Consider the following 120,292-nt stretch of genomic DNA (forward strand, 5'->3'; position numbering starts at 1 on the left):
AAGAAAAGTTACAAGAAGGAATATATATCAAGTAGCACTAGTGACAGGCTTGCATTTGAGCAGATGCTGACGTGATCAGTCTGCAAAATATCCTAGTTAATGACAGGCCACATATATCCATGTTTCGAGCTTAGAGTTCCTTGCATTTGTGAAACGTTGCTAACATTCCTTTGACACTTGAATGTTTTTCTCAACCAGACTGAGATGAGCTCTTGTTTTACAAACAACTAATCTTACATCAGTCCTAGCAATAAGAAAGTGCCATGGCAAACTCCACAACAGAGATGGATGTAAGACTTCATATACCATCTAAGCCTCATGACTTTTCTCAAGTCAGTCTTAGTAATTATTTCTGAATTTCACATTGATTACTGGACTATACCAGAGCTTCAGATTCTCCATTTATGTCCTCTAAGTTCCTCTAGGCAGGTTGGGCTGCTATGTTTTATCCAGTTTTCTCTTACCTTCAGTGCAACTTGGTTTTGACTCATACTGGCCTATATGGAGTGAGGAACCTGTGCTGACAAAGTCCCACAGCCCTTACTTCAGAGTGGGATGATGTTCAGCATGTTTTCATTTCTAGTTTGGAAAAGTACATTTGAACAAGAACCAAGTGACTGAAAAACGCAGAACATGGACTTAATCAGCAGGAGTGTGAACTGCACTTTACAGTTTCCTCACCCCCTTACCTGTGCTGTACCTCGGTGTTTGATTATGGAAGGGGAAACTCCTGTTTGAGGAGCTAATGATGTCTCATGAGTGCTGAGGTTGTTAAAGCACTTTGCAATCCTTGCATGGAAAGTAGCACAGATGATGGGCAGAATTATCAGTGCAGCGTAATCCCCCACTCATCACTAAAACCAGGTCCAGGACTAGGGGAACAAGACACGTAAGACTGAGATATTGGAAGCTTCTTTCACTACTCACGAGCTTAGGACAGACTACTAAAGAAATGTTAGAAGGAAAAAAAAATCTCTTCAGACAAAAAAAAAAAAAAAGCCATAGAAGTGTAGCTGGAGGTAAAGAACGGGAATGCTGTTTTGAGTCACTGTCCAATGTCAGTCTGGAAACAGCTAAAATTATTTTTCTCTAGGAAGTGTCTGAAGAAAACAAAGTTGTACCCATTAGGGACACTCAGACTTCTATAAATTGGGATTCTTGGACTACCTTGTAAATGCAGAAAGGCTGGGGCTAGAGAATAGAAATGGAAAACGTAGATGAGATTTCTTTAAATTGTGCCCTAGTGTCAAGTGCATAAATGGTCTGAAGCAAAAAGTGGCAGAGTTTCTGCAAGCCCTTGAAGCATTTTTCAACTGAGACAACAGCAGTGGAAAACATTTCACAGTGGCTTCTAAGCTCTAGTGAGTGTTATATTACACACTGGGAAAAGAAATGTTTTCCAAGAATGGATCGTGGCAGGACAGACATTTCTTGAAAGAAGTACTGTGCATAGAAGGTGGTCAGTATGTCTAACTGGTCATTTCTTTGAAACAAAGTTTGCATACCATAAATAAGTAATTTTCAGTTTTCAGAAGTATGCGTGAATGAAAATTCAGTTCAGCAGGAGAAAAATGAGCCTTGCTGCTCCCTTGTCTACTTCAGCTTCAAACCTTTTTTTTTTCCCCTGGAAAAATTTAGAGATGTTCCTCTGTGACCTGGTTGGCATTTCCACTGCATTTTAGCTACTGCTGAGCTTTGCGATCTCTTACCCAGATTGTCTCAAGGCTACAAAAAAACCCAAAACAATCCAAAACAACCCCAAACTTGATATAGTTTCACAAGCCATTGCACAATTAACACACACGCGCACACTATAACTAGCATCCTTGCACTACTTTGAGACTAACCCCCTTTTTCTTTTCCTTTAACTAGGGAGAAGCTTTAGTGTTACAAGCAGGTGGGGAACCAAATCTGAGTAAGCTGGTTTGCCGTAAAGGAAATGCTACAGAAGCTGAGCTGCAGTTAACAAACTTTTGCCTTTTAAAAATGATTCAATTTCTTCCTTAATTACTTTGCCTCATTTGTAGTAATACAGAAAGTGCAAGATGCTTTTTCAAGGAGAAATCTTAACCTTCCCCAACCCTATCCACTCCCAGTCAATCAATGGAGAAGATGAGGTGGAATAGTCATCCGTGGATATAGATTATGCTTTGGTGGCTTTTGCTGGTTGGCTTCAAGAGCCAAAATTCAGACATTTTGTACATATAAATATATATAAATATTTTTGCTCATTTATGGAATGGTTGTGCATGTTTAGGACACTAGTTCAAAATGATGAGGGATGGTTAAGGCTAAAAAAATGAAATTCATTGCAAAGCTATAATTTTGTCTTCATTTTTCTCCTTTACAAAGGAGACTAAAGCATCTTCCCTGTAATAGTCAGCCACTGTGTAATCCCCCATCAACACCAATTCTAGGGAAAACTACTCAGGACCCAGTCCCTGAGGCAAAAAGCTAGGACCTCATGACTTTAGCTAAAGTAATCCACATAATTAACAGCACATATTAGTGGAAAATTAAACATTCCAAGGCCTTCGACCTACTGTCACCTGAAAAAGAAACGACATTTTTCTGTACGAGATGGCCTAGATCCAAGCCTTTAAGCACACAAAGTAATGTAACAATTGGCCAAGGGCTCCAGATCTATCTCAAGGGGCTATGACATAGCTGGAGAGTGCTGTGCTTACTCCTCAGAAGTGCCAAGTGTCTCCTAGGAGGTCCTGCAAACCTCCCCATCTCTGCTGGGGGCATGTGTGTCTTGCAAATTGCAGGGGAATGCAAGGAATCTGGGCTCCCAGCACCTACTGTTCATTCAAGCTGCCCCATCAGCAAAGTTCCAGCCAGACCTTTCCTTACTGCCCCAGTTTTGACTACCACATAAATTTACAGGACTGACATTGTCTGAAGCAAGGAGCTAACACCAAGAATGCCACTTGGCTTCTGGTACCTCTGTGGAGTTTCCTAAAAAAAAAAAAAAAGGAAATCATAGGCTTATATTGCAGAACGTTTGTTTTTCATGCCTCACACTAGCTCCTCTGCCCCTTTGAATACTTAGAAAACTGATGAGAACCAGCTACTGCACACTCAGTCTGAAGAGTGGTGGTCTCAGTTCTCCACAGGGACAAGAAGTTTTGAACACATCCTTGGGCTCCTATGCAGCTTGGCATTGCCAAGGTCGAGAGTGGCACAAATCCTCTCCTTCCTTTTGAGACTAGAAGGCCTCAAAGCACAAGGTTTTGTCCTTTCTCATGCATTTCCTGGATGGACCGAGAAGTGAAAAGCAGGGCTTAGGAAACCCACTGCTGTACCTCATGCAGCTGGTGGGCAGAGCAGGACATGTGGGACAGTCTCCAGGCTGTAATGCAAACAGAATCACCGTGGAGTCGGCCATCGCCTTACTTTCCCTGCAGCCAGGTAAGATCTTCCAAAGTCTACTCCAAACAAATAAGACTTTGGTGGAAATAATAGAAAGATGTCAGCACAAGGATGCTCTTTGGGCTAGTCGGTAATTTACTAACCCCTGCGGGATTCTTCTTCTGGAATGATTCACATGCTATACATCTGCACATCACATAATGATGAAATCCCGGGAGTTCTCAGATCCATGCTGGTTACCCTCTATTGTCTCTTGCGGGATAGATACATATAACCTGGGGAGGTTTACTCTGATAAAGAAATCACTCACTCCATTCCTCTTGAATCAACCCAAGTCATTCTTCAGTACAACTTTTCAGGCTTGGGGACCTAAAACCAGCTGGTCCTCTGAGCAATATGGTTTCTGTAAGTTAATGCAATTCTGTTTGTGTCCATCACTGCTGACCTTTCGAATACAGAGTTTTTTGATGATTGAGTTGCGGACTGAAATCAATAATGTGTAGAGGGCAGGGCAGTATTTCACGTCAGTATCAATTCTCCCCTGTTTCAATCATACCTGTCTCTCTTGGCATTGTTTCCCATAGCTTCAGCAGCCTTCAGATTCCACCAGCACCAAACTGTAGCGTTTCAGTCACCAAACTGTAGCGTTTCAGTCACGGGCACCAGCTCATGACAATGCTTGTCCTCTACAGCGTTACTCAGAACAGGAGAACTCTTTGGGCTTGCTCTGTTTTGGTGAGGTTTAAGGTCTGGTTGCAACTGGACTTCTTTCTTTTTGTAAAACACAATGCTATGTCATTTTGCTAAACGTGTAATATCTGCTTAATTACAACTACTGTGACAAGCCCTGAATTCTAACAAGAAGCATTCCTACAGAACACCCCACAGTGATAATGGAAAACTCATTGCTATTAATGACTTATTTGTTTTTCCTGCCAACTGTGTGCCAAATGAAGTTCTAAAATGGACCAAAAAAGTCTTGACAGTTACAAAAGGAAAAGAAAGAAATTGTTCCTAAAAACTTAACAATCCATTACATTAGGTTTTTAAGCAACATTTAAGATACAGTTGAAATCAAGAAAACATATAATTCTTATATTCTGATTTCTCACCTGTACACTGACCATGGCAGTTAAGATGTGAGGCTGGTTTACTCAATACTTACAATATTACTCACTGTTTGTTTGTGTATAAAATATTTCATCCTGGTTAAAAAAGAAAATCAATGCCATGTATTTCCATTTTAAATTCACTAATGTATTTGGTTTCTCCTAATTTTGCTGCGTTCTAACTGGGATCAAATTGCCTTACATTACATTAATAAAAACAAAGAAAAAAAAAGATAGAAAGAAAAAGTCTTAACTGGTCCTCAGTTCCTGGCTGCCTGCTTGTGAAGGTTTTGTTTGTGAATAGACTTGCTTCAGTGTTCGTGTATGTGAACTCCTTCATTTAGCACACTGGGAGAACAGCAGCGATGCCTTACAAGGTGGCAGGCACTCTCAACCACAGCCCATGGTGCAGTTACTCAACTTGTCCTAGAGTTGAGTAACTCCAAGTAAGGTATAGACTTTTCTGTAATGCCCACCTAGGACTACTCAGCTATGTCAGCTTACAACAAGCTCTTAGCCCAAGAGGAACTTTACAAGACGACCCTGTTCAACAAACGCTATTGAGAGATGACTAATTTAAGTCCATTTCTGGCGTACAGATTCCCACAGGGCATTCACATATGCAATGTTGTGTCAGCTTCCCAGTGGCACTTTCTGTAGGACATGTTTACGTCCAGCTGCTACTAGGAACAAAGTTTCCACCTCTCTAGTGGCATCACTTGGCATTTTGGATAAGGACAGCACTGGTGGTGTCACAAGTTCCTTGCTTTGCCATTCTGGGTGTGGTATCTTCTTCTGCTCACCCTTCACCCCTTGCCTACGCCACCAAGAACAATGCATCAATGGGAGGGTGAGGTGTCTTCCAAGCCCAGAAGCTCCTTTACAAGTCTTTCACCAAACTGTGCGCGGCTATACCTTGTCACATGGTAGGCCTCTGACATTTTGTAGAGGATGTAGGCATTGTTTATAGCGATGCTGATGGCAAACCAGAATACTTGTTGCCAGGTCTTGTTTGGTTTGTGAGAAATGAAATACCTAGAAAGCCAAGAGAGAAGGGGAGGGGAAAAGCACTGTTCAGCCAAACACTTGCAGCTGGGATGCAAGAAATAATAACCCCAGACAAAGATTCTGCAGTGCCAGAGAGGAAGCAGGCCCAGGACTTAATACCTAGTGCAAGTATCATCTTAAGAAATATTGTACAATGTATTTGACAGCCATTTACAGTTAAGTTGCACAATTTTTGGAGATTTCTATTAGTGTCTAAAAGAATGGACTTCCTTGCTCTCAGAAGCAAAACCTCAGCAACACTCTCACTTCTGTACCACTCCCCATAAGTAAGAGTACCAATACAGACTCCTTGAGCTTACCCATGACAAACATCCATGTGACAGGAGCTGTGGGTCTGAATCCCTTCAATTTGTAACTAAAAAAAAGCCTCAGGCACATTACGTTACAATTTAGAGAAGACTGCTGATGCTTCTCCTCTTGTTTATCTCTATTGCGAGCAAAGAATGATTGCTGCTGCTGTCAACAGTAGATGGGAGGATGTGGGGATAGAGCCAGAGCATGCAGTGCTGCTATGTGGAACACCTGTCCATAAGGCAGAACTAGAAAGGATTGACATCCTTATATTTAGGTTCTGACTAATGCTAGACTATCAGAATATTTGCTCTTCAGTTATAAGATTTCCTACTTTCCTACTTTCTTTTTTTTAGTAACCATTTAAATCTACTACCTCACCTCTTTTTTGTATTGATTTCCTCAGATCAGCTCCCAACATTAGTCTCCAGCAACCACCGCCTCCTTTTTCATCTCTTCTACTGAATTCTTGCAGCCTTGCCCAAAGCTGGCTTGGAAAATCCCTGCTGCTTTTTCTCTCTCCTCAATTTTTAGTTCTTGAAATCTTCTGCACCTCATTGCTATTCCCACAGCCAAGCTTCACCACTGCTATTCTTACTCACTTCTGTTTCTCCCTGCTACATTAAGAGCTAACACTGAGGACCCCAACTGGAATTCAGGAGCCAGATCTACATTCTGCTCTCCCAGATCATCTAGATCAGATTTACATCCACAACTGAACCTCCTTTTCTTCTGGCTCTAGGTGACACATATATCAGATAATCACCTAAACACCATCAGCCGATAGGGGTGGAGAGCTGAGCTAGCCTGAGAGACTTGTGGGGCTGGTAGACCCTTGTTGAATTCTCGATTTAGCCTTCCATTTGAAGTGGCCAAGAACATCAGCCTGCTGGCTCATCTTCCCAACACTTCTTAAAAGTCATTTACAAGATGCTAAGAACATAAGTCTCAATTTTTTTTTTGACTGGTGGATGGGTAGATAGAGCGAAAAACAACACTAGCAATGCAGCTTTTGCCCTTGTGCAGAGCCAGCTTTTGCTCTTGGAAACAGGAGTTTTCTGAGAGATTAATTCCATGAAAGCAGGATTGGGCCCTCGCCCGTAGCTCAACATGGAGAACTCAAACATTGCAGCAACAGAGGAGGAGTGAAAGAAATACACACACACACATACACAGACACACACACACACACACATGCATGCACATATTCTTACTTACTTGCTGTATTTGTCATCATATTTGCAGATATAGCTAAGGTGAGCAGCAAATGCTTCAACTGCCAACGGGCATGGAATCTCTCCACTTTTTCTCTTAATTATAACTCCTGCATCAATTAGAAACATAACAGTTTTAAATCTACATCACAGGTCTAGCAATTAAAAGATACAGTTTCTATATACAGTTTATTATAACATAAACCTTATTGACCGTTTCTGCCCTAAAACTGGGAAGTTATCTGTAACAGAGATGCTAATTTGACTTTTTTTTCATTGGTTGTACATTGAGCAAGCAGAAGGGGAAGAGGGATCATTTTTCAGTTGGAAATGAAAAGGTGTTAGACACAAACACTTTTACATATAGAAACCACACATTGCCATAGTCTCATGGTAGCCCCCTACAGACAGTGTATTAGTCTCTCCTCTGTTGGTTCACAATGAGTTATGGTCACGTCTAGAGCTGTGACTTGATATTTTATGCTTTGAGTTCTGAAGGTCTCAAATGAGTCCTTTGAAATTAAATCCTTTGCTCATCTCCACCCATGGGGGCCAAGAGCAACAGTACCTCCACTCCACTGGGTGCTAAGTGACAAAGAAAAGAAAATACAGTAAGAAGGAGCCCACTGGCTAAACCCAGTCAAGACAGAGGTGATGCTGGCTGGTAAGTTGAAGGAGCCACAACCACAGTATCTCTGAAAGCTCAGATTTACTCTTAGGTTGCTCAGTGGAGCTAAGCACACATTTCTCTCCCTGCGAGTCATGTTCCCTGCACTGCCTGGTCAGCTGGCTAGATAATTGTGCTCATCACAGGGGATGAGTATCCTGCCTCCTGCAGAAATCTGTGGTAAGGCAACAAGTCCTCTGCAGCTACGAACCATTCTGCATAGACAAAGATGTGGTGCCTAGAGCAGGTTACCCCAAGAATGGACCCTGTTCCCTCACATGGTGCATCTTTGACCTGGCCTTCTCCAACACTACAGCAGTATTTATGAGTCCAACACTCTCCTAAGAAACTTCCCTAGCTCTTCCCTGATTTATTCCTCCTGTCCTCTGTGTTTTCCACATCTGGGGGAAGCTGCTTGTAGGAGGGAAGGATAAGTAAAACAAACTTGTAGCACTTTACTAAGGAGTCTGTTCCCTAACTTTTGACTTTATGTCCCCACAGAGCTGATGGTCACCTCTCCAGGGTATGGACTGTCTCTTGCTACATGCCTACAGCACACTGTCTAGTGAGGATCCCTGCTCTCCCCCAGGCACTACACTATTTTTCTCCAGGTCTAGAGAAGCACAGTCTTGGCTGCACCCTTTCTCAGCATTGTTTCAGTACAGGTACAGTTCTGGGCTTGCTCATTTCTCAAGCCTTCAAACTCATAGTGCCTTCCTTCTGCCAACTCTTTTACAATCATCCCTAAAATGCTCCTCAAGGTTTGATTACAGACTTCACCATTTCATTCCTTAAGCCGGAAGTCTCATTCCATCCATTATCTCTGTCAAGCCCCCTGTGCAGTCCTAGCTGGCAAGCTCTATTTTGAAGCAAGACTTATGATACATACTAAATGTCATGTTACAGCTGAGCCATGCAGCCATTTATTTGGGGTCTTTAAAGTCTGATTTCTCAAGTGTCCAAAGTGATAGCACCTCTAAATTGTTCAATATACTCTCTTTTCACCTCTGCCTCCCCAAGCTGGTGTAAATGTAGCCTAAGGGGAGAGGAAAAAACCCCAATTAATAAAAAAAAATCCTTCATTACATTCACATACTCATTATAGTGCATTTTTGATCCTTTTCACGAGTCCTACAAAAATCTGGCCAGCATGAGGTAAAAAGGGCTGATATACCACCAGCCTGCTGCATCAGTGCTGCAAAATCACTTGCCACCCCACCTGGACAGGTCAGGAAAGGGTAAGTATGTTCCTGATGCCAGCGTTTCACAAAAAAAAAAAATCTCGTTCTTTCTCCTCTTGCTCTCCTCTCTTCTCTTTCTTCCCCCTCTCCTCCTTTGGAGGATTTATATTTCCTTTGCAATTTGTTTTGTATTCACAATCCTTAAAAAAAAGCATTGCGGTGGCAGCTATGTGGGTACCATACACTCCCTCTCACTTTCTATTATATTCCATGTAACATTCCTCTGTTTTGAGAATATAAATAGCTTTATACGCACGTTATTTTTATAGCCTTTCCTAGACTTGTTTCACAGCCATAGGCCACCCCTCCAGGGAAGACAACTGCCGGAGCTAGGTCCCTCCTAGCTGCAGGTCTCTGTGGCAAGTGGTCCCAAGCCAGCTGACTCACTGGCACATCCAATGAGCTATTTCCCCTCCTGGTCCTCCCCCAGCATCGCTGTGTTCCCGTCCCTGGGTCCCTGGCAGTACTCCAGGGAACACACCACCTGCGCTGCGTCCGCGCCTGCCTTTGCCTGCATGCTGGAGGGGGTGCCAGCTGCCAGCCATGATGCTGCCATTGCAGGCAGGCATCAGCTTTTGGGGTGTTTTTTTTTAAAAACCATTTTTTTAAAGTTTTTAAGCTGTATTCTCATCAAGCAAAACTTGGGAAATACTACCCCAAATCCCAAATGAAACAACCAGAAAGACAAAGGTGTACCTATGCTTGTTTCCTCAAACACTTATCCTAAGCCAATCTGTGATTTTAGGAGCTAGAATCATGGTTTTTAAAAATGGAGGCTCAGTAGTACTAGCACTTGGATCCACCTTGGCAAGCACTGAGATTTCATAACATAACAGAGGGGGCACGGCATGTTCCAAGTGCTATATGGCTTTTTATCAGGACTTAGATTTGTTACAGTTTTTTATCAGAATTGCAGATAGTCAGCATTGTACAAGGTCTAATGTTCAAGGTCTTCCCATCAGAGTCCTCCAGCCTCATCCCCACTCTCACCATCCTTGGATACAACCTCTTGAATGTAGTCTCACAAAGGACATGTGGAAATCTAAAGTTAAAACCCTAAGCTTCCCTGTCCTGAAACATACTTTTTAACATTATGTGTCTTTCCCCAGACTTTAGAGTTCTGGGCAAATCTCACAAGCTGATTTTTTCAGGAAACTAGGTTTTCAGCAGACACTCCTCACACCAGCTCTGCCTGGGCTAAGAACCACACAGGGACTCATACAACTGCTTCATACAATTGTGATGCCTCCACAACATCTCCCATCCTCCCACAAGTCATTGTGAAATGCCAACACACCATTTGCAGCTCTTTAGTCCTTGCATGTGTGGCCCAAGCTTTGTTTTCTATCCTTAGCTATTGTCCGTTTAGCTTTTACATAGAGCTGGTTGGTGAAGAGCAGCTGTGAAAGCTCTTCTCAGAAAGAAGCTGCTTCTTAAAAAGATCTTGAGTTCAACAAGTTTTTGCTAAAGATGTCATTCTGGTCATCCTGCTGTGCAGCAAGTGAGGTTGCTGCCTGATCCATCCTGCTTCATATGAAAAATAGAAAAGATTGTAGTTATTTCTAGAACATAGTAATGGAGATGCTGGGAAAGTGTGCACCAGATCTAGGGTGGAAAAAAAAAATGCAGCCATGTCCCACAGATGGGGAGGTTTAGGCCAGCATATACATCATCTGCTTTATAATAAGGGTAACTTTTTACTCTCTGGGGGTCCCAATCCCTTTTGGCTTCTCAGTACTTCTGTAATACAGATACGAGGTAAAATTAAACTCAGGTTAAAGCTTAAGGGAAATTAAAAACCCCACTGATTTTTTTTCTAGGCAGAAACTTCATACTTGATAGCAGAGTAAGCCGGACACTTTTGCAAGACTAGATGAGTAAGACTCATCCTTTACCATCTGAGATGATGTATTATGACATGTTGGTTCAAAACATCCATAATAAATAACCTGCTGCATCTAAGAATAGTATTCATAGATCAGCTCTGACAAGTGTACTGCCCTCCTGGTACCTCTGGCTTGGGGGATTTGCACTCCGAGTACAGGCGAGATTTACCTGCTCGACTTTCCTCTAAATTGCAATAAATAGCTCATTAGTTACATCCACCTCTTTTCTCATCATAAGTTTTGTTTTGACCATCTCTTGGTTTCTGTTTTTAAGATTTTCTCTTCACAGCCTCTTCCACCTCCGTCAACATTTATGCTCAACCAAGTGCAAACACACACCATGCATTGTCAGGTGATCCCATTGGCGCCAGTCTCTGTCCAGCTACACTGTGTGGGTTTTATTCCCCTTTGGCCCTACCTCCTCTCCTGTCTAACATGTGCTCAGCAGGTCTGTGCCACAGGCTTGCCTCAAGTAGCATAGATTCCTCCTCTTCCTCCTCTGTATTTACATGCCTTAGAGGAGACTTTGGTGGTCCAGATTCAAGTTGGTTTAAACTAGTTTTGCTGCACTGACTTCAGAGATGCCAAATCGGAGGCAGGCAATCTGGTCTGCTGCCTTCCTACCGAGTCTCCATCTGTTCCCAGCTCTCCACTAGAGACTCTCTTCCCCCCAGCCTCCCTCTTTAAAAAGCCAGTCTCCGTTTTCTGTTCTGATTCACCGTGAACTATATCGTGAGCAATGTGTTGGGTGGGTCTTGCCCATCACACACAGAGGTCCTAATCAGTGGACGTTAAACTACCTCACACACGCAATCTACAATCCCATCTATGCCAAAACAGACCCAAGGTCAACCAGGAGCACAACAGCTCACACCTCTGTGTGCTGCTTGTAAGGATGCTGCCAGCAGAGAGTCTGCTTTTGCTCCCTCTTTTAATGGGGGGGTTAATGCTGACGTTTACAAACAGAGTATTTTTCTAATAATATTTATGAATTATAACCACAGGCTCTGTGCTAGCCTATAAAAACCAGGTGACGTGTAGTGATAACTCTTGTCCAGTTAGTGCAGCTGAATAATCTGAATCCAGCAAAGTGCACAAGGGAAACGGCACAAATCCTGATGGTGAACGCCCCTCATGGGGAGCAACACTGCTCCAGGGACTGGCTTCAGCAGGGTCCCCAAAATGTCATACTTCCTTCACGTACGTTATTTTCAGCATCTGTGCTCAGACACCAGTCCATCTGAGTTACCAAGTCCTCACTCTGCTGGGGTGCCCAGCCGAACTCCTTGGGATCAGCCGCACTTTGCTAAGGTAATGTGCCTTCTGGCAAGGCATTGAACAACACACTAAGTCAACTTCTCAGCTTGCCATACAGTAATTCAAGGCCTTAACTTTGCTTCTGTAGCCTGTACACACATGTGAGAGTCACTCAGGATTCAGATCAAGAGTATACAAGATGCCTTTGAATTGGTGGCTTTACATTCAAAGGTTTAGGTTATTCTTATTTGTCTCAGGCAGTTACACATAAATCTCAATAATAAAAATTAAAAGAAACTCAAACAATATTTTCACTGAAAGACGAATTTCAAAGAGTTAGCTAACCATATTGTATCTTACAGAAGTTTCCAAACCTTCTTAAAACCATCTGTATACTTTTGAAAAGGAAAAAATGTCAGTATCAAGAAGCTCTTTGCAATTATTTGAACTACCCGAGTTATCTGTTTTGGTTTCTTTTCATCAACTGCTAAAATCAATTTAACATACAACAGGAAGCCTTAATCATATTTACTTCTGGCAAAAAGACATTTGTTTGTGACTAAGTTTTTACTGTATAAGATAAATTAATTGTAGGATCTGCTCAGAGTTCTAAGTACATCATGAGATTTATTAATTTTTCTGTAGCAGCAATCCTACAAGATGCTTTGCAAATGGGCTAGTATAGTTTTATACAACAACCATCTTCCTTTCTCCGACCATCAGCAAAGATATAATCTTTATACCTAAAAGGATACTGCCTCCACCAGCTCAGGCAAAGGAGGCCGCATTAGCAGTAGGCTTTTAACCTTTGTACGGGAAAAAAGAATAGCTGTAGGAAGACACAAAAGGGAAGTCATCACTACTGCTACTCTCTAGGATATTATGATCATGCTCTTTGTTCAGGCTTACTAACAAACTCAGTGACTCATTTTGCCTTGTCACATAAAGCACGTGGACTTTCCAGATGAGCAGTAGGAATATTGCTTACCTTGTTGAACCGGTGAATAGGCATTGGTCAGGAAACGGAAGTGCCCTTTGTTGTACCAGCAGATCAAGGACATGTTTCCCTTCATTCTTATTCTGTACTGTCCTCTGGCCTGGGGAGTTTCAGGGTTGTTCAGCATGGATGGAGGTAGGCCTGTGCAGTCACTCTTCCTGGTGCTCAGCAACCCACAGCAGTAAATCTCTGCATGTGAACAACATTCCCTATCAGCAAGCCGTCGCATGGACCCAGAAAGCAAGAGCAGTGGAGCAAGTCTGAATGAGATGACTAGAGAAAGAGCTTATCCTACAACTTCCTAGTCCAACAGATATGTTAGCCAACTGGCCTTCTCCTCTAATACCAAAGATTTGTGTCCTACATGAATGTCTCTGGAAACCGAGACAAGTGCAGAAAGCCTGCTCTCTTTATGATATGTATTGACACCTCCTGCACAGTCATGATGAAATGACAAGGAGAAGAATTCAGGGTATATCTTCCCAACAATAACATCTACAATCCGTGTAACAGTCTTCACAACATGTTTAAAATTGGACTGAAAAAAAAACCAACAGTGATACGCATTATGGAACAAATCAGAATTTATGATCCAAGAGAGTCTTCGACGTTTAACTAAGAGAATAAATTGTGGAGGGAGCACAGATGTAGGGAAAGCTATAGCATCTTAGATGTTAACTGAAATAAATTCTCCTACATGACTCCCAGGATGCTTTTAATCACAATATGCATAGCTGACAAACTCTGGTTTAATCTACTTCTTCACTGTGCTACCTAGTTCTTGATTTTCAGCTCACTACTCCTTGCACCTGCATCATCTGGTTTGTTAAGGAATTGCTGCTTAAGCAATGAAGAACCACTGAAACCACTGGTTGATTTAAAACATGCATATGCCAGAAGGATGGAGAAGATGAAAATACAAGTTCATTGAAAACAGATCTTAGGGAAAGGAGATAAACCAAATAGTGCCCTAGTAGAGTGAGCACTGATCTTGTCCTGCACAGAAATCAGAGGCTCCACAGGTGACACATTCTGCTGCTCACAGCTTCTTGGCCTTTTCATATGTGAAAGAGGCAATGAATAAAATCTAACACCAAAAAAGCATGTCTCAATGCAGCCAGGTGGGCACAAACAAGATTTGGAAACAACATTAATAATGACAATGCTTGCATTTGTCATTAGGCTGTGAAATAGTAATAGCCTGTTTCTGTTAGTCTGAGAGAAGCAGATCTTCTTGAACAAATTAATTGAACTCAAGGAAATCTTGGATGGAAATTTCCTCGGTCTCCCGTGGCTTTGCATTAACCCACCTGAGTGGAAAAAAAAAAGACGGGCATGGAAGCAGGTGCCATCTGTGCACATCTTTCATAAGGCAGCTGAGGCTTGTGGTAGTTTAAAGCTCATCTATCAGCTAAGTCTGCTTGATCAAATTTTTCATCATGCTGAATTTTGCATGTTGGATAACTGGATATCCTTACAGGGGAAACACTAAGTCAGACTACAGTGTCTGGCTTGTCCTGAGTGTATTACCACTGATCTTGGGTTTCCATTTATGTGGCTCTTCTGCCTCTGTCTTTCTGGAATGACCTAAGCTCTTGAGTGCAGGTGCAGCTTTTGTCCTTGGTTCATATAGTGTCTGGCATGTGGAACATCCTCTCAACAGCTCACAGATACTACAGGAATACTAATATAATAATTGCTAATGCTCATTAATTGGTCCAGTTGCTGTGGGCAGGACTACAAAGAGCTAATGCTCTTCTATCAGAAATTTAAGACACTCGTGTCAGAAGAAGGTCAACCAACACAGCAATGGGACAACTACATTCTGAAGGTGGAAACACGCACTCCATCAGTTATTTCTAATGAATGAATTGGTCCCAGGAAACCCGCAAGTTCCTTCCACAAAAGATAATGAGAAAAGCCTGACGGCAACAGGCTTACAATCAATATAGGAGGAACTGCACCTCCAGTGGAAGGCTTTTTTTTTTTTTTTTTAATTTCATGTCTTGCTAAGAGGTAAAAGACATTGAGGTGCTTGAGTGTGTCCAAAGAAGAGCAACCAAGCTGGTGAAGGGTCTAGAGCACAAGTCTTATGAGGAGCGGCTGAGGGAACTGGGGTTGTTTAGCCTGGAGAAAAGGAGGCTGAGGGGAGACCTTATTGCTCTCTACAACTACCTGAAAGGAGATTGTAGCAAGGGGGGTGTCGGCCTCTCTTCCCAAGTAACAAGTGACAGGACGAGAGGAAATGGCCTCAAGTTGTGCCAGGGGAGGTTTAGATCGGATATTAGGATAAATTTCTTCACCAAAAGGGTTGTCAAGCATTGGAACAGGCTGCCCAGGGAAGTGGTTGAGTCATCATCCCTGGAGGTATTTAAAAGATGTGTAGATGTGGTTCTTAGGGACATGGTTTAGTGGTGGACTTGGCAGTGCTAGGTTAATGGTTGGACCTGATGATCTTAAAGGCCCTTTCCAAACAAAACGATTCTATGATTCTACACAGAGTAGGGCATGTACCTGCAAACTTTGGCATTAACATAGCAAACTTTTAGAAAGCGTTCTTCTAGCCAATATTAAGATCTTCCTGCGCTGATAACAAGCAAGCCTGGGAAGAATTTCCTTAGCTGCCTAAAGTTTATGGCTCACTGAAGGGTGATACTCTCTCCAGGAGACTGCAACGGTATGAAACCAAGCTAATAACTACGTTATTGTGCTAAAGCTTCAAAATAGCAACTCCATCTCTGAGATCCCATAATAATTAATTGTAGCCTTTCCTTTAGCTCAGACAATAAGCCTGCAGAAAGCTTCCAGCAGATGTTTCACTCCTCATGCAGAATAATGGGAACCATTTCCTCTCAGGAACATACCATATAACCCTCCTGCTGTATAGCCTAGAAGAGTGCAACACTTCTGCAGATTTACTAGCACCTCTTATCACAGATGACACCCTTAATCTGTAGAGTTTTTTAAAACCACTCAGTTACTATAGCAATAGAAGCAATAAAAATTATGCCCATCTGGCTCAAAGAAGTTTTTGTGTGTAATTAAATCAGAATCACAACAGGTGTTTGCCACATACACAGGAGTCAATGAAGACAGGTTGTCCTCCTCTGGTTGTCTTAAATTGTAACTGCAATATAAATGCATACACCTAAGCTACCTCAGCAAAGGTGAGGAAATGTGGTGTAGTCACCCAAGATTCATTCCCACGATCTCCAGGCCCCTGAGAGCTTGTGCTGAAGCCTGTTTCACCACATCGTCATTAGTACCATTTGCAAAGGCAGCCAGGCTCACACTAGTTCAGGCAAAAATACACATTCTGCGATCATTTTCCCTGAATGCAACGCTGGGTCAAGTCAGAGCTAGGGCAACCAGGGGGCCTGTTGTTGGAAGGAGATGAAAGCTTGCTTTGGTCCATGTGCTGGAGTTGCAGGATCCTGCAAAGCTTGTGGGAGTGCCATGGTCGCCCAGGCTGGCAACTCCTGCAGCTTTGCCAACCCTAGGCACTCTGCAGGACAGAGCCAGCTGCTCCTGCTGGTTCAGCAAGTGCAAAAGGGAGTTTTGGGGATCATTTGTTTAAGGGAAGCATGGGACACAGGGCTTTAGGAGGTGCTGTCCTCTGTAAGGGACAACACTAATGCTTACAGGGGGAAAAAAGGATGTGCACTGTGAATGAATGTCTCAGCGAATAACAATGATGACAGCTGTTTGCTTGCAGAACAGAGGCTTTGGGGCATTTCAGTGCAGGTTTCCAGTTCTATTCAGGGGCCAGAGAAAGTAATGCTTTGTACGTCCCCTGGAAAATAAAAAAGAGGTCTATTCAAGTTTTTTGATTTTGAAAAAGATCAAAGTGCCCTGTCTTATTTTCTGAAGTCTTCTCAGCTCTTGGTATCTTCAAAGATCTTAGAATTATGTCCACCGATATCCCTTTATATTACTAGGTACATATCTCTACTGTGGTACAGTGAAGGTGCTACACAGCAAGCATTCAATAAAGAACACTGTTTTTGCAGTAATGCATGTGTGGGTTAGGGTTAGGAAAAGCAAACGATAGTTAAGGTTCCATAACAGTCTTCATAGGATCACAGGATCGTATGGATTAAAGGATAATTCAGGTTGGAAGGCAACTTGGGATGTCTCTAGTGCCATGCTTTGCTCAGAGTAAGGTCAGCTCTGAGGTCAGATGGACCTCAGGGCTTTGTCTTGTCTGGTCTTGAAAACCTCCAAGGACAGAGAGTGCACAACCTGTCTTGGCATCCTGCTCCACTGTCCAGGAAAAACTTTACATCTAGTCTGAACGTCTTCTTTTGTTTCAGTTTATGTTAGTTGTTTTTCATCCTTTCATGATGCATCACTGTGAAGAGCCAGCTCCATTCTCTCAATAACCTCCTCAGGGTAGCATAAGGCTGCTGTTGGGTCCCCCCCGAAGCCTTCTCTTCTTAGGTTGAACAAGCACAGTTCCCTTTCCATAGCGGAGCATGTGGTCTAGCCCCTGGTCAGGATGGTGGCCCTCTGCTGAACTTACTCCAGTTTATCAATGCCTTTCCTGTACTGGGGGGGTGTTGTCCAAAACTGTGCTGAGTAGGAGGCAATAATCACCTCCCTTGATCTACAGGCTACACTCCTGTTAACACAGCCCAGGATAGTCTTGACCATCTCTCCTGCCAAGGCACGCTGCTGACTCACGCTCAACTCACTGGCTACCAAGACCCCTAGGTCCTTTTCGTCAAGAATCTTGAGAGGAACTAATATATTTTTGGTGGGTGCTTCTTTCTAGATTTTCCAGAATTTCCTTCAGTTCCCTTAAATGCAAATTTAGGTTCCCAAAAAGTTTATAGTTTCTAAGCATTAGCTTATTTAAATCTCCCTCTATTTCTCTGTTGATAGTTACAGAAAAAAAACAAAAGTAGTTAAGATCAATACCAAACTCTTTTTGTTTTCATTTCTCAATGGGATCTTTCTACCACTAATTCTGCTCCAGCCCAGAAACTAAATTTTCTTGAACAAGAAAAATAAATTTGTCAGTTTAAGAATGGGTCTTGAAATTTCATGAGCACCTGAGCATAGATGGTCTACATCAGGCTTTTGTGACGCTTCTTGGTCATGGTGTGGCCCTGTCCAGATTTAGTCAGCCATACACCAAAAAAGCATTAAGGTCATTGCTGAAGGTGACTGTGTGATACATTAGGAGACATCTCTCTGCTGAGTCCTTCTCTGCCTGCCTCTCCCCAGACGTACTGCCAATGCAGTAGGATCCCAGCAGGTGCCGGCAATACATTAGCTGCTTTGCAGTAGAGTCAGTAAACACAATCTCCCCCAGGGCTCTTACTGACTTCCCCACTGCTTGACAGATCTAGCATCTCACCTCTCCCAGTGTCTCATAGTCCTTCCAGTTCAACATCCCCCTGCCAAACTTGTGAGCTAGCCCCTAGTGCCCCATGGCAAACACAGACAATCCCATGTCCTTATTAAACAGAAACATTCACATTCTCCCCATGATCTTCTTTATATAGGAATGTCACACTATTTTGCAAAGCCAATAAACCTGCAATCTTAGTGTCCATCCCCCACCCACCCCATAGCTTCAGCCCTAGGAAGGAGATAGCATGTACCAGATCGGAAATTTAATTCTGGAAGCAGCTGTCAAATATCATAAAAAGGCTCATGAAGCCATATAACAAATACGAACCAAACTGAAATCTCAGTATAGCATTAGCATATTTGATTAAATAGTTAGTCAAAATTACGTGTTAAAAAGACATTACAGAATTTGTTACCTGCTAGAAACTGTTAATTTGAATGATTTGTTTGGTGTAAAGTCCATGAATAATTCACCCCTGTGAACAATTTAAATTATCTGCAAGTAATAAACACTTGTCTGGTTTAGTAGCCACACATCTTTTTCACTGGGGTTATGGACCAACTTTGTCATGCCATATTGTCTTTATCCTTCCCCAGCTGAGCATAAAGGGTGCAACTCAGCAGTCAAGTTTTTGTCTGTCAGTCTTTGCATTTAAACCTGACATATCTCAGGTATTAGGATTATGTTGGTTATCCTTTACATTTTTTGAACACGCATTTTGCATCTTTGCTTTAGTAGTCTTAAAAATGTAATGCTTTTAATCAGCTGTGAAAACAGTCATTTACTAAAGAACAGTCTCTGCTCCGAGGAAAAACTCCAGTGCACTATGAATATGCTTGACTTCTTTCCCATTTGGCTGTTTGTAGCATTTGGGAAACCATAGCTTCTTTTGTGAGAAAATGGTGGTATTCCACTGTACTCTGTGAGCTTCCAGCTTACCTAAAATAATGTAGGAGCTAGGTCCTGCACGGAGCTCAACAGAGACAGCCCTCAGTGTGAGTGCAGTCTGAAGGGCTCAGCTACAGCACTGGCATTCTCATTTTAAATGGGAATCAAGATACTGTCTCAGTTCCCAGTCTTTCCCCCTGCTCTGGGCCACGTTTCATTAATATAATGCCTCAGGTGGATTTAATTTTCTGCAATGGAAAACATGCCAAAAGGAAAACTCTGTTGTCAGTGCTGTGTTGAAAAGGGAAAAGGCCCCGTAGCCTCTTCCTACGTGATGCATAATGGCAGCCTCCAGCGTTACTGCTACGAAGGACCTATTGTACGCACCACACCGACTCTGAAAGGCCGTACTGGCTGAAGAGCAAGCCAAGAGTTACATTGAGATGACTTATAACTGCCTGTCAGAGTGCAGAAGCCTGCAATTCAAGGGGAGTCACAAGACCTCAGCATTTCTGAAAGCAAGGTAACACGTGGCTTTTCCATATTCAAGGTGAGGGGACATCTGACAGAGAGGATGACCTGGGATTACTCTCTGCACTAGCAAGAAACTGGCTGGGAGAGCCACACTGCCATATCGATGGACATTCTGCTGGCAAGTGTGCTTTTGCTAATGTAGAGTTTATTACGCTTTCAGAAATAAAACTGTCCTTGCAAGGCATGGTTATACCAGCAAAAAGTGAACCACGCTAGGGCTTTTGTAAGGGCACAAAATGTCATCTACAGAAGTCACATCTTTAACAGATATTAAACCAGCAAGGACTTCTAAGGCACACCTTTAAGGATTCATCCCATCCTTATTCTTTCACAAGGGGAAAAGAAAAATCACAGGCAGCTAGGAAATCCCTTGAAAAGTCCCCTAGGCCATATAGGAGATTAGACCTCACACTTCTAAGGCAAAGAACAAAAGCAAGTGCTTTAAACAACCTTATTAAAAATGTTTTTACATCCTCATTTTGAACTTTAAGAAGATTTAAAGAGCAAGATTTAAAGAGCAGCTTAGAAAGTCCTCTGCATAGTACCTTTTCATGAATGAGATCTCTTAGAGATGACCAACTTATCTATACAAGGAATTGAAATCTCAGTGAAGCCTTTTGGGAGTTTTTTTAATTCAGTGGCAGGAGTGTCCCTAGTTCTGTCATCATTAAAATCCAGTGAGTCACCCAATGATACACACCTTGCTTCTCAAATTCTTCAAAGAGATTCAGGCTGGTGATGCTTGGGCCAGTGAAGATGATGTAGTTCTTCCCAGAGGCATTCTGACAAAGGCTTTTGGCCACCATACTGTGGAGCTGCGGTTTGTTCTTCAAAGCATCCAGCCCATCAGCACCACTCCCTTCTTTGAGATGGACATAAATCTTAAGAAATGGGAAGAAAAGTCAGAAGGTTATAAGGAATCCAGAGGGAGCACATGCAATTGCCAACATACCTGCTCAGATCAACCGGAGACAAGCTGAGAATCAAGGCAGCAGATGATACTTTTTATAAACTGCTAATACCTAAAGCCCCTTTCAAGGGACTGTTACTTTAAAACCACCTGAGGCTAGCAGGCACAGCTACCTATAAATACAGTGTCCTTTGCCTCAGCTTAAGGGCTTCCTGAGGTTCTTGTCACTGTTGTGCAGTTTGAAGATTGCTTGGCAGGAAAAGACTCAAGTCATAACTGAGATTATGTGTTGTACGGAATCTGCATAGGCTTTAATGCTGCCAGCAAAAGGACAGCATGGGAACTTCAGTTTCGAAAAAGGCCCCTACAAGATGACCAGAAAGAAATGTCCCATTAGCTTCACTGCAGTAATGTTCAGATTTGTTTCTGTTGGCATCAACCATTAGGCTGAGACACCAGTGCGTGTGCACCCCCATAAATGAGAGGAGCCAGCAATACACATACCCAACCAGCCAGAACATCCTCATCAAACTCTCCAGGCACAGCACTAATTTTTAGATCCTTTACTTAGATCATGATTTGGAGACAACCCACCAAAACAGATTGAACCAGGAAGCAGGGTACAGCGCAGTATGCTGCTGTTAATAGGGAAATGCCTGGCTCATTTGTAGCAGGCTGCAGTAGCTTTAGCCTGTACCCTGCTACTGTGCAGTCCACAATACTATGCATTTCAAAAGAGCTCTCAACACCATCTGTAGATGGACATACATGTTTGTGTTAAAGTGCAGGAACATTTATCCCTTAGGAGTGTGACTATAATTAACCAAACACAGTCCAGCTAGTATACCCACCAACTGAAAGAGCACTGAAGTAAAGCTATTCCTTCAAGTGATCCCTCTAAAAGAGGAGTCTTCTGCATTGTCATGCAGAGGAAGAAAGCACATAACCCTTCCTTTGTACACAAGCCTTCAATTTTATTTCACTGACAGTATTTTACAAGCATAACTTTCACCAAAGTGGAACACCTATTAAAATCAGGTAGGCATCTGACCTTCATCTTGTTCTAAAAGTCAGCACAAATAACCTGCTGGAAAGAGAAATGAGAAGAAGCAGACACTGTGTTCAGTCACTCAAACAGTATGGTAACACCATGGAACTTGCAAAGATTTAAAAACACACACAAATGCAATTTTTCTGAAAAATTTGCCCAGGCCTGCCTTCGTGACTTTGTCTCTGAAATACTCAGTTCTTTTAGGAATTCCAGAAAATTTTACCTGACAGAGAAAAAGCTGAAACTTGCTCAGTATTCAGGGGCAGGGAAAAGGAATTTTGCCTTGTTTGTTGGAGTGATGTATCCACAATGAGCTTTTGTTAAACTTGCTTGAGATCTCAACCATCCAGAACACGCAGCATTGCTTTCCTGTATATGTATCCATTTCTCCTACCAACACACTCCTCCATAAAGGAAAGTTCATTACAATGCTCAGAGAATAAAAATGCTTGCACATTTGCAGCAGTGTTCTCAGTAATTTATGTCTCAATGATCTCAGAGGGGAAAAAAAATCAATTAAACAGTTTCTCCCTATTTTTAGATAGTGTATCTCCCAGCACTGGTATTCTAGACATATTAATGTAATATTCCCTAGCAATTCATGCATCGTGGAACAGACCCCCGAGGAGTGTGTTATGTATGGAATCTCTGAGAAATGAGACATAATTTGTATTTTGAAGTAATCGACGTGCTAAAGAACAAAGTTGGTGCAAGGACGAATGCACACTAACTCCAAAAAGAAGTACAGCATATATTAAAAAGAAGTCTTAAATATACATTATTTATCTTAAAAAAAAAAATTCCTTTTTTGATAGAAAAGTTTCCAGATGAGGACAAAGGCAGGAATGTTTGTAGACTCCCTGATCATGCTCCACTCACTTTTGAAAGCTGTCAAATTTGTGCTTTCCCCAATGCTAAGTCTGAGGACTAGCTAATTATAATAAGTCATTTAGGTTATTAATCAGGGCTCCAGAGAGCAGCTTAAAGTAGAATGCATACAAAGGGCAGATTGTTCCAAGTTTGCAGCAAAGGTATTTCATTATTATTGGTTACTAGTACGACAGCACAGAGCCTACACATCAAGCCCTTAAAATCTACATACAAGGTAGAGGAGACAGAAGATGCAGACAGATTAGTTTCAACCTTGGATTAGCAGTTAAACTGAAAACGAAGCAGGAATCTCTAAGCTTAGGAAAGTGTCCTACACCTTCCCTCCCCTATTGCAGTAAGTCTTACCTAACCAAGAGTCTCTCCTGCTCCATGCTCACTTCGTATTCCCTGTAGAGTACCACCCCACCAAGGGATGAGGAAGTCTGCTGGCATTGCTGGTGTGCCGATTGGTCCCTCACTGTGAGCTGGTTTGAGTCTGCAAGCAGCTATTCTAAAGAGCATGGCCACCATGCAAATGTCCACTGAGGTACCACTATTTTCATACTTTGATGCTACGTACTCCATAGGTTTTGTTAGCAGAGTTCCCTATGCACCTGGCACCCTTCCATTGCGTTCCCCTCTATCTCAAGGGTCCCTGTAATGGCCACCTTCTGATTCTCATCCCCCCTTGCTCTGCTCACTTCCCCAGTGCCCTTTAGTCAAACATCCATACCCATTGCTGAACCTTCCCTTCTCCTCCAATGTTAAATATATCCCCCTTTTTTCTCCTTGGACATTTCCTTGCCTATCCGAGCACAGCCTTTGTTCTTGGCACAATTTTTCTTGTTTTGGAGAAGCATCTTTCAAAGCTCTGTTGGGAAGATGGATGACAGCAGCATAATGTTGGAAGGCATAAAGGCTGCTGTGAAACAGTGGCTGTGTACAGGCAACTGGCAAAGGCATAGCTTCAAATATCCTTGCAAGCATCTAGGATCCCATATGGCCTTTTTTTCCTTCTCCCCATCCTCTCATCCAGATTATTTCATTCTACCTCAAATCATTAAGATCCTGCCTACTGAAGCCCACAGCATTCCCCGCCCCTTCTGTAATGCATTAGAAGTGGTATTTAACAGTTATCAGTCTGCAGAAAAAGCACAGAATTTCCAGAAATTGGCTGCAAGACCTTCAGAGGCACAGTCAGAAGCTGCTCCCCAAAAACGTTTGTTAAACCATTCACCATTCACCACAGCTTTCCCTGTGGCAGCGTTAGAGCTTTGTGCCCTTTCCATGTGCTCCAATAGCAAAACGTCATCAGAAGTACAGGCTCGACAACTGCTGCTGGACAACAGATGGAGATGCTGGCAGCAACATCCTCTGCTTCTGCGGGTGACAGTCAAAGCCATGCTTTTTGAATATCTGCAGAGTGTATCTTTTTCTAGTGGCTGCTGATCCATTTGATCTGTAGCACCAAATGGGACAACTTGTATAAACGTGACATCATTTGTCTTAGGACGTAACTACAGGCTGAAGCTCTTTATCCTGCAGTGCTGGGACAGAAACAGAGATTTCTCTAGTCATTCTAAATTATTTGTTTTTTATCAGAACAGCTACACGTTCAATTCTGCCATCTCTCTATCTACGGCAGCCCTACCGCACCAGATACTTTCAATCCAACATGTTTTAAACCCGTGCACACAACAGGTCTCTCTTCTCACACCATTTAATTCATCCCTCAAACCCTCCTCTCTTCTGCCTGCAGTCTCCATGCAGCATGCTAACAGTCTCTTCCCTTTAAAAGCCTGACAGTAAGAAAAGACCTTCGCAGTCTCTGGCTCATCTTTCCTTCCACCTACAACTACTTCTGCTTCCTCCCATCACAAACGCAAAAGTAGGTATCAACCAATATACCTGAATGCCCGAGCGACAGGGTATGTGTGAAGGCTGTGCTGAGCTCTTCCAAAACAAGAAAAGCAGCGCAAACTGTTCTGGAAAGACCGTTTGCCTACACATAGGCAATCAGAAAAGACATCACATTTCTGGGCAGGAGATTTCATATGTTGACAGATGAGAGGCAAGTCAATCACCTGTCATTCAGAAACTCAAACCAAGTATGTTTGGCTACAGAGGCAGACTGCTGCAGAGAGTGCTACCAGAGGACGGAAGGTCTCAGGGTAGACATCTCTACTACAAGCCAACAGGAATTTCCTTGCTCTGTGCTGGCAACTTACTCTATGGAAAATTCATGTGGAAGGTTCATAAGGTCTCACTAGAAACTGGATAGAAAACCCAAGCACTTAGGAACAATGGCTGCACCTTGACTGCACATTTACGAGTGCCCTAGAAACTAAAATATTGGCAATTCTGCACATATTCAAAGCTCAGACAGCAAACTGAAAGCACTTCTGAATAGCACATCCCAAATACTCCACATTCATACATAATTGAAGCACCCCAGGGTACAATTCTCAAATGAAATAGATGACATTTGGAAGAAAAAAAAAGGGCGGCAGTAGTAATAAACAGGAGGAAGATTTTGAAGGCTACATTATGCAAAATATCTCACAAAAGGCAGACCCAAAACAACCACAAAACAGAAGCCAAGTTTTTAGATGACACAGTTATAAAAGCAAGAGAAAAAAGAATGGTACTGTCATGCTTTTTGAATCCTGAATAGCTATCAAAAATAACTTCATTTTTCTATAGACTTCACAGCCAAATACTCAACTGCTCATTCCTAGTGCCACTCCCTAGATCCTGCCTCACTCTGTCTTCCTCTCTCATCCTAAATCTCATCTCTAACTGTTGCCATTACCATCACTGTTCGGAGATCCTCCCCTCCAGTCCCACCCCAAAACTTCTGCAGCCCATATTCACCTCCTTCTTTAATGCCCTCTGCTCTGCCAGCTCTTAGGTCTAACTCTTTCTCAGTAGCTGTTGGCACCACTGATGGTGCTCTTACCAAGACCAGATCTTTTAATTGGTTTGAGCCCCTCTTCATTCTCTTCCTACTCCTCTAAAGGCTACTTTGAAAACAATATTCAAGGGACACGCAACCTTCCCATTCGTTTTCCATCTAGCTCTTGGGGCTCCCTACAAAGCTCTTCCCTTGGTCCCCATCTCTTCTCCCTCTGCCTCCTATTTTGAAATATTTCAGTCTGCATCAGTACACAGATCCAGCCAACATCTGTGTGCTGAGGACTGGCAAATCTCTGTACACGTTCTTCAAAGTTTCTAACAAGATCATGGTAAGACTGGCAGAGAGATGCTGGTAGAGTTGACAATGCAAGCCCAATACGGCTAAAAATAAAACTTCTTGTTTTCCTTCCCCTGAAATCACTTTGCCATGTGATTGCATCATCACCAGGGACACTAGGACATCTTACCTGTACTGTGAACCTACAATCTGTGGATCATCAAATGCTGACTTCTCTCTATAGCTTCTCCTAGGCCAGCCATATCTAAGTCAAGCAGCTTCATTATGTGTAACACCTCTATGATAAAGCCTTTCCCATTCTTTCAAATATCTAGGAACTGTCTGGCTCTCTTCTCAATTACTGCAATCATCTTTCTTCCCTTTGGCCTTGCTTACATGTATCTTGACATCCAGACAGTGCTCTGCCCCATAGATCACTTCCCTAACCCTTTGCTTCAACCATGTCAGCCTTCTGCCAGTTCCCTCTTCTTTGCAGCATCAAATGGAAGTGGGGATGGAAAATGGAGACAACCCTTTGTCGTTTAGCCCTCCCTATTTGAGGTCTTCCTATATCTTTTCAGTATACTGATTCCTGCTGGCATTTGCCCTGTGAAGCCAGGCATCCAACCACTGATGCCAAACAAGGCCATGTTTGCTTCTTTCCATGCTGCCTTTCTCCTGCCTGGTTGGAAAGCAGCGCTAACCTCTGCAAAGCTCTTTCCTTTTGCTCTTTAATACTCTTCTTAGACAGGACGCAACCCCCACAACGCAACTGCTAATCTATGCATTGGTACCGCTGTCTTCTTAGTGCCGCTCGATTGAGCTCCCTCTGTGCAACTGGCAGCCCAGCTCAGGTGCATGATCGAAGCCTCTCTGGTGCCATACAATTGCACAGCCTTGGCTCTAGTTTTTCTAAGAAAATTACTGTTGAGCTGTGAGAAGGAATATAAGTGAGGATAAATGTAAGTGAGAAAGTATATGTGATGCAAAATAAGAAAAGTAAAAACTACCAGTACGTGCTGTAACTGTTAGGGAGATAACATTTAGGTGCTCAAGGGGGAAAATACTTCCATAAAAAGCTATAAAATCTTAAGAATAAAACAGAAGATGACAATTCAGTGACATCAAGGACCCAGCTCATTTCCAAGGAGCAACAAGGCTGATGACCACCTGGCCTGCGCAGGCTCACTGGGAGCAGGGACTATACTGGTGCTTAGCACCGTGTTGGTCCCAGCTCTCTGCTGTGTGCATTAGCCATTAAACACTGCTGTACACATCCTGCTGCAGAGTCTCTGGGCAGCCAAAAGGTGCCTGAACTAAAGTGACTCGCTGTGGAAGGTTTATGCCTCCATCTTGCATTTAGATGCTAAACTTGCTAGGGCAGGGATTGTCTTTTTGTTCCACTTACAGCACCCAGCACAAAGGGATGGGATCTGTGAGGGGTGATCCTATGGCAGAACTATGAAGTGAGGAAGAGAGGAGGCTTTGGTGCTTTTAGCCTCCTTCCTCAGGCAGAGCTGCACTGAGTGAGAACAGCTTCAAAAAGGAGACAACTACACAGGTAGTTTTATCGTCAGAAACTCCAAGCACCACAGAGGGGAACTAAAAAATAACTTTCGCTCCTACCTGAAAATAGACACTAGGACTGTGGGTAAACTCTGGGAGAGATCTTTGCATTAGGTCACGTTTAGATGTTTGTTTTTCCCATTCACCTAGAAACACAGTCAGATTGTTATCTCCAGAGAAATGAATGGGGTTGGCCCATCACACATCTGCAAAACTATCTTCCTACTTAATACCGGTGAGCAAGAGGATAACCGACTTTTAATTGAGATCTGAGATTCTCAGATGCTGACAACACAGAACCATATGCATTAAAAAGCCACAGACTGGTGGGAACCAGAGGAAGAAAGCAGATAGGATTTTCCAGCCACCATTGACTGACAAATGAAGGTGATCAGATTTCCTGGGATCCCCTCCCAGCCAAAGCCTGACCTTGAGAGCCTCCTCAAAGCAGCTGCTACATCTGTGTGTTCCAGATGCAACTGTTCCAGCAACAGAGAAATTATCAGGGCACTCTTTAAAGAAACCCAAGGGCTCAGACTAATCTCAGAACTTAAACAGGCTGAAACACCAATGTTTCTGAGCAGCTTTATTAAACAAATACACAGATGGCTAACTCTCCTGCAACTCTGACCTTGAAAACAAAATTCACTCCAGGCTTATTTACCCCCTCCTTTCCCAGCGACTGAATGCACTTATGTGGTGTGTTGTGAAAGTATAAATTCTTTGGGGCACCATCTCAGTTTCCCTAAATTCTGCAAGTAAATTCTTACTCTGTAAAATAAACAGGGTTATGAAGTATTCGAGATGACTGTACTTACCCTGTTTGAAATCAAGAATGAACTACAGCATTTACTACAAAAGCGTGATGTTTGCATTGCTTTATTTTTTTTTGCTGCAACCGAAAGCTCTGCCACTGATCTATGGAGCGACCTCAGACATCTCCCTTCACCGAGACTGCTGCTCTTCAGGGAGAGAGACATTTCTTACCCTCTCATGCAGGGGCCAGCCTGATCCAGGTTGCACTCTTTAAACACCGCTATAGTGCAAGTCGCTGATCATTCAGTAACGTGGGAAAACTCAAGCTGCAGAGACAGTCCTTTTTCTTAATCTGTTCTGACTCATCACTTCTTCAGGGTAAGCAGTGGAAGGTAGAAACTCAAATTCAGTCTCAGCACAAGGATCTAAAGGGCTTCATAAATCTGAGTGACACGTTTCACAGGGAAATTAATGAAAAAGAAATGCGTTATTGCAAGAATTTTCTGCCAGTGAATAAAAGCAAGTGCAGGGCCCATATAGCTGGGGACAGGGAGGGGGTGTGGGAAGGGAAGAGTATCCAGAATAGCCTCAGAGAACAAACTTCATCCCAAGGAATAGGAAAGGATACACACACCCATAATGCCATCTCTTCTCCACCATGATATCACAGGTTTTTTAAGTGAATAATTGGGTTGATGAGCTAATTCCATTACTGCCTATCATAATGATTAATATTGCCTGACCGTCCCTTTGCAGTGCTCTCTACCATCTGCATACTGCCTTCCATTTTGTTGACTGATGGCTCTTTGGGTCAGGGACTATCTTTAGGGTTATGTTTGTGCCATGGGCCTGTGGTACAGGACAAGGCACTATGGGAATAGCTTGTTCTGCTTGACTCCCTGTGGGGACCAACTTTCTGTGTTTCCTTCTGCAAAATAATCAGAAAACCTTCATCTGCTGGAGGAGCTATGCAAGGACTAAGCATCACTTAGTAACAGTTACGGCCACGTTCATTCCTTGTGGGACACACAAGACAAGGAAAGAGAGAGCACGATGTGTCCTCTCAGGACAAAATAACTGGCACTGATCAGATATTTGGGAACTCTCAGCAGTTTTTGATGAGCTCTATTGCTATATCTAAAATGAAAGAGAGTTCTACCGATATATTTATGCGTATCTTTTACAAGCAAGTGTTCCAGACTTTTTGAGAGAAAAAGATAGAAAAAAAACCTGACACAACTAGAGTTTTGATTTAAATAGGATTACTTACTCAGCAAATACTCTAAGAAAGAAACACTTCTAAGATACTGTCATCATTTAAACTGCAGTCAAGATATTAAAATATTGGTTTGAAAAGTGTCTTAGTGGTAACATATATGCAGGGAAATACATTGGAGGGGAATGAGGAGATGGAGCAGAGAGGGACACCTGAGGTGCTGCAAGCTGAGCTTGCTATTCTCGTTGAATTAGAAAGAAAGAAACAAGAAGGCCCAAGCTCTCTCCTGCAGCAGCAGCTGCTGCCACCTTGATGTCCAGCATCAAGGATGGGTAAAAAAGGCAACAGTATCAGGGCAGTTTTGCTGCCTACTTTGCCAAAGTCAGCTCTCCTGGAGACCTTCTAACCCTCTGAAAGGTTTTGTTCATCTTCCCAGCTGCTGTAGACGTATATTTACTTTGTTTGAATGATGTGTCCTTCCTCATGTTCCCACTTGGCCAGCTGACCATGAAAAGATACTCAGCAACAAAGCTATTCACTGCAACAAGATGCTTTGCTTGAGAAATTCTGAAGAAGAGATATGATTTGAAATTGTGCATTTATCTTAAAACAGAGACTTAACTGTCAGGGTGGAGTCAGGTTGCCTGTGTTACAGAAGACAGAAAAGTAGTCTAATATATATACATTATTTATATTATGCATATATAAGCCAAGCACCTTCTTATATCCACAAGCAATATTTGGTTTTTATGCCACTTCTGTTCCATGAATGGCTTATTGGGCTGGATTTTTAACCAAACACTATTTGCTTAAAAAAGCAAATGATGAGCCAAACGGAAGTATTTACTCACACCCAAAAAAGTGGTTCAGAGTTTTGTTCATGAGAGCAAGCAGAGGAATTTGGGGAGTCAAACAGCTAAAACTCCTAATGTTAACAACTGCCCTGTGAGCTGCCAGCCAGGAGTTGTTCACAGAGTAGCTCAGCATGTGGCTTCAAAACACTGATACCAATTTTACATTAGGAAAACAAGCCAACCAATTCTTTTCAGATCACTGGGATAACTGAAATGTCCTAAAATGAAGATTTTTTAACGTCAGGCTCATCATTCAGGATTCGAGGACCTTGCTTTTGGCCACGAGCATCACAGACCTCTTGAGGTTCCTTCCATTTCTGACAGCCAGTCATATGCAGCTCACTTCTCTCTTCTGCCTGGGCTCCCTCTCCTTTTTATAGATATATATTACTCAGACTTTTGAAACTGAATTAGCCTGATTTATGAAGTTTATAGTCATATTTCATCCTGAATAAAATGACCTCGATGCCATCACGTGGAAACAATGAGGGAGGGAATTCATCCAGACAGTATCACTGAATTTCTATGTATTTCCAAGTGGGTGCTGTAAGGTTTTTCCGACAGCAGACAGGTGATAGATCAGTCAGTCCTTAAGTATCAGGCAACAAGTCCTTCCTTCATGATGGCAGCTTCACAAGAGATGGAGGGGAAGGTGTGCACACGAAGGGGGAAAACATTGGATTTTCTTCTTGTTTAGATCAATTCTCTCCATACATTAAACACAGAAAAAAACCCTCTTTTAATACAGTAAATAACCAAATAACCACCAAGTAAGTGCTTTGGATTCTGCAAGATCCCTTGTAAGCGTGACACAACTGATGTAGCATTTCAAGCATACCATAGTTGAAGATCCCCATCTTCCCCAGACAAGGTTTTTCCATTTTAGCATGAACGCTCATGTTCCTGTACATTCTTTTTCATCCTTCCCTAAGGTCTCTCTCACCCAGTCATTTTAGCATGATGATAATTACAGCCAAGTCATGGAATGAAAATGGAAGGCGGCTGGTAAAATGATCCTGGACGTCATCCGGATGCAAGTGAAGCATGAGTATCTAACTCATTAAGGGAGCAGGAGGACTAGGGTGGTGCTGAGCATCTATTCTGTTTAATTTGACATTCCATTAATTTACTTTCCTCAATGGACAGGACAGGAGGTGCAATGTAATTATAGCTCAGATCTGAAACCTCTGGCATGTCTGAAGACTTATTAGCTTGGTGGCAGTTGGCTGTGGGGAGCATGACAAGAGAGATCAGCAAACTTTGTGCTCGCTGTACCCATTATGCTTCAATAATAAGCTGCATGTGGGACTGGTGGAGTTCACCTTGGAGATTAAGGACACTGCCTCTGTGTAGCAGATGACTTTCCAAAAGCCTTGAGAGTGGAAACTTCCAAGGATGCTTCACAAGGTGAATCTATTTTGTATCAGACAAAACTGCTTTAAAACCTGCATGGAAGATGTATGATCCTAATTTTCTTCTTAGAGTGAATAGCATTGCTGAAAATGCAAACCCCTGTTCCCAGTGAGCCTCTTTTCTTGCATAGCTACTCAAACAGTCGTAGTGATTCACAGATCAAATTTTACTGTGAACGTATGTTCAACCACAGCAAATCCACAGGCCCTGCAGTTTTGACATGCATTCAGCCTGAGCAGGCAGTGTGCGTGTCCTGCCTGAACCTCTGAACCACTGCTCTGGAACATGCAGGACACCACATTTTCACAGAAGCTCTTGGGAAAAAGAAATATCAGAAAATATCTGCCCCCTCACCTCTAGGTATCAAAATAAATGGCCAGATTTTTCAAGAGCTCTCAGAATACATAAGCAACTGGGGAATCTGAGAATTTGAAAAGTTGTCCCCAATGCTTTACAACACTAAAACCAAACCCTTTAACACATCTCCTACTCAACCTCATATCTCACCTTGAAGTCACATCAGATTTTATTTCTTTGGTAGAGAAGTAGAGGTGTGAAAAGAGATGTAATAGGAAATTCCACTGATATATTTCTCTCAGAAAAATTGACATCTTGATACCATATTGATTTAGTCTGTTGGACACCACTGGCTATCACAGATGCAGTGTTATACTTAGAGAGAGAAGCTGACTCACTAAAAATTACAGAAGCCACAGTACCTAGACATTATGATAAACTTAGGATGTACAAACAGACAGACCTTTTAACTCCATTTAAATTTAATTAGTTTAGGACTGGCAGCCAGATGGACAGTATTAGAGACAGGCACCTTCAGTTAAATCATACAGCAAACAGAGCACCAGGACCTTGTTGTTACTGTCCTTCGGATCTAGTATCTGCAGGAGACAGAGGCCTGCTGCATTCAGATTGTAGCCCACGGCAAGGCAACAAAGGGAAGTGACTGTTACCTTTGGTCCTGCAATACATTTAAGGGTCTGCTGGAACTGAATCAAGACATCTGAAGAGGTAAAACCCACCTGGCAGATGAAACCAGTGGATGAGCACTGCCGAACCCAGAGACTGAATTTCCTCTTTTTCCTCTTACGCAGCTCCCTCTCTGTACACGTGGCAATGAAAACAGGATCCTCGTCAATCAGGGGCTCATGTAGTACCTGCAATTGGCAAGAAAAGAGGGGAGGGTAGAGAAACAGAAGAGTACATGATTGCTGGAAAAAATGGTGCTATAAATTCTTCCAAGGAAGTACAACCCTTGCATTGTGCTTGTGCACATCACCTCATACAAAGGAGCAAAACCAGTTTTGTTCAATGCTACCATCCAACAAAAACCAAAGCCTGGCCAAGGACACTCCATTGTGGATGGCTGCTCTACACATGGTTTGCAAACATTACAAGGCATGGCTCTCACTTCTCATTATCAGCTACAGTTTAACATCCCTCCAAAATGTGGCCTCTACCTCTCACTCTCAGCTACAGTTCAACATTCCTCCAAAACGAGGCAGGAGGTGAGTGGGGTAGGGATAGTTAGCCGCATCCTTCTCCAAGCATCATCATCAGCTTCATCTTGTTTGGCAGAATGTCTTCCCCCCAAACATCCCCTACAATATGCTGTACACTCCTTGGTTACAGCAAAGGAAGACATACAGCAAAGGGAGAGAAATTAAGGGAGAAAAAGATATTTTCTGCTGCCACTTAAGGAGGTGGTGAAGAGACAGAAAAATTTTTCCTGGTGGCAGCAGCTTTAGGGAAGCCTCTCTTGCCTCAGGAGCTGAAAAATTTGACAAAAGGAGACAGAAAGATAAAGGACCAGAGGCAGGAATAGAAAAAGACAAGGCAGACTGGAGCAAGTAATGAAAACCTGTAGAAGTGAAGCAATTTCTGCATTCTGTATCCAGATTATGTAAGTGGTTCCCTGTTCCTTATAGCTGTTTTGTTACCCTTCTCTCCATTAATTCTGTAGCAAAGACGTTAGGTTTTACACTATAGAATCCACATATAGAAAAGCACTACTACCTCCTTGCAGCTCACAGGTAGCTGTGCATAACATACATAACCCTGACTGCACCATGTACAAGTCATCTAGCAAGTCACTTGTGAGAGTACAAATGCTTGGAAACTGTTGAAAGGTCTCAGCTGATGAAAGCTGACCAAATTCAGACACCTACATCTAAATCAGAGCAAGTCACTGCAGGCTCCCCTCATAGTACACAAGGGGAAAGCAGACCCAGCAGGCTGTAATTCACACCCTTTTAAAGACGTGTAAAATAAGTCAGATGGGTTATGACCTAAAGGAGCCCATTCTTTTCTAGTGACCATCACCCCAGGACACAGGCTCAGATACAGGTATCCACAATGCAGAAGTTCTCACCCTAAGACCGACCCTTTCCACATCTGCATGTGTGCTACTTTTGTGCACACCTGCACGCAGCCAGTGGTGGAAATGAGAACAAAGCTGCATTAAACCTAGGAGCGATGCTTGTAGGAGAGATGTGGTGGGTAAGCAGTTAAGCACCAGTGATGAGCAGCTGCTGGCCTCCTGAATACAAGACATTTGTTGAACATCACTCTGCCAGCCCAAAATAGACACCCATGCCCTCCCCACAGAGTGGCGGCTACACACTTCCATTTATACGCACTCCACTTCTTAACAGTTCATAAAACATTCACAGGGCCATCTGAAAGCACTCTTGTGAAACGTTCAAATTATACACCAAAATGCAGATTCAAGCAAGGAGAGCTGCACACAAAGCTATTTGTTCTTAAAGCTGCAGCTGCCCCGTTTCCCCAGTGGAGCCAAATCCTCTTCCTCGCTCAAGGTCCACATGAAACACGGCTCTTCCTTTCTGAAAGCCACCTGGGGCATTTCACACTTCCACCTCAGGGAATTCTGACAGCGTTTTGCAAATATTAAACATGCCCTCATTCACTTTTGCCTTTCAGCCTCTTCCGTGCAGAGGGGAGGACCACATCCCTTGGGATGGGGCTGGATACACCTCAGCTTCTGGAAAGGCCCTCTTACCTGCCAGATCCTGCAGAGTGGTGTGGTTCAACTGTTATAATCTCCCCTGCTGTAGGATGGAGAGCAGCAGAAAGAAAAGGCTGTATAAGCATCACTTGAGGAAATTTTTTTACCCTCAGCTCAGCTCCCTCCTCTGTACCACAGCATGAGCTCTCCTCACAGCAGCTATACTGCATCCTGCTTACCCTTCACAGTCTTTCTGCCTTCTAAGACATGGTAAGGCCTGTCAGCCCTAAATTTAGAAAGCAAATCTGAATTTTTAAAACCTCTCCCCATCTTCCTCTTCTCCCTACCCACGCTCAGCCCTGCCTTCCCACAGGACCAAGAGCTTCCCCTCCTTTCCCCTGTCCCAAATGTTTCGGTCATTCCCATTTCTCCATAAGAAGACCAATGCTCCACCAAAATCCCTACTGAATGGCTGGGAAGAGGGAGTGAAAATGGAAACAAGAGTAGGGCAAGATTTGCTGTCACTGCAAAGAGGGAATGTGGACAGGCAGGGAAACTGAAATGAAAACCCTGGAGCTTGCTCTTCTTGCTTCCTCGAGTGAGGGTGGGGAGACAAGTGTTGTCACCCCTCCATATGCAACCACTGCTTCAACAGCTGTAAAGGACTTTGCAAGCAAGGCATTGTATGGGCTGTGCCTGCTGCTGGAACAGCAGATCCCCATCTTGTTTTCAAAGGGGGCCATTTGTTGCTTTGGCACTGACATGTTCTTCTTATGACAAAAGTTAGTCCTGTTGCCACTGGCTGGTCCTATTAGTTTGTTCACCCTCCTCAGTTCTCAGTCTCCTTGCTCCTCCTGTAATCTCAAATCTGTCTCTTTGCCAAATCCGCATATAAAGTGGTATTTGCACCTTCCCCATTCCCCATTCCTGCTGTCACTGCAAATAAGTGAACTTACTGCCCCCATGGCGTATTCTCTTCTGCTTCTCATCTTCCAGATAAAAATCTACTTTCAGGCTTAATTGACTCCTACACATATTCCTGGACGCCTCTTCACCATCTTTGACTCGCTCCCCAAGCCCACCCCTCTTCCTATTCTGACTTCCTTTGATGCAAGACATCTTGTGGATTTGTTCACAGAAATCGTCCCCGTTTTCTTCTCTCAAATCCCCAGTTTTGTTCAGGTATAAGCAGCTCCTCATTTAGTTGCTTCACTCTGCCACAGCTATCCCATTGGGTTTTTTTTTCCTCTTCTTTATAGCCATCCTCATCCCTGCTATAGCTTCCTGCCAAGCTTTCACTCTTTGTTTTCCCCTCAATATGTACACGTACTCCAAGTGTTGGAGTCCCATCTTGGAGTCTTGCCTCTCCAGCAATTGCTCTATCTCACAACATCTTTTATTCACTGAACAAAACAGCTAGCTTCTGTCAGGAGTGCCTCTCTTTCTTCTCCATTTTACATCACCTCCAAAGCTCTTTCCACCCCACAGTTCCACCCATTCTGCTCTCATCACAGTTCAAATAGGCTTGTAGGCAAAGCCCAGAGCCACTCTTTTGTTCTTGGACTTCCTGGACTCCATTGCCTTAGATAATGAACCAACACATCCTTGAGACAGCTCATCTTCTCTTAGTTCCATGGCCATCCCTAACACAGGCTGTCTCTTCAGCCTGTCTCCTGGAGAAACTGCCTCAGCTTGCCTTGTCTCTGGCTTTTGGTGGGTGCCATCCAGTTGCAGGGTAACTGTACCTGTATGCACAGATTCAGCCATTGCTTCTGCAATAGTAGCTTGTGCTTCTGCTTCTTTGCTCCAAAGCTCCTCCTGTCTAAACTAAATTCTCTGCTAGTATCTGACATCTCTGCTTGCATATCTAACTGTCAGTTCTGATTTTATTACGCTGCATTTGAGAGCATCTCCCTTCCCTTAAGATAACCCCTTACTATCTCTTGTTTTGGTCATTACAGGCATCCCTCTCCTCCTGCTGCAGATCTCACTGGCCAGTGAATCTGAATGTCAGTCTTTACCTCCAACTCCTTGCAAGGTCTTCTGAGCCAGGCAGTGCCTGGATTTTCCATGCTTTCTGAGAAACACCTCTAAAATGTTACTCATTTTAGAGCAACAACCCACTCGCCCAAGTCAAGTTTTCATCCAAGCCCACAGCCATCCTGCAACAGTTTTCCTTTTGGTCTCAACATAAGGCAATCCTGCCCTACAGATTGCTGCTGGAAAGCCATTCTCCTAGTCCATCACACTGGCCACATCACTCTTCTTTATTTCTCTCTGATAGCTCTTCTTCTCCAATATATCAGTCAGATTCTTTCTCTTCACTTTCAAAGTCCTGTTTGGCCCATCCACATTTTACTGATCCTCTTTGCCATCATTCAAAAGTTAACTTCCACCTCCGATGGAGCCATGATTTCACACTCCTCTGCTCATTTGTTCAGTTTTCAATTGGCTCTCTTTAAAAAAAAAGTAATCAGTTCTTACAGCACTCCATTACCACTAGGTAATTTAAAAATAGCCATAAAGATTCAGCATTTTCTGCTGTCAAACTCTCCCTAAAATCTGGCTTCACCACAAGATTAACCGGCCAAGAGCCACAGGACATCAGAAATTTATCTTACTGTTCAATATTGTTATTGCTCCTCTGTCTGCCTTTCTCTTGCTCCATGTCTTACACTTGGCCAACACTCTCTGAAAGCTTATGTCTTTGTGTTACACTCACAGAAGCCTTAAGACAGAACAGTCCTGGTTTGGGACCAGCACCCTTACTCACAAAGAATCATTTTGAAAACAGGAAAACTGAGATATAGAGTGTGACTCGAGCAAGATCTTCTAACTGGGAAATGCCTAATACCAAATCAATATTTAATCATGAGGACATAAAAGAGTTATGGGTTGATCAGCCTGGTTTTGTCCCTCTGTGTTTTCAGGGAAGCTGTCATCTAATGCTGTGAGCTGATTTGGAAGAACTGCGTTGAAACTGCTTAGCTGTACCCTGTGATACCACCAAGAGTAAAACACAAACAAGCCTGCCAGTAACTGGCCAAACTTTAGCACCACGCCCCTGGAGCAAGAGGTTGGAGTTATGTCTCTTTTTGCCAGGGAGTTCACTCCTGCCTGAGGTAAGGACTTAAGCTGACTGTTCCCAGCTGACGTTTCACTAGGCAGATGCAGAACTGTTTGGTTCCAAGACGCCAAAGAAAAGGCCCTTTGGAGGAAGAGGGGAGAGTGCCGGAGTTGTGCTCCTGACCTCTCCCATGCCAGTCAAGGGCAGCCAGAGACAGCAATCCTGTCTAGTCGCATCCCGCTGACAAGCATATAAATACTCAGCAGGCACAGAAAGATATTTGAGCAGTGATGTTATCTTCCTGAGCTCCTCTGGTTTCTGGAATTCACTGTATATCGTTGGCAGGTGAGTACCCTTGAATTTGTTGCAGTATATCTCTTGAGCTCAGGCAGGGCATCCTCCCTGTCTTCAGTCTTCCACTTGTAGACAGTAGCACAGCTACAAAGCTAAGCGGCAAAGAGACAATACTGATTCCAGGAACAGACCCAAAACTCCACCTCTTGTTGCTCAGATAGAGGCAGCAGTTATGTATACAGAAGATGTTGGAGAGGGGTAGGATGCAGAGAATATTCCTGTCATTCCTATCCAATCTAGGTCAGAGCATAATTTTTTTTTTGCTTTGGAAATTGAAGCTAGTGCTGCGGATACACAATTACAATGTTCCAGGCTTCCAATACCTTCATAAGCTGGAGAGTAATTATTTCCTTTTGTTTGCTCAGTATATTTAGCAAAATAATTATAATTCACTAGATGATTGTTTTCTTTGTTTTGATATATTGGCATAGTTCTCTCTCTCCCTCTGTTTCCTTTCATAGAAACTGTGGTGTCATTTTTTGCGTACACACTTTGGTGGCGGGGGGGAGGATGTTACGCATGAGGAAAAAAAACTTTAAATATTTTCTGACAGAAATTCTACTTGAAGAATCTTTTCTAGCTCTCCAAAAAGAAAAGATCAAATCTATAGAAGAAATAACTGTGAAGGCAGATGTTGCACTGCCTGTTGGATGCAGACTGTCTGCTCTGTCCATAGGGGTGAGTTAAACATGGCATCTTCCTAAACCATGTTCTGTGAGTCCTCACTGCCAGAGGAGGAAAGTCAGTAAACAAGTCTACCTACAAGCCCAAACAGCCTTGCTGCATTCAACAGCAAGGAGCCCAAGTCACTCCTCTGCTTGATGCCACTTACAAGATGTTAGCCTAAAGCTTCAGCATAGATTGCTGCTTGGGCACAAGCCACCCAGATACCACAAGTCTCATGTTAAAGATACAGGTGTACCTGAAGCAACAAATCCATTTTGAACTTGGGATTCCAGGTATCACTGATTACAGAAACCTGGGCACCTCCTCCCAAAACGCTTTCAGAGGCAGCACATCCAGAAGCCCACCTGAATGGGTCTTTCCCTCTGTCTTTTCTTTGTTTCTGTGCAAGTGGGTTATTATTTTTAATTATTTCTACTATTTCTCACTGGGCCTGACATTCTGGGTTTGATGTTTACTGAAGTCTGCTAATCTGCACACAAGACAATTTCCAGGGAGAGGTCTTTCCTGCTGTTTTGAGCAGATGGGGTCCACGTCTCTTGAGACAGGTAGTGTGCAGCCCTGCCTGATGGCACCCAGGAGGACATTAGGCATAAGGCTCCTTTTGGGAGGAGGCCTGGAACATCCCCCAGTAGGCTATTGGCACTACACTAGAGTATTTTTAACAACAGATCCAAAACCTTTTTCTTTCTCATAGAGTTATTTTTGAAGCTGTATGTTAGTGCTTTTTGTTCCGCTCAATACCACTGAAACACACTGTATAGAAATCACTGATGTAAACACTGGCAAGGGAGCAGAGAAGTGGAGAGGGAAAGAAGAGAATTGGGCTATCACTACTTCTTCCTCTTTTTTTTTTTTTAAAGTAGCATCTCCTTACCAAGCTCAGCACAAGCACACATTTTACTTGTAGAGATTTAGATGTTTTGCCACCGCAAATAGGACGCTATGATTTTGTTATTTCAGTTCTCAAACCTTGCTCAGGAAGGAGGAAGGGAGAAGGGATATACATGCAAATCAAATTTTATCCTTTAATGGATTTGCACTCACAGCATGTCCCACAGCACACCATTATAAGCATTTACATTAGACACAGTGATGACATTTCTGAAGCCTTTATCTTCTGCCCATTGAGGTCAGTGGCCATAAGGATTAGATTTCACATCCTAATGAGAGCTCAGTCCCAACAACACCGTGTCTCTCACTGCCTGTTTTAGCTTGATGGAAATGCACCTTGCTAGTATGGTTTAGTGAGAACACTCCTACCTCCTCCCTTCTCTACCATAACAGCATTTTAGACAGCTGTGTTGTCCTGAATTATACAGGTATGATTTTTATTGTCTGTAAAATAGAAAAAAACTGTAATCAATCCCAATTTATTTTAGGCACACTTCAACGGATGTGATGCATCTATGTCTTCATTAATTTTGTGCAGCGGGCAAAACGTGATGCTTCAGAGAGGAAACAGGAAGAAAAAGAGGATATTTCATGCTTATTACTTTTCTTTCCAGACTTCTGAACGTGACCAGTAGCAACAGCTCCAAAAGGAGATCATTTATACTGGAACGAAGTTTAAATAGTGTTTGATGAATACTAAGAAAAGATTTCTTTGCACTTAAAAAAATTGTTGAATTGTACAGCTATAGTCAGACAACCACCAGCTACGTAAGTTCTATATTTAGTTCCTCACATTGTCTGCCCAGTCTACGAAGCAGTCTCCCTACAGAATGGCATTCTGCTGTACCCCTAATTGTATTTGGAAATGAAAATTCATTGGAGTCCTGTTTAATTTTATTCCTGGTAGTCTAGAAATATTTCCAGTTCACTGGCACTTTGGTTGCAAATCCACACATCAATAAGTTTTTCCATAGGAGCATCATCCATCATTAAAAGCCAGGACTGGCACAAGGCACAGGCAGTGCTGCTGAGGGTAGCTGACAACTGCAGCAAGCAAAGGTAACTTCCCCCCTGCTTACTTTCCTTTTGCCCAGTCCTGAGGAGGTCACTGTGCTGCTGGACCATATGGCAAGCACCTACTGCTGAGGTCAGGGCTGGTCATTCCTAGCAAACTCAGCCTCTGCATCCAACCCTCAGCCTGTAGCAGGAGCAGCTACAGGTTTTCCCTCCACCCCAGCTGCATCAGCTCTGCCCTTTCTGCTCTCCCTTACAGGAGAAGCCTGCAACCCATCTTCAGGATAGCAAAACCCAGTGGTGCCAAGCTCACTGAGAAGTCTTCAGGCTTGTTTAGACCACTAAAGCAAACAGCCCCAGCTCAGAGAGCATCATCCCTATTGAAACATGCCAGGCACCTGCACTGCAGAGCTATAAGCTGGATGTTGCTGAGCACTGGCGTAGGACAGTGCCACTTTCTCTCATGCTTCATGAAGGCACTGCAGCCTGGCTTCATACTGTGAAGCCGCAGCTCTTTCTACAGGAAGCTGTGCTCTGCGCTTTCACTCATAGCGAGACAACCTAGAGCACATAGGTTAGATGTTACCTGCCAACAGGTTAACCCTTACCTGGGCTTGCGAAGGTCTAAAAGCAGAATCAAAGCCATTCTGCAGAGAGTCCAGAAAAGGCTGGATTTTGTAGAGGCCATGAGTTGTCTGGCTTGAGCGGAAGGCCACAACGTGGAAGTACTTCAGGATCTTCTCAAACCGTGATTGTGTCATGATAAGTGCAATGCTCTTGTTGCTGTAGAAGCCACTGCTCCAGATGCTGAGAACAGACTCACAGTGGTGGATGCTTGTTGATATCATGTAGCCTAGGAAGGCCTTCATTTCCGTCAAGGTGACGTCAATCCAGGCATCGTCACTACCGAACCTCTCCTGGTATTTCTTGGCATACATGTTGGTTTGGACCACCATATTCTTTAGTACGTTGTCAGGGACAAAGAGTTGAAAAAAGTCCATGGCACTGGCAGTCAGGGGCATTTTTCGTGTTGGACCTAGGACAAAAGCAGGAAGGGAAGATAAGCTCACTCCTGATCATTGCAAGGCATGTCCAACACCAGCAATTTAAAGCAGGACTAACTTTCCTAAAGTAGGAAAACAAGGCCAAAGTGATGGCATGTCAGCTAATTCCTTTGAAAGCATATTCACTGTCTGACAGATCTCATCAGGAAACTTCTCTCCTATATTGTCTGTCTTCCTCCTTTATTACACAAGTACAGCACACTCTAGTTCTTCCTCCACTCTGCACACTCAGTTGTTTGTAGCAAGACTTAGAGGGCATGTGGGTCTGTGAGGCAGCATGCATTTAATTTTTCCACTTATACACTATCTGTACCTTTCACCCTCAGCAGCTGTTTTGGCCTTTTTCTGGATAATCTTATTTGCCATATGCATGTCACAGCAGTGCCTTCCTCAAAATAGCCCAGAAGGAAGGTGTCTGAGCCATACAGAGAGTTCTGCCCCCATCCCAGCTGACATGATTCCTGGGCACTAGAACCTGATCCCACCTTTTCTTTTGCACCCCAAATTCCTGCCCAGTTCATCGTCATCAATCCTGTGATTTTCAAATCTGGTTCTGCTCCAGACCCAGAGCTGTGTAGATCATGCCTATGCACTTTTGAGTTCTGTGTCTCTGGCACCACATTGGAGCCTTATCCGGCACTCGGGCATCCCCAAGACAGCACATTACCAGAACAATTCAAAGACATCACGTGGCTAGTGTTGTTGTCCCATGTCACAGGGAATATGTTTACTATTACAATGCACACACTGGTCCTCTTCCTTCCATAATGTAATAAGCCTTGCAGTCCCATGCTGTCATTACTCTAGCTTTTCACTGATCTTGCATGTTCTCTGCTAGTTTCTACTATTGCGTAAGAAGAAGGGGTAAAAAAAAAGGGAGGCTCTAAGGGTTGGCAGCACTGTATCAGTGTAACAAGGTTATCCAGTTAGATACCAGATTACATTAAGCCAAATTAAGTACATTGAGCCTGCAATACCAGGGACACAGACCAGTCCTTAACAGCCCTCTCTCCTCTAATCCCTTCCATAAGCTAATTAAGCTCCATTTTAAAAGTAGCGTTTTTCATGCTCCTACCCCTTGGCAGTGCTTTAGTCACCAGGTAGGGGCTATGGAGAGAGGGACTTTCTCTATTCTCCTACAGAAGCAGTGAAAATCAATACACCTGAGAGGGGCAGCATGGACAAACCCAATGGACAGGACAGTGCTTAAGAGCAGTTCTACAACCTTGTGCAAAAGACGGTATCATGATTGTAACCCTAAACTAAGAGTTGGATCCAATAAATATTGCACGTTAGTTTAACAGCCTCCCTTCAGCCTTGGGACTGTCTCAACAACACTCTCCCTCATCACAAGTAGGAGGCACACAGTTTCTCATTCGAAATTCTGCCTAAAGAGTGAGCCTTCTTTGCCCTACGTGCCTGCTTGGATCTCAGCATCATCTCTCCCAGCTGAATCAGAGCATGAGATTTGCCATTCTGCGATCCAGCTCTGCAAAGATTCACTAATGTATTGGTCAGGTCCCATTCTCCATTACCCTGTATCTCAGCTCACATCCTTAGCTACAGCAACAACTATAGCTTGCAAAAATGCTGCATGAAACAGTACTACAAGGAACTACACAAATATTGTGGTTGGACTTGCTCTTAAGCCTTAGTGTTTGAGTGCATCCTGGTGAACTCAAGCTATTAGAAGGACAGCAAAAATATTACCAAGACACTGAAAAAGTGAACCTTCAGATTGCAAAGAATGCCAAAAAAGCAAAGAAAAGTGGATTTTTTTTTTCCAAGTGCAGCAGGGAAAGAAACATATATTCAAAGATTACTTTTGAATTTTAATTTGTGAGACTGAGAAACTGGAAGTGAAACAGTTCAGTTGAAAGCACATTCCTCTATATAGCAAGACCAGAGTAAAGAGCCACACACAAACCATGTTCTGGTAAGAACAGAGCAGAAAATTTCAGCTTAAATGATAAAAGGTTTTCATTATCAAGTGAAACATATGGGGCTAGAATAGGTGTACTTACTTAACCTTAACTGCTATTGCAATAATAAAGCCTCTTAACAAAGAGTTCTCTTCTTTTGATCAGGAAATTTATATTCTGCTAGCACCCACTAGACCCTTCCAGCTGACACAAAATGCTCTACAAATGATTCTGCATGAATGACTTGCAGTGCATCACTTCCTCCTTCCCCACAACTTAATCAAGTTTTGACATTCTACAGTAGATATGGCTTTCTGATAACAACAGGCTGCACAGGGTGTATTCCTACTTATACAGGAAGCCTTGAGTAGCTATCAAATACAACTCCAGTGCCCAGGCAACCATCCAGGTAGGGCACAGAGGTAGTTTTTAAATTCTTGCCTTTTGAAGCAGAAGCTGGGAGCGGGAATAATGTTTTAAATCTTGCCTACAGCAACCAAAATGCATTCATAAAGCATTAAGTCTTATGAAGTGAAATATGTCTGTCTTGAGACAGGTGGATATGGACAATAGGCTGGACTCCATCTTTAGGAAGTCAAGAGCAGTGAGAAGCACAAAAAGGGACTTTTGTATGTAATTAAATTTTCAGCAGCTGCACAAGTTTACCTTGAAAAGCGACTATGGAAAACTGCCAGGTATACTGGATAAGGACAATCCTTTTTTTACCCAGCAGTCCTGCTCCAGCTGCACATAATCTCCTATCTGCTCTCCTTCTTCAAAGAAATATGCAAGATTTGTATCCCATTCGCCATGCAGAACCCACACAGCTTTAAAAAAGTGAGCTGAATCACTTTCTGACTCAAACATCAACCTAATTGTTGACTAAATATAATTCTGAAAGTCCCTGTATAATCTTATTGTCTTAAAAAACAGCCTTCATTGGCAAAGTGAGCACAGTTGATTCATAATTTACTGATATGCAATAAAATAAGAGTGACATTGAATTTCTGTACGAAGGGAACTGAATTTTTAACATGAATTGGATTTTGCATAGTTAATGACTAGTCTAAAATAAATTATTTAAATATGACTTTCTATCTAAGTACACTAATTTATCCCATATACAGAGCCAACTGCATAGGAAACCTAAATAGTGAATTTGCACATTTTAAGAATTTTTACATTGACTTAAATGGCATTTACTCAGAAAACACTGATATGGAAAGAGTCCAGTGTTCCATACATGCACCGTTTACCTTTCAAGGCTTTACTCAGTCAAATAAAATAGTGGCTTTGCCTAGTCTTCCATTCTCAGAATGAATATACAATTATGACTGTAAAATACAGATTTTTCTCTCTCCTCTGCTCTAAAGTGTGTGCATGGAGAATATATGTATTTACGTAGGACTTTTTGCTTTAAAAACCAGCCAGGTTTTCCAATATAAGTTATAGAGTCAGACCACAAAAGCACTCCTGGAGTTTCCAAACATGCAGCTAGACCCAGTGGTCTGTGCACAACCAGGGTGGGGACGGAGCTCTACTGAGTAACCTCTGGCTGGGGAGCACAGACGCCAGCACTAGCACTTTGGGCTTGCTTAAGTGACTTTGCAGAACAAGGAAAATAACATAAACTTCCTCTGTTATGATATAACACGCACACACAACTCTCCTTCTTCCTTCTCACCCTGTCTACCAGCAAAAACTTGCATGTGTAACCAGCAGCAATTACCTTGCAAGTCATTACTGCTACTAGAACCTATTCTGACCAGGTTTGTTCCATTTTCTGTTTTGCACTCAGAAGGAACGTCTCCCCCAGAGCCATAGCTATTTAAATTGTAAGAACAGACTCAAAATAAATGAATAAGCTAAGCAGGGAAAGCCATGTGTGTTTCTGTACTGGAGATATGATTGTGGAGCGGAGGCTGGCACCGCGCCCTCAGACTGCACGCATTGCAGAGCCCATTTTGGCTCAACTCAGCTCAAGGCAAACTGCAGCAGCCTCACTGGGTCTGATACCTAGCGAGAGAGCAGGCTGCACACTCAACTTCTCAGTAAACACACACATTGCAGAAAAAAGAACGATTTAAGAAAAAGTTCACATGAAACTTCTGTGTGACCATCCTTCAGGTAGCCCTTGCACGTCCTCCTACAACCTTTGGTCTTCTCTCTTGGATGGGTCCCCACCAGTGACATTCTTCCCCTTGCTCCAATCTCACCAGTGTTTCTAGCCTTCCTAACTGAGCAGTGCGTTAGGAAAAAGAGAAGAACTCCAAGTGAATTAACTGCTTTTTCCTTACTTAGCTGGTTTGCAGGACTATGTAATTTAAGCACATTTTTAGTAGGTTAATTTATCCTTTTCCATTTTTTCTGTTCTGATTATGAACCTGTTTTTTAGTAGCTCAGAGTTCACAGACTCAGAATAAAAGATGGAAAGTTTCGAAACCTACTGTCATCTATCGGTGCTTGCAACATAACATACAAATCTTAAGAAGGTCAAAAGCATTGTCATTTTGGGCAGGATAAATCAGATGTGTAAGAAGAAAATGCAGTGGAAGAAAATTCTTTTGCTCTGCTGTGCAAAAGACTTAGTGCTGTCATTTGAAGTGTAACCAAAGCTCATGATAAAATATCCCATTACCTTGATAGGCCCATATGTATGCCAATCCAAATTGCATGGTTTGGAAACAAACCTCGTACAGAGCTAATCCAGGCTTGACTTTGAAATTAATTTAACTTCATTAGCCACTGGGCAGGCCCCAATACTCCTGAATCAGGCACAGGAGTGGCAGAAGCATCAGTTTAAGCATTTAGAAGTCATTTTATTGTCCTCTTTGACTAAAAATCTAACAATTTATAGTCACACAAGAGGACAGCACATTTAGGTGTATTATATACAGACACATACCTAAGAAAAATCTATCCAGAACCTGTCATTTTTTGGCAATTGGGAAGTATTTCCTCCTCTGACATATGGCACAGCTTTCAAAGATCAGGGTTTGAAAAGCCAATTAATTCCTTCTTCTTAAGTCCAAGCAATTAGAGCCTGTTTTATATTCCTGAGAAGTTACCTTTCCAAAAGTACACAACATGATTTTTGGGTCTTACTTAGAGAACACAAAAAAATGCCGATGGAAGGTTTCTGTCAGAAAATACACATTCATCAAAAAAATCATAAAGTTTTCATGGAAAGTGTCAGTTGATGAAATACGACAGACAGTTTAAACAATTTTTCATCTTTCTCAATGAGTAGAGACCAATACAAAGAGCTGAAAAAATAGCAACAAAATCAAAAACAATGTTTTAATATTTCCCAAGTGAGATTTTTCAGAATTTCTGTTTCACACTAAGTTCTTACCACATAAGCTTTGGAAGCACTGGAGCTTATCTGGCTTGCCAGAAAATCAGTTGTCATATCAGCTCTATTCTTAATGGCCTGGAAGAAATGTACATCAGACCATTCTCAGACCATAGCCAGTTTGGTGGCCTTATGACAAGCCTGTCAAGACAGCTTGAAGTAAGTGCATGTAACAGTTCTCTTCTGCGTTTTATTCCAGTTTATTTCAGATACTGCTGTCCTGTAGGAACTGGGCAGCAAGTATCCAGGTCTTTAATATAGGATACTATGCTGCATATATTTCGTTCATCTTCATTAAGAAAAGCAACCAAAGCTTCAGTGACAAATCTACTTTGTCAAGGCAAAGGAGTCATCCTAATTTATACCAGCTGTGGTTCTGACCAATATTTCAGGACAAGCAGATGTTTGCAGTTGTTATTTTGGTAGATGAACCTTAACTTTCCTTTAGGACTGCCCAGCACAAGAGTTCTATATAAATGATCAAAACATGATCCATACTGTGGAGTCGCTTGGAGCTCAAATCCAACCTACGAGGGTGCAATAAACAAAAAAACCACCAACCCTCAAAAAGGCATTATATTGGCTTTCTCAGACAAGAAAGAAGAAAATGGACATAGTCCTTCCAAAGTTGCTTCTCCTCTTAGATCATAAGGGCTCACTCAGCAGCTCATGCTTCTGGGTGAGTTTTTACTAGGTCACCTTTCCCCAGAAACTTACTTTGCACCCTTGCCTGGGCACTAAGTAGCCTACACTTCTGCTCTACATTTGTTTTCAGTTAAGTTTATTCCAAGCTATTTAGCAAAGTGTGATTTGACTTTTCTAAGCTCTGTAAGTAAGCATTTGACAATGCCTCCACATCTGCATGTAATAACTGTAGTCACAAAAATTGTTCCGAATACCTTCTGTGAAAGGGCACTTTCTCTTCCCTCCCGAGCACTAAGAAGGATTGTTTTCCTCACAGCATCAGTAGCAAAGCAATCCCCACATTGCACTCTGACTTCTGCCCATAAAGAGAATTAAGAGCTGAGTCTAAAAGTGATCCAAGGACAAATGAAAAAGGACTGAAAACCAGTGCACAGCTGCTCTGTGCTGACTCTGGTCGAAAGAGTCCCTTGGCCTCCACACCGGTGGAGCTATAACTCAGACAGTGATGAGTTATGACAAAAATAAATAAAGTATTTATCTGGTAAATCAAACAGCAAAATTTAAACTAAATAGTAAAAACTAGCAAAGCGTTTAGTAAACTAAGGAACTTCCTGCAATTCAGCTTGCTTCCATGCTATGAACTGGATCCAGATTCTCATCTCACTTTCTTCAGCACTATAGCAAAACACTTAAGAGTCAAGTCTAGCGTGTCAACCCGGCATAGATCAGGGACAAGTAATGTACCTGTTCCCACCCAATATAAGATGGCCTTCCCACTTGATGTGACGGTGGCTCACAAGGCCTGGCATGATAACCAAGGTGCTCTGCCCATTCCCCCTGCCCCATGCTGCTGTGCGCTAGCAGGCAGTTCAGCCTGGACAAGGTGAAGGACCTCAGTGGGGCACCAAGAACCCTTGGGATGCCAAGGGTAAAGGATTTTGGCTGTCACTCAACAGGCTACCATGTGTGATAAGACACCATATGAAAACAGTTAAATTTCTGGGCATCTTCAGGGGACCAAGCAGGCAGGTCTTAAGCCCTTCCCGTTGGCCAAATGTATGCTGTGCTTCCAACAGCACTGGTCTCTGAGAACGAGAACATGTGAGAGACGTTGTGCCAGTCTTCTATGGAAGTGCAGCGGCTTGTAGATTTAAGCCAGAGTCAAAAACATTTAATTAAGAGAGTATTTCTTTGTGTTTACCATCATGTTTTAAAGCTACAAAGCCTTCAAGCTGTGACAAGCGAAGTAGAAAGACACCTTTAATTATATACTTACTTCATTTCTGTGGTGAGATCTTACAACCTACCAATCACCATTATCAACATCCAACCGAACCTCCCAAACACTGGTACAAGGTGTTATGGTTAAAATAATTTTAAAAAGCCAAACACCTTAAAACAGCAGGGTCAATGCTGAAACAGTACCACATCGTGCCAGCTTACGTAATCCTTTGCACATTATTCATTTGGCTGTGGGACTGAACACGCTTGTCCCTCATCGGGGAATTCCTGCTGCAGCAGCTTCCATGGCAATCGCCCATTGCACTTTCTTTTGCCACTGCAGTTTTCTATTAACGTTTTACTGCGCTCAACCATCAGAGCAGACTGGCTGCTCCTGACAGTCCAGCTGACACTGAGCATATCTGGGAGGTTAGAGACAACCATCAACATGCTGACTTGAAACATCATCTGTAATACAGCTTTTGGTAGATCACAGAGCAATTACACATCTGGCTGTAGGCACAGCTGTGCACATTTATGAAATAACTCTACAAAGCAGCATGGATAGTTTTATGTCAGCACAACTTCCATTCCAGCAGGGTGACCCTCATAACTAAATCCCAGAAGGCTGCTTTGGGATGGTTCCACGGCAGGAGCCCCCCTGCACTGGCAACTCCTGCAGATGCAATCCACCTTCACATTTTTATCTCCAGGGCTCCTGGTCTGTTCTAGTGCACACTGTTCACAAATACCATTACCCACATGCAACTTGCTCCTTTTAGCAATTTAAAATAAAAATCCACTTGTGTAAGCATTAGCAACATTTGATGTCAGGACCCTGCCTCCAACGGGAGGGATTTTGTGTTTGAAGAAGGGAAAATAGCCTAGTATGTTTTCCAGGCAAATCATCAGGACATTTAATTTATCTTTTGTAAATGAAAGTCAATAAGCAAGTGACCCAACTAATGAGATGTTGAAAGCCTTCACGTCAACTCCTGCATTTACATGCAATACACACATATGCCACTGAAAAATGAACCTCTTGTTTTTGAGCAAGTCTCATGAGGAAATGGTTTTCTGCTTTGTTCAAAAATTGATTATTTAAAAAAAAAAAAGAAACAATATATCAACTGGAAATCCAGACAATTCACTAAAGCATTAGAGACAACCTTTTCATGCAAGGACATTAATTTCAATACAGAACCTCCTAATGATTCATCTCCATCCCACACGAGCTAGGGTAGCTACAGTACTGGTCTCTGCAATTGCTTCCCAGCAGTTACAGCCTCTTCCTGGAGAAGACAGAGAATAGTTGTTAGGGTAAACACATAGTCCCCCAAGCATTCAGTGCTACCTCCCATGAACAGAACTAAGCACCTATTGCTGTACCCACTTGGGAGAGGCTGATGAGCAGGGTGCTCTTGCTGCAGCCCAGCTAGAAGAGCTTAAAAACCAGAGAGGAGCCCAAGGAGGTTGGTGCCAGGAGCTCCATGGAGATGACATTCAGGCTTTTTTTCCAAACTTGCTTCCTTTGGGTTGTACCAACCTGCCTTGGATTTTACTGCTCTCTGTAAGAAAGCGTGCACATGCATTTCTAGGTGAGCTTCACAAACTGCCCAGTAAGACAAGGTTTCTCTGCTGTGATCACCCCAGACTATGTGGCAAAGGAGCTTTCGTCACTTTAGAGATTATAATAATAAAATAAATCAACACTTCAGTCACAGGCACCCTCATTTGAAGGCAACATCACCTCTATCAGAGAAGACCATAATGTACCTGCATTTACACAGCTGCTTTTAAACTTGTCATTTCCCCACTTTATATCCTCCATGTTCCTCCTCAACACCCTCAAAAACCTTGGGACAAGCAGCTACAAGCCACACATTCCTCACTGGTGTATTAGGCTAAGGGGCAGATGAAAGTCTAAATATTTTCTTAGGACACCTAAGATGCAAGTGGAGGTCATGTATTTGCAATCCTTGCTAGGGCCAGGGCTCCTTTACACATGCACAGTATCATTTTGTGCACTTTGTTTTCGTTTTGCTCTTTTACTCCTGCCCCTGTTGTTAGACTGCCTTTTTCCATCCCTGTTCGGCCTGCCCTTAGAAGTGACCAGGGCCACAGGCTGTCTGAACATCTGAACTCAAAATAGCCAAGCGGCTGGAAAGCTCAATAAAGACTTCTATACCATGCACATCAACATCCCTAATCCTCTTACCACATGCAGGATACATGATGGACTCCACAGCACTCCAACTGCATAGGCTTCCTAATAACTCGTACAAACCCACAACTTCTCAGTTTTAAGAAACCAGAGCATTTCTTCAGCAACGAAGTGTAAAAAAAAAAAAAAAAAAAAAAAAAAAGCAGTCGTCTGTGCAAAAAGGTGGATTTATTACTTGTACTGTCTGTGTTAACTCCAGGGTGATGCAGGATGCATTTACAAACAACTGTATCCCCAGGGAAGGCTTTCAGGGAGTTGTATCTGCAGAGAGTGAGCCAGAAGCACAACTCAGAGCTAAACAGTGCATGAAGTCAGAGCAGGATCCTCAGCAACACAGCACCGCTCTCCCCTCAGCAATAGCAGCCCCTCAGTAACCCAGCACCACTCCTGCAACCTCTGCCCAGCTTCTGTGTGCAGCCAGCGTAACTGCTCAGTGCCCGGCAGCCAGTTCCCCCCATGGCCCGTGCCGTGCTGCACAGCTGCCAGGGCGCAAGTGGAGCAGGAACTAGGCCACGGAACTAGCTTTGCAAAGAAAAGCAACACCTGTGTTCCTCCACAGCCTTTCAGGAGAGATGCTTTGTTACTTTGGAGCCAAAGTCCATCTCCTCAAACACAGTCTTAGTATGCTGTACTCTAAGATCAGGCAGGGAAAAGATTTGAGGTCACCAGACAGGCACTGCTTACTGGTAGCCATCCATCACATCAGATCACAGCTACACTTGGAGGTCATCTTCTCCACGCCTCTTGGGGGCTGCCAACATATGAACCAATAAAAGCTAAAAGACCTCGTAGGATTTAATCACTGTAAGGATATACCCCAGCTTATAAAAGGAGGAAGTAGCTTGTATTTCTCATTTTGGACCTAGCAGCAACAGAGATTTCATACAGCAGAGATTTTCAAAGCACTTCATAGTGTGCTGACATAAAAAAAAAAAAGTGGATGTGGCTGATGAAATCTGGGTCACATTAAGGAGTGGAGTGGAAGACAAAGCCAATAAATCTTTCTGCTATACAAAAACCAGGTCCAAACATCAGTTCCTTGAATCTGCAGGCATAATTATACAGGATGCACCTACAAGGTAAATTTAAATTAGTAACATGGGAAGAACCACTGCAAAGCACATCCTTCTGTTTGCAAAGTGCTAAGCACTTCACATTAAGGATTCCTACAGAGGCTTCTGGACATTATCACAACAGAAATAATAGTGAATTAACACCGTACTGACATCTACACTCATACTCTCATCCATCAGTCTTCCATTAAACCCTTTCTGTCAATAAATACCTAATTAGCAGGTAAGCACAGATCAAATGCCACAACTACTGGTGACGGAGGTCTGCCGCTGGAGACTTTTCTCTTTCATTTTGAAGACAGTGTGATGTTACACGACAGTGTTGAAAGTTGTATTCCCTGCTTCTTTTCCTCAGGTATGAGCATGCTGCACCTACACCCTCTTCAATCATTCTCAACATAATGTAAGAAGCATTCAAAATCTTAAAGTGCAGATTTAAATTCTATGGGCTTAAAAACAAAACACCAAAAAGGTGACATACGTATTTCTGCAAGTGAGCAAAGGCAGAAATGTGCTCTTCTGTATAGACCAGACAGTCAGTCCACCAAAATCAATTTAATTTCATAGCAGATGTGAAACAACTCACATATAGCTGCTGTTGCAAGTCCCTTTCTTGCCTTGGCCAGTGCCCGCTGGAAAGGAAGTGCCCAACATCTGTGTGGAGCCCATCAGTGTTCATCTACCGCCACAACATTTTCTACACGGAAAACTCAATTCTCTAGATGCCTCACAGCCTCCACTTAAATAACAAACAACTGAGGGTTATTTAAGCAAGTCACTGCTCTTGCATGGCAAAACCCTTCTTCCTTTTGTTGCTACTGACATCCAAGTGTCTCTGCCTCTTTACCACTGTGTTTTCTAGAAAGCTGAGATCTCCATGCCCTCACTGAGACGCTGCCTCCGTCAGTGTTCATTTGTCAGAAACCCCAGTGTCAACTTGTTCTCCAGGAGAGATCAGCCTATGCTGCTGCTCCAGCCACAGTAACAGCATTGCAGCTCTGACGTCAAGAATGCTCATCTGTTTCCAAACCTTCTTTCATTTTCTGATTTGGCTTTTAAGTGCTTTTTGATTAGGGAATCCCCCAGGAAAAGGAGTATCTGAGAACCTCAAGTTTTGGTTGCTAAGTCTCTCTCCGCTCTCTTGGCTCTGTGTGCAGGAATAGCAAGGCAAATACAGAAGAAGAATACATATCTACACAGGGAGCCTCCTGCTTCCTCAGCCTTCCAGAATTAACTGCTAAAGTTGGTTTTATATTTTATAGACAGATTTGCTCCTTTGTATTGCCCTTCTACTTCCTCAGCTGCTTGTGGGTACGTTCACAAAGGCCTCTCATTTAAGCAACATTTCTCTCCATTCATTCTTTATTTATGTTGACCAGCTCATAAAAGAAAATTAGGAAAAGTAAGAGACCTGCTGCATCTCATTCAACCCCATCAGCTTCTTCCATGATCTCTGATGCGGCTCCTTTCCTGCTCACTAACTGTGAATGCCCCTGAATAGGTGGTAGCATTTTCCCTTCCACATCAAGAATTGATTACATTCCTCCCTTAGGGCCAGATTCAACTAGGTCCTAAGTGCTATAACTCCCATCAACATATTAGTGCAAAAAAAAAAAAGCCTTGAGATTATTAGCAAGGCTGGGCCTGGAGTTTTTATAACCTAGTGTCATCAAAACCTCAAGCCCGCTAGGCAAGCTAGAATGTTATTTATTTGGGGAGGAGGGAGAAGGGGGGAGAGAGAAGACAGAGGAAGCAGGTGAACATACCTCTTTTCATCACAGCTAAATACTAGATCTGGTAGTATGCCTGGCAGAGAGAAGCAAGTCACTCTACAGAAATCCTCCCTCTGGGCCTGGACTGAAGCAGTCTGGCAGAGCTGGACACAAATGACCACAGTCCTGCTTGCTAGGCACTGTCTGCTTGCCCACATATGAACTTCATATCAAGATCCTTTCATAGTCCGTAGTACAGTGGTCTCCAATGCAGGGTGCAGCCACCCCAGGGAGTGCACAGAACAATCTATTGGGGTGCTTGAAGTACTTTTTTTAACTGTTAATAAATAAAATAAAATTTTAAAATATTGTTTATTTCATCTTTCTCTCATTCTTTTCAAGTTTTATTTTTGTGTATGTTTTCTAATGTACATAGTATATTAGTACAGTAGTATATGTATATAATGTATAAATAAATATACATAGATTAGGGGTACCTGCTCAAAAAACTTCTACTGATAGGGGTGCATGATCAAAAACGCTTGGAGGACACTGCTCTAGAGTTCTTCAGTAACAGCATTCAGGACCAAAGCAGCCTAGGAGACACAGTTCACCCTCACTTTAGCAGAGAGCTGAGTGTGCACTTGAATCCTATAAGCTTCAGCTATCTGTTAGCATGTTACTGGACTATATCATTAAAGTAGTACCACACATACATTTATTTAAGCAGATGCTTATATGCTTCTCTGGATTCAAAGGATTATGTACTATATTAGCATTCCTCGACACACACCTTTGAGTTTTTTTAATTTGTGTCACTCACAAATCAAAAGGATGTTTAACAGTCTTGTGTTTTTCTCTAGTGGAAATAAGTTTCCAGAGCACACACTCATTGTGCAGCCAGCCATGCAAATTATTAATCCAATGAGCAAGACTGAGGCTGTAGTATGCATAGTGATAGGAAAGGAGGGAAGTATCTTTTTATCATAAAAATCCTCTGTAGTCTCTCCCCCAGCCCTGTTGTCCTCCCTTCAGGGCCTTATGACTATCACTCAATACATTCTGGTCGTTCTTCTCAAACCTTGGCAAGCAAGTTGAAACTGATGTGTTCTTCACGGAACATGGGTTTTTCCTTTTGATCATGGGTCTTAATGTTAGTTTCTACCACTTATACTCAGATCTGATACCAAACTTACTACTGTTGTAAGTATATAAAATGTTTATTAAAAGCTAATTAAATGCTATGTTTAAGGAGCAATCCAGTCACACAACTTGCCATTGAGTTTTAGGCACGTAACAATGTCAAGCGCTTAAGCTCCTTGTATAGTCACAGCAAACAGGTTGTACTTTTCAACAAACATCAAAAGGTATTTCTTAAGAAGTTTTCAAGGCTACAGTTTGGGAGTTAGCTGACAACACTAATCTCTTTTAGGGTCTCTTAGGCTCCAGTTCAGCAGAGAGCATTTGATGCAGATACTCAACCTTAAGCTACAGCAATCAAATCATTCTTAGGCATCAGTGCAACACTACACTGAAGTGCCTGTTTTTGAAGTGAGATCACATATGTTTCCTATAGCCTAGGGTTGCTCCAAACAAGTTAGCAGTAGAAGTACTATAATGTCAAGTGATGCTGTCTGTACAAAGCCAGGAATAACTATAAAAGAATAAGTAGTGAGAAGTACAGTACAGAGTCCTTAAAGACACAACAAAAGAGGCACTTAAAGACTCTGCTTAGAAGACCTGACTTTTTTACTTGTGTTTAGAATCTTGCTTACTTTCTCCTCCTCCTTCTAAATTACAGACAAGGCAACTTACAATGGCTGTCTACACCAGTGGTCACAGAAAGCACAACTTAAAATGTATCTGTGTGTCTCCTTTCTTTAGGAAGCATTCAAGCTCTTCAAAGAGGAAAAGAAAAGCAATAGCCACACCAAAACTGCTTAAATAAACATAACATTTTATTTTCTTTATAGAAATTATCACTTGGTTTTGGCCACATCCTCCTGCCTCTGGTACCAATGTCTGGGGGATAAGGGGGTCCAGACTGCGCAAACGAGGGAAGAACCAGACATAGGAGACCCAATCCTCACCCCCACCAATGGAGGTGAGGGAGAAGGGAGAATAATCCTTAAACGCTTGACACAAAGAATTGGGCCCATTACTCAGTGCATTAGCCCCTAAACCTTCACTAGTTTCTGCCACTAGGCAGCAGGAGCACAGATGCATTCACACCTCAGTCTCAATAAAATGCTCACTAAAAACTCTACGCAGGGGCAGCTGACACCCCTGAAGTGCAACATTCATCCAAACAGAAGGTTGATTAATCATGGGATAACCAAACACATAGATAAGCACCACTCCTATTAGATCGGAAACTCAATTTTTGCTGAGCTGCACACTGCATTCCTTCCAGATTTTATTGCTAAGTTTGATGTTGTGGTGGGTGTGACAGTTGTTCACATATTGCATCTCCTACGCACTCAGATCTGGAACAGCAGCTGTAGCGGGTGTGGGTGAGCAGCGTGGTCAGGGGCATCTGGCCATCACTTTGGTATGTTAGAAATAGCAGCTGTCATCTTTATGTGACATTATGAACACAAGAACAGGCAGAGTCTGGTTTCACATGGTCTTGTCTCTCGACATCAACTAGCTTTTTCATTGCAGGAGATGCTGTTAGAGCCTGCAGGCTCTTCTCACTACAAATGTGCTGTCTAATAAGGACTGAACTCAAGCAAGACATCTTTCAGCAAGGGCAATTCAAAAGGCTGTCACCTCCATCAGCTATTTTTGCATAAAATAGGTGAGAACTCAGTACCTGGAAGACCTTTACCTTCTCCTCCCACAGGAATGGACATGGGCACTTGGGGCAGAGCAAAATTGCAAAAAGCCTGGCTTACTAAGCAGCAAAATTTGAACAGTGAACTCCTGTCCCAGACTACCTGCAATTTTAACAGGGACAGTGGAGACATGGTGTCCAGCAGAGCCCAGAAGAATAAAAAAAGGAAGTTTCATAACGACTAAGAATATGATGTTAAAATGTGAAGTATCAGTAGGATCTATATTAAGACATAAGAGAAACATTCGTTTTTATGACAGCAAAGGATTCTAGGAAGCGAAATACAATTAGAGAAACTAAATGCTGTAGCAGAGAAGAGCAGGTTAGGAAAAGGTTATAGTACAGATTAAAAGGATTCAGTAGAAACGGAAAGCTTCAAAGTAAGGTTTTGAACAGCTTCTGTTATACTTGGTTCTTGCTCCTTTCCTGATTAAAGTATTGTGCTGAAGCATTCTCCCTTTAACTGCCCATTTCAGCTTAAAAAGAAAGAATCCCATCTCCCTTTTATCTTAGGAAGAAAGCTGACATTAGAACAATTGGTAGCACACTGCTCAATGTCAAGCTGCTCCAGGTCAATACTCAGACCCCTTTTGAGTCAACCTTTCAGCAAAAGTGAGTCAACCTTTCAGAAAAGACCTGAAGAAAAGACATGGTCTATGATTTAACATTTCACTCACTCAACTGCAGTATCTGCCCATAAAATGCTATCAGTTTCTGCTTCAGCATACAATACAAATGGCTTCTTTTAGAAAGAAACTAATGCTCACTTAGTTTCTTTTCATTGATTCAGGGAGTGATAGCCAACAGCCAAAAAGAAAAGAGTTAAAAACTGGTACAATCTCAACAACAGCATTAACAGTGTCAAGTCCATTTCATATTCCTAGAACGGTTTCATATCCAGTACCCACTTTGGCAGTACCAATTCAAAAATATCCATAGCTGAATATTTTACACCCAACATCTGTCCCAGAAAGCAAGGGGGTGCTTGCACTATAATTTGCACTTAACAGAGCTCAACGTGGTTTGTATTTACCCCAGTCTAGTGGAATTGTAGGATTACTTCTGGGTATACTCTCACTCCTCTTAACCAGAAACAGCTATGCCTTGTACAGAAAGATCCAAAATGCTCTTTAACCACATGAAATGGAGATGAAGGGGAAGAAGAAGGAAGTGAGGCCAGTGCAACTTTCAGGACACGGAGATTCATGATAACTTAGGCATGCTTCAGCTGTCAGGGCAAGGATTTTGCCTTCGTTTTCAAGGCAAGTAATGAGGTTCATCAGAGAATAGGTTTCATGAGTCTGAGGATAGGACATCAGAAGCTGCAATACCTGTGGCAGAGACAAAGACATAAAAAATTCAAATCTTGCAGTTTAGTATATGTTTCTGTTTCTAATACTCAAATACTAGGAGCCCCATAACAAGAACCTACGTGAATCCAAGTTCAAGGTAACACGTTAAGATGAGAAAACAAAAACTTTCAAAGAGAAATAAGAGACCTGGTGTCCTGGTTTCATTGGGATTTTGTTTCAGTTTGTGGCCAGCCATGGTGATCAAGGCCCTTAGCAGTTAAATCCAGGGCAGCTGACCCAGGCTGGCCCACAGGTGTATTCTGTATCATTAACACCAAGTTCACTATAAAAGGGAGGGCTGGCTAGGGAGGGGTGGGGCTCTTTTTGCACTCTCTCTCTCTTTTTTTTTTTTTTTTAAAAAAAAAAAAAAAAAGTATTGCTCTTTCTTATTCCTAATGATTGCTATTCCTGGAGCAACTTGCTGCAACTCTGTAGCTAAGTATAATCGTGTGTGTTTTGTATTATCATTTATATTGGTTTCTTTATTTTATGAAATCTGTTTAATTTTAACCTCTGAGTCTCCCTCCTTTTCCCAATTCCCTTCCTTGGCCAGGGAAGGGACATTGGGTGAGAGAAAAACTGTTATTGTTTAGTCCTGGGTGTGGACTAAATGTAGACACTTGGTGACTTTAAAATAATTACTCTGACCTCAATACTCTTCAAAGACTGAATAGATTCTGGAGGAAAGACTAATCAAGGACATCAAGACAAATACAAAGCATTTGTATCATAGACAGGTCATCTTAGAATTGTTTTTATTGGGTAAGCTTCTAAGATATCACTTACAGGATAGATGAATTTATCTGTTTGGTTTCTAGCTAGGTACTTGTTAATTGGCAGCAACAGGGATGAGTCAGAGTATTAATGTTTCCTTTTTACCCACATACTTGACAGAGAGGAGTTGTCTGGATGAAGGTAGATAACTTTGGGAAAGAGATTGTTTTGTTTTTTTACTAGAACATGGAACTAGAATTGAATGTATGATCAAGACACTACTGGGCAATGCTGGGCTGATCATCCTACTAGATAGAGCTGGATTTGTTGGCCAAAATAAATCTTACAAGACTAATAATAAAAGATTTTTCTTGAATTATATGCTCAAATCAGTGACAATCTCTTATTCTGCAGAAAAGCGATGCACAACTGACTTCTAAACCAGTGGTTTTCTAGGTAGCATTAGGCAGGTTTTTAGTTATCTTTAGTGGAGATAGTGACATATTAGTACCTTTGAACAAGGAACTGCCAAGACCTTACTTGGAACCCTGTGCAGTTTGTCAACAAATATTTGATCCTAAGCTGGGAAAGACAGAACTACTACTAGAAGAAGTAGGGGTGTATTCTTGCAAGGGAAGATTGTGAAGAAACATGTTACTTTCCCATTTTCAGCCCTGGGGCAGGGGGGAAGCAAATCTTTTAAATATACTTGAGGTAAATATCAGGAAAAGAAAAGATCTAAGTGCCAAGAGTACTCTTTGCAAGATGAAACAATTTTGCAATCCTCACAAGGAAGTGAAGAAACAACCTTCTTATACCCAGTCCATGAACTGGAGAAACATGGAGTAGACATTCTGTTGTCCTTGCTTGCCAAGACATCTGTTACATGGTCATCAGTTATTGCAGATGTCTGGACTATGAACTTAGCTGGGCCGATTCCAGACCTGTGCTTGTCTTCCTCCACGTATCCATTCTCATGGTCCATTGAGGTTTGTATCAGGATTCAGCTGCAAGGAGGCTCTTTGTACCTCAAAAACAGTCATGGACAAGCAAGTACAAACTTAGTTACTGCATCATCCAGTGGTGCCTAAGTGCCTCCCAAGTGTAGCATTGCTAATCTCAAGTATTTGGGTAATGTTGTGTTGAAGATTCATGGACACACAACTCATTACCATAGAAGTGAGGGTGAGAGCAATACCCTAAGTAACTGTCAAATGCAACTGGGCCACTTTACTGTGGCAAAGGAAAGGAGGGAGTTTCACCTTAACAGATCAGGAGGCCTTCTGTGAGCACACCGCTCCTTCCCACAAGCTATACAGCTTTCTCTCTGCTCCCAAAGCAGATGCAGGAGATGCAAGTAGGAAGTCTTTTGCATAGCACTCCAACATACAACATGCCACAAAGCAGCTTCTCTAGTGTTTGCATTTATCTTAACCAATCTAAAACAGAGGAGAAGAGTGCTAGAAGGGACCTCAGGAAGTCCTGTAGTCCAGGCCTCTATCCCCATTCAGCACACATACTGGGTGTCAGTTTATTACAACAGGTTAGTGCCGCTTGTTCTTAGGTTTCCACTGACATGCCTCATGTCTTCTGCAGCACTGCACTGTCTGTTTGAGAGTTTCTATCAATCATGTCTGATTTAATTACTCATCAGTTCAATTTATACCTGTTATTCCCTATATTCCATTTTCAGAGCAGATAAGGCAGATAATTCCCTTTCCTATAATAGCCCTTACTTATCCATATGGCCACTTAGCTTAAAAACAGAAAACTGAAACGTGGTCCAGTTAGTAGATTTTTCTGCTTCTCAGTCCTTTCTCTTCACATTTGACTATTTGCTTCTCACCTGGGTTGGTGATCCAGAATCTCTCTCCTAAATGGCAAACCAGTCTCGTTGCAAGTCTTGTACACTCTGTTTGGGTTATCTGGGGAGGATGTTTGCCTTTTCACAAAAACATGACACTGAGTCACATTTGTCTGGTGTTCAGCTTCAACCACCAGCTCCTTTTCCACCTAAACAGTTCTTCCCCTCCATTTTCCACTTCTGCTGTTAATCACTGCTGCCTTCACACTAAGCATTTCTCTCTTGCATCACGCCCCTTTTATTCCCCCTGGGCTATTTCAGGTTGTCAAGAACCTTGCAAATTCTCAGCCTATCCTTCAATGCACATGGAGTCCCTTCCAACTTCATCTTATCTAAAAGTTTAATAAACAAATTCATAAGTCCACCTCCATTTACCAAGGCAGTTTCAAATTCTCATTTAATAAAAAAAAAAAAGTAAATAAAAACTTCCATCAGAACATTTAGGCTTTTGCCAGATCTTTATGCAACACCTTTTTTGAGATACTAGGCCAGACCTTATTGAATTCAAATGGAGACAGAAACAGACATTTGCAGTAATGACAAGTTTAGTGAGAATACCTGACAGGGACTAGATTGTATTTATTCAGTCAGATGTTTCTGCATCTGCCTGCTTCTCTCCCTTGTATATTTTAATCTCTGCAAGAAGGTGTTTGTTGCAACAGATAGAGCGTAACACAAAGTGGAGTGCAAAACTCAGGCCTAGTAATGCAGAGATAGCTCCCGCCTCAAGAAGTTGCCTCTGATTCATTACAGGAAATGAGGAGGTAAGCCTGACAGGGAACGCAGTGACCATGGTGGGCCTCTGCAAGGCTCAGGTAGCTCCTAACTACACACAAACACTCCACGTACCAAAACCACCACAAGCTGGTACTTTGTTTCATACACAAGAAATAAACAGCAAAGGTAATTTGAACTAAAAGGGACTTAGAGGGCACCTATGAAATAGAAAGGTAATGAGAAGACAGCGCTATCCCCTAGTCGCCCTGTGGCAGCAGCCAGGCTTTCCATGGTTGATGAGGGAGTTGGCTGCCAAGAGCCCAAGCTGTAGGGACAGGGAAAGGAGAGCCCAGAGCAGGCGGGAAGTGGTCTGGAAGAGCAGCCCAAACAAGCAGCGCCAAATTCCTTCTCAACACCTTTTTTGTGGAAAAGACATTACAGAAAGTCACGGCTTTTGCCAAAGAGTTTGTTTCAAGGAGCTACTGTCAGGGGCACCACCAGGCTTGACTGTCCCTGCCTGGCCCCCCTGGCCCAGGACCCCATTACAGCCCCTGGGGCTGTCATTCCCTGTCCCAGCAATGCCCCAGCAGGGCTGGTCTCCAGCTCCCCGCAGCCTGGCCATGGAAGAGACCCTGGCTGACAGGCCCTGCCCTGACAGACCCCCATGGGGACCCCCCAGGCCCCATGTGGCACCATGACAGGTGGCTGCTGTAGAGGCTTGACAAGCTGTTCTAGACCATCTCTGATGTCAGTTTAAGTGTGAGTCATTACCCAGTAGTACAGAAGCAGATGAAGAAAGGCCTTTTTTGAGAGGGCCGTTCCTCGTTTATCAAGCACAACCCTGTCCAGTGGAAAGAGTAGGATGTCATTTACTCCAAAACCCATCACTCTTTTCCCAGTGGGCGGATTCATGATATGCTTAAAGCTGCTTCCTTTCAATACCTTTAAAAGAAAGGACTGAGACTATTTGCAGCAATGTTAGCACCATGAAAGTAGCTACAGATCACTCAAAGGCAATCCAAGTCTTAGTGCTTAATTTCTTTTAATCTCAAACCAACGACAAGAGGGTACTAATGCAGATCTGGGGCCCCCACCATAAGAAGGACACGGAGCTGTTGGAGAGAGTCCAGAGGAGGGCCACGAAGATGATCAGAGGGCTGGAGCACCTCTCCTATGAAGACAGGCTGAGAGAGTTGGGGCTCTTCAGCCTGGAGAAGAGAAGGCTCTGGGGAGACCTCATAGCAGCCTTCCAGTATCTGAAGGGGGCCTATAGGAAAGCGGGAGAGGGGCTTTTTACAAGGGCAAGTAGTGACAGGACGAGGGGGAATGGTTTTAAACTGAAAGAGGGTAGATTTAGATTAGATATGAGGAAGAAATTCTTTACTGTGACGGTGGTGAGACACTGGAACAGGTTGCCCGGAGTAGTTGTGGCTGCCCCCTCCCTGGCTGTGTTCAAGGCCAGGCTGGATGAGTCTTTGAGCAACCTGGTCTAGAGGAAAGGTGTCGCTGCCTGCAGCAGGGGGGTTGGAACTAGATGAACTTTAAGGTCCCTTCCAACCCAAACCATTCTATGATTTCTATGATCTCATGAGTATAAACCTTCAGACATTGTATTTTACTTCATCTGAAACCAACCAATAACTACATAACAGGACAAGTTTATAACTAAGGAGTAACTATGCTGGCTAAGAAATGAGTCTTCAGTTTAAGGAGGTCTTCTCATTTGGTGATCCCATTCAGGAACACAGCCCAGCAAGCCAGAAGCCCTTTGAAAGGCTAAATAAGAATTTATATCCACATATGTATTTATATCCATAATGTGGCATATCCAGCATGACAGATATAAGAGCACCTTCCATTTTTCAAGATAATCTTGGGAATCCCTCGCTCCAAACCAATGGTAGTTCATTTTCACTAGGCTACTGCAAGTGAAGGTTTACAGACCACCACCCTGCCCTCTGGGGAAGGCTGGCCACCTCTTGCCTCCCAATCCAGTTGAACTGTTTTCCCCGTACTGGGGCAGAATAAGTAAAACTAGATCCTCATCCCAAATGCCGTAAGCCATATGTGTAAGTGCATACATGTATGAGTTTCAATACATATAACCTCTTCAAAGTAGTTTTTCAGGGCATGAACTGACAAGATTACCATTGCCCAAACCCTGTATCAGCAAGGTGCATCCAGCAGCAGGCAGCACCATGATATCAATGGGAACACCCACATTCTGACCCCATATGGCACACTACAAGTGCTACTCACTGGGAAGTTAGCCAGCACCTACCTTTCAAAAAAAGCACAGATGACTATACATGCTGGATAGTCAAGACTTTCTACAACAGTGAATTTCTTAAGTAACTTAAAAAGAGAAAGATATTCTCGTTTTTTGCTCCCATTTAATCTTTCATACACACCCACCTCTCTGCCATATGTAATCAGAAATGAATCACAGTTATAACAGTAGCTGCTTTGAGTCTTTTTTTCTGCTTTTTCTTCACTAGAAATAACACTTCCATTTGTGCCCACTGATGGGCTCATTGTGTCTTTTCTCTCAGTCCAGTAATCCTCCTGTCCAACACACAGCTAATTCCCCCCCATCCATACAGACATACACGATACTCTTTGCTTCTGTGTCTCCTGTGTATCCCTCTCTGACATGATTTTTGCATCCTTACAGTGTGCCTCATCAACTACACTTCAGTTTGCCCAGTTTTCAACTGCACAGCTACAGCTTTGTTTTGCTTGCTGAATAGAAGTTGCTTGGTATTGTTCTTTGTCGTTCTTAATAGCAAATACAGTTTGTCAATACAGGTCATGTGAATCCCTCATGCTGTCCAAGAAAGCAGAATCAAAAGCATGTTTTCTATCATGTGCATTAATACCAGTTGTCTTCATAGAGCATCAGGAGATAATCCAGGAGTAATTTATACTAAGCCAAAATAAGCTAAGGAGCCTCCCAAGCCTGTTTCCCTGCAGTCCCTCAGTCAAGAAGCTCTGGCTTCGTTTTTAAAAGACCCACTCAGTTATGTGTCTGTTCATTTTCAGATAGAGCCAGTGACTGATTAACATACTGTTCTTTAAGGAATATGAAGTGGGAGCTTGGATAAGCTCTGAGAAAGGATGCTTTGCCACAAGGAAATGAGATGTCAAATGCTAGTATTCTCATGCGTTCATCTTAGCCATGCATTCCTTTTGAGTCCATCTGTTCTGCTTTCTAATAACACGCCCAATTTTTGGCAGTATTCGGAAGGATGAGGTATTTTAGGGATTATATTCCCCTGACCTCTAGATAAGATGTGTAGCTGTATCCACTATTATCTTCCCTTTGGGAAGCACCTTGTATTTCCAACCTGCTAAATCCACCTGCTCCAAAATTTTGGAAACTTGAGCACGGGAGGGAAACAAAACACCTACATGAACAAGCACACCTAAGAGAAATTTCCAGCTTCTTGTAAGTTTATGGCATCCAGGACAGCTTCCTGTGACCTGGCAGTCTATAAAGGATTAGCAAGCCAACTCCACTCTTCCATCCTCCTTAGACTCAGCAGAGAGGCTAGTTTCCTCTCCAGGTTGACTTGGAGGGATGCAGACAAGGAAACTGTTTGCTGTGCTGTTTCTGTGATGTTGACAAAAGGACATGAGTAGCTGTAGGAACTAATCTACTTCTAAATGACCCCATCAATAGCTGCAAGGGGAAAAGACTCATTTGACAGAGTAAATACGGAGTAAATATGCTTTCTCTCTGTAAAAGGCTGGTCGGTGTCTATGGAGAAGACTTTGATCTGCAGTGCTTATAGGCTTTCATGTCTCAACTACTGACCAAAACTGGTTCTCTGTACAAAAGCAGAGAAAAACAGAGTTTTTGCCATGAAGTTTATCAACACTAGGTTATTCCCCAAATGCATGTTCAATAGCAAAGCTATGGGCAAAAGAAGGAAGGGAACACAGATAGCTAAGTTGCACTAAATTTTAGAATCAGTAAGGCTGTCGTGTCATGCCCCTGCATCACTTCAGTGATGACAGAAGCAGGAAAATGTGCTCTAAACTCAGTAAAACCACCTGAAAAGCACATTTAGATTTCATAAGACATATGAGATAGTAAGCTTTTGCATAATTCACTTATTTAGCAAAACTTCAAACCTGTAAGTCATCCTAGAAAGGATCTGCAAAGTGGTAGTGTACATCTTTATGATGTATTTATCATAATGACAGCATCACAACACTCCTAGGAAGATATAAGTAATTTGTACTTAGAATGCAAGAAGAGATTATATAGATACACAAATTTTTTTCCAGTATTTTCCACGGTTATGCAAGTCAAAAGCAACTAATTTCTCTGATGACATAAGTAAGCAAGAACAAGTCACATCAGCAGCACTTTATCCACTTACAGTCAGAGAATTTGGCCCAGATATTTCTGAAGCAGAATCTCCCATAAGGAACTAAGTAGCTTTCATAGCTTTTCTTCCACCTTTGGAATCTTTAAGTATTGACCTCAATATAATAAGACTAAAGCCTTCGGATTCAATTCAGGACTTGAACCAAGATCACCACCACTGTTAGACTGTGGTGTGTATATGGCCCTGTTGTATGGCCCAGCCTGACCCAAGAGCTCTTCCTCCAGTCTCCCTGCTGCCTTCCCATCTGCCTTTCCACACTCCTGGGAAGATTATGTGCATTGGATCTCCCCCTGAATCCTGCAAAGACTTTCTACAACTCTCTGGCCAGTTACAATTATAGCCATTCAAATAACAGGTAAAAGCCTTTCTCGCCTTACCTATATCACTTTCCTCTCCTTTGATTATTTAACTTTAACTGAATTGTTTAGCTATAATAGAACTATTTAGAACACAGGTCAAATGAACAACTCCATGCTATATCAATATATATTGTACTGTATGATTCACTAGACACTAACTTGAAGGAACTAAATTAATTTTCCTTATTTAACATTCATAAAATAACAACACTACTGAAAAAAATCCAATCATGAGTGAACTCTTATCAGCTGACATGCTGACGCAAACACTTGTGATTAAACATAAGGAAAACCTTTTTTACTGTGAGGGTGGTCACAACCTGGAATTTAAAGCTGTGCCTTGCTTCCTTGACTTTATCTGGAACATGCTACCATCCTGCACGCAGGCATTTCATCTCTCAAATAACATACCCTCCCTACTGCAGAAGATCATCTCTCATGTGGCAGCCATGATGGAATAAATGACTGTCTCCCACAATCTGGTCTTCCTGGAAAAGAACATTCTCCTTTAAAAAAAAAATTAAAAACTACTTTAAATATTCATTTAAACCTCTTCAAGGTGACAAGGAGAGCCTGATTGCTAAACACAGTCTCTGCAACTTCTCCCTGAGAGCATGCTGTTCTACTGGAGTGTGTTCTTCAAAGATGGTAACTTACAGCACATTTAGTGTTTCAGAGAAATACTCTGGAAATCCATAAAAAGCTAGTTACACTCTCTAAATGCAACTTGAAGAGGAGCTGCTATGCTCTTTCAGCAAGGAATATTCTTAACATTTTGTCCTCAGGTCTAGGCTTAAGAACAGGGTTTGGAGGGCATAGAAAATGAAGAAAACAGTAGCACCAATGGGCTGTAACTTCGAGAACTTCAGCATTAGCTTTTGCTCAGACTTCCCTGCTATTACTGCCACCCTAAAACATTATCCCTAACAATAGGAAGTGCTCTGACATCTGAGGTCCAATTTTCTGGTCACTGAACTATATGGATATAGCAAGCATTGGACCCTAGGAAGAGCTGGGGTCCACCAGCTACCCCAGTTCAGGAACTCAAGCTGCAGCAATACCAGGATATTTGCACTTTCTAAGACCCTCCACAAAGAAAGGCAACCATCAATAGTGCCTCTATCCATTACGGACTATTAAGTCTGAGGCAGGAGCAAACAGAAATCAAGAATTTGCGTTGAGCTACTGGCACTTACTAGCTCGTCTCTAAAGTAATAATAGTTGCTCACTTGGTCTCTCCATTTCCACTATGCTTCCCCTGTCCTAGCAGCAATTTGTTCTCTTATTCTTTCTGCATTTCCACAACTAGCTCTGTCCTGCCCTCAGAGGAAGGGAAGCCAGAAGGAGCCCCAGCTATCTCTCCTCCCAGAATTAAAGTACTGTTTGGGCAGAGGTCAGATCTCCTTTCCTAGGAGCCTATCTATCTGTAGGTTCACTTCCCAACAAATCAGTTCTGCTTCCCCCTCACAGTGAGGTTTGGAGAGAATGAGAAGGGAGATGCCAAAACATGCCTGGATCCAACATTTGATCAGGGATGTCATCACCCTTTTAAATACACATGTTGACCTACCTAGGGACCTGCTGTAGCCAGGCACTCTTTGTGAAGGGAAGGCATTTCAGCAACTGCCTCCAAGACCTTCTATCCACTACACATATCCCAGTACCTCAGAACTCATGTTACTGTTTTGATATTTGTGACAGGCACTTGAGCTCCCTTGTTCCCTTAACCTATTTTAATCAGAACTACACAGTGCCACTAGTTAACAGTTTAAAAATCAGGGCATCACAACATCAACAACATTTTTCTCAGCAACTAAAGAGAATGGTTTCACAGGACAGCTTAATGGGAAATAACACAAAGTGCCGGCAAGCCACCTGTTCTAACCTCTGTGTTAAAGTTAACAGCTATTTTGGATTTCCACAAAGGAAGTCAGCTAAGGCTATTAATGTGTTTTTTTTCTCCCCAGGGAGTCTAAGCACCCACTATTTTCGTTAAATGGAACAGGAATAACAGTAAATGTAGATCCCTGAAGAAGGGGCAGAAAATAAAAATCAGCGACACAAACAGCACAGCGTTGCGTAGCGATGCCATCCAGTCACTTCTCTCCTGACCCAGAAGTCAATCCAGACCTTTGCCAGTTTGTCAGAACGTGCCACATGGGCAAGGCAGGCGTCACCACAAACACACAGTGACCGACTGCAGATTGAGGCGATACTGAACCATCCAACACTGCCAGCAGCCCCCAGCACATCTGGGCCTCTAGTATATTTTTGAGACGAAGTATCAGTTAGCCTGTCTATGCTCAGGACTAATTCTAGGGATAGATACAATACTGCTTTAAGACATCAGTTCAATATTGAGGCTGGGGAGGGAAAGGCAGTATTAAGTAATTTACTCAAAGAAAAAAAAAGGAAGTGATAGTATTTTCTACTTGTAGTTAAAAAACCCACAAGAGTTTTATAAGTGGCTCTTCATTTTTTTTCTTGGGAGCGATAGCTCATTCTCATTAACTAACTTAAACCTTTTCCTCCTCCACACCTTCCCTTTCATGAAGAGGCAGTCTCCCAAACCGAACAGCTTGACACTAGGTTTGATCCTAGTCTGATTCAATGATTTATTTCCAGCACTGACGTAGCTAAAGTCTCATGGGACTTCAGTCCACAAGGACATTCGTCTTCTGGCATCAGATGATATCAAGTACTTGCCACTAGGATTCTTCTCTTGAGATTTTGGCCAAAAGGCTGCACCGGGAAGTTTCGGTGCTAACCAAGGACAAGTTTTATCTCAGTTTCATGAAAACCTCTTCCTTTTAAGCTCAGAACCAAAAAAGAAAGGATTCTGACATCCAACACATTGGAACTGAGAATATGGTTTTGTTAGTGCTCTGTGTCTGACCCTGCATTTCTTCCTTGTACTCCATTAGTGACTGAAAGATGTGCCATCACTACAAGGGGTAACTGTCTTCACCTCAGTGGAGACCTTTTCCTCAGCAGGTACGATCTGAACTCTTGGGTTAGAACAGCACCCAATGAAGCGACAATGGTGCCAGTACAATATGTTCAGTGCTACTCCTACTATGACATATAAAATGGTCTAAAACCAGTTGATCTACAAACTAGAATTATAAGAGCTTAGTTATATACAATGAAGTTGTTTCCATAGCTTGGAATTTCAATAGTCAAAATAAAAATATCACAGAGGGTACATGTTTCACACATATCAAATCATGACACTAACTGGACTTCTGCCAAACCAAACCACCACGCTATGAACAGCATCTGTCATCATGATCAACAGAATGAAAGGGCAGCACCGACCTCTTCTCCATGTATTACTAGGAGAAAATATTCCCAGCAATTCACAGAAAATATTCACCTTCCTCAAGAGACATCTGCATCTATTTCTGACAACCATAAATCAGACTCCTTTATTTCAAAGGAAATATGAATTTGTGAATTAATAGGTCATCAACTTAATTCTTTTCCAAAACAGCATTAAAATGCTGATCCCAGTTCTGTCTATGTTAAAATGGATATTACCATAAAGTAATGATATGAAGAAATAAGCCAGCAAAGGCAGAGAAATTAAGTGATAATAGATGCTGAAATAGCATCACACCATGAGGCCTGTGGTCCAGAACCTGATCTTGGATATGCTTATGCATAAGAATCATTGATAAAACTACAGAGTTCTTTAAAGAGGCACATCAGCCTGATATTTAAACATTTTACGGAGTCTAGCTATTACTAGAGATAGACGGAACTTCTCTTTGCACATCCATCAGAAGCATGGCAGAACTTTCTCTGGGCTCCAATGCTAGCTCCGCCTTACTCCCCCATCCCAAGTTGCTTCCTCAGATAGGTTTCTGCCTGTCCCATTGCACAACTTTCAGAACACTACACCAAGTGTAGCAGCACTCTTCTGCATTTACCTTTTAACAGCAAAATGAAGGAATTAAACACTACAAGAAAAGCAGTGAAGACAAGCAACCTCAAGACAGACAAACTGTCAGCTCGGTTGAGGATGACAGCAATCATCACCTCCTGATCTGAAATGCAAATGTTTTATTTCACATCCCAGGTCTTCATAACCATTAACCTTTTTTTTTGCAAAGCCTTGCTCCTACTCAGTTAACTTGGTTATTGAGGCCTGCAGACCTCATATATGTTATAATGGCTCCCTAGGCAAACCAGTGGTGCAACTTGCTACACAAGTCAGTCCACAGAGATCTCGGTGCTGTGCACTGCTGCTGTATGTCATGTCACGTCATTTTACTACTCTCTTGGTATTCACCCTGCCCAAAAGCCATGCAAGAAGGGTTAAGGTTAGGGACGGCCACACAGAAAGCCTCGCAGATGGAGGGAATCCCGGTCCCATTCCCAGAGCCCTTCTGCCCAGCGCAGGGCAGGTCACCCGCCTCGCCCAGATCCGCAGCTTCCCCACCTGTAAGCAGGGACGAGGAGCCACCCGCCACACCGGAGCACAGCCAAACGCCGGCCCTGCGCAGCACACCCTGCTCCGGGGAGAGCCTGCCCGCTTCCCGCGGGGATCCTCGGGGCTGCCTGCGCTCGGGGCACCGCTACAGAGCCGGGGAGGGACGCCTGTGACTAAGCACACGCCGCCTGCCCTCGCCCTCCCGCTCACTGCCTCGGCCAGGCTCTTCCCGCACCAGCGCAGCCGGCCCTGGGCACCAGCGGCCTGACAGCAGGGCCGCTCCCGGGAAGGCACCGGGCAGGAGGCACCGGGCAGGAGGCACCGGGCAGGAGGCACCTGTCGTCTCGTCCGCCCCCGAGGCCAAGGGCCGGGCACCAGCCCAGGACGACAGCCGGGACTGCAAGGTCTTCTGTCCCCGCCGCGACCCAGGCCTCGGTGCCGCGCTCCGGGGCACCGCCGCTCCCAAGGGCCGCCCGGAGCCTCCCGGCCCCGCCACCCCCCGCCCCGGCAGCCCGCCCTCCGCCGTACCGCTGCCATCCTTGAAGTGAGGGGGTGGGACGTCTCGCAGCGACCGGGTCCAGCCCCCCTTCTCCGCTTCCTCCTCCTCCTCCTCCTCCATAGGGCCGGGGCCGCCGGGGACGGCGCTGCCGCCGACGACCTGCCGCTGCCGCCGCCGCTCCGCCGGAGTGGCCACCGCCCTGGGGGCACGGCGCCGGGCCGCCCTGCTCCGCAGGCCCGGCCCCTCCGGGCGCCCCTCGTCCTCCTCGTCGTCCTCCTCGTCCTGGGAAGAGGCGGCGGAGCGGGAGTCAGCCGAGGTGCTGTAGAAGGGGTTCCCGCTGCTGTCCTGGCCCGACTCCCCGAAGACGTCGTCGGAGATCTGCAGGCTCTCGTAGCGGGTGCGGGCCGCCTCCAGCAGCGACAGAGCCTTTCTCCGCGCCGGCCCGCCGCCGCCCTCCGCCATCATCTCGGCCGCCGCCAGCAGCCGCCCTCGCTCCCCTGGGCCCGGCTCGGCCGGGTCCTGCGGCCGCAGGCAACAGCCCAGCAGCAGGAGCGGCTCGGGCACAGTGGCGGGCAGGCAGGGAGTGGGGAAAGCCCCGCCGCCGCCGGGGCTGAGCCCTGCCTCCCGCTCCCGCCCGCACCACCCGCCCCTGTGTGTGTGCAGGGACATGGGGGGAAGGAGCCAGCTCAACATCTCCAAGTACCACATCCAGCCAATTACCGCGGCAGTCCGCGCCCGGGAGGTGGGGTTATATGGGCGCCGCGGGCCAGCGCCGGCCGCCCACCGCCCGCCCCGCCGCCCGCCGCCGCTCCGCCCATTTAAAACCACAGCGCCGGCTGCGCCGGAGCCGCCGCTGCGCGCCGCTGCCGGAAGGGGGGTCCCGGCGCCTCTGTCCCCCGGCGCCCCGGCCCCGGCCCCAGCCCCGGCCGGAGCTGTCCGCCCGCTCGCGGTGCTGGAGCCGGGTAGGGCAGAGGCAGGAGCGCCCCCGGCCCCGGCCCCGGGTCTCTGACCCCGGCTGGAGCTGTCCGCCCGCCTGCGGTGCTGGAGCCGGGTAGGGCAGAGGCAGGAGAGCTGGCCTCGCTTCCTGCAGGCCCGTCAGTAGCGCCCAGTGTGCGGGGAGCGGGATGAAGGGCTCCCGCGGGCAAGGGGCCGCCGACGGGGCCTGGCTGTAGGGGCTCCCCACAGCTGGCGCCTCCCCGGGGAGGAGAAAGGCGCTGAGGTAGGGCCTAGGTGGGTCAGGGCCTCGATGGCATGGCCAGCGCCACACCAGCTCATTATATCTTCACAGCAGGTGGGGGAGCGCAAGCAGGGACATGGCACTTGGGGCCCTTGTATCACTGCCCCAAAACAGGGCACAGAGCTCCAGCGCTGTGGCGGCCCTTAAAGCAAAGCAGGGAAGGTACTGGAGCACAGGGCTGTGGGGCACCAGGCACCTGGGCCCCACCAGCCAGGTGCTCACCGGCTGCTGGGCCTGCCACCCAGTTCGGGCTCTGAGGGGGCTTTGCATGGGCGTGGGGTGAGGCGCATGCTCCTGCCCATTGCTGGATCCAGCACTGAGCATGCTGCAGGTTGTGGGGCTGAGTGGTTTGGTTTCTCGTGTGAGTACAGTGTAAAGTAACCATTCTTCCAAAATTGCCACTGATTTAAAAGCAGCATGGTAGCACAAGAAAAATGAAGGAAGTGAAAATACCCGTGCCCTCACTGGGTTAGGTAAACATGCTTCAGAAGTATCCCTGGAGTAATCTAAGGATTTCATACAGCAGCTGAAGCCCCTGGTTGTGCCGCAGTCAGAACGGTCTGTCTGATGTTACAGGAATGTTTGAAATCTCTGATCAAGGTTTATTATTATTACTATTGGCATCCTACTGTGCTGGTTACTGTACAAACACTCATTAAGAAGACAGTCCCTGTCTCCCTTCTCACCAACAGCAGTAGCAGCTATCAAGCCTACCCTTTCGCAGCAGTGCTTTCAAAATAAACGGTAATCAGATTCTGTGGATTGATTGTATGCAACGGGGAGGGGAACACATTATTTACATTTTTTGATGCAAACTTTCAGTGTGGGTTGATCTGAAGATTGTTAGTGCTATGGATTTTACAAATTTTATAATACTGATTGTTTCTGTCTTTAAACAATGAAGATTAACATCCTTCTGATGATTCTCAAGGACTCTAGCACAACCTGGAATATGATAAAAGCTGGACTGTGTAGGTATTTAAAAGACCAATCTTATGCTCAGGTATTTTTAAATTGCAATGAATTCATTGGAACTTTAAAATTCTATGTAGTTCATACAGCCAAATCCAGAGAAAAGAATCCATCTCTTGTGTGTCTTTAAGCAAACAGAAAAGCCCAGTGTAATTTGAGGGGTGAGATTTAAGCCATATTTCTACTTTGAAAAATCTCATAAGTGTCTTATTGATTATATTAAGAAATTAACTAAGTTTATATACAAATGGATTTTTAAATTTTTTTTTACTGCAAGCTCTGCCAACTTAGACAGTAACTCAGGCATCACACTGCATTCGTTTTGTCTCCTTGCTCACCCGAAATCATAGCTCTGTCAGCCGAACTATCCTTTTAATTGCATCCATGCCACCATGTGTCTTCAGAATACCCTGATGGGAAGGCATAACTGGACTTGCAGAATTTTTCTTGCTGGCAATGACGAGCGACCTCATGCATCCAGTTTGCTGGGTTGGCATGTAGAAAACCACAGATTACTCTTCACAAATGTTGTCTGGTTTATATACGGTCCCCATAAAACAAAAAATAGTGGTGCCGTGTGTCGACCTTCTCACACAATGGTTTTTAAGACTGAAAAAAATACTTTAAAGATGTTGACAGGTTCTTTGTACTACAGCCACTGAAATAAACTTTTGATTTGTGAATGGATGGATCTTTCCATCCAGATGATGTAGAATTCACCTCAGCATCCAGGTTCTATGGGAGTGTCCATGGACACTGAAATGTCTTTAAACTTGTTATTTTTCAGTAAAATACAACAGTGGGAAGGACTGCTCTGAAGTTCAGGACAGAAAAAGAAGGTTTATCAAAATGGGCTCAGAGTAAAAATATTAATGGAAACAGTCCAGAGACTGAAGAAGCCCACCCAGACTTCTCTAGCTGCTGGTTGCAGCAAAGACAATTTCTCCCAACTCTTGCACACCACTCCAAAAGCAGGCTCCCATTGCAGCTGGCTGAGGCACACTGCCAGGACCTTGCGACCTAATGGCAAGCTAGATGTCCTTTTTCTGAAGGGCATGCTGGATGTAAGAGCTCTGGGAGTCTCCTCCCATGCACACTCATGAGCCTTTTGTTGGTGGAACATTCTCCTCTTTCAGCCTAGTCTGTGCAAAGACAAGTAGCTCTTCTGCCTGTCCCACAAGTGGAGAAACTGCCTTAGTCTCTCATGCATGCATGGGAGCATAAGGTCACTTTTCTGAGATAGGACTATAGAGGCTCCCACGCAGGGCTATGTGCCTAGGGTTTTGGCTTGCCTTATGGTCTAAGACATAGCTGTGCATGTGTTCCTCTCAGACCAGCCATATAAACTGCTAGTTGGAGTACTGTAACCCGAAATGAGGGTTCTGGCTTGTGAAAATTGCCACATGTGACATGTTAGTAGTCATTTGATCCCAAATGATTGTGGAGAGGCAAAGATAGGACAGGTGGTTCTAAAAATGGTCTCATCAGCCCACTGGGTTTTTATGAACAATAGAGAAAAACGTCACCAATGGTGGTTTGCAGTTGAAAGAACTAATTATATAGACCTAATGGAACATTATAAACATGGCTGTGTTTTCTTTTTAATCACTTATACTTGTGTTTACCTGCTAGAAAATGCTACTAGATTAAACGGACTTTTGTATCCATGGCAACCTGTGGATCCACTTTTAATTTGTCTACAGAGAAAATGTTTGGGTTCTTTTTCCTTGATGTTTTTTTTGTTTTGTTGCAATAGCAATGGTGCCTTCTGTATGCTCCTTGTGACCCTGCCAGCCTTCAAGGTTAAGACTATGACAGGCCTTCTTCATCCTGTGCAAGAAGTCATTGAAGTCTTTAACACTTCCCTTGCAGCCCCAATGGGCAACTGTCAGTGGCTGATGCCTTAAATTATCTTTCAACCAAGTGATAAAATATTTTGAGGAAGACGCACGTTGGATCACATCATGCATAGCAGAGCCCACTGAGCAGTGTTAGCACTAGTGGTCAGATGGTTCTTTGCATTCACTTTGCACAGTTTCAAACCTTGTCCAGCTTCTGCTGCAGCCAAAGGTACCATAATCCCATTGCCCTGATCAGTGTGGTCTCTGCTGGGAGTGGGATTGGGCCCTTAGTTTCTTGGTTGGGCTGCTGAGGAAGACCACTTCAGTTTCACAATTGCCTGCTTTGGTGGTTCTGTAGCTCCCATAAATCGACTGTGGGTTGTCTGAAGAGCTCTTGCTGAGAAACTGAACCAGTGAAATATGGCAAATCATAGGTTTCTAACTCTCCACTTCTAACCACTTCCCTCTACAGTGTTTAAAGATAGATAGAAATGTATCAGGGTTTTTCTCGTACTGCTATTCCACGTGTTTCATTAGATGGTAATCTCTCACTAAAGACACACATGCTACAAGAAAAGGATTGTGGGCTAGTTTGAGCAGGTCCGTTAAACCAACGTGCAATGTGATGGGTTTTAAAACTTAGTAAGATAAGAAAAGTGAGGCCTTGTGCCTGTATTGGGAAGTCCTGAATTCTCACTTCTCAGTAACTTACTCTTCATATTTAGACATCAAGCTCTTTGACGAAGGGTCTTGTGCCATCTTTGCACAGTACTTTACACTGTCAAACCTCGGCCTAGATCCAACAGAATATTGACATTTCTATCTCCTACCTACGCTTCCTCAATTCCTATTGATTTCACAGATTGTAGACCTAAGCCCTGGTGTGTGCCTGGTCCTTTCACAGCACAAATAGATCGAGATGGAATAATATTTAAGCAGGTTACAAAATTATTCTTTTCTAATCCCCTGTTCCGCAAGTGCAGCCAGAATCTGAATTTCAAACTGCCTTCCATCTCAATGCCCTCCTAAAAGAAGTCTGTAGAGTCAGAGTTGATTTGTTTATCCAGCATGAGGTCAATAGTCTCCAGTTCCCTCTTCCATTATCGCACTGCCTCAGGTGAACAGGAAAACTTGGGAAAAAAGCTTCATCTTATCACTCTCTACAACTACCTGAAAGGAGGTTGTAGCAAGGTGGGTGTCGGTCTGTTCTCCAAAGTAACAAGCAAAAGGACGAGAGGAAATGGACTCAAGTTGTGCCAGGGGAGGTTTAGATTGGGTATTAGCAAAAATTTCTCCACCAAATGGGTTGTCAAGCACTGGAACAGGCTGCCCAGGGAAGTGGTGGAGCCACCATCCCTGGAGATATTTAAAAGACATGTAGATGTGGTGCTTAGGGACATGGTTTAGTGGTGGACTTGACAGTGCTAGGTCAACAGTTGGGCTCAATGATCTCAAAGGTCTTTTCCAGCCAAACTGATTCTATGATTCTATGATCAAGACTGAAAATACCGATGACTTGGAGCCAGTGTAGGTTTTCCTCCCAAGCCCCTGAGAAGAGGCAGGGAGGAGCTGTCCCATCCCTGGGAGATATCGTGGATCAGGCTGTTTCTCAGCACATCACCCTGTGATGTCCCTACTTCGCTGGGAAGAAATCTATACAACCACAACCAGTCATGTTACATGGCTCTTCACGCTCTGCAATAAAGGCTTCTGTTACGTGCCTGGCTGCACGGCACAGGGAAAAGCGGCTCTGCAGGGCTTGATTTGCTGCTGCACTGCCATGCATAATATACTTACTCCACGTAGGGAGTTGTGGAGCTCTTTCTCCCCCTCCCTACAATTCTCTTGTTGGAAGCAACGTTGATAATAGGTGGGGGTTTTTCCTTTCAAACTCATCAGGCATTTACAGCATATGGAATGTTGACAACAATAACAACTCTTGTCTAGGTATTTCCTTTTTGCTTTCTGGTTTTCAACTTCTTAGTAGTGTTTGAACCCTCTGTTTCTTGGATTGATTTTACATTGCCAAATATGATGTTAACTCAAAGTTCAACGAAAAAAGAAAGTTGCTGTTTTCAAGTGAGAGAAAGAGAACAAATATTTTTCTCATAATATAAAATGGAGAGGTGATTTTTGACACTTCTAACACTGAAACATGTGCAGGCTGAAATTTAAAGTTTAGCAAAGAAATTTGAGTGTTTCAGTGATGAACACTTTTGATCTGTTTGGCTTAAGAGTCTTTGAAAACCATGTTTTGTGCATGCATGGTACATTTTTAGCAAAAGCTGTATTATGAACAGCTTTCACCTAAGCTCCAAAGGAAAAGATAGGTGTGTTGCTCATGCATGCATGGAAGATTAGCTGTTTCATCAACAATTTATAGAGGGTCTGTAGAGTATGCTGCAATGGTCTGCAAAAGCCCTGTCTTGCTCCATGGTGCGTGCATGGAGCAGAAGCTATATCCAGTAGGCCAGAAGCACAGAACTGTGCTGTCTATTAAAAATCAGAGTGCTCTAATGCTGCACTTATTTTTCCCTTGAAAACCACGCAGTTTTGAAATGCACTTTTTGAAGGGCACTCCCCCTGCCCACACTTCACAATAAGACCTGGTCCAGTAAGGCAGAGCCTCATGGGAGCACTGTTGAAGGCTGCAGTCATTAAGCCAATGCTCTACAACTGTGTCCCCCACAGTGTAAGTCATGTTCAGCTTTTGATGAACACGGCAATAGAACCTAGAAAGTCCTTTGGACCGGGAGTGAGGCAGCATCTGGAGGCTCTTTGTTTAGCTAGTTAATTCTATTAAAACACACTACAGGATCATTACATTTGCAGGGCATGATGCCCCAAACTAGGGATAGGAACTTTGCTCCTCAGGACCTACAACTCACAGTCAGGTCTGTGATAACATGTTCTCTCCTTACTATGCAAATAACACACTCAAACATGCCTGTAGTTCCACCATCTACAATCCTGTTTGCTGTAAATTATAATTTCAGGTCTTATCCTATTTGTTCATTAGCTCAGTAAAAACATAACAGCTTTTTCAGAGAAAGCCATGTTGTGGCAGCACATGAAGGAGGTGACTACAGAATAGGATCCCATCCAGGCTGGCTCCTAGTTTGCTGTCTTGCATAGCATTTGCTTTGCCATGGCCGTCCTTGCTTTATCACCACTGGTCTGTAGATTTCCAAGTTCAGCTGCTTGAGACCTTCCTAGAAGGATGCTTCAGCTGCCAAGTCAGGTGCCTGCCTCCCTGCCTGCCTGCCTGAGTGCATGGGTACAGCCATATTCTGGCTATTTGCTCTACAGGCTACACCAGCATCTATTCTTCCCACTGCAGCTCAGACTGGAGGGTTCTCCAGCTGCAGAATTTGCTCTTTCTTTTTGTGTATCGGCTTGCAAATCTACCTTCCCAACACAGAAGTAGAGTGGTAATATCATTAAATATTACAAACATTAATCATTGATAATAAATATTTTATAATTAATGATTAGTTAATAATTACATTATCTATATTATTAACAAACCTTAGAATAATAATATCAAAAAATAAGTATAAGATGCTATTGAGAAGTGGCCCTAAATATACACTAACATTATGAATATCTCTTCTTGGAGACAGAAATCATAGCCCATAAGTGGGTAGAAGAGCCACAATGCCCAACACCAGTTCCTCAAGTTGTTTATCCTTGCTATCTACCACCACGTTCCTTTTCTATGCTGAAATCCTTTCTGGTTTTTAGCGTCTTTTTCCAAAACGCCCTTTGAAGCCACTAGGAAATACAGTGTCCCATCTGGCAATTGCCAAGATGCATTGATTAGTGTTATCTAAATAGACTCCAATCCATCAACAACCTATGCTAAACCTTCTCATAAGAGATTACCTCTTTTTTTTTTCTAGTAACTTGTCAGACAATTATAACCCCATTGAAATGGTTAGTCCTTGCAAAGCAGTACAGGTTAGCAAAGTGAGTTTAGACTGACACTCTGTTGCATTTCATCAGACACAAAACAGATTCATTTATGTTTTGGTCAAAAGCAGCCCCTCAATTGGATTTTTTAGGGGATTCATCTTCTCTCCAAAGGAAAAAAAAAAAGAGGCTGAAAAGGCAAAATGCCTTCTTTATAGGGTGATTTGAATTGCTTAAGGATCTGAAATGGAATCACATCTTCCCACAAAAATGGAATAATGTTAGTCATAGAGTATGGCAGATGGCTGTTAGTCACCATTAAATTCAGAGAGTTTACCTACTCTGTTCAATCAATACAGCCTCAAGAGAGACCAGTTCCCAATTAGCTCTTGCAAAAGAAGTCTTTCAGAAGTCAAAATTTGATCATAAAAGGGAGCAATATTGAAAATGTGTGAGGGGACAGGGAAGAAGAAAGCAAGAGATACTATTTTCATTAACAAAAAAAATTGTTAATCTCAAAAATACCTTCTGTTTGACATCTGTTACCCCATAGGAGATAATTTCTTTTTCCAAGCGAAGGCTGAAAGTTCAACCATCACAAAATAAGTGGGCTTTGCTCTTGAGGGTAATTGAACATCTGCAGCAGTGAATGAAACATACAAACACTTCCCAGCTCTCAGGATTTGGCCCATCAAATGGTCCTTTCAGGGCACATCAATGACTGCTGGCTCGGCACACTCTGAATTTCTATTCTGAGATGCACCAATCGAAGATACCAGTTCCATAAGCTGTAGTCTCTAAATAGTTTGCAATGTTGTTAGAAATAGGGTATTTAAAAGACATCTGGGAAAAATATTTGTGATCCTCTGTCAGAAATGGTTTATTTGCATGCCAGTTTTTCTCCAAGTATGCAGTCAGGATTTGAAAGAGGAACATTTCCAAAGAGCATTGACAAGATAAAAATCAGACTTCTTGGTACTGTGAGATGCAGAAAACTATTAACTGCAATGCATTTTTATAAGTTCCTTCTATGTAATGCTGAAAATAATTTTACAAAAATGAAAAAATAATGCAAATCAGCTTTTATGTCAGATTTATATTCTCCCTTTGTTTTTTTTCTTCTGTGTAGCTTAGATAATTTGGTTAATGCTTGTTACTTTCATTCAGATGGGCATGCCCTGACAAACTCCCTTGCTTTTTCACAGTTTGGTGACCTTGTTATATGTTGGGTTGATTACATTTCAAGAGAAGCTTAAAATTTTCTTTAAAAAGCCTGTTCCCACTATCTTAAGAAAACATGTGAAAACATTCCTATGTGATGGAATTCTACTCTGATCCTTTTTTGCAGGGAGATGATGTGGTCTGAGAAGCAATAAAGCAATGCTGGTGAGCAGCTGCAGCTAACTCAAGCCAGAACACCTCTTCCATGTATGCTATATTATTGCTACACAGTGGATCGCTGAATGAATCACTGTTGCGGAGAGCGGCCAGCAACGCCCCAGCTACTGCATTGTCTTCTTCCTGACTGTACCAATTTACAGATTAAATCCAACATATGAGCTATAAACCACCGTTTCTTGTTGTATCTCAGTTTATTGCAGCATGTTGTCCCATGATATGGAGCTACTTGCTGCTCAATGGGACTTCAGGGCAGAGCAGTCTGGTCCACAGATGTTGGAACATTTCCTCGTGGCTTTGCCTGGGGATTACTCTTCTTAAATTGGCAGAGATTGCTTGTAGGGATCACTCCAGTCTTTGTACTCATTCTGTCACTGCTCAGACACTCGAATTGTAGTTTGTCTGGAGTAGCACCACTGTGTTTCTGCCAGAACATTGACCAGCTACCAGAACTCTGCAAAGATCAGGCACTGGCACATTGACCTAGATTTGAATAGGCACCTTCTCTGATATCAGGGTATCAGCCTTCTCTGTTCTCTGCTTTCTCAAAAAAGGGACAAAGAAAACACTTTTTTTCATGTTCTTTTTTTAAAAAAATTCCTGCTAGGTGAGCACTGCTTTGCTGAGATTGTTTTTTTGGCAAAGCTATGTATGCTGAAAGCAGCAGAATGTTCCTTGAAATTCAGCTACTGCTGTGTATCTGGCAGCGCTTCATGTGTCATGTCCTAGTTTGCTTAATTTCATGAAGTAAATGACAAACAACAGTGCGTAAAGGCAGTGGGTCTTCACTAAATTCTGGAGTGACATTGATATTTGTCAGATACTTAACCATTAGTCCTTCAAAGTTGCTCTGTAACACAGAGTCTAGTAAAAGAGAAAGAAGAGGAACCCTTCTGAATGCCAGTTTAGTTATTGAAGATTAAAACAGATATTATGCAACATATTCTATCTGCTTGCTGTCAAACAATTCATTTGTTCACTCTGTTGCCCACTTTTCCTCACTTGGGTCATCTGCCTTTTCAAAGCTCCTTATGTGTAAGATTGGTCCTTGCAGGAGATTACACAAATAACATATGGAAATACGGTGTTACTCTCCTGATTTACACATCTCATCTTTCTTGATCTTTCCCACTGTACACAACCGTTGCTTGTTCCTCTGGGAAGCCTGCTGTCACAGATGAGAGCCTCCTTTGCGGTCTGTAGGCTGAGGACATGCTGGTTGCCTGCATTTCCCTTACACACAGCCCTGAATTGGTCTCCCTGACCTCATCTGGCCCACCCATCTCATCATGACTGGTAGGGGTTTTTGTCACTGATTTAACTGAGTGTAGCTTCGTGGACTTCATCTTCCTTGTAAGATTCCCCTGGCTGACTTTTTCATTTTAGGAGTCTTTTCCCACAGTGGCTCACTCTTTTTTTTTTCCCCCCAAATTCTCTTCCCTTCCATGCTCAAAAAATAGGAAAGAAATTACAAATTAATATCACTGCCTGGTATCTATTTGGGGAGCAATGAGGAATCAGTACATTATGTTTAACTGACTTAACTGACATAAAAATATCTTGTGGTTTTTTGGATTTATAGTCGTTATTCTTAAAAAAGAAGGTTGCATAGCTTGATTTTCATCCTGGTCATCCTTATTAGTGGATTGCTACAATTACAGAGAGAACATTCTCATCTATGATTCCTTACATGTTAAAGAGGGGAAATCACGCTGCTCTGTAGACACAGCCTTCCTTCACATGCTTTACTGTGTAATAGCTTACTCCTCCCACAGGTAAGGACTGCATAGCCACTGGGCCACCAAGAAATGTTAGGGGCATGCTGTTAACCTAGTGATGTGACTGTAGTCTCTGTAACTTCTCTCCTTTCTCCAACCCTGGGTAACATTTGCACCTGCCCTTCCTGGGGCTCTGTTTTCCTATTTTTCCTACGTAAACTATGTCATTGCCTTCCACAGAGAAGGCAAAATCTAGTTCATGATTTATTGCCATCCTCAGTTACTGCTACTAGGCATCTTCTCTGGCTTCTGTCTTCTCCAGGAAAACTTCTCAACTGCTTTTGAATCCTGGACATCTTCAACAGCATCAACATCTACTAGCAAGGTGGTACCTCAGGAACATACTGCCAGAATTATACCCCCACTCCCAAAGACAGTTAGTCTTAGCAGTACTTAAAGATTGATATGTAAATTACATTTCTCTGGAGCCTTGAACCTCTTAGTAAAATAGGCATTTGCTGCAGGCAGCTGCAGTACAAGTCAAACCAATTTATTTAGTGAAGATTAATAATTTGATACAATTATTTTCCAAGGACACTTACAAGGGTTATTTTTGAATGTTCAGTCATTTCACAGCCTTAAATGTACTGTATGATGAATGTAGCTGGATTTATACTTTTAAGTCAGCTTTGTTTCATTTCAGTTCCTTTTTCAAGCAGACTCAAAGATGAGCAGAGGTCAAATCATCAGCTGATGGCTGTAACACTGTCCCCTTTCTGCTAGTTCAGTGAGCTCAAATCCCATAAATCTCCTTGATCTTGAAATACACAAAAGCACACTGAGAGCTAAAAGAAAAACCTGAGCATTCAACTGTCTTGGAAATGTCTTTACAAATATATATTCTGCAAGATTTATCTTGAAAAGCTTGTTAAACAGATCTGTTCAGTACTGGGCACCTTTTGTCTGTTGGTTTAAGTAAAGAGACATTGATTCTACTGAGAGAAAATAATAAGTAAAGGCTACTGACGAAATAGCTGATGGTATATCTGAACTTCTTCGGGTATAAGGGCATATACCTGAATTTATATAATTGTGAAAATGCACTCATGTTTTAAGGAAAGCCTGGCTACTCCTTCATCACATAAACATCCTACATTTATCATTTGCCATGTCAAAGAATGGTTCCTTATTGATGAGGATATGTGTTTGCAGCAGGTATTAAGTGAGATCAATCAATAGGTTAGGCCAGATAATCTGGGGCTGTAACTGTCTGGTTCAATAATATTCAGCCCTATTAGCCTTATCTGGCCATAAGATGTATGTTCACCATGTTGACAAAGTTCCTTATTTGTCAGTGTTTGTGTTTGCAGTTTTTCCCTTCCTCTGCCTCGTGCACAGCATAGGGAGCAGCAGAGAAACACAGGCTCACTGGGCTCACAGCCTAGATCCCATGGGCCACTGACAAGATCCACCTTATCTGTGCTGCTTCTTCCTTCACAAAGGTTCTGCCATGTTCTTCCAGAAAGGCTCTTCAGACACAGCGGAGAGCCGGCTGTTGACTGGATGAGTTGTTCCAGCAGTGACAGCCAGCTCCAAGTGACTGGATGTATGCCCATCACATCACGTTAATTAAGAGATCGATGCTGTCACTGGGTAATGGGTATGTGCCGGGTTGCTTGATGGAGAGTGCCAGAAGCCGTGCCCAGATGCCACATGAACATTCTGTCACAAGACAAGAGATGGACAACATTTGTGGGCCCTCCATCGGAAGCATCCCTCTCTGGCATGAGCATGGAGCCTCCTTTCCATGAAGGCTCTGCTGGGCAGGATTTCAGATGTCTCCAGCACTGTCTTAACTTTTTCTGCATTAACTCAGAAGGAAAACTCATTCCCTTGATAAGTGCTGAATGCAGAGTGCACCCATCCATCTCTTCTTTCTTTCTCCTATTTCTGTTTTCCTATTGATCTCTGCTACCACAAGAAAATCTGTGAGATGTGGGCATATTATGAAGCTGGAAGATACAGTGACATTTCTTCATCCCTGAAGGTATTCTCAGCAATCTGCAAATGTTAAAAAAGGATGACACTTTCCAAAATCAGTTGATGTTTCAGTTCAGGTTATCACATACACACTAAATGTAGAAGGTTAATCATGATGTGTATTCAGGATGACTCAATACCCAGGAATTCCTGTGAAAGAGGTAGAGGATATGGGAGGTTTACAGTAGGAAAGGTGACCTGCTGGAGGGGAAGACCAAAAGACAAATGGTCCCAGCAAGAGGGAAGGGAAGCAAATAAGAATGATAATGCTGGGGCAGATCGAAGGTCTGTCTTGCCTACATACTCTCTCTGTCAAGGGCTAGTAGCAGAAGCTTAGAGGAAAAGCCTAATGGGACAGTGCTGTCATGCTACCATCCAGGCTTGAGCTCTGGCTTAGGAACTTTCAGAGATGAATGTAGCTACATCTCTCTCTCTAATGGCTGTGGTAGACTTCATTTCCAATCATTTTTCAAATTTCTTTTTGAGCAGAATTGTACTCTTGGCTTTCTCAACACCCTTCACAGCATGCTGGGGCGATGAATTCCACAATTTAAGAACCACTTGTAAAGTATTTCCTTTGGTTTTATGCTGCCACCTGATCATTTCATGTGATGTCCCTCAGTTCTTGCATTGTGAGAAACAGTCAATAATTATTCCACATTCATTTTCTCTGTGGTGTTCATGATTTTAAATATATATAAATTATTTACATTTTATTTTTATACAATTTTATATTCCTTTGTACCTTTTCTAGTTTTACCATATCCTTTTAAAGATCGATTAATCAAAACTGCATGAAGTTTTCAAGGTGTGAGCGCATTGCAGACTTTGGCAATGACCTATTCATATTTTCTATTATATTTTCTACTCCCTTCTTACTAGTTTTTAGCCCTCTATTTTCCTTTTTCATGGATGCTGAATATAGAACTGATGTTTTCAGGAATTATCCAGAAAAAAATCCAATTTCTCTTTCATGAACAATAGCTGCTGATTGGAACATAATGAGATGCAGAACTTCAGAACTGAGGTGCTTTAATCTAATGTAAAAATAGAGACAAAAATGTGGAAAATAAAACAAGGATGCATAAATTCATAGGAAGATAAATGATACAGACTTTTTTTTCCTCAGCCCATCTTCAGAAAGAACAAGTAACTGGATGAGAGGAAGGTACAGAGAAGCAAGTTGCAGTGTGAGAGGTAAGAGATGACCAAGATGTGGACCATACAACCTCGCTTTTCACATTTAGATGAAGTAGACATTATCAATGAGGAATGATGGCATATAGTATAATTCCTGATGAGGACAGAAAATAATCAAAGATGCCGCAATTGTGAAAATGATGGTATTTCAGTGGAGACAAGAGAAGATGGAAAGATGAGAGAAGAAATGATGTTAGCTCTTCAGCACACAACTGCACTAGGGATGACTTGTCAGAGGGACCCAGACGCAGCCTAGGAAAACAGGGCAAGCAAGGGGTGAATGTCAGCAGTTGATAGGATAAACAGCCTCATTCCAATTATTGCACTGCTGCCTGCACCAAGCACACAGTACCACTACAGATAAATGCAAAACTAGAAGACTCATCCCAAGTTCCCTTTCTGTTATTTTTTAAATTGTGAAAAGATGAAATGAAAGAATGAAAACAATTCTTTTGATTAAAATTTTCTACATGTTTAGTGACAGGAAGGTTCTTTACATGTAATATATTGGCTCTGTTAATGAATTACATACGAATTTACAGCCATTATTACCTTAAGAGGCTTCCAGCAGTTCCGTCTTAGAATATTTTACATGAAGATTCATGTGCTCCAAGCATTATTACTCTTTATTGCCCCTAGGGGATTATGGTGCACATACGTTGGCTTTATACTATCTGAATAGTTCATCATTTCTGTCCCTTGCAAGGAGATGACCATCAGTCAAAATGGTCTTTATACTTCTCTGTTGACCCCATGAATGTCTAGATGGCTAAATTAACCTCTTTTTCTCCTGATTACTGTAGTAAAAAATGTTACTTACTAGACTAGGAACAGGATGGAGACCAGACAGTTTCTCCCTATTTAGTTATAAATCTGATTTTTTCCTCATTTATTATTTTTAACTGACTAATTGATTTGGCTTCAGTTAGTTACTCTTGGTTACTTCGAAGTCCAGGAAAAAAAATAAATCTGGAAAGCCTGAAGAAAAATGAACAGCCTTACGGAAACAGATGTCTTTTTCCAGCTAACTTTGCTTTAAAAGAATTGTTTAGTGTAATGTGGCAATTTCCAGAATGGTCAAGTCAGTGAATTATGAAAAAAATATTTAGGATTGTTATGAATGTACTCAATAGCGGACTTAAAAAGCAATTAAAAGCAGACTTAAATGGGGGAAAGAAGACAGCACTGAAGAATTCCAGGTAGTAGTAGCATCTTTGGAAACTGGTTTATTCTGTCCCTTTATATAAACAGGTCAGAGTGGAAAGAGGCAGCTTCTTATCCAGAAATGATGCAGAATTACAGCAGGTTTCCCCAGGGTTTGTAGAGTATCTGACTTGTCCCATTAGTTCACTAGAGGTCTTGCACAGATAATGAATGGCCCTTATAGTCCTCTGGTGGTGTCCCCTGGGCACCAGAGACAGAAGATCTTAGAAGAGGAAAACCTATTGTGCCTTGCTGGCAATTTTCCCTCTTTCCCTCTGGTGCAAACAGCAAAGACAACTTGGTACATCCTGTTGTCCCTAAGCAGTGAGAAACACTAGCACTGCACCACTACAGCAGTCTACATGGCTGGCTGTGGCTGTGAGCTTCTCCTCAGGATTCAGCAGAGCTCCACTCAGGACAGGTGGACTGGGCTGGTGTGTGCTCATCTCTGCCAATGCTGAGACGACCCAGTCCACCCAAAAGAGATGCTGGGTACAGGCTAAACCATCCAGCAAGCCTGGGTATTTCTGCTTCCCGTTTGGAGTGCCCAATCACCTTAGCAGAGGGGGCATCTTCAGGCCAATATATATATATATTTCTATGCTGGATGACTCTGATCTGAAAACCAGGCTAGGCTCCATGTTTAACTGCTGTGGTAGACAAAGTTTTTGATACCTTGGAGCACTAGTCGCATGCACACTATTATGGATGGCAGTGAAACAACAGAGAAAATCTGCCTCCATCTCCTCCAGTGCCTGGAGTCAGACTCTGTGTCCAGAACAAGAAGCCGTTGCCACTTACAGAAGCTCCACTACATGAGCAGAGACCCTGGAGAAATTATGAAGTCTCTTGGGCCATCACAAATTGGAGTGCATAAAATAAAATCCTAGGGAAAGTCTGAAGTTCAAGGCTTTCTTTTCCTCAAGACAGCTCTGTTTCCACTTCACTTGTTATTTGAGTCATGCCTTGACTACTTTTAAAATCACCTCTTGCCAGCAACCTCTTCTCATATTCTGATTTCAGTCATCCTTAAGGTAACTAAAAGCTAGTGGCTGCTGGTTCAGGAACTCACAACCCTAATTGCTGTCCCTGATAGAGAGGAATTTGCCTTTTTTTTTCCATATGGATGCACTTGGAAATCACAACACACTTACATAAAACAGTTATTATCTCCAAAAGAGTAGATCTCTCAAGAAGTCCTGTCAAAGATTTAATCAGTGTAAGAACGCACATCATCTTGAATTGCTCTTCAGTGTGGCAAAAGTCTCTTTTAGACCAACCCAGGAAAAAACGTCAAATCAGACAAGACTTATATTTTCTTTGGCACACTGACAGCTCTGACTTCATGTATAGAATTTAATAGCTATTTACTTCGCAGATCCAAAAGGTATGGGCCAAATGATCACTGATGTTAGTCCACTGAAGTAAATGGAATTAAACCAGAGTGAATCATCTGTGACAGTCAAACAGAATTCATTAATTTAAAATATTTTTCTCATCCATTTTGTTGCAATGATCAATATACCATGGACAGCCTTTTGGGATTGTAGGGGACCGGATGAAGTCTGAAGAAAGTTTGAGCAGTGATTCCAGGTGATGGTGTAGAAATGAACACAAACATTTCTGGCCTCTGAACCATATTAGGCTTATTTGGCTGAAGAAAAGGATCAAAGGAGCATCAAAGCATGGTAAGAACGATAATCTGGGCAATGCAGGGTAGAGTTAGAGAAGCAGTCTGCCCTGGGATTATAATTGCTAACCACTATGTCCCTGGGATTACAAATGGTACCTAAGGTTTCTCATCTGGTGCGAATCCTGGGGAGCAGGTGATGAAGGCTCCCAGGCAGCCACCATATTCTGCACCAGCCCAGTGATGCTGGCAGCCTGCTGCCCAACAGTGAAGCCAAAAGGGCAAGATTTACAACTCGAAGTAAAAGCTACAGACTCTGCCCAGGTGTCCGTGTGCTCAGAGGGACAGGATCAAGTGCAGAGACAGCTGCATAATGTGGGACTTGTCCTACCTTAGTCTCCTTGCCCTACCCAAAAAGGAAGAGGTGATCCACTCTAGAAACAGACAGTCCCTTCTGAACATGCCAATTTTTACCTGAAAAATAGCAAGAACTGTCTTAAAGCAGGAGAGACTCAAACAGGCGCCTGAGCTGAGACAGCCTGCATTTACAGCCTGAGTTCAGTCTGAAACAGAACTGCTCCCAGAGATTTTACACATCCTGTCCTAAGGAAAAAGTGTATTCTCCTTGCTCTTTGTGAAGAACTGTAAGAGTTTAAAGCCCTATGCTTGTCTTACATCACCATCTACCCTTTATTTCCCCTCCTAACTGTCAGAAATACCTGTAAATAAGGACAGAATACCATGAGGAGATTCCTGCTGGAGCTGGGTCAGGTCGTTAATGCTCAGAAATACCCACCCCCGTTTCTTTGCATGACTTCTTTGCTCTGTCCTCACTCCTTCTTGTCCCCTTCACTGCCACCCCACGCCCTCCCTCCTTAGCTGTTGATAGAAGTGCAGAGCAGGTGGGCAGCAGCTGCCTGAGGAGCGTGGGAAGGGAGGAAGAGCTCCAATCCTCAAGCTTGCTAGCTGTGCTGACAGGCTGAGTTATTTTTCAGATACAGAGACACACGGGCAAGAAGAAGTGGTGGCTCAGGAGAGTGATTGTGCTTGACAACTCTTTCTAATGCCCTAGATACTGCTAGGGCTCGGGAGAAGGACTCTGCTCCTTTCATGTGAGACATTGGTAAGCAGCCCTGGATTGTAAAGGGAGGAGGAAGGGGACAGAGGGAAGGGGACACAAGGTGCCAGCCCCTGCTTGCTCCCTCCAGACAGGGTAGCATATGCTCCTCTGCTGTACAGTTTGGTCTACACATCTGTAGGTTTCACTGATCCCTGGAAAGGAGCTCCACCAAACTGTGCTTCCCTCCCTCAGCCAAGCAATGGCTTTGGGGTGCAGCAGTGCCCTGGAGATCCCCAGCTCATCTGGACAAGCCCTGTCCCTTCTGCTGATCTGTAGAAGAGATGCTGAGAGCCAACCAGCCAGTAATTAGCACTTGGCTAAAATGCCTCTGTACTGGGCAGCCACCCTACTCTCAGTGGGCACAATTATGCCAGCAGCACAGCGTGCGGCCACAGGATCAGGCGCTCCTTTCACCACCCCACAGTTCCTTTCTGCTTTTTCCCTGCTTGCTGGTCTCATCACGGGCACTCTCGCCTTGCCTCGCCGTGCCACTCGAGGTGAAGCTACAGCCAGCCATGCAGCCATATTTTCGCTACCATGGAATAAGAGCAGCAAATCTGCAAGCTGCTTGAGAGTTGGGCTGCAGACACAGCCGCTACCAAGCAGGATCCAGTACTCCATTTAGCCCATCTCAGGTACGTGATGTTCACCAACACCATCCAGTTTTATGCAGCACCACCCTGGCTCAGCCAAGACCATGGTCCTGCAGTGCCATGTAATATGCCACCGGGCACAGTGAGAATCCCTCCCTTCCCAGCAAGTATTACAGCGAAAACCAGGCTGAGTGGTGGTGATGGTGTCCTGGGGAGCACTGCTCATGGCTCTGAGCTCCCCATGCACACATGCTCCCTCCTATTGGGGGCCCACCTAACCAGAGATGGTGCCCAGGATGAGAGGCAGGTACAAGAGATAATTATGGAGTGACTGGCCTGCTGAAAATATTCTCCCAACGACTACCAGTCTGCTTCACCAGGCATAATATTGATGTCCTATACATGCATATACATATACAAAAGACTGTACCTAATCTACGTTCTCCATCTGTGTTTGTGGTGGGTTTGGTGCCACTCAGATCACCTTGGTCTCACAGGTTTTTCTTATCTTAATGAAATTTCATTTTTATACAAAATACAACCTCTTTTTGTAACTTTGTATTACCTGCCAAAAGAAATTGAAATTCTGGCCAATTTTTATCATGTGTGCTTTCCATGGATGTTGGGAACTTTCTGAAAAACTGCTTCCTCTGAATGCAAGTCTTTACATTTAGGACCTTCACCTGTTGAGGAGCCTCTGCCTGTGGAAGAGAGGCCCCTTTTAGGCTGAAGCCACTTATAGTAACAACAGCTTTTAGTATTTCTTTTTAATTTGTTGATTACTGATCTCTTTGACTTGCATGTTTGTCATTTTGGAGTCTGGGCTCAGACACATCTAATAATAAAGAGAAGTATAATCCCATACACCTACAGCTCTGTCTCTCCCTCTTCAACATCGGTGATGTTTTCCACATTCCAAAAGTTACCGTATGCCACAAAAGAAAATACCAGATTTCCAGTTCCTGGATCCCTTAAACCTTCTCAGTTAGTCCAGTTATTTTTAAAATGGCTTCCACCATGAGCCAACAATGTGCCCTTGTGGCCAGGAAGGCCAATGGTATCCTGGGGCGCATGAGGAAGAGTGTGGCCAGCAGGTCGAGGGAGGTTATCCTCCCCCTCTACACTGCCCTAGTGAGGCCACACCTGGAGTACTGTGGCCAGTTCTGGGCCCCCAGTTCAAGAAAGACAAGGAACTACTGGAGAGAGTCCAGCGGAGGGCTACAAAGATGATCAGAGGACTGGAGCATCTCTCTCATGAGGAGAGGCTGAGGGAGCTGGGTCTGTTTAGCCTGGAGAAGAGAAGACTGAGGGGGGATCTTATCAATGCTTACAAATACCTTAGGGGCGGGGGTCAAGAGGATGGGGCTAGACTCTTCTCAGCGGTGCCCAGTGATAGGACAAGGGACAATGGGCACAAACTGAAACATGGGAAGTTCCATCTCAATATGAAGAAAAACTTCTTTACTTAGAGGGTGACAAAGCACTGGAACAGGCTGCCCAGGGAGGCTGTGGAGTCTCCTTCTCTGGAGATATTCAAAACCCTCCTGGACGCGATCCTGTGCAACATGCTGTAGGGGAACCTGCTTTGGCAGGGGATTGGACTAGATGATCTCCAGAGGTCCCTTCCAACCCCAGCCATTCTGTGATTCTGTGATTCTATTCAATTTCAGATTGGACTATAACTAGACCATTTCTTTCCTCTTCTTTTCTGTGCCTATATTTGAAAATCAGAACTTCTCACTTCTTTGCTCAACTCCAAGACAGCACAAATGCTGAGGCCCGAAAGAATGGAAATTGAAATGCAAAGAAATTTCTGTATGTGGTCCCCTTATTTCACAAGGATTCACTTCTTTAATAATCTGTCGTGTGATCAGAAAATTAAAGAACAAGGAAAATCTGAAACAGCAAACAAAAATGATAGAGACCAATTACCAAAATGAAACAGACTAATGCACCCTAAGATGAATGATGCTTACTTAAAAATGATATTTTATTGAATCAGGCATAACTTCACCTATACTGGAAACAGAAGGAATTATAGTGATTATTCTGGGATAATGCCAGAAAGCATCTTGGCTGCATTATTAAACTCAAATGAATCAGCTTCCACTCTAAAATGCATGAATAAACAGACAAGGACAGTACCAAATTGTAGAAAGGAAAGTGAGGGAGTCGAGAGGCCATTTTATCACTGCGTTGACAACATACAAGCATTGATCATCTGTCTTGCTGAGGACAGTCCAGGGAGGTGGGGAAATACCGGTACTCTCAGGAAACCAAATCAAGCCTTGGCACAAGGCCACCGTGGAAGGCTCATATCCGATCGTATTGAAACCCTGGTAGCAGCTCGCAGATCAATATATTAACAGAATACTGGGGCTGGAGTGAGGTCCTTTAGGAAGAGACAGGTCCTTTTCACCTGCAGGGATAGTCTCGTGTTGGGTCTGTTTGCCATCTTGCCACTTCTAACAAGGCAAACAGCTGAATGCAGGCATTGTTTGCTAAGATGCTGAGTACACAAATATACAAATCTAATACAAAATATAGTAGCATAAGGTGCTAGTGTGAGAAGGGCAATTGCAAATGGAGATAAACTCAGTCTTGGTTATGCCTTTCTTACCTCTGCGATGTTAGTGGAGTTGCTCAGTTGTGACTAAAATAATTTTTTAAGCCAAGAGAAATGAATACTGCCTTGTGGGCCATAGCAAGAACATATATGTGACTGTCATATATGCCTGTCATATATGTGTCTGTATTTTAGAGTTAGTGTTCTCAGGACCAAGAGATGCTAAACCAATAAACAACGATGGAAGAACACACTCCAGGCCACCTTTTGCTTCTAGAAGACAGATGCATATAGATAGATACAGTAAACTATGATAACTAGTTCTCGGGGAGTTTAATGTGCCAATGTGCATGAGGGGGTGGAAATGACCTGATGCTACCTTGGAACAGAAGATGGTTGAATAACACAAACTGATCCTCTAATTGCCAAGATGAGGATGTGTGTCATCATAAAAAATAACTTGTTATTAATGGGTGATGTTTAGTCAGTGAGAGGTCTTTTGGAGGTACTATACAGCACGACCACATATACTAATATTTGATAGTAGAACTTGAGAGTGGTCTTGAAGGTCTCAACTGCAGAAATTTCCATCATGCTAATTTTTGCTGGAGGGTTGAGAACAGCCTATAGAATTCACACTGGAATTTTTAGACCTTTATTTTGTTTTTATAAGCTACAGGCCCATTCCCTTCTGTTAGAGAGTCTCTCATGGACTTGATTCACCATCTGTAATTTCCTTATGGTGCTGAACTTTAAGGTATTGGTTTCTTTCACAACTTAATCAGGTTCTTTTGGGAAAAAAAAAAAGGTACAAATGGATATATTAGTCAGTGTTTTGAAAATGTTGTTTCTGGCTAACTTATGTACTAGATGTAGATAGATTCGCCCAGACTTTTATTTTAGGAAAAACAAAGCAAACAAAAAATTTAATTTTTCTATGGACCAAGAGGTGAAATCCTGGGATTTGTGGGGATTTTAGCAAATCAAGAAAAAAACTTAATTTGTGTCAATTTTTTTTTATTTCAAAAACTTTGAAATGTTTCCACTGTTGTAGAAATTTTCACATAATTGTTGTAGAAGTTCTCATCATGAATTAAGCAAATAAGAATCAATAGAGATGAAATAGAATTAAGAATAGAATAATTAATATAAGTCTATCTGAATAAACACAGGTGGCTTTTCACAATCCATGAACATTGTTCTCAAAGCTCCTTTGTATAATCCTGACCTATGACTGAACAAATCATCAGTCAAGCTTAATGAGTAGCTAAGCAGAAGTAGGCCTAGAAGTATTAATTTCTGATGATTCTAGTAAAAAGGATGTATGGTTAACTTTTTTGACCTTAAAAGAATATAGAATACTTAGAAATAAGAATTAGTAGAAATAACGTTCTAAATAGACTTTAGCTATTTTAGGTTAATGTTTAGGAGACGTTGGCAGTGGAAACCAGACTCTGGTCAACTCGGATCAAGACGGACGTTGATCAGAGCAAGAACATCAAGGATGGGGTGTTGACCAAAGCCAAAGTGGAACCAGAAGACAAAGATCAGCTGACCAATGGAGAAGAATGGACTTTTGTGGACTCTTGACAGAATCACAGAATCACGGAATCAACCAGGTTGGAAGAGACCTCAGGGATCATCGAGTCCAACCGTTGCCCTGACACCACCCTGTCGACTAGACCATGGCACTAAGTGCCATGTCCAGTCTTTTCTTAAACACATCCAGAGATGGTGACTCCACCACCTCCCCGGGCAGCCCATTCCAATGTCTAATAACCCTTTCTGAAAAGAAATTCTCCCTGATGTCCAACCTGAACCTCCCCTGGCGAAGCTTGAGGCTGTGTCCTCTTGTCCTATCACTAGTTGCCCGGGAGAAGAGGCCAACTCCCACTTCACTACAACCTCCCTTCAGGTAGTTGTAGACTGCAATAAGGTCACCTCTGAGCCTCCTCTTCTCCAGGCTAAACAACCCCAGCTCCCTCAGCCGTTCCTCGTAGGTCAGACCCTCCAGAGCCTTCACCAGCTTGGTCGCCCTCCTCTGGACTCACTCGAATACCTCAACATCTTTCTTGAAGTGCGGGGCCCAGAACTGGACACAGTACTCAAGGTGCGGCCTCACCAGTGCCGAGTACAGAGGGACAAATGAAGAAAGAGGAATTGAAACAGTTAGTGGAATTTTAACAGAAGTTCGTGAGAAGTTTGTGATGTAACTACTTATTAGTTTCTATATAAACTGATAGTGAATTTGAGTCAGGTACCATTCACTGCGGTGGTGGTCCAACCCTGAGTTGCTTCAATAAAGAATCATCAAACCTAGAGACCCAGACTCTGCCAATTTTCTTTAACACCACCCAGTTTTGACAACTATCTTACTCAAACCACAGATTGTGTTTCAACATAGGGAAACACTCTAAACACAATGGAAATACACTGAAATTAGAAAATTAGTTGTGCTGGCAGTTTTTTTAATCACTTTTGAAAATTTTTGGTGGTAAAAAAAAGAATGTCAGAACTGACACTTTCCTGCAAAGGTTAGCTTGAATGAACAAGCATTATTCCATAGGAAACCTGCTTGCTGAAAACTACCTTGATGGTTCAAAGCTTCATTTGTGGGGCCAAATGCATCACAGGTGTCATTCATTGTAACTCCTTGGTGCAAAAGAGTTGTATTGTCTTTCACCAATAGAAAATTTGGCGTCAGAACTCTTAGGAGAGTTTACTCCCACGTAGTCCCTTTCCTAAATGCATAAATTTTGACTGTTAAAAACCTCTCTAAGGAACTCCATTATGTTAGAAAAATACTTTTCTTTTTTAATTCAGGAAATCACAATTTTGATCAACTAATTTTTGGGGGTTTTGAAACCTGATTTCTCAGTCTCAGCCCAATCTGACTTCTTGTTTTTAAGCTTAAACAGAATTTCTTTGGCCATCTGAGTCCTTCAGCTATATGTAATTTAAGAGAAATCAGTTTAGAAATTAGATGCATTTATTACTCAACAGTGGCTAGAAAAGAACTTGCTTTTTTGTACTTGGTTGAGTCCAAATATCTCTTTTAAGACTTAAAGCACTGAATCGACTTGGAGGGTAATCAGATCAGCTTTTCGAAAACACCAGTAGTTTTTAGTGGAAACATTCCTATTCATGAAAAGCTGTTTGTTTATGGTTTTAGGTTGATCCAAATTTGGACTGATGATGCATGCTGCTCTGTGAAATGCTAAATGTGAAGGTGATTCCCTCTTTTGATGCAAAATGCCCCTGGGTTCACAGCAGCATGAAGGAAGATGAATGGTAAGGAACCCAGCCTCTGGAGTGGAGGGAGGCATCCAGGAATCACAACCAGAGCTGGTCCTTCCACTGACTCTGTCACATCCAGAATCCCATCCCTGTTTGTAAAACCGGGAAAGTGGCATGAATTTTCTGTTCCTTGGGTAAGCGCTGAGGTTAGTTTATGAACATTTAATAAACATTTAGACTTCACCCAGTGACGGGACTGCTATAGCTGAATTTTTTATAAAAAACCTCCAGATTAAGGCTGCTCAAAGGTAACATAATCTTCATCAAGGGCAGTATTTAAAGGAAAACAATTCATTAATATTTTTGATCTCAAAATCAAGAAGAAAATTAATTTCATTTAGCACTTTGGAGGGTTTTACAGGTAGCATTTTTGTCAGATTTTATATCTGAAAGTGGAACACTTTGAAACTCATTAACCAGAACTTTTTCCGTATTGACTTTTTGTTTATCTCCCTGAGAGGTATACATTGTATACTGTAAAGTACTAAGTCAAAGCCGCAATAGAAGTGGTAGTCTGTGACACTCTCCAGTGTATTGCTCAAGAATGGGTGGGAAAGAGTGTTGGCCATATTCTGTAAGCAAACGGGCCAGTGTTGTCCTTGGGTCACAATGAAATTAATTTTATCAGCTGCAGATGTGGCCCGCTGTTTTGAATCACATGCTAACAGAGTGAGCTCTGCATTTCTGATTGCTCACTCTTAATGTTCCTTATCATTTGCTGTAGTTGGCTTCTGTCCTATATATACCCAAAACACGTGTTAAAGCACCAAAGTCGTTCAGTATAGAGTAAACAAAAAAGATGCCCTTCAGCCAGCTGAAGTTTAGAAATCTCTTCCTCCCTTCAAGATGCAACACAGAGGCAAAGCTGGTTTCACCTCGGTTTGATGTTAGGCATATCTGGCATCTCTGTCAAAAGCACCTGTCGTATTGCATTATTTTTGACTAAACTTTGCTCCTTCAGCTTCTCCCTTAACTCTGCATGTTTAAGGAGGACATGGAGGAAAAACTCAGTTTACTAAGCTATTTTGAGGGTTGTAAGTTGGGAAGGAACCAATCATGCTGAGCTATAGATCTATGTTTTTTCATTTGGAGAACCAAGAAAAGATGTTCACACCAGAAGCATCTTTGAAAAAACACCCCTGCAAGAACTGTTTGGCATCTGTCTGAAAAGATGCCGATACAGAGAATGGATAAAAGGAATTACAGCACAAGGTGCATACCAGATGCATTTGTATTGCATAACTTGGAGCTGTTTATCAATAATTTCCTGCATGACAGAGATAGTGCTGGAAAATGTTAGGAGCAGTGTCATGTCTGTCTCCTGCACACAGAGGCAGCTCAGACATTTCTGCTGCAAGCAAGGATTCAGAGATCATTGTTGCTCCCCATCAGTCTGCTGACCTAATATGACTTACACTTGGGATCAGCTCAAGCACAGTAAAGAGCCAGCAACCTCCTGTAATGGCCATGCATAGGCAATACAGCGCACGATCTAACCCACAGCCCCTCTTGGGGGAATGGTAGTTTGGGGAATGGCTGACAATACGTGTGTTTGTTTGCGGAGCTGTTAGTCCCGACGTCAGTAGTGATCCTAAAGTCTCCCCTGGCAAGCTTGCTAGTGAAAATCGGGCATGGCACTTCCGAAAGAAATGTTGATGAGTTGTTTTCCCGGGTGCACAGAGAAGGCTGGGTCTGGCAGCGAGTTCTGTGCCAGCGGCAAAGCGAGATCCTAAAGAATAAAAGACCCTCCCAAAGGGCTGTCTGCCAGCCTCAGTGACAGCCATGGACCTATTCAGAGTGCTGTTGTAGCTCTTGGCCTTTTCCTTCCCCTCTGCTCCACATGAACGTGTCCCAGAGTGTCTGACAGAGCAGCAGTGTTTTCCTCCCTGGAGTCAGATGATGACAGTTTCCACTCCTCAGTGGCCTCCATGGGGGTAGGAGTATACCTACATTTTCAACAGATACCAAAAAAATGCATGAGAAATGTTGCATGAGAAATATTCCATGAGAAGAGTTCAGAATTCTTTTATTTGTATACAGAGACTGAAATTATGAACGAGCGATAATTACCAAAATCCAGATGGTTTTTTACCTTTGTTACACAGATAACATTTTCTCCTAGTTCCTTGTAGTCTTAGGAGATGTTGCTGCAGAAATATTAATATCAAAGGTAAATACAATGGTAAAAATGTTGGACAATGTTCCTGAGTGCAGCAACTAAGGTAGGGACCTTATTCCACTGTTTCCCTGTTGCTGAAGCGGCCATGGATGAGCTCAGCCCCCCACATAATTCAGAGCATCTCATGGGCTGCCCTACCTTTCCCCTTCTTTGGACCATCCCAGTTGTCCCATGGGATAATGACTCCTTTGCCAGCCAGCCCTGGCTGACGGCAACCCCCTGGCCATCTCGAGGGGAATGGCACGGCTGCCTCCATCCCGCTTTCCCTGGTGCAAGGCCCTGGCTGGGCTGCAGTGGCTGCGGCCCCCAGGATGCCATTACTGGCCTGTCTGTCATGTTGCTATTAGTGTGACTGAGAGGAATGACTCTAGCCAGGAAAAGGCATTAGCAGAGGTCATTAATGAAAGGTTCTGGGTATTCTTAGAAAATCGCAGCATTAGTGGGATGACTTGAAATATTTATTAACATGGGGAATTATGTCAGTTTGCAGATTTCTCTCATTACCCTACTTATTTTTTTTTTTAGCTTGTTGCAATGCTACCAAGCAGGCCTGTGAGGAATCCAGCAGTGGTCTCTTCAATCATGGAAAGTGCTTTTAGAAAACATTATGGTAATGCTCAGCACTAAATGCTGCTTGTCCCCAAAAAAAGGAAAAATCACTGTGAAGAAAACAAGAAACTAGCACAGAGAGAAGAGTGTTCGCTGCAGGAAAAGCATTTCTTCATTCCATCTGCAAATGTTTTTCAAATACAAAATCAAGATGGCTTCAAGAACAAAATTCAGATGGTGAACAGTCCCCAGGCCTGAACACAGGTTAAGGGGCTAGTCAAATGAGAAGGCAAAATCATTATTTTCATCAGCACATTTCCTTTTGCTTGCCAGGGATGTTTCAAAAGAAAGCATGCAAGCATGGATAAGGAGCAGGTATTTGGGCATATTTTGAGCTAGTTTTTAAAATTAATATCTAATATTCATTTGGAGGTCCTTTGTAGGTGCTGATGAGTCTGGATGCCACAAAATTTGAATCCTCTCTTCAGAGATAGTCTACTGACTTTCAAACTTCTTTCCTAACTACTTTCTTTTGCATCATTTGGAGTCACGACATCCTCTGCAGATGCTACTGATGTCTGCCTACAACTGTAGGCTGGAAAAGTAGAGAAAATGTACAGAATCAAGTTAGAGGCGGGGCTTTCAATCTATGTGCTCAAGGCCCATGTAGAATCTGACTCATGTAGGAGAACTGCTACCAGAAAAATCCTCTTTGAGACTTACACCCATTTGCATCTCCAGCTGAGCACAAGCGCCCACTCAAAGTGAGTCTCAGCACTGATGAGCAAGCGTGCTCATTTAAATTGTTGTTGCAGCAATGGAGAAGAGGTTGTTAGAGTTACCTGATGAAAGGAAAAATGATGATAGCCTTCAAACTGGTGAGAAGAATTTAGGTGATGATTGGCGTAAATAGGCAAAAGAGCATTTGTCATTCGTGTATTATGCCAGGCAGAAATTGCTGTGTGGGTGTGTAGCTTTGTGTATGTTTGTTGTGGTTGATTTAGCTTAAGTCAATAATTCTGCTGAGATAAGTATCTGAAATGCCAGAGGCAAATCAATGAAGGAAAAGGCAGGTATCTAAAGTTCTCCAGAACTGAAAAAAAACTCAGTGTGTAATCAGGAGGTTCCACTTAAATATGAGGAAAAACTTCTTTACGGTGAGGGTAACCGACCACTGGAACAGGCTGCCCAGAGAGGTTGTGGAGTCTCCTTCTCTGGAGACATTCAAAACCCGCCTGGACGCGTTCCTGTGTGATATGGTCTAGGTGGTCCTGCTCCAGCAGGGGGATTGGACTAGATGATCTTTCGAGGTCCCTTCCAATCCCTAACATTCTGTGATTCTGTGATTCTGTGATTCTGTGATTCTGTGTAATACCTGCATGGTTACAATCTAAAAAGAAATTGACAGTTAGCTTTGAGCAGAATTTGACTGACTTACACTGGAAAACTATCAAAATATAAGAATTTACTCCATGATAAAAACAATCAGAGGATTTTGATGTTGTTGTTGTTTTTAGCAATCAACGTAGTGATTAATCATTTACCTTCCCTGAATCTAAAAAACCCAAGGGTAGTAGGGAGTGAACAGACATGTAAATAATTGTATAAGTGTGGACTTTTGACATTTTCTGTTAAACCTGCCACATCCAGAGAGAGTCCAGCGCAGAGCCACGAAGATGATTAAGGGAGTAGAACATCTCCCTTATGAGGAGAGGCTGAGGGAGCTGGGTCTCTTTAGCTTAGAGAAGAGGAGACTGAGGGGTGACCTCATTAATGTTTATAAATATGTAAAGGGCAAGTGTCAAGAGGATGGAGCCAGGCTCTTCTCAGTGACATCCCTTGACAGGACAAGGGGCAATGGGTGCAAGCTGGAACACAGGAGGTTCCACTTAAATTTGAGGAAAAACTTCTTTACGGTGAGGGTGACCGAACACTGGAACAGGCTGCCCAGAGAGGTTGTGGAGTCTCCTTCTCTGGAGACATTCAAAACCCGCCTGGACGCGTTCCTGTGTGATATGGTCTAGGTAATCCTGCTCCAGCAGGGGGATTGGACTAGATGATCTTTCGAGGTCCCTTCCAATCCCTAACATTCTGTGATTCTGTGATTCTGTGATCCATTCTTCTTGTCAATGGGGGAACACATTGAAGAAGGAAGCACAGTATGTAATAATGAGGCGTATAGCTACCTCCTCCACAAGGAAGAAGAGAAGAGTTTTAGTGGTTGGAGACTCCTTCCTAAAGGGATCTGAGGGCCCAATATGCAGAGCTGACCCCCATCACAGGGAGGTCTGCAGCCTGCCTGGAGCCCGAATCAGGGATATCACCAGGCAACTCCCCAACCTGGTGAAGGCCACAGACTACTACCCCCTGCTGATCTTCCAGACAGGTGGGGAAGAAGCTGCATCCCGTAGTCTGAGGGAGATGAAGAAAGACTACAAGGCCCTAGGACGGTTGGTGAAAGAGTCTGGAGCACAAGTTGTTTTCTCCTCCCTCCTTCCATTTTCAGGTGATGACGTGGGATGGAACAGTAGGATTCTCTCTATTAACGCCTGGCTACGAGACTGGTGCTACAGGCAGGGCTTTGGGTTCTTTGATAATGGCTGGTTTTATAAGACAACAGGCGTGACAGTGATACATGGGAAAGGTTTATGTCGTAGGGGCAAAAGGGTTCTGGGACAGGAATTAGCAGGGCTCATTCGGAGAGCTTTAAACTAGATTCGAAGGGGGATGGGGTAGTAGCTGGGCTTGCACCACTGGGGCAACGCTCTAGTGTTGAGGTAGACCAGGAGGCCTCCCGTCCCCCTGGGGTGAAATCGGTGTGCCCAGCTCGTTCCCTGAAATGCCTGTACACCAATGCACGCAGCATGGGGAATAAGCAGGAGGAGTTAGAAATCCGTGTTTGGTCGGGGGGCTATGATCTAGTGGCAATTACAGAGACTTGGTGGGACGCCTCGCATGACTGGAATGTGGTCATGGATGGCTATGTCCTGTTCAGGAAAGACAGGCCACTAAGGAGAGGTGGTGGAGTTGCTCTTTATGTGAGTGAGCAGCTAGAATGTATTGAGTTCTGTCCAGAGGCGGATCAGGAGTGAGTTGAGAGTTTGTGGGTGCGAATTAAGGGGCAGGCTGGCAGGGGTGATACTGTTGTGGGTGTCTATTACAGGCCACCGGATCAGGATGAGGAGGGTGATGAGGCCTTCTACAGGCAGCTGAGAGCAGTCTCGCAATTACAGGGCCTGGTTGTTGTGGGGGATTTCAGCTACCCTGATATTTGCTGGGAGGCCTACTCAGCCAGCCATCCCCAGTCCAGGGGGTTCCTCCAGTGTGTTGATGATAACTTTCTGATGCAAATGGTGGATGAGCCAACTAGGAGAGGAGCGCTGCTGGATCTTATCCTCACTAACAAGGAGGGTCTGGTTGAAGAGGTGAAGGTTGAGGGCAGCCTTGGTTGTAGTGACCATGAGATGGTAGAGTTCAGGATCTCATGTGGCAGGAACAGAATAGCTAGCAGAATCACAACCCTGAACTTCAGGAGGGCCAACTTTGGCCTTTTCAAGCAATTGCTAGGGGAAATCCCATGGGACAGGGTACTAGAAGGTAAGGGCGCCCAAGATAGTTGGTTAGCATTCAAGGACTGCTTCTTCCGAGCTCAAGATCAGAGCATCCCAACAGGTAGGAAGTCAAGGAAGGGTACCAGGAGACCTGCATGGTTGAACAGGGAACTGCTGGGCAAACTCAAGTGGAAGAAGAGGGTGTACAGATCGTGGAAGGAGGGTCTGGCCACTTGGGAGGAATATAAGTCTGTTGTCAGAGGATGTAGGGAGGCAACTAGGAAAGCTAAGGCCTCCTTGGAATTAAACCTTGCAAGAGAGGTCAAGGACAACAGAAAGGGCTTCTTCAAATACATTGCAGGTAAAGCCAACACTTAGAGGCAATGTAGGCCCACTGATGAATGAGGTGGGGGTCCTGGAGACAGAGGATAAAAAGAAGGCGGAGTTACTGAATGCCTTCTTTGCCTCTGTCTATACTGTTGGAGGCTGTCCTGAGGAGCCCCGGACCCCTGAGGCCTCAGAAGAAGTCAGGATAGAGGAGGAATCTGTCTTGGTTGATGAGGGCTGGGTCAGGGACCAATTAAGCAACCTGGACGTCCATAAATCCATGGGCCCTGATGGGATGCACCCGCGGGTGCTGAGGGAGCTGGCGGAAGTCATTGCTAGGCCACTCTCCATCATCTTTGCTAAGTCGTGGGCAACGGGAGAGGTGCCTGAGGACTGGAGGAAAGCGAATGTCACTCCAGTCTTCAAAAAGGGCAAGAAGGAGGACCCGGGTAACTATAGACCGGTCAGCCTCACCTCCATCCCCAGAAAGGTGATGGAGCAACTTGTTCTTGGTGCTGTCTCTAGGCACATCAAGGATAGGGGGATCATTAGGGGCACTCAGCATGGCTTCACCAAGGGGAAGTCTTGCTCAACCAACTTGATAGCCTTTTATGAGGATGTTACCCGGTGGATAGATGATGGTAAAGCTGTGGATGTGGTCTATCTCGATTTCAGTAAAGCGTTTGACACGGTCTCCCACAGCATCCTCGCAGCTAAACTGGGGAAGTGTGGTCTGGATGATCGGGTAGTGAGGTGGATTGTGAACTGCTGAAGGAAAGAAGCCAGAGAGTAGTGGTCAGTGGGACAGAGTCCAGTTGGAGGTCTGTGTCTAGCGGAGTCCCGCAAGGGTCGGTTCTGGGACCAGTTCTATTCAATATTAATGACTTGGATGAGGGATTAGAGTGCGCTGTCAGCAAGTTCGCTGATGACACAAAACTGGGAGGAGTGGCTGATGCGCCGGAAGGCTGCGCAGCCATTCAGAGAGACCTGGACAGGCTGGAGAGTTGGGCAGGGAGAAATTTAATGAAATATAACAAGGGCAAGTGTAGAGTCCTGCATCTGGGCAAGAATAACCCCATGTATGAGTACAAGTTGGGGGCAGACCTGTTGGAGACCAGCGTAGGGGAAAGGGACCTGGGGGTCCTAGTGGACAACAGGATGACCATGAGCCAGCAGTGTGCCCTTGTGGCCAAGAAGGCCAATGGCATCCTGGGGTGTATTAGAAGGGGTGTGGTCAGCAGGTCGAGAGAGGTTCTCCTCCCCCTCTACTCTGCCCTGGTGAGGCCGCATCTGGAGTATTGTGTCCAGTTCTGGGCCCCTCAGTTCAAGAAGGACAGGGAACTGCTAGAGAGAGTCCAGCGCAGAGCCACGAAGATGATTAAGGGAGTGGAACATCTCCCTTATGAGGAGAGGCTGAGGGAGCTGGGTCTCTTTAGCTTGGAGAAGAGGAGACTGAGGGGTGACCTCATTAATGTTTATAAATATGTAAAGGGCAAGTGTCAAGAGGATGGAGCCAGGCTCTTCTCAGTGACATCCCTTGACAGGACAAGGGGCAATGGGTGCAAGCTGGAGCACAGGAGGTTCCACTTAAATTTGAGGAAAAACTTCTTTACGGTGAGGGTGACTGAACACTGGAACAGGCTGCCCAGAGAGGTTGTGGAGTCTCCTTCTCTGGAGATATTCAAAACCCGCCTGGACGCGTTCCTGTGTGATATGGTCTAGGCAATCCTGCTCCGGCAGGGGGATTGGACTAGATGATCTTTCGAGGTCCCTTCCAATCCCTAACATTCTGTAATTCTGTGATTCTGTGATTCTGTGATTAATATTATATATCATTATTATATTATTATTAATATTATTTTAAAAATGTAAATTAAGGAACACACAACCTATAACATATATTGACCATTTGAGTCATTAAGGGAACTCTGAGGGGCTCAAAGTCAGAGAGAAAATACAGACTCAGGATTACACCATGCAAATCTGATTCTACATGGCAGTTTCCCACTAATGCAAGTGAAAGCTTTTTATTATTGATAAGCAGAATGCATTCTATGTTAGTGGCTGAAGTCAACACAAGGGCTAAATTAACAGGCATGTTTACAATGCATAACCCAAAATTGTGTCAAAACCAATAGAAGGTGTCTTTAAAATCTTAATTTCAGACATTGTTTACAAATCTGGGTATGTGACTTACAAATGTCTTGGCCAGCCACCCCCTTCAGTTAAAGAAGGGACAAAGACAGCATTGATAAGATTTCTTCCCAAAGTTATGCATAATTATCTACAGAGGTGCAGAAGTTCCACACCATTCTCTCATTCATTTGAGTAGGATTCCTCACGTGACTAAGTGTTCATTGGCAGGAATAAAGATTAATAAAGCCTGCCCTGAAAGATCTTCATGCTATTGCGAGATGGATTTTATTCCTGTACAATTTATTAAAAATATAAGATATATGAAATTGGAGCATTGTTGTCTAGATTTAATTAGATATATATGTAACATGGTAAGTGCATGTTCCTGGACTGGAAGAATATCACTTTTGGAAGCAAATTTCCAGGTAAGTTATTGTTTGTATAAATGCAAAATGTATTTCTTCATTTTTGCCATCATTATTATTATTACTATTACTCTTATTATTGTTGTTGTTAATGAAAATGCTCTCCAGAAAGTCTCTTGCTGGAGCACTCATGTACAAGGAAACTACTACACTTTTATTCAAGTGTTATTTTTTTTAATGAAACTTTTCACGCTGTTGTCCCACCACAAATTTTGATGTTTTACAGTGTATGAGGAATTAAGGAGTTTTTTGATGCTAAACAAAATAGACATTGGGTACCTTGCTTTCAGATCAAAAGGAGAGCTGAGAGACAACAGTGCGGCACACACAAAGCAAAAGTAAAGCTCACCACTTCTTTCAGGGAGCTCTGGAAATGGCTGTTACGCTCTGCGCAGCTGAAAACATACGACGTTTCTCCTTTCTTTGGTTGAAATTTTATTTTTATTCCTTATGCCAAAAAATTATTTCAGAACTGCTGCTCCTGTTGCTTTCTGCACAACATCCTGTGGCCTTAGGAAGACCTCTCCTCCAAGTGACCTCTAGGAACAACAAAGTACTCAAGTGTCTAAATTGAGTTCAATTGAAATTCATCTTAAAATGCGCATAAATTTCACTGAAAAATGATGCCTTCCCCAGAATTTTAAAATGATTCAGAAAGCACATCAACTTCTCTGAAAAATAGTACATTTCCACCTTAAAGGGCTAGACAACGAGAATGAACAATACCACAAATTGCCAGTCGGCAACGGCGGCAGCGGCGGCAGCGGCAGCGGCAGCAGCGACTGAGGTTAGTGTGGGGAGAGATCGGGCCGTAGCGGGCGAGTGGTTTCCGTGCGGTTTCCGTGCTCCGGGCCCCCCTGAGCAGCAGCCCGAGACCCGCCTGGACCCGGAAGTTCCCGGCAACGAATCAGGAGAGGAGGGACTAGTCCCTGCCCAGAGGGGAGAGGGGGAGTCAGCAGTGACTGTGTGAGTCAGCAGTGACTGTGTGTGTCCCGGGGCGGGGGAGGGCACAGCCCCAGGGGCGTGGCAGTTTGCGCAGCAGTTCTCGCAGGCAGGGCGGGCGAGCAGGGTAGGCGGGCAGGAAGGTATGGTTTCCACTCGGCGGGGCCCTAAGTCCCTTGCGGGTGCCAGAAAAGACATGGCAACCCAAACGGACCTGCCGCGGAAGCATGCGGAGGTGCAGGTGGCAGGCTGCAGGGAGTGCCAGAGCCTGGCCCTGGCACTCGATGGTAACGGAGACCTCACCTGTGTGAGGTGCAAACAGGTCGACGACCTGATCTCCTTGGTGGCCCAGCTCAAGGAGGAGGTGGAAAGGTTAAGGAGTACAAGAGCATCCCAGGAAGAGGATGGCAGGCAGTGCTGTTCCCTGCCTGTCCTGGGGAAAACAGACGGGCCTAATGCTCCCCGGGTAGTGGAGGATCCTCTTCCTCCTCCACAAGGAGCAGGAGGAGACCTAGGGGATGGGGGGGAATGGAGGCAGGTCCCTGCTCGGGGTGGCAGGTGAATCCCATCCCGACCTTCCTCCCCTCCCCACGTCCCCCTGCAGAATAGGTATGAGGTGCTGGAGCCTGAGCATCTTCCTGAGTGTCAGGAAGATACAAATCTAGGTGAAAGACCCTCTATGGGACTACGTGAACAGAAGCAACCGAGTAAGAGGGTTGCAACCAGCTCCAAAAAGGAGAAAAGAAAAGTAATTGTTATAGGCGACTCCCTGCTAAGGGGAACGGAGGGCCCCATATGCAGGCCAGACCCGACTCACAGGGAAGTCTGCTGCCTCCCAGGGGCACAGGTAAGGGATGTTGCCAGGAGGATTCCTCAACTGGTGAGGCCCTCTGACTACTACCCACTATTAGTATTCCAGGTGGGTAGGGATGAGATTGAAGAGAGAAGTCCCAGGGCTATCAAAAGGGACTTCAGGGCCCTGGGGCATTTGGTAAAGGGGGTAGGTGCGCAGGTGATATACTCTTCAATTCCTTTGGTATTTGGTGAAAATAGGGAAAAGACTATGAAAGTACAACAGATTAATATGTGGCTAAGAGACTGGTGCCGTAGGTGGGATTTTGGGTTTGTTGACCACGGGGCGGCTTTCATGACACCGGGCCTGCTTATGCCGGATGGGGAACAGCTGAGTCAGAAGGGGAAAAGGGTTATGGCCCAGAAGTTGGCAGGGCTGGTTAAAAGGTCTTTAAACTAGGTTCGATGGGGGAGAGGGATAAGACCAGGGCAGCCACAAATAAACCTAGGGGTGACAGGCCTGCATCGGGGGCAAGGCCGCTAGCCCAGCTGAAGTGCGTTTACACCAATGCACGCAGTATGGGCAACAAACAGGAAGAGCTAGAAGCCACTGTACAGCAAGAAGGTTATGATGTGGTTGCCATCACAGAAACGTGGTGGGATGACTCTCATGACTGGAGTGCAACTATGGATGGCTATAAGCTCTTTAAGAGGGACAGGCGAAGCAGGAGAGGCGGTGGGGTAGCGCTGTATGTTAGGGAGTGCTTGGACTGTGTTGAAATTGAGGAAGATGGTGAGGATGACAAGGTTGAATGTTTATGGGTGAAGATCAGGGGGAAGGTCGGCAGGGCGGACATTACGGTGGGAGTCTGTTATAGACCACCCAACCAGGATGAGCAGGCGGATGAGGCGTTTTACAAGCGGCTGTCAGAAGCCGCCCGGTCGCCGGCCCTTGTACTCGTGGGCGACTTCAACTTGCCGGATGTCTGCTGGAAATACAACATGGCAGAGAGGAAGCAATCTAGGAGGTTCCTAGAATGTGTGGAGGACAACTTCCTCATGCAAGTGGTAAATGAGCCCACTAGAGGAGGGGCCCTGCTTGACCTGTTGTTTGTGAACTGAGAAGGACTAGTGGGAGATGTGAGGGTCGGTGGCCATCTTGGGAGTAGCGACCACGAAATGTTAGAGTTTTCGATAGTGGGGGAAGTAAGGAGGAGCAAGAGTAGAACTTCTGCCTTAGATTTCCGGCGGGCTGACTTTAGCCTGTTTAAGAGGCTGGTGGACCGAGTCCCTTGGGAATTGGTCCTGGAGGGCAAAGGAGTCCGGTAAGGCTGGACATGCTTCAAAAGGGAATTGCTAAATATTCAGGAGCAGGCTGTCCTAGTCTGTAGGAAGACAAGCCGTCGGGGAAAAAGACCGGCCTGGTTAAACAGGGAACTTAGACTAGAACTTAAGGAAAAAAAGAGAGCCTACTTGCTCTGGAAGAAGGGTCGGGTAACTTGGGAGGTCTATAGGGACATGGCCAGGTCGTGTAGGGAGAAGATTAGAAGGGCCAAAGCTCAATTAGAGCTCGATTTGGCTGCTACAGTCAAAGACAACAAAAAAAGCTTTTACAAATACATCAACAGCAAAAGGAGGGTCAAGGAGAGCCTCCACCACTTGCTGAATGAGGAGGGTAGTGTAATGTCAGGGGATGAGGAAAAGGCAGAGGTGCTCAATGCCTTCTTTGCCTCGGTCTTTAATGTCAAGATTGGTTGTCCTCAGGAGACTCGGCCCCCAGAGCCTGAAGTTAGGGACGGGGGGCTGTGTGAACCTCCCATGTTCCAGGAGGAGACGGTTAGTGACCTGCTGTGCCAGTTGGACACCTACAAGGCTATGGGCCCGGATGGGATTCACCCTAGACTAATGAAGGAACTGGCAAATGAACTTGCCAGACCACTCTCTATTATCTACCAGCAGTCCTGGTTAACTGGAGAAGTTCCAGCTGACTGGAAATTAGCAAACATAACGCCCATCTACAAGAAGGGTCGGAAGGACAATCCAGGGAACTATAGGCCTGTCAGCCTGACCTCGGTGCCAGGCAAGGTGATGGAACAGATCATCCTGAGTGCCATTACACGGCACATGCAGGACAATTGGGGCATCGGGGCCAGCCAACATGGATTCATGAAAGGCAGGTCCTGCTCGACCAACCTGGTCTCCTTCTATGACAAAGTGACCTGCTTAGTAGATGAGGGCAGGGCTGTGGATGTAGTCTATCTAGACTTCAGTAAGGCATTCGACACTGTCTCCCACACCATCCTCCTAGACAAACTGTCTGCCCAGGGCTTGGATGGGTGGACTCTTAAATGGGTTAAAAACTGTCTGGGTGGCCGAGCCCAGAGAGTGGTGGTGAATGGGGCAAAGTCCAGCTGGCGGCCGGTCACTAGCGGTGTTCCCCAGGGCTCAGTTCTGGGGCCGGTGCTGTTCAATATCTTTATAGATGATCTAGACGTAGGGATTGAGTGCACCCTCAGTAAATTTGCAGATGACACCAAGCTAGGTGGGAGTGTCGATCTGCTGGAGGGTAGGAAGGCCCTACAGAGGGATTTGGACAGGTTAGATAGGTGGGCCGAGACCAACGGCATGAGGTTCAACAAGAACAAGTGCCGGGTCTTACACTTCGGCCACAACAACCCCATGCAGCTCTACAGGCTGGGGGAAGAGTGGTTAGAAAGCGGCCTGGTGGAAAGAGACCTGGGGGTGCTGATCGACAGCTGGCTAAACATGAGCCAGCAGTGTGCCCAGGTGGCCAAGAAGGCCAATGGCATCCTGGCCTCTATTAGGAATAGTGTAGCCAGCCAGTCTAGGGAAGTGATCATCCCTCTCTACTCAGCACTGGTGAGGCCGTACCTTGAGTACTGTGTTCAGTTCTGGGCCCTGCACTTCAAGAAAGATGTTGAGGTGTTGGAGTGAGTCCAGAGGAGGGCGACCAAGCTGGTGAAGGCTCTGGAGGGTCTGACCTACGAGGAACGGCTGGGGGAGCTGGGGTTGTTTAGCCTGGAGAAGAGGAGGCTCAGAGGTGACCTAATTGCAGTCTACAACTACCTGAATGGAGGTTGTAGTGAAGGGGGAGTTGGCCTCTTCTCCCGGGCAACTAGCGATAGGACAAGAGGGCACAGCCTCAAGCTTCGCCAGGGGAGGTTCAGGTTGGACATTAGGAAGAATTTCTTTTCAGAAAGGGTTATTAGACATTGGAATGGGCTGCCCGGGGAGGTGGTGGAGTCACCATCTCTGGATGTGTTTAGAAAAGACTGGACATGACACTTAATGCCATGGTCTAGTTGACAGGGTGGTGTAGGGGCAACGGTTGGACTCGATGATCCCTGAGGTCTCTTCCAACCTGGTTGATTCTGTGATTCTGTGTGAAATGAATAATTTCTGGAGCCCCAGATTGCAGTAATGCCATTTGAAAACCCGTCAGCAGTTGCAAAGATAAAGTTGGACCCTGATCAGTTCGGGTTTTATGCTGAGGAACGTGTGGGGGTGCTGAAGAAGCTCTGCCTAAAGACAGCCGCTGTCTGTCCTGCTTTCAACAGCCCCTGCGGCTTTCCACACACATCCAGTGAGATGCCGGTGGCATGGCAGGTCATGGTTCCCAGAGCTCCAGTAAGAGAAAGGAGACTTACAGCTGTGCTCATGAAATGAAACCGCAGCTGAGATGAGAGTAAAAGTGCAGTGAAAAATGAGGACAAGATGTAAGCCCTCAGAAAACTATTGGCACCGCAGCCACTTCATTCACTAACGCATGGCATAAACCAAATTGCTTTCTCATCATGAAAATACTGAGGGTTTTTAATACCGTTCTTCTAGGCTTTCATCCCTTTATTATTTTTCCCCTACAGTTTTATTCTTTCTTTCTGTCTGAACACTGATTTTCCTGTCCCCCTTTTCTCTCTTATTCTAGCATTTTTTACTTTTCTCTGTCCTTTTTTCTCAAACACTTAAACTCACATTTATTTCTCCCTTTTAAATAGTCCCTTGGTTACCTACTGTTTCAAACATGCTTTTTCCCTCTGTCAGTTTGTCTCTCTCACCTTCCACCTACTCCACTAACTCACACCCACGCAAACACACAGCTGTTATTTTTCTCTTTTTGCCTGAGAGTGTGAGTAAATGGGCGATGAGTGGGAGGGAAAGGGTATTTCCAGAACCGGTGTCTTCAACTTCAGCCATCTTGGAGTTGAGTTCCCAGTGAAAACTGATCATCAAACGTGTTGGGGTAAAGGCAGAGAAGATGGCAAGGAGGTTTTTGAAGGTCTTTTTACTAGACTGGAAAGTTTGGGACAAAGATGTTCTAGACAAAAGTTTTGCCTGGAAATACAGCACCTTCAGCTGAAAGCATGTCTTATTATTGAAAATTTTTTTCACTGAAAACTCAGTTTTCAACCAACCTGACTCCACATAGGAAGCAGGTATATGGACCCAGAGGACAACTTGTTCCCTGAACTTTGAGGATGATTTATTTGATCTCCAGTCAGTAAGCACAGCAGCACCCTGCAACACAGTGAGGCATCCACAGGCTGCTCCTCCTGTCTGTGCCACCAGGTGTTAGTTAGACAGGTAATTTATCTTTGGAAGATGTCTAGTTTTGTCTGTTCTGCAGTACTGTTAACTGTGGACTGGGGTACCCAGCAGCTGTCTGCATGAGCATCTAATTTGGGGCTACTGGAGCAGATCAGATGAGGCTCTTCTGTCTACACTATACCCGAGTGAGAGGGTTTGCTTTGAAATACCCTTACTCAATAGACTCTTGGACTCCATGATCCTATCATGTCTGTGGTTCACAAAGCTGTCCCAAGGATCAATAACTGTTCCAGACCTTTATGTTTCCCAGTAAGGATGGGAGGGCATTTGGTTCACAGCTGGAGCAGAGCTTCCCGTTTAGTTTTATCTGAAGCAAATCCAGTTCCTGTGCACAGATGCCACTTGGTGAACCAAACCAACACATGACAAGTGGAGACAATCACGGAAGCCTCTTAAAAACCTCACTACTTGCCCAAATTGAAATGTTAATTTAGACACAGGCAGTGAAGACAACTGCTGAGATTCAAGGCTCTATGTGCCTAACTTTTCAAGCTAATAACCCTCTAGGAGTTCACAATAGTCTGAAAAGAAGACACACACACACACACACACTGTACTATCTCTGACATGGAAATTTTCTTTTTTCTTTGTTATCTGAAATTTAAATTAAAGTCATCCAGACTGAAAGAGTCTTTGGCTGTGTGCATGGCAATAACAAAAGTCACCACTAGTGCAGCACAGCAACATAGCACAATGAGCTGTGTCTTTTCATGCAGCAAAAACATTCCTTCAGTGAGGAACTAGGTGCATTTCTGTGATGAGACATGAGAAGACTCTACAAAGAAATGCTAGCTCTTTTCCCTCTTATTCTGTTGGTCAAATAACAACACACACGGAAAGAATTTTCTGATATGTGGTTAGAGCCCTGTCTCAGTCAAGTAAAACATATATTTTCTTTTATAAACTCAAGTTCCCTGTCAGCCACTACTTTGCTTCAAATAGATCATGTGGTATTTTTGTTTCCTTCCCTTTTAAAAATATATATTAACACTGCAGAAGGAGCAGTTTGAGTGAATGGAAGTCTGGGGAATAACAATACATTTGATTAAATACCACAATTTTATTACTGAGAAGGACAATTTGGTGGCAGCAGGCTCCATGTGCCCTTACAAAGATGGATTGGGCATGCAGCGTATCCAAAAAGTGAAAGCTGGGGAATGAAAAGGCAACTCCAAATATTTTCCAAAACCAATTTTCAACCTCTCTCTCAAAATGATGTAACATTTATAAATCAACTGGGTCAGAGGTAGGCAGTGGCATAAAGAGAAAACAGAGTAGGCTGAGTGAAAGATCTCACCAACCATAAATTGTGTCTTCAGTCATCAGTACAAGCCCATTGGAAATGGATTTGCTGGTGGGCTGGGAATGAGGTTTTTTTGTCCTACGCAGTCAGTCATTGGCTTCTTCGCTGGCACCCTTCATCACTAACAGACTGATGAGAAAACCAGTTTTGGGCTCTGACTCCTCAATATTTATTGTGGCACAACCTCCACTATCTCTCTGAAGAGCTATTCCCCCTCTGAATTACTTGCCACCCAAAGAGGAACAGTTTCTAATATGGTATTAGAGGACAAAGTGCCATCCGTACGCACTAACAGACTTGGTCATGAGAACTGGCCCAGGGATGGAGCAGACACCCAGAAGAAATTCTGTGTTGTCTCCATTTAAATGACCAGCACTTGCAAATAGAGATTCATACTGTATTCAGATGGACCATTAGATGGATGCTAATAAGTCTTGAGAAACACAGCCCTGATCTGGATTTAAACTGACAGTCAAATAGGAATGAGACATACAGCCTCTCCCTCAAGTCATCTAATCCTTTTTCTGTGACATGATTTTAATACAATTCTTTGCATTCACATAGCATGGCTTAAGCCGAATTAGCTTTCTGAGCAAGACCTGATATGGGCTGATTATTTAGCCTTTCCAACCTGTTTTCTCTCAGCCAGACCTAATTTTATGTCTCCTTAGTTTCTCCAGCTGTTTTGTCATGACCTTCAGCAGCTCTAGCTCCCTCCAGCTGACCCAGATTCTTTGCTGCTGTAATCTGAATCCCCAGCTCTCAGAGGTCACCTCTGCTCCACTGCTCCTTTCTAAGCTTTCAGTTAGCTCTCACAGAAAGCTCTTAAAGGAATACAGTTATCATGACATGGAAAAGAAGGAGCTCTTGTCATTAAAATCTGCTTATGACATAGGGGAAAGAGGATAGGAACAAATGGTCACCTTTCATAATGAAGGGAAATTACCACTGAGAACCCCAAAGGTTATGTGCTGGGACTTGCAAAACAGTTACAGATGAGAGGAAAAGGAGGTGCATGCGTAGGTGACAAACTTTTTGTGATGATAAAAAATGATTTAGTAAAATCAGTTCTAAAGCTGACTGCAAAAAGTGGCTGAAGTTTCACAATGCTGAATAGCTGCAAGATAAAATGGGAGATGAAACATAAGGTTAAGATCGTAGTATCACATATAGGAAAAACACTTTACACATAAAAGTGAATGGGCTCTAAATTAGCTATTGACATTGGGAAAAAAATGGGAATCACAAATAGAAGCTATCATTAATTAGATAAATACACTCTGTGCCCACATTTTTTTCAGAGAAAAAGGTTTGGAAAAGAACAACAGATCTTCTCCGCTTCTCATAATGAAAGAATGAAAGAGCATCCAAATAAAATAGCAGGCAGCAAATGTAAATAAAACAAAAATAAGTGCTTTTTTGCACAACAGGTAGTTAGACCATGGAACCCTTTGCCACAGGTGTTAAGAAGACTAAAGCATGAATGGGTTAAACAACCTGCTACACACATTCAGTAATGCAGAAGTCCACCAAGGGTTATTCAACATATGCTCCAGTTAAGCGTTCGAGATGAAGAAAAACTCCTGGTCCAAAAGCCTCCAGCTGTTGATGCCTCAACAGCTGAGGCATCAAGAAATAGAAGAAAGATTGTTTTATATTTGCCCTTTTTCTTACTTTCTTCTTCTAAGTATCTGCTATTGGTCAGTATCAGAGACATGATGCCAAGCTAGAGGAGTCTGTGTTCTCACTCCATGTGGGCATCCTCCTGTAATTAAGGAGAAAACGCTATGCAGAAACTGTTGACCAAAAGCACCTTTATACATTGAATAAAGAGAAGTAAACATAATGTCCAACTCAGATACCTCCAATATGCAATCAATACAGCCTCCAACGAGATTACACAGATGGCAGTGATATTTGGAAGTGCAGAAAGTACATTTCCAATGCAGAACCATCCAAAGAAAATTGTAGCCAAGGAAAAGTCTTGTTCAGATCTTGCATTGCGCATATCTTTGGACACAGGGTTAACGTAAGCACCTATGCGAGCCATCCTGCTCAAGGCAATTTTGTGAACCAGCTTCCATGATCAAATACTCTGCTGCATGGGGGAGGAGCTGATGATGATTTCAAATGAGCTATAAATAAACTGAAGGACATTAAATAAACAAGTCACATGATGGATGTGATTGAGATTAGCTATTATGAGGAACAATAACAACTTCTTGTGCAGGAAAAATAGAGCACACACAATGATGATTTTGCCAATAGGCAAGGCTTTGCATCAGGTGTAGAAAGCAGACAGCAACAGGAGGAAATATGAGCTACATGTATTTGTTGCGGTGGGCTTGCTCTGAACGCGAGGGGCCAAAACCTAAGAGATAGGCCAAAAGCTGTTTACATAACTATGAGGGAAAGAACACGGAAGCAAAAAATGACCCAAACAGGATGCTGCATTTCAGGACATAAGGTGGGAAGTGTTAGTCACAGCAACAGGCATGCATGTCTTTCATCCAATGAGAGGAACTGTCTGTGTGAAGGCATTGGCTCTGCTTTCCAAAGCTGTCTGGTACAGTGTGTTTTGAAATGGTGCAGTGAAAGATTGTGAAATGAGACTTTGAATGGTGGGGCATGTCATGTCAGACGGAAAAGTTAATCTTCCCCTTTGCTACTGAATCACTATGAACAATCTCTCTGAAGTAGCACAAAGTGTGGAAATTTCATCAACTATTCCCTTATGAAAACAACATTCAATTCACTTCCATCCACTCAAAGAGTTAAGAAGCCACAACTTTTTCTGGAAGCAATGGTACCAGAAGCTTGGAAATGGATGAGGTTTCTAAGTGCCCAATAATACAAAAAGAAATCTAAGAGAATGCAAAAGTAGGTGACATGTAAATTCAGATAATCAAAGTAACAGATGAATGCTTTCAAGCCATCTATTTCAAAGATTTTATTTCCTGAAGTTCAGTATCAAATCAAGATTTGAAGGCATGAGCTACAGAATTATTCAAAATCCAGCAACTCTTAGCACTCTCCTATCAGTAACAGAAATTTCAGCTCAGGGAGTATTTATAGACCAGCATTCTGAATCCAGCTATGAGACTGATTTTTCAGCTTTACTTAGCTGATTTGGTAGAACTGGCCATGGTATGTATACAAGCAAAGTTTCACCACTGTATGACATATTAAAAATGTGACTTTGACCAGGATATCAGAACTCAAAACGGAAATGTTTTCTACATCATACAAGGGCAAACGTGATGTTTTTTTGACTTCAAATTGTTGCAGAAGAATTCCTTGAGAATGCAAAAAGAAAGAGAGAAAATATCAGCACCTCTTCAGCTTCAGAAGTCATGCTTAGAAAAAGTAGTGCTTTAGTGAGTTCCTTTCTGTCCCAACTAATTTCCTCAGTTTTTAATAAAATCGACATGTGCACATCTCTTCCAAAGGCAGTGTGTCCTTTACACACTTACATAACCCATAAACACTTCAGAGAAGTGAGGACCAATCCCTAAGGCCGCTGTGGCTTATCTCTGGGTTGCGTGCCTCAAACTGGTCCATTGGGCATTCTCCGTTCACAGGAAATGACATCCAGGTCTATCATACATTGCAGAGCTGAAGTTACCCTGCCAAGGCAGGTTACTGATCACACATTCCTGGGGCAAGTGAGTTTTTTTGTTTGCTTTCTGCAGAGGGAGCTGAAGCTAAGGGATGTGGGCAGTGTTTACAGCAACAGAAAGGATCCATCCTTCACAAGGAACCAAGAATGGACATGGGTGAACCGAAGGATGAACATGAACCTTAATGAACGTGAGCATACCTGGCAGTGACGTCTGAGAAAAGAGATGGAGAAGCTAAGGGGTAGAGTGACAGTTTTCTCACAATTCATCCTTCTACATAGGAGATTCGAGCCATTTACAGGTGAAGTCAGAAAGCACTTTTGGAGCACTGGTCTTGACACACAATGGAACAGTCACCTTGTAAAGCAAGAATGCAAAGACTGGCTGCCTCCTCAATCAAAGGTATGCTACTGCATCTGCAGCTCCCAACATTGACTACAGCCATCTCTTGCAAGGGTGAAAATACATTTAAAGGTTTAGTCTGTCCTCTTCATTACTGGCAAAGCTGCTCACCTTTGCTCTCCTCAGTATCAGAAAAATAGATCTGATGTACCGCACTGCCTTGTGAAACTGAGAAGCTGTCACATGCCATCATAGAAACAGTGGTCTCTTAAAATGGGCAGGTCACTGAATGAGACTGATGTTTCCAAGGCCAAAGCATTGCTACTTAGGTTAAAGAAACAGGCAGCTTTTCTATTTGCTTATGCCAATGGACACATATATCATAATCCATTAAGGAGGCTTTTCTGGACAGTTCATAGGATGACATTCTGGAAATTCCTGTTCCAGATGGTGAATATCAGAGAAAGCTTCCTCAGGGTTTCTCTTCTGTCATTGAGTATTTAGTTGGCATAAAAAAAAAAAAAAAAAAAAAAAAAAAAGAAGAAGAAATCTATTTGTGGCAGACACCCAGCAAGGCAAGTTTCATCCTAAACAGCTAAAGAGTTACATAATTACAGTCAACTGAAAACAGTCTTATCTGGGAAGTGTCAGGCAGCCTCACTTACAGGCAGTAACAGGAACTCAGTCCCTGCCATGATATGCTGTTTCATGTTTCTTCTCCTTTTTATTGTTTCCTCTGTGTACCTTTGTGCCATGATTTTATACTGGTTGTATTAGTCCAGTATTAGTCTTCTGTAAAATCAATGGGGATGCTGAATTAAAAAAATACAGATTAAAAGGAAAAAGAGGGGGTTTGCCAACATAATATTAATGACTTGTCAAGACAGCTAAGCTTGGCATACGAAGGCAGCTTTCTCTGGCTACCCAAAATAATTTCTATAGTAATTGGCTTCTTTCTCACATTTTTGAAAGATCTATCCCCAATACAGTACTATACAACTGATGATTTATGCTGCTCACCAGAGTAAGAAAACTGCAGGAAAAATAGTGCCTAAGCCACATTAGAAAAAAATGTCTATAACCTAGCTACTAGAACATTCTTAAGCCACTTTATTAAAAATTAAGAAGTGAGGATACCATAACAAACCATTAAAAACAGTAAAGTCCAGGGTTCTTACAAACTGCAAAGTCATTGCAATAGTCAATGAATGGAGAAGTTTTTTCCCTAGATGACTGTAAAATATCTTCTACAAAACAATCTGCAGCTGTTGTGGAGGTGTTTTTAGCAGCTGTGTTGTCCTAAAGGGACACCAAAGAGCTGCAGCTCTGGATTTTGGCATGCCACCCTTTGGATTTGGGCTTATGTGTGATTGACCTGGAAGGTGATGCCCTCTGGCTTTGAAAAGGAGTGGGAAATGGTGACAGCCAGAATGGGGGTTCAGGTATTTCTTAAGTTCTTTTTCCTGGTGGCTTTGTGAGGGATTAATCGACTAGGCAGGGTGGAGCGTGCCTGGTGTATCTGTGCAAGTAGGCTCTGCCCAGCCCGTTGCTGGTGTCATCTGCAACCTCTGCACATGTTCACTGCTGAGTCCTTGGTATGGAGCATCTGTTCAAGGTAGAACCACCCGCACACGCAAAAGTGATGCTTCTGCCCACCTCCCATGCAAAGCAAGGAGCCTTGCAGGTACTAGGAAACAGAGGAGTTATAAGGCAAACAATCATACACCTTTCCCTTTATGTGAAAAAGAATGAAGTCTAGACTGTTTTCTAGTCTGGTGGTCACAGATATCACCTGTAAGCTAGTGCACAGAATCTGTATCATAGATAAGGTGTCATGGTTTAAAGCTGGGCCGGCTATTAAACCTGTGGCAGACGCTCTCTGTTAACCCTCCCCCCCACCCCTGAAGGGAAAGGGAAAAGGGAGAGAGACTTATGGGTTGGAAAGTTAAAACAGTTTTAATAAACTATAATAATGAAAAAGAGTATAATAATAATATTGGAATAATCAAATATATACAAATATATATACAAACCCAAGATTGAGCTCCCCCGATGTCAGCCACGTCCCCACCAGCACTGCAGGCCAGGGTCCGGGAAGGCCCAGGCTGGGCCTAGCGACGGTCGAGAGCTGATTCAGGGATGCACGGATCGCGATCGGGGGCAGCAGGAAAATGGACAGAGTCCTCTTCGGACACCGGCCATAGCAGAAGGGCGAGAAGGGAGAAGAAAGGGCAGAAGGCTCAAGCCACCTGAAGGCTCAAGCAGCAGAAGCAGGCCGAGACCCTCGTGATCCCCCCACTTTATACTGAGAATGACGTGTATGGGATGGAATACCTTGTTGGTCAATTTTGGGTCACCTGCCCTGTCCGCTCCTCCCTGGAGGTGCGACCCTCCTGTGGCTCTTCACTCGTAAGCAGTGAGGAATTTAGCAGTGACCTTGGTTTCTCTAAGAATAAGTACAGCAAGAGCCTTTCTGCATAACGTCCCTACCGGTGCCTCAGTGACAACTACAAACTTTGAGCGTTATCAGTCCTAGAAGCAGGCACTGTCTGCAAAACATGCAGTTAGTTTCAGAGAGTTCAGTTACTTAGAAGAGGCTTAGCTGAAAGTAAAAATCACTGAAAGGAAAATTGGCCTGGTTTAGGCTAAACCAGGACATAAGGAGACATGGTTTTTCCACGAGCAACACAGTTCATCACATAAAAGAGAATAAAAAATAGAAGAACTAGTACTGGGTAGTGACCTCTTCTAGTAACAAAATTATGCTAATGCAATAAAAGATACAGGTGTAAGAAAGTGCTGGATTAGCAATGAATGGATGAAAAATCCCCACAGCCGTGCTTTCAAAACCTCCCTATCCAGTTATTTTACAGAAGCCTTTGTAAGAACATAGAAACCTGTGCTGGGTGATGTGCTTATCCTAGGGCAGTATGCATGACAGCTTACCACAGCCGCAGGACCAAAAACCACCAAAACAACAGGGCAGTCACACTTCCATTGTCTGTGATACTCTACTTGTGCCAACTCTGCTGTGGGCCAGCTCTGCTGAACATCTATCTGCATTCATGCCTCACTACTCTGCTCAGAGCTGCAAGTCCTTAAGCCCTAGCTTAATGAGAGGAGAGAGGGAAAGGCCAGAGGTGGGCCATGCCCTTTATCATCCACAGACAGACAGTACTCTCCATGGAACTGCCTCATGTTGGGAATCAATGAGAGGTCTGTGTTTTTGAGGGACGTGGTGAAAGAAGAGATGAGAAAGAAGAAAGCAGCCCAATCAACCTTTCCAAAGCAAGCAATGCTTGCCTCATGTTTCCTCACATATAGTGGGACCTTCCATTCCCATTCACTCCTGCAGATGTCTTCATGACTTGTGTTGGCACTGTAGAGCAGTATCTTCCAATGCTCTGTTGCTGGCAGCGTTCTTCACAGTGATTTGAGTTCCTCCTAGCTTGTTGACTGGCTTCCCCATTGTGCTCTATGCAGCTTACTCACACACTGCCAGACACTAATGGGGATGCTAATGAACTAATTAACATGTATTGGTAGCTGAGCTTCCTGGGAATGCAATGGGAGCTGCTCTTCACATATGTCACTAGGACAGCCTCTGCTCCCAGCTTAATCGGAGATTTCCACCTGTTGGTTTTTTCTCTTTGGCAAACCTTGATGGAATAGA

At 43.6% G+C, this 120,292-nt stretch overlaps 1 protein-coding gene across 1 annotated transcript; it reads right to left on the minus strand.

The window, feature by feature from the left end:
- Positions 1-5,323: 5,323 nt before the first annotated feature.
- On the minus strand, positions 5,324-71,562 carry PGBD5 (piggyBac transposable element derived 5). Its single transcript, XM_068414609.1, has 8 exons — positions 71,342-71,562; positions 71,130-71,245; positions 41,320-41,747; positions 32,753-32,887; positions 20,585-20,767; positions 13,097-13,292; positions 7,062-7,167; positions 5,324-5,519 (listed from the first exon to the last, which is right to left on the minus strand). The coding sequence occupies exons 1-8, from the start codon at positions 71,560-71,562 to the stop codon at positions 5,324-5,326; spliced, it is 1,581 nt and encodes a 526-aa protein (XP_068270710.1).
- Between the last annotated feature and the right edge of the window lie 48,730 nt (positions 71,563-120,292).

The sequence above is a fragment of the Nyctibius grandis genome, chromosome 1 (genome assembly GCF_013368605.1).
Source record: "Nyctibius grandis isolate bNycGra1 chromosome 1, bNycGra1.pri, whole genome shotgun sequence".
Taxonomy (NCBI): Eukaryota; Metazoa; Chordata; class Aves; order Nyctibiiformes; family Nyctibiidae; genus Nyctibius; species Nyctibius grandis.

What these genes read in the sequence shown, in the direction of transcription:
- PGBD5 (XM_068414609.1), bottom strand. Translation starts at nt 71,562, where the DNA reads ATGGCGGAGGGCGGCGGCGGGCCGGCGCGGAGAAAGGCTCTGTCGCTG. An exon ending in GACGAGGGGCGCCCGGAGGG is followed by an intron (nt 71,246 to 71,341) that starts GCCGGGCCTGCG and finishes CGTCGGCGGCAG; the next exon opens with CGCCGTCCCCGGCGGCCCCG. An exon ending in CTATTCACCGGTTCAACAAG is followed by an intron (nt 7,168 to 13,096) that starts GTAAGCAATATT and finishes TAATTGATGCAG; the next exon opens with GAGTTATAATTAAGAGAAAA.